We start from the raw sequence: 118,544 nt of genomic DNA on the forward strand, positions 1-118,544 counted from the left end.
TCTAAATATTAATTTTTTGTTTAAAGAAAAACAAATTGAAAGAGAAATGGGTGAGGAGATTGAGTTTGCATGTTATGATCATTAAAACAAATTAAGCTAATTTTATAAGTTGGGACCATTGGTTCTCTTGGCACATATAAAGTAGTTAGTCTAAAAAGGACTCATCCATTGACAGCTAGATTACAGGTGAAATTAATAAGCTTTTTCCTTTTATTTTCAAGCCCTTCAACTCCCCCAAATATAAAAATGAGAGCCATCTCAGCCTTAAATCATGGAATATTCAAATCAATATATATAGTCAAATATTATTAGGTTGAATTTGGTATTTGAGAATTGGAAATTTCTGATTTGTTTTAAACCTCCTTGAAGGATAGTGATAAAGGAGAGATATAATTTCGAAACCTTTTGTTAGTAAGCAAAGTTAGTTTAATTTAATGGTAATCGATCCTTTTCGATATCTAAAGTTTAATCTCCATTTTATTAATTATTGTACTAAAAAATTGTATTAACGAAAGAATTAAAATTTTTAATTACAATTTTTTAAAATCATGACTAAATTAGTTGACGTTACATCCTCTAACCTAATGTAAGGGTCAATAATATTATATTCATTCACATGAATATTTATTGACAAACTATTATCTTCTTACAAAGTTATTAAAAAAAAAAATTATTATACTTGATTTTTCAACACTGTGTCAAATGTTCTATTTTTAACCGTTTTTATTGCTTTGTTATATCTATCTGTATTTATATTATATATATTTAGTATTTTTTAAAAAAAATTTTGAAAGCACATATAATTTGGGATACATTAATTGCTTGCCATTTTGGATGAAACAATGATCCTTTTGCAATCCTATCGTGTTAATTGATATTAGAAAACATAATTATTACTTGACATTATTATGTGTAATAAATAATAATAATAATGACATTAGTTCCTTATTTATATTTAAAAAAAATTGGATGAATGATGATGTTAGCCATCAAACAAATATCAATGTTTTTTCTTTTAGCAATCAAATATGAAAATGATCTCAATTATTATCCCATTTTCATCCTTCATTATTTAGTTTTATCACTTCAAAATTAAATAATGAAAGTTGGAACCGACTAAGTATTAATATGGTATGAATTCAATATTACTTATCAAACCGTTTCTTAAAACAAAGTGGTGAATTTTTTGTTTCGTTTTTTAATTCAACCAAATTTAAATTTGTAATCTTTCGTGTGATCATTATTTTATACTTTAAATTAATTAAGTTGTTTTTTCTTTTTTGGACAATAGGATCTTTTAAAACTAAGAGTACAAATAGTATAGAAGTTTTTCATATTAAGTTCATTATTTACTTATCGTAACGTTATCATTTGAAAATTATGTAAAGCTCAAGAAGTAAATGAATATATCACTGTATTAAAATATAAAAAGTTGTTTCCAAATAGAGCAAAATATTAGTTTATCTACAGTGAATTGTGATAGACCATGATAGATTGCTAACTATATATATCTGTATCATGATAGAATGATAGTCTATCTTGTAGGAGTGAGCATCAATTGGTCGGAGTTTTCGATATAACCGACTATGATCGATTCAGTAAATGTTCAAACTGACTTCAATCATGAAACAATACAAATCAACTGTTGATCAATCGTTTGGTTTAAACCTTTGAAAATTTTAAAATGTTATTAGTTTGTATTTTTCTCAATCGAGAATAGTCAAACCTCTCGTTATCACTAACATACCATTTTCAGTTTAGGTTTTCGATTCATCATACTCATTTCTACTATCTTGATATGTGATTGATAGATTGTGATATTTAAAATAATTTTTCAATCATAAATGAGATAATAGTATAATTTATTTCTTGGAATAAAAATGAAAATAATAATACATACCATAAGAGGATAAAAAGCCGTTGGAGAAGATTTAAGAAAGAGCAAATCAGCTAACTTTTTCCTTTTTCTTTTTAAATATTTAAAAAAGATCATGAATTCAGAGAATAATACCAAACATGAGCTGGCTGTCGTGAAGAAAAATCCCAACTTTTGTATCCAATTTGTTTAAATTTTATAAATTTTTTCTTTTTTTTTTTGAAAAGAGGCTGAGGTATAATAATAATTTGTACTAACCCAGAAGTTTAAGTTTGAATTAAAAAATTAATGGAAGTTGTAGATCCATAAAGCAACCTCTTTTCTCTTTTTTCAATCCTTTATAAGCCTCTCACTTCGCCCCTTCTAGAGAACATTGGAAATACAGAGCAAATGGAAGTCCTAAGAACAAGGGTCGGTGGCAGTGGGCTTCTGGTGGCGGTTGCGGCGGCAGTGGTGGTACTGCTGGCGTCGGTGCCGGAAGTTTCGGCGACACGGTGGACTGTCGGTGGCAACATGGGTTGGACTACTAATGTGAACTATAGTACCTGGGCTCAGGGAAAGCACTTCTACTATGATGATTGGCTCTGTAAGCACTTCTATCTTTAGATCTGCGAATGGTGTTTAGAGTTACTGCTGATTTTCAGATCTTATGTGGATTTTTAGCTTCTTTAGTTTGTTTTCGGACAGGTTTTGATTTTGGGGTTTTGTTGGATTTGCTGGGGTTTTAAACCTTTAGCTTGAAGTTTTTTTGTTCTGTTTGGTTGCTGAGAAAATTGGGGGAAAATTAGTTTCTATTTTAGTAGTTTTTGAATGGGTTCTTTCCCTATTCAAGATAACTTCAAAGAGATTGACTGTTTGTGCTGAGAAATGAGCGATTTCTCTGTTTACTTTGGATGAATGTGGATGAGTTAGGAACTTGGGATTGTTCGTGTTCTTGTTATTCTGTTTGATTCGTATATCTCTTGCTCATGCATTGACATCTAAATACAATGTAGTGATATTTTCTTATAAATCAAGACGGGTACTTTCATCATGTTTTGTTAGAAATTTCTATGAGATCTTTTAATTTAGTCCAAATATGCCTAAGTATAAAGTTACTAGCAAATGAGTTTACTAACAAAAGCAGGAATATGGCTCTGGCTTGTCTGTAACCTGAAAAACACAGTGTTCTCCAAATTAACAAAAAGTTCTTTCTGTTTTTCGTCGATGGGGAATGTTTATTTGCTTCCATAGTTACTAGAAAATGAGTTCACTTAACAAAAGTGGGAAGATGTCTCTAGATTGTCTGTCACCACACACAATGTTCTCGGAACCAACGAGAAATTCTTTTGATTTTTCGTTGATGGAGAATGTTTATCCGTTTTTCGAAACCTTACATAGAGATTAGTCGAACTAGTTCAAACAATTCGAGGGTGATTTTGGGTCACTTCCTTACCCTTGTTGTGTACTAGTTTTTGTGTATGACAGGAACCAAATGAATGTGTTGGAGGTGAACAAGACAGATTATGAGAATTGCATTTCTGATCATCCACTCCACAATTTCACCACAGGAGCTGGAAGAGATGTGGTTCATTTGAATGTCACCCGGCCTTATTACTTCATAAGTGGCAAAGGCTTTTGCTATGGAGGCATGAAGCTCGCTATCCATGTCGAACACCTACCTCCCCCGCCCTCGGCCTTGCCCATGAACGAAAAGAGCAGTGCTCTTAGATCTACCTACACTGGCCACACCCCATTCGTTTTAACCGCTGTTTTTGCCATTGCTGCTGTATTTGAAGCTTTCTCCCGGGTTTGGTAGAGATCAGTTCTTATTTGATTCATATTCAATAGAGTACATTTTTCTTCACCAAATTGTGGAAGGAAAGGAAGATCAAGTTGTTAATTCTCTTCTTTCATATTTTTTTTTTTGAGGGTGTAGTGTCTTTTTGTGTTATCTTTTGCTTTCACTTTGATTTAGACTTCAATATTCAAAATAGTTTTTTTTCTTTTTTTCCATTTTTCAAATTTTAAAAGTTTGTCATTTTTGTTGTTTGGGTGGTGGATATAAAAATCGTAGGGATTGAATTTTTGATAAGACTCTAATTTATTTGTCGTGTCGTCTTAAATGGGTTTTGCAAGCAACCAACCATGTGAATGTAGATTCTTGTGTCTCTTTTATTCATTAAATAAATTTGGAAAGCCATTGGGACACCAAAGATCTCACCTGTAATGTTGTTTGGACCCTTTTATCCAGCACACTAACTAAACCAGCCTTTTTCGGATTCAAATTTTAGTTCAACTACAACCTATATATGTTTTAGGGACTAAGAGGTCTATCAAATTATGTACATGTTTTAATCGATTGAGGAAAAAACGAGAAAGATTAAGTGAATATTGTAAATTGGTTTCATTAGGTATAAAACCAATCGAATTTAATTCTGCTATACTTGAGTATATTTGATAATTATTTTGCTTTTCTTATCAATTTTAAGTACAAAAGTCGACATTTTTTAAAAACTATATTTGTAGTTTTCAAAATTTTGTTTGGTTTTAAAAACATTACTACAATACAACAAACTAAACTTGAAACTCAGTTTAAGGTTGAATATTAGAAAATCAAATACTTACTAAATGGGTCTTATTATTTATTTGTTCTTTGTTTTCTCAATGCTTTAAATATTTTGTTGAAGAGATCATTTATTTATTTGATGAATAAAAGTTTAGGTTATTTATTTGAAGTTGAAAAGTTTATAAATCAAAGTAAGATTAGATTAAACAAAAAAAAAAAGAAAGATGATTTTGACAAATACACCTTTAACAGCCAACTTGGAAAGAGTGAAATCTAAGTCTAGGTTTGATTTCTATATTAATTAGTTCTTTTCTTTTTGGCATTTGAAAAATATATGTTTATTTTCTAAATTCAGTCTATGATATTTTCAAATTTGAATTTATTTTCTACCATTAGTTTTCGATTCCTTTTTAATACCAATCTATTTACTCATTATTTATTATTTTATCGTCCTTAAAATGAAACTTAGTCACCGACGTATTAAAATTACATAAACTTATCAACATTTATTTAAATGATTATTTATTTAGATAAACTTCACGAGTGTTCAATATATAGAAAGTCAATTCAAACCCACTAAAAATCTATGGGAATAGTTTTAAAATAATCTCAAAATTAAGGGTTATAATTGAAATCTTTTTCTAAGGGTGAACATCGATCGGTTGAAGTCGATTTTTCAACCAAACCGCCACTAAACCAACTATTGTGAATGTCTAGATCGACTTTAGCTATCAAGAGGTGAAAGACAATCGGTTAATTTGATTCTTTAAATATTTTTTTGAATTTGTCTCAAACCTACACTAGACCGTGCAACTCCACTCCTTTGGCTGATTGATGATTGGTTCTCGATTTTCAATCTATCATGGTGATCTTTTTTGTAAATTTTTTTTGATATATTTGAAAGAAAAAGAAAAAGAAGAAAGATGAAAGAGAATTATAATTAAAGTTGAATTGTGGAAGAAGAGAAGGTGGGAATTAGAAGCTAAAGAAAAAGAAAGGAAAACGCCTCTGATGAACACTACAGTTTGAACTGATGAAACACTTTGAACCTCTTCACATGCTAAATAAACACAAACACACTTTTCTTTTCCTTCTCTTTTTTCCCTTTTGCCTTTTTCCAAATAATATATATATATATATATATATATATATATATATATACATACAAAGACAAAGCGGTATTAGACTTTCGTCTCCCCGTTTTTATTAACATTAATATGCATCAAATACCCTAAAGATGAAAACACAAAGCAAGATTTAAAATATTGATATATATCGACAAAAATACCAAAATCTTAATTTTATGTATTTTCTTTTGATGAAAATATAAATTTCGGTAGAATTATAAAATGAATTAGAATTTTTATAGTATAACGAAAAAGAAGAAATAAAATGATTATAAAATGGAATTATATAAAGATTTGGATAAGGGTTTTTTAAACCTTTCTAGTAGTAATAATGATGGAAGGGGGAGGGGGGGGATGTGGTGTCCACACAATTTGTTGTCGCAACCAACAGCTTTATAGAAAAGCCAAATTCAAAGGTTTGTGTTGACCGCACTTTCCCTCACAACAATTCTTTCCTACCAAGTCTTCAAAATACTCACCAGGAAGTGACTTTATAATGAAAATTAATTCTATTTTCTAGTTTAATGCTTTGTATAATATTTGAGCAGACTAAATTTTAAACTAATTTTTAGGGTTTAGTTAATTATAATAGCCTTAAATATGGGCTGTTACAGTTAGTTAATTAGGTGGTGTCTCCAAGCAATAAAGTGACTTATTTATGGTATATTTGCTGCTTCTTTCTTTGGACTTTGAGTTTTAAATACCACACCTTCGTTTATATAGAAAACCAAAAACACACACACAAAAAAGAATCAAAATATCTATAGGGAGAGATTATTGTTTGTTTGGGAAAGGAAAGAGAGGGAAGGAGAATGGGAAGAGGAAGATCAGGAGGAAGTGGGAGAATAAGATTTATAAGGAAGATGGTAATGGTTTGTGGATGGTTACTGTTATTAGTGGTAAGGATTGGAATTAAAGGAGAGGTGCTTCATAAGGTGGGAAACTCAGAAGGATGGAGCCCTAATCAAAACTACACTCATTGGTCCACTTCTCACCATTTCTATCTTGGTGATTGGCTTTGTAAGTTTTTATCATTTTCTTTCTTCTTCTTTTTTTCATTACATTCATGGGTAGTCCCTAAAATTTTTTTCATTTCAAAATAATTATTAACCCTAGCTAATTAATTTTGTTGTTTTAATTCAAAAGAGAGTGAGAATTTGAACTTAGAATGTGATCATATTCTAAGTTTTAGCCATTAATTAAGTACTACAAGGAATTAAACACTATATGTGTCTCATATGTTGGTTATAATTAAAAACTAAAAAGTAGTTTTTAAATCAATAATAATGATTGATACTATTGTTTTTAAGTTTTTTTTTTCTTTTTAAACTAAGAAACTTAGTTTAGTTTGATAACTTTTTAATTTATGAAAATTAAGCTTAACATTCAACAGTATTTAGTTTTCTAAACAACATTTATTTATTTATTTTGCTTAGATTTAGTTATGAATTTACTCAAATGGTTTTTTTTAACAAAAAGATAAAAAAATTTACGAAAATATTGTGAGAAAATCAAACAACATTTATGTGGGTTGGAATTAACATATATTGTCTCAAAATCTCAATCTATTTTCTAAGATCGATATATGTAAGGGGAGATCGATCAATAGATAAGGTAAGCAAATACTAAATTAAGCATAATTTATTATTCTTTTCGACGTCGGGGTAAATTTTACCAATATAAAAGAAGAAAAAATGGGATGGTTTACAAATTATAAGTTTTAGAGATAAAAAAACTAATATATACCACTAAAAATTGGAGTAATTATATCCATTAAAACACCAAATGTATTAGTTGATTTATAACTATTTTCACTTTGGTGGGTAGATAAAATTGAGCTTAATACCACTTATATTCTACTAAAACACAACCAAAAGTGTAAAGAAAACGTATTATTATTGTAATTCTCACTAAATAAACTAAAGAAAAAAATAGAGGAAGAGAAGATAATTAAGATGAAAATTTAAAAGAAACCTTTATTTCTCTTTAATTTTGTTTTTCCCTAAAATAACCAAACCTCTAACTTCTCTCTTTAATGTCTTTCTCTTTAATTTCTTTCTCCCAATATCTGTCTTTTGCTCTCTCACACTCATCTCCACAAAATTTCAATCCCAAAAACATTTCTCAATCCCTTTCCAAAATTTTCTTTTAAGTAATAATTGAATCCAACAAAAGAAATAAAAAAACATACATGGATGGAAATATTGACATTTTAATCTGGGCATTGCTGACCTTTTTTTATAAAAGAATTAAATGAATAAATAAACACTTTATTATTTTCAAATACGTGTAAATATGTATCTATTATTTATATTATATTTAGTTTAAAGGCAATTTGATACTTATTTTTCTTGTGTTTCGTAAATATTTATACAATGAAAATATTAATTCATGAAAATGTGGATTAAATATCTATGTGTCAGTTAATGAAAATTGTGTACTATAATTTTATAACTACATTAACCACACATGTTTATTAGATTTCGTGTTCGACAAACGGTACTACAACGTATTGGAAGTGAACAAAAGGAGTTATGAGGATTGCAACGACAAGGACTTCATAAAGAACATCACAAGAGGTGGACGAGATGTGTTTCAGCTATCAGAGTTGCACCCATATTTTTTCATCGGCGGTGGCGGGTACTGCTTCCAAGGAATGAAACTCGCCGTCTACGTATCCGCAGTTGATTCCGCGCCAGCTCCGTCGCCTGCAGCCTCTAACAAAAGCGGCGGTGGTGCCAGCTTCCTATCAAATAATCCCACCTTTTGTTGTTCAGTTTTGAATGCCCTTCTGCTTTTTGTAGCCATTTTTCTTCTGCGTGGTTAATTAAGATTGAATGGTGAATAATGAGGCTAGATTCTCTTTTTGAACCTTTGTTTGATTTAGAGGCTTTGGTTTTGAACTTAGGAAGTGAAACTCTTACTTGAATTTGTTTGGCTTGTTGTGTGGTTTTAAGCTTTGGCTTGATATATATATATGTGTATATATATATATATATATACATATATATATATCTATATGCATGCATATCGAACAAAAACTTGAGAAAAGTTATATGTATTTATATGTAATTGTATTAATTTGTGTTTCCAATTTTATGTTATTACCACGTGCATTTACAACTATATTTTTGTATCAATACAATTACACGTTTAGTCTTCTGATAAATATTAAAATTAGAGATGCTCGTAAATTTATGTAACACAATGATTGGTAAATGAGTATAATATATGATCCAATTTTTTAAGAAATTAGTAGAACTTTTATTTATTATTTTAATTTTGAATGACATTTTCTCTCTAAATCTCTACTAATTCACTATGTATTCGAAGAGTAAATCTACTTCAAGGTGGTGTTAACATTTTTTAGTGCAATAGATGTTGTAATTTAAAAAATTAAAATTTATTAAAACATTTATAAGGAACTAATGAAATTAATAGATTTTATATAGTGATTAAGAACTACTAAACTAAAAAGACATTAATTAAAATAATATTCAATATATTTTTATTTCAAAGTTTATTTTTAATTTTACATTTGCTAATAATAGAACTCTATCGCTAATAGATTTTGTTACATTTAGGATATTCTTTAAAAAATGTTGCTTCAGTACACTTAATTATTATCCTAAAAATTAAACACTATCCAAATCACAGTTAGTCTATTTTTTTTTTTTTTTATAGAATGAATAACAATTTGAGCTTCACCTGCTTTGATGTTGTATTATTATATAAATATGAGTACTACTTCAAAATCAATTAGTAAGGAGAGAAATTTTGAAACCATACTTTAAAAGCTTGTTTTATTCTACAAAGTGAACACAATCTATCACTTTAACTAAACAGTGTATTTGTTGTCTTGACATCCAAATTTGCCTCAAGGTTCATTGATATAGGTACAATAAAAATAATTTTGGGCAAGGATCAATGCCCTAGTTAGGTTTGATTATGTGACTAAATTAAAGATATGGATAATCATACATTTATTAAAATATATTGTCAAATTTTCTTTTTAGAAAATCAATACATGTATACACACGAACATCACGTGCGCAAATTTTGTTTAAAATATGAATAAAAACAAACTGAGTTATATTATCGACGGATTGAGGAAACCACACGAGAAAGGAAAGTATGAGAACGAGAACGAGAACGGAGAGAAAGGAAGTGGAAAAAGAAATACAAAAGAAAGAACATCCCATTATTTGTTTGGGGAATGAAATTGTAAAAAAGAAAAAAAAGAGAGGGGGAGAGAGAGAGATTTGATATCATATATATATTTCCCCATAAATTTACAAATTGATTCAACTTTAGGCAAATTTTGTTCATGATCAATGTCATTCAATCTTCCTCTTCAAGAGTAACTAAAGTTGGGAGCTGGCCTTGATCCACAAAATCAACTTTGTTCAATCTTAAACAGCACAACACTTGCTCTGGCAATTCCTCTGGTTTTTGTGCCTATTCATCAATTTGTTTTTGTTCATAACACAAACATAAATAACATAATTAAACATATATAATTCATTAATTATGTATAGCTTCTCTGTTACAAAATTTGATTGTTTTTACCTGGATCGTTAAACCAAGATCGATTATTCCGTTCCTTAGACGGTCTCGAAATGAATCAAGTCCCTTTCTTGATATGTAGCTAAATCGATGAATATCTAAATCGATCTCGAAGTAATTTGAACCCTTGCATCAAAGAAAACAATATGAATAAGCTAATTTATCCTTGTGAATAATGAATGGAAAACATATATATTATGGTTTTTGGAACTACAAACCCCTCTTTTGATATTTAGATCCCTTGAAATTGTAAGCTAACAAACAAGTCCTTTACTTTTTTAATATTTCATAAAACTTGCACAATTTGAACACCCAAAATCGAACTTTTACCTTTTTTTTTAAAACAGGTTGAATATGTGTGACGATTCCATCTAAAAATCAATAGATAACGAAAGAAATAACCTATACTACTAAACACGAAATAAAAGTTTATGAAACTATTAGATGTGTTCTAAACTTTATAATTCACAACTGTACTTGAATATCAAAGTTAGAAACTAAAATTTGTAATTTAACATTAATTTTAACAAAGAAAAGGCGTAAATATTTTACCGTAAAAAAATTATGCTGAGGACGCGAGAGGACGGGTTTTTCATTGTAGGCATTTACAAGCTTCTTTTCTGTTGAACTTAGTTGGAGATCCTCTGGATTAACAAGTCCTGCCATGATCTTAAGCCTTTCTCTAAACGGAAATACCGACTCTTTTGCAAATCCCTTGCATCTTTCCATCTCGTCATCGATAAATTTCTACCGACAAATACAAATTCTCGTAAACATTGATACCCTCATTTGGCTTTTGAAAATTAAACTTATATATAAATGTTACAACTTAACCATGAAGGTGGAAAATATGACCAACAAAGTCCCATATCTTAACTACGTAAGTGACATGCAATATTTCTATCGATATGTGGAATTCGGTGTAAAACTAAAAACAAAGTTACGAGGGCTTACGCTGTCGTCCTTTTCTCTAAAAAGAAAGGGGAGAAGGTACCTTGATGTTTTCCTTGTAATGGCTAGAGATTTCCTTATTGAAATTCTCAGAAACTCTGAAGTACAAAACAAGACTCATCCCTTCCCCATCACTATCACCAAGGAACATTGCAGCTGGATATGTTGGTAACTGCCAAGATTAATAAATAATAACAATAATTATCGTTACCTTACTCCACCATTTTCAACTAGTTTCATGAAACTAACATGGTAGAAATACGTTTACCTGGATGTTTACAATGAGCAACGGGGGAACGTCGGCGGCAGTGGCTTCAATGTTTGGAAGCTCGAGGTGCCGCGCAATGTGGTTTATCTTTCTGGGGCATATGAACAAATCGACACCAATCGGGACGTATGGACTAAAGTTTGAAGCTGGGGATTTTACTCTATCTCTGCGTTACAAATTTTCAAGAAAAACAAAGTTATTTTTAGTGAAATAATATTTGAAAAGTCAATTCAAATCGACCCGTACTTACTTGAAATAGTTAGGACCTCGAAGTTTAAACGTTGATGGGGGAATCTCACACCAACATCCAGGAGTTGGTTTCTCTCCTTTGAACCTTGGAATTATATGCCCAGCTCTTGGACGATATAAGTACTTCTTCGACTCACCTATTTAAGTTTTCAATCCACATTAACTACTTTGATTTCTTATGGTCAATAATTACATTCATTCATATATTGTTTTCAATGTTTTTGGTGTCAAGATTTTAAAAGTGTTATCAAAATCAAAAGCCAAATTTTGGAAGTTAAGAGAAGTAGTATGTAAGTTTCAAAAACTTGTTTTTGTTTGGGAAAATTATCTAAGAATAACTATAATAAAACCAAGAGTAAGAATTTTATTTTAAAAAACTAAATAGTTGTCACGAGCCTTAAATAACTATCTATAGTGCCTAAATTTATATGATCAGGGTGTGACAGTGTATGTTGTTATACGTACAGCGTTCGTTGGTTTCGTAAACATCACACGATCGACGTCTAAACGAAAGGCGAAAAACAGCAGATTGCATTTTCTGAGGAGGTTGAGAAGGCTGAGAAATCAAAATCTTCTCATTAAAGCTAGCAGCAGACACCAATTTCCTCAAGCTGGTGTTATTATCTTCATGGCTTTTCCTATCAACTTTGAGGCCTTTAAAGCTTCCATAAGAATGATCCAACAAAGTCTTCTTTTTGCCACAAGCTTCAGCCTTTGCCAAACGAGAAAGGCCATAACCAGGAGCACTAACAATGGCATAAGTACTGCTAGATTCTTCATAATTTTCTTTTCCTATTAACTTCTTTGCCTTTCCTCCATCTATTTTCAAGTAACTCTCACTACAGAACTCTTCATATTTGCAATTGTTGTCCACAAAACGTGCTGATCTTTCATATTGAACCACTTGACCAGTTGCTGGTATGTTCCCAATTGCATTCCCCACCACTGGAAACCCATCTGCAATCATATCTGAAAGATACTATTAGTTTCTCCCACGAGTGATTACATAAAACTTTATTTGGTATGAAAAGCAATATTCCAATCATACATATAGTAGTAGTTACCATAATTTGGAGAGTAAAAAAATGGGGGAAGGGAGGGTAAAAACTAAAAATAAATGAAGCAAACTTACCTCCATGTACACTACAGAACTCTTCATCAGAATCAGATTGATCCACTAAGCTCACAGAATCATACCACAATTCCTCCTGGCAAATCCCTATAAATTAACACATTATTATTAATATGTATATGAATCTAGCTACTTCTCTTGTTGTCAATTGAAATTGAATCGAACCATCCAAGAATATTGAAGAAGGGTGCATACCATTGGCGTCATATTGGCTATGTTGCCATTGCAATTGGGTGAGGTGGAAAGTAGAATTGGTAACCTCTGATCTACAACATGTGGTTGTAGCGCCATGTTCGAAATCCATATGAACAAATTCACTGACGGCATAATCAGTGACAACACCACCTCCTCCTGCATTGCTATGTCGTTTCTTGACGTGACCTTCTACAATGGAATTTGCTTTTCTCATACCCTTTGACTTTCTTGATTGTCTACGATGATGACGATGATGTTTCTTTTTTGCTGGTACTATTTTTGCATGAGTTGATACACAGGTCCCCATTTTTAAAAAATAATTTTTTTTTTCCTTTTTGATTTTACAACAACAAGCCCACTTTCAAACTTGCCCAAAGTTAAAACGCCAAACGTTTCGTTTTATAGGCCTGCAACCATCATAGTTTCAAAATATATATAATATCTAATTATCAGTAACTTCATCCGGACATTTTAAATAGGCATCTTTAGCACATCCTCATCATACCCCAAAATCAAATCAAAAGCGATGCATTCATTCAAAAAGGAAAGTTCGCTATAAGGTGAGAAAGAGAGAGCACAAAAGTTATAATATATCTGTAGCACACCACATAGCTGCTTGCATGATATATACAACTCATAAGTAATTCAGATTGATCAATTATAATATTCATTTATTTAAACCCAACCCAACCCAACTCTCAAACATGTCTTTAATCGAACCTGGATCAGATTTCTTGACTAATCGAGTGTTTTGAACAACCCGAAATCTAAATATCTCAATCAATCTGTCTGAATGTATATATACATACATATAAAAGGTGAATTAAGAAGATCCCGGTAATGACATATCCATTAATACAAAACCATGCAATCTACACAAGATCTTCTGTTTCAGCCACATGAAAAGCACATAACAACTTATTAAAACGCAATAATTAATGACAGAATAACAAATGAAAAAGAAGAAGAAGAAGAAGAAGAAGAAGAAGAAGAAGAAGAAGAAGAAGAAGAAAGATACCCAACAAGGAATAAGGAGAAAAGTGGCCTTGTTGTCCTATGTGCCACCAAAAACAAAAGGAGGTTACATACGAAAGGGGAAATTTAGAGCCCCACCAAGTTAATTGCAAACTTAAAAAAAGTGGGGTGATGGAGATCCAAATTGCAAGCAATTATTCCTAAAAGCTGCAACTTCCCTTTGTAAGAAAATAGAACCCATTAAATAAGGCTTCTCAGAGAAAATTAGAAAATTACTCCGACTATAATGCCGATCAACATTGAGATTGAGATTAAGGATCACTATTTCTTTTTCCCTTTTTTTTATGCGTACATATACAAGTACAACAAAAACCGAAAAACCAAACCAATCCAAACCATAAACCAATAATGATGCTTTGGTTTGGTTTGGTTTCCGTATAAAATTGGACATCTAGATTCGTTCCTAAAAGAAACCAAAAAAACATTGGTTCAAAATTGCGGGTTTTGTTGAAAAAAATCATTAAAAAACGAATGAGTCGTATCTTTTCGTTTTATCATGATGCATGTATATTTGTTGTTATGTATATACATATTAATTATTATGAGGTATATCTGTGTTTTTATATAAAAAAAGTGCCAAAAAGAAGAAAGAAAACCAAAGTATAAATTTAAAATAAAATATTTGAAATAAGAGAAGAAGTGCCACGAAACCGATAATAAATCGACAAAATCGAATTGACTATCAGTTAGATACTTTTATGAACACTAGTTTGGATTCTTTTCTTGTAAAACCAATTGGTTTGGATCGGTTTGGTTTTATTTTTGGTTGACTTCAAAATTAACAAAATAAAACAAACTATCACTTTTTGTATTTATTAATGTATAGGCTTTGCATGCATGAAAACGTTTATTAACCAATCATCTCTCACAAAATAGATTTATTAATGCACTGGCTTCCTCTGTCTCTTTCAAATTCACATTCAAAAGTTATTTTTAGAAATTTGGACGTTTTATATATGTGCTACTTCTATATACGGTTTTTCTTTCTTCTTTTGTTATTTTATGACACATATAATTAGTAGCTAATTTCCTCCTTTGTAGGAATTTGGATTGATATTTACCATCCCTTAAAACTGTTTAAATTCAACTAAACATGGGGAGTTATGAAATATTTTATTAGAGGTGTTAATATTTTATAAAATTGATTTTTTTAGATTTAACTCAATTATTAGAAAAATAAATCTAGTTCAATATAAAACATTTGAGTTTGATTGATTTGAATTATTTAGATCATTTAGTTAAATTTTGGTGCCAGAAAGAAATAAATTTAAATTTCACTAACAACTCAATTTCAAACCTATTTTTAATTAGGAGTTATTGGCTAATAATAGATTTTCTAAAAAAATACCTAATTCTTACATATTATAAACAAGGAAATTAATTAATAGTGCAGGCCTTCAATTGTAATCATATATATTGATGTATATATCTGTCCAAAAGTATCAACAACAAGGAATTAAAAAGAGAGAGAGAAAGAGAGAGAGAGAGAGAGAGAGAGAGAGACAAAACAAAAAGACACAAACACACATATTGTCACGATCATTTACTCTCAAACTATTTGTTTATTCTGTCTCTCATTTGGTTCCATTTACTCAAGAAAATAATGTTCTTAATAATCGAACTTTATGTATGAAAATTGAAAATATGATGACAGAAACGAAATGAACGATAACAGCAAGCGTAAACAGTAAAATAATGACATAAAAATTTACGTAATGCATTAACAATATATACCAATCTACGTTTCAAATCTTTCAAATAACAGACCCAGTACTTTTTGGTCATTCCATGCACTAGATAAGCACATATTTAAAGACATGTCAGCAGAAGAACACGAAATCAAACGAGAGCTTAGTTATTACATGACATTCAAATTTTAAGCACAGTTGGGCCATCTGCTTGGATACTGAAAGACAAAAACAAAAAGACACAAAACAAAAACCGTTCATATTATTATACAAAATATGGTTGTTGGTGAATACAACAATAGAGATAGGGGAAGAGGTAAATAAAAAAGAAAGAATTTGATGTGTTGAGGTCAGGAGAGGACACAAAATCAAAAATGGATTGTAAGTGTAAGCAATGGATAATATTATTGGTGGGAGTAATTTTGTGTTTAAGAATAGAGTGTTCAAAAGAGAGTGATAGAATCTTGAGGTTGCCAGGACAACCAAGTAGTAGTACTGTTAGCTTCCAACAATTTTCAGGTTATATTACAGTTGATGATTACCAAAGCAGAGCTCTTTTCTACTATTTTGTTGAAGCCTACACTGATCCTTCTTCTAAGCCTCTTCTTCTTTGGCTCGATGGAGGTAAGGGCTAGCTTCCTTTTTTCGGTTTATACATACAAACTATTACTGATGGTAAAATTAATGTATAGGTGTGTTTTGTTGAATTAAATTTAATTAAGGTCCAGGGTGTTCATCATTGGGTGTTGGAGCTTTTGTTGAGCATGGCCCTTTCAGACCAAAAGGAGATGTTTTGATTCAGAATCACTTCAGCTGGAACAATGGTCTCTTTATTAGCTTCTTCATATAATTAATTAAACTTTAATTTTTTCTTTATCTCTTGTTTTAATTTAATTAGTGTTAATTTTGAGGAAACACAGTGGCAAACATTCTATATGTTGAATCTCCAGCTGGAGTTGGCTTCTCATTTTCTCAAAACGCCACATTCTATACCACAGTTAATGATACTATTACAGGTACATATACATATACATACATACATACATATATATATATATACATACATACATACATATATATATATATATATATATATATATATATATATATATATATATATATATCACCTTCTTAATTCATTTTGTAGCTAATCATTCTTTTTTATTTATTATAATAAGCAGAATGTTCAAACAATAAACTTCTCCTGATCTTAACAGTAAAAAAAAACCTAATATTACACCATTGTTTATGTCTTTGGAATCTTTTCAGATATTAAATCCATGATGTTTTTGTTATAAATTTCAGCACAAGACAACTTGGTATTCCTCGAACGATGGTTCGAGAAGTTCCCCGAATACAAAAATCGAGATTTCTTCATTAGCGGTGAAAGCTATGCAGGTCATTATGTTCCACAGCTTGCAACACTCATTCTCCGATCAAAACTCAACATCTTTAACCTCAAGGCTATAGCTGTAAGTTCAACGAGTAATTTTTGAAATAGTTAAAATATAAATATATTTTTTTAATTTTAAAAATTATCCTAAGATATATTTGTACATACATGTTCGAGTGTGTGTCACGGTATAAAATTACTTTGAGATATTTGAAAATCACTCCTCCATGTTTGTTTTAATCATTCAAATTCAATATTAACATGTCAAACACTTTCGTCGATTATTTTTACCTTTTCGTGAGTTGTTCAAACATGATTATTATTAATTGTAGATAGGGAATCCACTGTTGGAGTTCTATACAGATTTCAATGCAAGAGGGGAATATTTATGGACTCATGGCTTGATTTCAGACTCAACATATAAACTTTTGAACAAAGTTTGTAATATTTCTGAAATCACAAGACAATCCATTCTCCACAATGTTTCAACATCTTGTTCTTTTGTTGATAATTTGGTATCTAAAGAATATTCTGAGTTCATCAACTTATATTCTGTCAACCTTGACGTTTGTACTTCCTCAACACTTTCACAAGCAGCTCCAAATAATTTTGGAATACTCCATTCTTCTTCTTCTTCTTCGCTTCCCTCGAAACGAACTCCTCGCACAACCCTTCCAAAATACTCGGTACTTCGTTTTTCTTTTGTTACAAATTTAAAAGTATGGAATCTAAATCGTTACAAAGTTAAATTAACTATTATGAAAGTATAGGAAGAAAGTGGGAAGATAGATGTGTGTATAGCAGACGAAGTTAATAGTTACCTAAACAGAGAGGACGTCCAAAAGGCTCTTCACGCTCACCTTCTTGGTGGACTTTCCAACTGGAGTTTCTGCAGCTTGTAAGTATTATTAAGTTTAATTTAGGTGATCTTTGATCATTAATAATATTTATTATTCATATAATATATTAATTATTAGATTGTATATTATCCTAATTTAATTTTGATCTCAACTAATTAAATCGACTATGCAAACTGTGAGTTTAATTATCATTTAATTAAGATTAAAAAGAATGATTTTTGTTGCAGTGTTTTGAAATATGATAAGAAGAACTTATTGATACCTACCATTGACACCTTGGGTTCCCTTGTTCACTCAGGAATTAGGGTTCTTGTGTACAGGTATTTCAAATTATTACTATTATTTTTTGGTGTGAAATTACTTAGAGATTATTTAATTTAGATTTCATTTTTTTTGTTTTAAGATGTATGTTGTGATGATTGAATTGGCAGTGGAGATGAAGATGCAGTTATTCCATTGATTGGGAGTAGAAGATTGGTGAATAAATTAGCAAAAAGTTTAGGGTTGAACACAACCCTACCTTACTCACCTTGGTTTTACAACCATCAGGTATATATAATCTTTTTTTGAATATCAGATTAACAAAGTGTGAACCATTAGATGGAATTGATACATATATTGATGATTTTTGGATGTAATTAAGTCCTAATTAACTAAAAGTGGAATTTGATATTATTGTGTTTAGGTTGGAGGATGGGTAGAAACATATGGGGAAAAGAAGATTCTATCATTTGCAACAGTGAGAGGAGGAGCTCATCAAGCTCCATATACAGCCCCTCAAAGATCTTTGACACTTATTACTGCTTTTCTTCAAGGAACCAACCCATGAGTACATAATTATATCTTCATTATTCCCAAAATAATTACTTTCAAATTAAACCAAATACTCAACTAATAGTAAAATCATGACTATATATATATATATGTCGGTTCGGAAAATCAATAGATTTGAATAAGACTTTCAAAAATGTCTCGATAAATTATGGTATGTTTGGATTTACTTGATTTGTAATATTCTCTATGGAGAATACATGTCTTTATTTATATACAATGAGAATGCATTATGTGTTTCCTATCACTTTTTAGTTAAACTTTCACTATTCTTTTTTATTTGGGATATTATTCTTTTCATACATCACTATATTTAATATTAAATTGTTGCTTAAATTTTCTAGTAGGACAAAATATGATTACCTATAAAATTATGATTTATATATAATCTCAAATGTTTAACCATATGTCTCAACCATATTCATTATTAATATCTTATGTAACAATAATAAAGCTTGATTTATTGTTTTTTAAGAAAAGGATCAAAACTTTGAATATTATATCTATATAATTACAATGATAATTTAGAATGCAAATTAAACTTTTGGTTCTTTTGACTTTGGTATTTTACATCTTTTGAAAGTCTTGAAAACAACATTTTCGCGGTTGAAAGTTTTTAATTAGTCCCCATTCAATTATTTTTATTTTTTTATTATTAATTTAATTAACATCTTAATTTGTTATTGGTTCAAATTTTTTTATTCAACAAATGCTTCTTTTTGAAATTTATGCACGGATGCATTTCGAAAAAAGATAAAAAGTTGAAGTAAAAAAATATGAACAATATTTTTTTCTCAATTCGACATATCAAATTGATTAAGCTTTGAATTTAGTAAGGTTTTATCCGCAATTTAATTTGATTTGAGGATAGAAATTTAAATTTGATTTTAGGATAAAACTTGGAACATAACCAAAATTTAATTTGAGATAATAATGAGTTTCTACCATACCTATCTGTTTGGAGGATGCAAAAAATTTGGAAAACCAATTTTAATTTTAAAATAAATAGGAAACCTTAATCTTGTTATAAAGTTGTATTTATAACTCCAATTTAAATTTGAGACATAAATGAAGGTCATATATGCATATTAGTTTCACTTGGATTTTGAATTTTGGGTGAAATTTGGATTAAAATTTAGCAACGGGTTTAGAGATTCTAATTATCTCAAATTTAAAATTTCCCCAAATAATTTTTTTTTAAAATAAGATAAAATAATTGGACTTTCTTTTCTATTTTACTATTAAAAAAGATTTTATATCATTCCAAATCCTATTAAGAATTGGAATTATTATAATCCAGATTAATTTAATTTCCTCTTTTCCCTTTTTTATCTTCTTTTCTAACTCTCTCTATTTTAAATTTTTCCGTCCATAAATCTCAAACTTTGTAATTATTTTTTCCCGTAGAGTGAATACATAGGGTAGATTTTTTCTTTTTTTTTTTAAGTTTCGTTGGTTATATTTTATACATAGGAATATCAATCCACTTTCTTATCGATATCAAATCTAAAAAAAAAAAAATGTAAAATTATGAATGAAAATATAACACATGTTTGAAAATTTAATATCAAGGAAGGTAACGTGATACATAGTATGATTTTTTCAAAAATAGAAAAAAATAAATTATTTACGCATAAAAAGAAAGTACTTTTTAACTTTATTTTAATAATAATATTATGAAATCAATTTAATTTTTAAAAAAGAGGGGAAAAAAGCACGTGCTAGGCACGCGAAGAAAACTAATGAAGAGAAAGTCAGTTTGGATTTGGCAGCGTCTTCGCGGTTCCGTACCACGCGGTCTAATCTTTAAAACTCATAAGACAAAGTCAAGTTTGTTTGTTTGTTTGTTTGTGTTTCTTTCTTTTACTTAATTAAAAACAAATCCAACTCCCCCTATATTTTCAACCTATATTTTATACATACAATACAATTCCCTTTTACTTTTTATTTATCAATTTACCCTTTATCTTTCAATTATTTCTCAATTTAATTTCATTCCACAATTAAAAATTATCCGTTTAATACATCTAATAGTGAGTTTAAGAAAGTTAATTAATGAATTAATTATATGGAAAGTGCTTTAGATTCTGCTAATTCCTTAGCCAATCCAAAATTCTTTCCTTTTTTTATTTTATTTTATGTTATTTTATTTTCCTATTTTATTTTTTATTTATTAATTTCCGTTTTTTCCTCTCTTTTTATTTTTAGTTTCCAGTTCCCAACGCCTTAATTTCTTTCTATGTCGGTGATTTCTCTGTTTAGGTTTCAAAATTCTCACAATTCCTTTGCCTTTTGAATTTCAATCGTATGGGAAATTGGAGAAGACGACACGGTTCTGAAATTCCTCATCATCACCAACTCAAATCCCCCAGAAACCCTTCTCCAGGTATATTATATGTAATGCGCTTCCTCCCTTCATTCCTGTTTCTTTGATTTTATTTTTTTCTAATTCCAATCCTTTTCATTCTTCGATTTCTTTCTTCTTTCTTCTTTCTTCTTTCTTCTGTTTGTTAATGGATTCTCTCTGATGTTTTCTTATTGTTGGTTCTTTCATTGTGAATTATCCCTCTCACGAATAATGGTTGCGTTTATTGTTCTGTTTTCCGCTTTTTTTGTTTAACCCTTTTCTCTAATAACTTCTTTGAATTTAGCTCTTGTTTTATAGTGGATTCTGATTCCTTGTTTAGGTTTGTTAGCTAATGCTTGTTTTTTAAGTTATGCTTTAGATTCATTTTTAGCATTCTTAAAGTTTCTGACTCTATTGTATAAGCCTATATCGATTTCATCTTTGAAAGTGACTTTACTTTTGTGTTTTTGCTTGTTTTGGGTATTAAATTTTCTTCTGGGCAATGAAGTTTTGTAGTGTAATGACTTTGTATGGGGGTTTTGTGTTATTTATTTATTTATTATTTTAATCCTCTTTTGTTACAGATAATTGGCACGCTGGTGTGCCGTCGTGGGAAAAGAAGTTTTGTTCATCTGTTGGGTTGATTTCATGGAGGAAGTTGTTGGATACTAAGAAGTGTATGTACCTTTATGACAATGTGGTTAAATGGAATGACTCGGCAGGTGAAGAAGCGTTTCATAATGCAAAAAGTCGGTTTTGGGCGGAAATTAATGGATTGCCTTGCGATATATCGTTGCCTGATCCTGACATTTATATCGATGAGATCGATTGGAATTGTAATGTTGACCCTGATCTACTGTTAGATTTGGAGAGAGAACAGATTGCTCCAGCTGTTAGGGAGGGAGATGTAGTGATTGCGAGTTTGTATGAGGCTCTTGGCTTGTATCAGTCATATACATGTGTCGGATGGGGCGAAGCTAAAGAAGATCTTCAGAAACCAAAAGCAGAGCCGGGTAATTGTGATCAGAAGGTGGATGATGGACAAAACTCTTGGGAGATGACTTCTGCTACCAAGAATAATGTAGGTTTGAGAGATGAGTATTTGAATAATTCAGTTGGTTGGAATGATTGGGGGAATAATCACACTCACAACCACAGTTACAATCACAATCACAATCACAATCACAAAGAATCAGACAATAGGTTTACGAATCGGATTTGGAGAACATGTGATGCGAACTGCAAAAACACAGGTGGGAATTGGTACCATTCATCGACATTCAAGGGATCAAGATTTCATTACGATGGCTATCAAAAGGAAAATGGTTGGAGAAACAGCAGAAGAGGAGGAAGGAAGAGAGTAAATTTTGCTCATGAACCTAATAATTCTCCTGAATGTTGGAAGAATTCTAATCCTAATAGACCAGTAAACCAACAATGGTCTTGCAATGGGATAAATGGAGTCAGGAGAAACCAGTTTTGTGAATATTGAGTCTATATATTATCATTCCTTATATTCTTTGTTACCTTTCAGGTAGAGATCATATAATATACAAAAACAGGCAAACTACGCATCTTTTGCTTTTCTTTGTGCACGGCTTGAGTTTCGCTGGTGAGTATAGAAATATATATGTGTGTGTGTTCATTCCCTCCCAATTCCTTTGTACAGTACAGTCTAAATGAGCAATATTGTGGCATATTTTTTATGTCGTTAGAAAAAGCCTTTCCCTGTAAATTGTACTTGCCATGTTGGTTTCTTTTTCAGAAGTTTCATGGCTTGTTCAGCTGGAAGTTTAGTAACTGAAAATGGTTTCATGTGTCATGTTATTGTTCAAATTTGGTCCATTGTTGGGTTCTGATGGTGACTGTCTGTTTTTGGATTCTTTAGAAAATAAATAAATAAGTGTTTGATGACTTTTGAAGCCAATCATTTAGGTACTTATAAGGTTTGTTGGTTGAATGTCTTGCCTTTACAAGTAAAGTCCTTCAATCAATCTGAATTAACTATTTTATGATGATGGTACAAAAAAAGTTGGTATAAAAATATGATTGTTGGTACAACCATAACTCATTACGGTTAAATTATTAGTTTAGTCCTTGAAAAGTTTTGTGTGTTTTGAACAATCATTTGTATATCTAATAAGTTCTCTAACGTAAATATATGTATTGTAATATCGAAGTTTTTAATTGTCTGTATGTTGAAAAGCGCATTTAATTTCATTTAAGAAAGAAAAGGGTTATTTGTTTTTAAATTGTATGTCATATTAATTCATAGATTTTTTTATAACTATATATGGAATAGATATCATCCATAGACTTACAAACACTTTTTAAAGTTTAATAATAATTAGAGATTTAGTGGGCATAGATATAAAAAGCTTTTTAGCTATTTGGTAATCATTTGATTTTTAGTTTTCAATTTTTGAAATATTAAGTTTATTTTCGTTCATATGTATCAATTTTAGTAGAAAAGTCTTCACTCGAATTTCAAAAACAAAAACGAATTTTTAAAATTTCTCTTCTAGTTATATGAATTTTTAAATTTTAACTTCGTTTTGAAAAGCATGGATAAAAGCTAAAAAACAAATATAAATGATATAAAAGTAGGATTTCCAACTCTAAATTTCTTGCTTTGTTATCGTTGTAGCTTTAGAAAAAAAAACTAAAATAAATAATCTTGAAAAAGTTAGTATTGATTTCTAGAATTTAACTAAAAATTTAATGTTACACGTTGTATGGCATTGAAAAGGAAATATGATAAATTTCCCAAAAAAAACTAAAAAGTAGAATAATTATTGTAGTCTTTAAAAAATTTAATTTCATTTCTATTACTTAACCAAACATTCAATTCTTTCATTTTAGAAAGTAAATCATCTGTAGATCTATACTATTTAAAAGGAGTCAAAGGAGATATATATATATATATATATATATATATATATATATATATATATATATATATATATATATATATATATATATATATATATATTTGCCCCTTTTAGTTACCCATTTAAAAATTGAAAATCATCCTTACATGATGCAATTTCACATAAAATCCAACCAAAATCTATATCACTCTTATTTCATTATAACCTTTCTATTGTTACTTGCAAAGATGGGAGTGCGTTAAGTATTGTTCAATTTTATAAATAATAGTGGTTTAGATTAAATATTTGTAAGGGTAGTTTTAGAAAAATCTAACCACATATATTCTTTTATCAACCACGTACAATTTGATTAAATATAGTTAACTAATTATTTAATTAATAATTGATTATCAATAATAAACATATATTATAAAATAAAACGTTAGAATGTAAAAGTAATAGAATTCAAAAGATTTTATAACTCATTCTACTACCTATAATGAGCATTTTATTCATCCTTTTTTCACCAATATTCGGAGTTCCTTAATTTTTTTTTTCTTCTTTATTTGTGTTCTCTATCTTCTCTTTGCACTCAAAAACCTATTCAATTTTCAAAACATTTCAAGATGTCGGTGGTACATTAAAATTTTCGAATTACACATATTTTCGTGGAATACTAAAGTTGCAATGGATGCACGTGTGAATCTATATCTCAAATTTAAAGTCTTATAACAGTTGATAACGATTTCAAAGTTAGAAAGAGTTATCGATGGAGAAAAAGAAAAAAACAGAGAGAGAAAGAGGGAGAAACAAAAAGGTCTATATATTGACTGCCAAAGTGAGCGCTAGTTCATAAAGTGGAAGGGTTTTCCTTTTCTTTTCCTTTCTTCTTTCTTTACTTTTCTTTTTTTTTTTTTTTTTTTTTTTTGGAGAAGCAAGGCTAAAGCTTGAGAACAAGGCCAATGGGACAGTGATCACTACCTCCCACATCAGGGAGTATGTAAGAGTCGTGTACCTTCTCTGCCATCCTATCTGATACAAGAAAATAGTCCAGCCGCCATCCTGTTTCACAAAAAACCTTTCACTTTACTCTCTTTTTCTTATATATATGTACATGCATAACAGATTCATTTCGTTGATAAAACGAGATTATGAAATTGAGAAATCTACCCCCAATGGATTAGAAAAACATCCCAAGACTAATTATGAAGAGAGCTCAAGTTATACCAACTTTGGTTTTACTATCACACTGATGACCGTATAAACAAAATGCCCCACAAAGAAATGAGCTCAAAGTTGATAATAGAAAAGGAAAACTACTGGTTGCAAAAATGTCAAGAAAAAATGGTTCAGTTAAGTGTGCTAGACTGGAAAGTTCTCTAAATTTACTCATAGTTGAGGAATCCTATAGGATGATCACACTTGTTTCAGATGGGCTGGCTGAGTTTTAACAGAGTAGCGCAAATGAGAAGAAAAAGACAGATGAGAATTAAAAACAGAAGCAGTTTTGGTTACCTTTGTTTGTTTTGCGTCCACCATGACGATAACCCCAATATGTATAGCCAACAACATCAGGATGCTTTTGTCTAAAAGTATCAACAAACCCCTTTTCCAGAAAGTTGGTCTCAAATGATTGCCTTTCTTCGATGGTGAAACCAGCACTTTTTCGGTTTCCCTGTTCAAGCCAAGCACACAAGTTCAACAAATAAAGAAAGGTAACAAAAGACAATGGTACAAGAAGCAACACATGCTTTAAATGAGCTTGCACGAAGCCATGTTGCCTATACAAATTTTGCATTTTAGTTACGTTTTATAGGATTCAGATATGATAGCGGAGAGAAAGTCAGAGAGCTAAACCTGATGACTTACCGCAGGATTATAGATGTCTATCTCTTGATGAGCACAATTTAGATCACCAGTCAAAATCACGGGCTTCAACTTTTCCAACTCCTATACAAGTTGTTAACAATAAATGTTAATACATACACTGAAAAAGCAAACAATTGATTGCTTTGCTTTTTGGCACTAAACAATGTTTTAGACCCCCAATCAAATCGCTATATTTGAGAACAATACAAAAGGCATGTTTGGCAAAAATCAAAATCACCTTAAAGTGCTCTGTAAAAATGCACATGTCACCAAGTGTTTGACTAGGGCCAGACATCAAACTGGTTTGTTATTCAATAATTATAATAAAGTGCCTATGATTAAAATGTGTTTGCTAAAAGTACTTATTTTGAAACCACCCATTGACCACTCCCACAATCACACAAAGAGTTTGGGAACATCCAGTGTTGTTTAAAAATCACTTTTTACAGGAAACACCAGTTAAGTGTCTCTCCCATAAGCATTTTTAGCATTTTTATAGTTTTCAAGATCACTCATAGTTATCTATCCAAACACTGAAATTTTTGAAGAGCTAAAAGTTCTTTTTCAAATTTCACCATTCAAAAATCGTGGTCAAACTCCCCCTAACTATGCAAAATTGGAAATGATAAAGAAGTAATCTGAAAAGATAAAAAGGCATACCTTCATATAGTTACTGAGAGATGGATCCCACTCGGTAATCCTGTATGACTTGTGAAAACAGAGATAGGAATGCAACAAGAAGCTTCAAATTAGATTCTATAACCATGATATCATGAACTCATGTTACTATGCAATAAACCAAACTATAATAAAGAACCACAGTTGGGAAGTCATACCAGTCTCTTCAATCCGTCTCCAGAATTAGGAACATAAACATTCAATAAAAAGAAAGAATCAAACTCCACCATCACAACCCGCCCTTCACCATCATGTTCTGATATGCCTAAACCATATCTAACTGAAATTGGTTTTATCTGTAACAGGAGTTTATTCGCCAGATTATAAGCAACCGTCAAGAAAACATTTTTGAAAAAAATGGCAGTAGCTAAAAGCGTCTGCAGGTGGTAGTATCTTTTGGCACTAAAACAGAAAACTTGTAAGATTTAAGATATAATGATGAAGCAAATAGCTGCATCAAAAGAAAAGGAACAAAAAATATATTATTTGTTCACATATCAGCTGAAACAACTTACTCAAACCTTAACTAATAACCCACAAAACTATCACCTAACTCTACAAGACTATTGTCTGGCTCTACAACCTATAGAATCAAGAAAATCATAAGTTTTTGAGTAGCTTAAAGAGATAGCTATCATGAACTGCTTCAAAAGCAAACATTACAATTCGCCTATCTCATCAGACCAACCACACTAGTCAAATCAAAATTTATAACAATTCATCCAGTAGGTGATCATTTTGTCTAATTTGACAATATATAGACTTCATCTCCAAGTTTCAGAAAGCATATCAAGGTAAAACATATGCAAAAGAATGACAAAAAAATAATGGGAAAAGATCAATTTTAATTCTGAACTTGGTAAGGTACTAAGGTGTATCAAATTTTACCCTACACTTAAAATTTCATCCAATTGAACCCCTTCTTCCTCTCTCAATAGTCAATACTGCCAAATCTTCCAAGAATATGGTCTTCACTTCTAAGGTTTTGTCTCACTAACTTTCAGAATCAAATTGTAAGTTGAATATCAATACTGTAAATTGGTCACCACAAATAGGATCCAGGACTTGATCGTGATTCATTATATATGCATTTTAGATGATCAAGATAACAAGTTTATTTGCTCTTTCTTGTCCAGAAATTGTTGTTTATATATGAGAAAAGGAAAATCATACCCGGGATATGATTGCAGTTCCAGAATAACCAAGTTTAGAAACGCTGCATGTCCAGTAGGTATAATGATATCCATCCATGAGAGATTTTGTAATAGTTAGTATGTCCTTTTCCTGTAGGCGAAATTGACATTATAACTCAAATCTACTTTATAAGGAATTTTTTTTTAATGATATGGCATGTGGATACTGATGAGTGATGATTATTGCTAGCATAAACAATTGAATACTTCAAATTTTCACCCTTGCTCTCCAAAAGCAAAGTCCTCCAAACCAGAAGTAACTTTTTTTTTTTTTTCTCTTTTCCTTTTTCTATGGTAAGAAACCTATCTGTCATTGAAAAAATGAAAGAAAATAAATGGGCCTACAAAAAACAAGCCCCTACTAACTATATACAAGAATGGACTCCAATCCAAAAGAATAACACTAAGCTGATAATTACAAAAAATTCAGCAAACTAAATTCCATAAAGAAGCATTAAATTTCATCCCTCCCAAATATCATCCAAAGACATCACCACCCCTCTCCCCTTGCACAAAACCCAGAGTTCATTACGATCTCCCCAAAAAAAAGATAAACAATGAACATTACCTGATTTCCCCCTTGTTGCAAAACCCTGAGTTCATTACAATTCAATGATAAAGGCAAATCCTTTTATGTGGACAAATGATTCAATCTAAAAACAAAAAATTTGAAACTTTGCCATTGTATATAATAGAATTTACTAAATGTTGAAGTGAAATAGGAATTAATCTACTTGCCTGCAATTTGGTCTCCTGTAAGCACAATATGTCAAAATCTTCCCTTTCAGCAAGTTCCACTGCTGAAGACCCCTTAAGTAAGGCTCTTAACCCATTGACATTCCAAGATAAAATTTTCACAGATTTTGTATCCTTGGAAAGAGGTTTAGGCCTCATGATTCTTGGGTTATACGGGATCCAACCTTTTTTAGGCTTCTTATGAGCAAGAACAGCCCATGGTTCATTTTGCATCCCCTCTACTCCATCCTCTTGCTTTACAATGCTGGAAACAACTTCTGAGGATCCATTTATCTTTCTGCTAGATGGGTTACTGCCTACAATGAAATCATTTACGCAAGAAGTTCTTTTTGTCAGTGTACCGTACCAGTAAACAAACAAAGTACTCAAGTGTATGTATTGTGGTTTATAAGGGGAAAAATAATGCTAAAGATAAGAAAGAGGAGTTCAAAGGATAGATAGCATTACCTATTGCACCACTTGAAACCCTGTCAGATTCAGCTGACTGCCTCTTCTTTGGTGTTAAGATTTTTGTTTCAGCTTTCACAGTGTCACCATAAGAAGCTGATACACTAGAATTTCTCTCTGTCTGTTGTGTGCTCTGATTTTCTACTGCATCAATAAAACCACCTACATCAGATATATGCTCAGTCTCCTCACTAATTCTACAGTTCAATGAAATCGAGGATTGTTAATCACTTGATCTATAGCTTGAGAAGTAAAACAAAGACTATAAACTGATATTACTTTCATATGAAATTCAACTTCAAAATTAACTATATTTATCATTGTCAGCACTTAAAGTGGGGATATTTCTCAAATCTTCAATGGTGTCGAACACTAGTCACATCAAGTAGTAGTGCACTTAAAATTTGGAAGTACGAAAATGCAACCTTCAAAGACAAATAATGCATACCAACTGTTCCATTCTCCACAAAGCTTTGCAGTGCAGCTACAAGGTCACGCTTAAGCCCTTTGGCTAGAAGACCCACGCTTCTGAAAAATGTGAACATAAATGATAAATAAGAAAGTTAGCTACAATTTTATTAGACGGTTACAAACTAAATCCAGAACTGGATGCGCTTGTGCTTTGAAATAGCAGCTGCAGCACACAAACTCCAAGCCAATATTCAAAATGAAGAAGTTTCAACGGGGCGCATCAAAACATGTCATTTCAAAGATAAAGCTCCCAGTACCTTAATGTCATTCTCAATTTTTGGACTGTCATAGCTTCAATTTTCGACGGGTCATCCCTAAAACTTTGAATGTCCACTTTACAATCATGTTCCTATATGTAAAATCCCTGAATCAGAATAACCAAGAGCCGCATAATAGGTAAGTGAAATATACTCAAACAAGAACCATCTCACAACCTCGACAACAGCCTCATTGGAATTCCTTCGCACACTTACACCTCTTCCCGCCCCTCTAGGCTCTGAATTCTGTGTGAATAAAGGTACAGAGGAACGATTCAACCTCGACGACATTGCATTCTTTTGCAAAGGTCGTATCAATGTTGCAACTCTCAGCCTACTCTCATTCACTGCAAGGCTAAGGAAAGCCTGAGTCAGTTCAGCTGAACAATGAATCCATTGAAATAAGAGATGAGACAAAACGTTCATCCAAAAGTGGTGGGGTTTCTTAAAAATCCATTCCAATCTAAATGGAAGAGGTTTGATTAACTATCCCTTAACTTATGAACAAAGATAGATGCAAAAAAACAAAAATAAATATATTAAAAAAAAAAAAACCTGAAGAAGGGATGAAGGAAAGGCCTAAACCACAATAGCAAAACTGACTTCATGGGCAAATTTGAGATGAAAAATAACATTCAGAGGGAGAAATGGGTTGAGGTTGAGAATTTGAGAAAAGAGAAGTAAGATATAGAGAAACAGAGCAATGAAACGGTGAAGAAGAAGAAGAGAAGACAGACTAAGACCGTTGCGCTCCGCATAAACCCCACACATTCCGGAGAAATGGGTTTAGCTTTAGGGGTGCTTGAGTCGGTCAGAGTAAAGACGTTTCTCTCGTAGTTTTTATTTGGTTAAAACTATTCAATTGCCGCACATGAATTCGTAACACTCATTTGTGTGGCCACACGCATCCGTATGTGTCCAAAACATTAATGTGGTGAAAATAATTCAATTTATCAGTTGATTAAGTAATTCTAATATACTGTGTGTGTGTGTGTGTATATATATATATATATTGCGATATATGGTAGAAAAGGGAAAGAAAAATCCACTATGTATATATATTGTTGATATATGAGTTACAAATAGGTAAATTAAATAAAAATATCCATAACGGTAGGTGGGGAAAGTTGAAGCATATTAGTTATATGCTTAGTTATTGAAAAATGAAAGCACACACACACAAAATTAAAGATTAGTAGTAATAATAACAGTAATGTGTGTATTGATTATTCAAGGGTTTTTAGCTTGTAGGAAAGCAGTAAAAAGTGCTAAAGAGGTTGCTGGTGAAGTATATGGAGCTTGATGAGCAGCTCCTCTAATGGTTGCAAATGACAGATTGTTCTTCTCTCCAAATGTTTCTACCCATCCTCCAACCTAACACCACACACCATAAGTACTATTAAGAAAAAAGATAGTTCTATTTTCTTAAAACACAAAATTGTTTAACATATTTATAAGTAATGTAGCAAAATATTGCGGTCCATCAGGTGAGAAACTAAATTTAATTACCTGATGATTATGAAACCAAGCTGAGTAAGGGAGTGTGGTGTTCAATCTCAAAGCTTTTGCTAATTTATTAACCAAAGTTCGAGTTCCAAGTAATGGAATTACTGAATCTTGATCTCCACTGCCAAATTTTGTCAACAATTCATCATTTTCAAATATACTAAAATGAACTAAATTGTTTACGATGAATTGTAATAGACAACTATTTGTATTTATATGTATTATGACAAACACAAGTAGTAACCTGTTTTTATCTATCTTGCAATATTTTATTATATTTCTAAATATTTTTAGAAGTTTTATGATTTAAAATAATTTTTCTTATTTCTATTGGCAACTCCAAATTTAATTTTTTTTCTCTTATAATTTCTCTTATTTTTCGTCTCGATTAGTTCAACCATGGAGTTAATTATGCTTAGATTGACTTGTATGAAATATTTATAAATATAATAAATCAAAATAAATAATAAATTTAAACCAAATAAAAAAAAAACATAATTAATCTAAATTAATTGAAACAATCACCTGTAGACCAAAACTCTTATTCCAGAATGCACAAGTGAACCCACGATATTAATGGTTGGTATAAATAAATTGGTCCTATCGTAATCCAAAATACTGCCATAAACAAAATCAATAATTTTAAGATATATCATGAAATGTAAAATTAAGAAGAAAAAAAAAAGGTAGTTTGATTAAAATGGAAAAAGAAAAAAGGTAAAGAAGGTAACTACTCGCTGCAAAGGGACCAAGAAGAAACTCCAACCAATTGAGCATGAAGAGCTTGTTGAACATCCACTCTATTTAGATATGCTTCTATCTCATTCACTATACAAACATCTACTTTTCCTGCATCTCCCTGTCATCACAACTCTATATTTAACTTCTCATCAATCTTTGGGATTGATTGATAGTATTCATACATATGTACATATGAGTGTATAATCCAAAGAAATGAGCATATTTTATACAAGATGGTTAAAAATTGCACAAAAAAGGACCAAACGACGATCAAAGGACAACACTATGTCCTCTCATTATCAACTACGCCAAGCTTAAAACATATACAAAAATGGTGAGAGACGTAGGTGTGTCGTGAAATGAAAAGTTTTGAAAGATTAGAGATGAACAAAGTAAAAGTAAAGAAATTACGAACCGAGAATTGTGGGAGAGGGGTGGAGGAAGTAGGTTTTGGATTGGATTGATCATCTCCTAATCGTTTGGTGAAAGTGAGAGAATGGAGAGATGAAAGAGCTGTTTGTGTTGGATCACCACTCGAACAAACATCAAGATTGATGGCATATCCATTTATAAAAGGAGACATCTCTTGAGAAACCAAATCATTGATACTAAAACATGCATCTGAAATCTCCCCATTGATAGATTCTCTTATCATTTGAGAAATGCTACAAACAGAATTCAGAAGCTCAAATGTGGACTCAGATATTACTCCATGCGACCACAAATATTTTCCTCTTGAATTGAAATCTGTGTTGAATTCCAATAATGGGTTCCCAATCTGAGGAGAAAAGAAACAAATAATTTTAAAATCATTATCGATATCTAAACTTTAATTTTGCGACAATTCTAAAAGAATGATAATAATTTGGTCACGTTCACTATATGACTTACAGCAATTGCTTTGAGTTTAATGTTAAGTTTGGATTGAACAATAAGTCTTGCAAGTTGTGGAACATAATGACCAGCATAGCTTTCTCCAGTTATGTAGAATTCTTTGTTTTTATATTCTGGAAATTTTTCCAACCATCGTTCCAAGAAAACAATATTGTCTTGTGCTGTATCAAATAAATATCGTACCCAAAACAACAATTTACAAATCCAAATCTTCTTTATATTAATAAACATTATGTTGGAACATTTATAATCAGAAAACTCACCGGTGATTTTGTCATTAACCGTGTCGTAGAATGTGGTATTCTTGGAAAATGAGAAACCAACTCCGGCCGGAGATTCAAGATACAGTACATTCGCCACTGTCAAACCAAATCCACAAATATTGATAAGTTATTGAAGTTAAGAATTTCAAACATTTCGGATTTAAAAGCTATTCTATTTTTACATACGACTTTGGTTCATTTTTTGTTTTTATATTTTTAATATGTTTATTATAATTTCTATAGTTCATTTCTATTCTTATACTTTTTAAAAATTGTTCATTTTGTTTTTTTCATTTTCCATTTTATAAAGACCAAAATTTTGATTTTTCTAAAGTTTAAGAACTGCAATGATTGGAAATTGAAAGTACAATAATCAAAATAAACATTTTAATCGAAGGATAAAAACCAAAACCAACCAAATCGGAAAGCACACGTAATCAAAGTACTATTATTTAAAAACATATACACATAATACAAACCATTGTTCCAACTAAATTCATTGAGAATCAAAACATTTCCTTTTGGTCTAAAAGGACCATTCTCAACAAAAGCTCCTGCTCCAAGTGATGAACAACCAGGACCTAATAAAACATTAAAACAAAACATATATATTAAACCCCAAACATTTCCATAACAATTGAAAAAAGAACAAAAATGAAAAGGAATTATAAGAAAAATTCACCTCCATTTAACCAAAGAACAAGAGGCTTTGAAGAGGGGTCAGATTGGGCCTCAACAAAGTAGTAAAAAAGAGACCTACTTTGTAGTTCATCAATGGTAATATAACCTCCATATTGTTTAAAATTAACAATTGGTTGTCCTGGCAAGCTCTTTATCAAATCACCTTCAAAACACTCTCCAAATCTAAACATAATCTTTTGCATCAATAATAACATAAGTAACCCAAAAATGCCCTCTTTTCTCCATTGCTTACAGTAACAGTTATGCATTATTATTGTGTTAGATAGATGTCAGAACTCTTTAATTTCTATGGCTTATCATAAACTAAAATAATGCTCATCTATTTATATGATATATATACTTTCTAACTTTGCTTCAATTGTTGTTGCCTTTAAGTTGGCTTTTTCCCTTAAACATTTTGTTGGATGGCATCATCAATAACATTGAATTTGGATTTAGGTATCGATGGTGGTATTTGACTTACCCAACAAATGTTACAATCTTAAACTTTTAAAGTTTATAAAATTCTATATGCGTTAACGTTAGTTGTCAATATAAACATAATTCAACTAGTTAAGACAATTTGAATACTCCAACCTATATGTTTGAGCTAAAAATTTACTTGAATACTCCAACCTATATGTTTGAACTAAAAATTTACTTTAATTACTGCAACAAATAAGAGTTCGAGTTTGTAATAATGAAAGTTCTTCTTGTCTTTAAAACAAATTCATTTTACAAATCATTAAACATAATTATATAAGACACGAATACCCTTTATGTTTAATACTTAAGGGTGTTCACCTCTTTTAAGTTGCGTTGATTCACCGATAATAATTAAAGAGGGTGATGAACCCACTCATTTCTCACATTGTTATCTGCATCAACTCTTTGTTTACTTCTCTTCTATAAGAACCATCCACTTAACTCAACTCTCCGCACCAAACAACGTTCGATAAGTTGTTTCAACCCCACGTGACCATTGTACCAACTAGCTAGTTGTATGCTTCTTTTTTCTATAAAAAAAAGGTTGATGTGTTTTATGTTTGTTGTTGGAATAGTTGATTATTATTGTATGTAAGTTTTGGATTAGAGCACAAGCAATATAACATGTATTTTGATGCTGTTTGGTTTGTCCTTTTCATAGAATGAAAAAAGATGGCCGGCGTTAATCTCCTTATGTGCAAAATAGTTCGTTTTTGTCGATGGTTCAACCTTTCTTGTTTCTTCTTGGCCTTTCTTCTATATGATCATTGCAGCCCTTGGCCGGCATTTTTGCTATTTTGTTTATCCCATCTATTAATTTCATTACAATGCTTAATTTTATTCTAAACGTTATTTGATTAAGATGATAATTGACATGTAGTTGTTTGTTTAAAATTGTCTAAATACATATTTGGAAGTAATTTTAAAAATAGCTAATATTCCTTTTGTCACATTTAAAATCACTATCCAAATTTAATATAATAAGTTCTTTTAACTTAATTTTAAAAACATTAGGATATGTGTCCAACATCTTTTGCATTAAATTTTCTTTTAAAAGGTTGAGGGAAACAAATAGTGTTTATATCACTTGATCTTCTAACTCAATCAAAATTGTTATCTTATTTCCATTGCATTTCAGGACTCAATGTCACTAAGAAGAAATTGACGTCTACAAATATGAAATTGTACGTTAACCATTTATTGCTCAAATTTAAACCTTCAATAACAATCTAATGGACTAAATTTAACAAAAGAAGTAATGTTAGTGAGAGATAACATTCTATGAAACCTTTGATGTGAAGATTAGACACATGGCTAAAATCATGGAGTTGATAGTAAACATATGGAGAAGGGACTGTGAGGATTAAGGTGTGTTAAATGTCATTACAATGATGCTGGTTACATACAACACTCCACGCCATTTTTATGAGTTTTCATCGTCCTCCTGTGTGTCATCCGATGTTAGAAGATGGCCAAGGGAGACTTTTGCCTTCTTCGGTTTTGACAGGGCTTCCTCACCAATAGTCCCATCACTCTTCCTCTTCAATTGCTCGTCCCCTTGGTCTTCTTCGTCACTTTGCTTCTTTGACTGCTCAACACCTGGATCTTCTTCATTTTCGGTCTCATTCGCCTTTGCAGAGGGTGCGTCATCTTCTCCTGATACTGTTGGCTGTGAATGAGTTTTCCCGACTTTCCCTTTATCTTTTAGCTCTTCTTTCTTAGATGATTTTTCGTATTCTTCCAAGAACAAGCGGATTTCTTCATTACTAGCCAAATCAAGAGGGGTTTGTCCCGCCTTTGTTCTAGCACTCAAATTTGCACCTTTCTTTGCTAAGTACTTAACAAGCTCCAAATACGAACCTTGCACAGCATAGTGCAGTGGGGTCATACCCTTTCTAGTAGAAGCTTTTACTGATCCGCCACATGAGATCAAAGTACGAACTACTTCTAAATGTCCTTTCTGAGATGCAAAATGTATAGCAGCCATATCATCCATGGCAGCAGCACCAACATCGGCCTTGTTCTTGCATAGATAATTTATAACCTCTGCTTGTCCAGACCATGCTGCCAAATGCAGTCTATAATTCAAAGTTCGCTAAAGTGAAGGAAACACAGTCGATGGGGGGGATGCTAGAAGTAAGAGCTAGCTCAGTCGAGCCAGCAGAAATCATGACATTGAAAAGATAAGAGAAACTTAACAACCTGTCAAACATCATGCATTATGATAAAGTTTAAAGCATAAGATAAATTGAGAATATACATTTTTACTCCTTACAATTTTAACATTACTTTCAATTTCATCCGGTCAAACCTTCAACTTGAGTAAGTGAAGTACTTTCTTAAAACAATATTTGAAAATTTCTCAGGAATCAACCATACCACACACCCATAAAATTGAAACCTCCAAATCACTCAATTTCAAAGTACAAAAATGCTCAAACTCAACCATGAAAATGCCAGAACCAAGCCACAAAATCAAGAAGGTAAAAAAGCTCCCAAAATCTACAATGGAATGCAAACCTGGCTGAAAAGCATCCAAATAGGATTGGTATACCTAGTGCCCACAAAAATAAAGTACATGTAGATTTTTGGGTAAAATATTAGAAGAGTATGTTGTCCCACATTGCAAAGGCTCAAGAATGTGATGAACTCCAAACGTTATAAAAAAGTCAGCCTATGACTTTGGTTTCTACCTTAAGCATGGCTGTGTGTGCTAACTGTAGTTCAACTCCCTTTCTGTACTCTATAGTTTGAAAGTGGAGAAAATGGTATGAATGATACAAGAGTTTTGAGTGAGTGTTCTTGTAATTGGGATGGGGGAGAGATGTGTTCTTGTAATTGGGATGGGGGAGAGATGTGTTCTTGTAATTGGGATGGGGGAGAGATTTAGTGTCTATGACAATTTTTCACATAGTGAAGTTTTTTTCCTAGCAGACTCTAGTTTTTCTTTGGGTTTGAAGTTTTCCACATAAGTTCTTGTGTTCTGTTGTTTTATTTTAATTTCTCCATTATTTTCTATTTTCCTGCGGCAGAATTGGGATTTTTTTCCCAATAGTAGTATAGTACAGAACACCTTTAGTAAGCTAAAACTTGTTAAAAACTCATTGAGGGCAATAGTTGACCTCTTTTAGTATAGAGTTTAATTTGATGAAACTAAAAGTTGAAATGTTAAAGTCAACTCCCTAAGCTATACAAGGTAAGAAATGAAATTTTCCCAAAGAACTAGTTCTAAGTTACAAAACAACGTCTTACTATCCAATGGCAGCAAGGTAAATTGAGGAAAATTTATCCTTCATTCATTTACTGTTAGCAATTAGTCAATAAAAGGTGTCCCGACTAGCTGTTCGTGTTTGAATCATTTAGGATTAGTTCCAAGATCTGTAACTAATTCCAAGCTTTTTAATCTTTAGAAATTATGTCCTAACATGCTTTTTCAGTATAAACTATGAAATAATAGGAGAACCAGTATATCCCCTCCCTATTGCGATATAATGAACTGACGAGCTAGGCTATCAACAGAAGAGGGAAAAATGAATGAAGAGATACAGTTTTGTAGAGCAACATAAAAATTCAAAGACAATCAGTTACCAAATTTCTTTCAGAATGTTCTGTATGCCCTGTTACCCATCTCTTGACAGTTCAGATATTATCTACTCTCCTATTAATTCACGAAGCATAGATTTGATAATAGCCGTGAGGCAAGAATCCGCCCGAATTCTCACAATGAAAGCTTGAAAATCACTCATCAAGAGAAAAACTAAAAGTTATAGGATTCTTCTCATTAAGCCAGTGACAGACTTTAAAAAAACCATTTTAAGGAAAATTTTTAATTGAGAGATTACATTACATATTGGTTTCTCCTCCTTCATGGATAAAATATAATGGTGCAACTCTACTTATATATATATATATATATATATATATATGTCTTTTGGATTCAGTGAATATACTCAAACTCACTCATCAAATGACTCTGGTTATGACACAATTCAATCACTAATCACCATACAGCATTACTGCATTAGATTGACTTAGATTTTTTTGATTAACTTACCCTAAAATTTATAATCCAAAAAAAAAACAAAAAACAAAAAACAGAACAAACCATATTAATTTCCAAAAATTATTGAAGGATACGAGACTTAAAAACGAGTACTTGGTGGATAATAAAATAAACCTCATATTAAGATAAATTTTAGAAATTAATTTACTTGGATTGTTCGGTTGATTCAACCTAGAAACAACCACTAAGAAACTACTTAAACCAATCTAACCTAAGCAACTTCAATTTAATTAAACTCAAACTGAGTCAAACAAACCTATAACTGAAAGCATCCGATGTATTTAAGCAAAGCAGAACGAAGGGACGATGATTCGAACAAAATTATAAAAAAAGAAATTCTCTGGGAATAACAATCAATGGGATGAAATAACAATTAAGGATACGGAGTTCGGGAGTGCTTATCTCTGGAATTGACAGCCGAAGGGTTAGATGCCAAAATAGAAATGACGGAACTCAAGTCGCCGTTTCTGGCTGCGGCGTGAAGTTGATCGTCACCGCCGGTGGCTCCGCCTCCGCTCTTTCTTTGAGGCCTTCCCATTTTACGGTTGCTCCTGAGAGTGAAAATGAAGGAGATGCGAGCTGAGAAAGAAGAAAACCCATTGGACCTTCCAGACCAAAACTTTATGGGCTTTTCGAGATAGGCCTCATTGTTAATGGGCATTATCCATGGGCTTTGATTATCTCTGTTTGAACTAGGAAGCCCATTTTCAGAATTTTATTATATAACTTTGATAATAAATGGTTGAAAATACCTTTAGAAAATAATGGAAAAATAAATTTTTAGTTTTTCAGAAAATAATGATAGGTTCATGTTAAAAATTTGATCAAATGATCTAGTTCAAAGAAACCAAGGAATAGATAGAAGCTGGTTGCGTGAAATTTGAAGCTTTGTTAGTCAATTGAAGTCCAAAGCCTTGTTAGTTAGAAACATGAGATAAGATTTTTCTATCTATTTAGGGTTTAATCTTTGGACAAGATTTTTTCTATTCAACGTGCTAAACAGGTAGTTAAAATGTCGAATTGACATTCCGTTTATTTTTATACGTTTTTTTTTTATGTTAAGCAACCTTTTAAACTTCACGGATTCGATAAAGTTATGTGAAATTGACTTCAACGTTTTGCTACAATTTAGTAGCATCATTCTTATTTGTTTTAAGTTGTTTCCAAAAGTTAGAACTATTCTCACATATAAACAAGGTCCTTCTAAGACATTTTGTCTCATTCACTTGTTATTTTTTTAGTACTAACAATTGTGGGGACGAGAACGAGGATCAAACTTCTCATCTTCAAGGTGAAAAAGCATGTTAGTTATTACTGAATTAAACTCACTTTGGCAGTGATAGACTATTTTTATGCTCAAAGGGCAACTATTTCTATATGTTTTCTTAGACTACATTTATGCTTAGCACACGAATAGAAACATTTTCGTGTTTATCGTCTATCATTGATGCATACTTATACATACATACATAAATTACAAACAACAAAAATAAACGATATATGAACAATTCATTACTATAAACCATTTATTGTTATTTCATATTCTTTTCCCTCTCCTTTCTCTCTATAAATAAATGATTAGTTTATAAACTTTGAAAGTTGTTTATTTACGAAAAATAAAACAAATGTTTCTAAAAGTTTAGGGATCAAGATAAAATAAAAAAATTCAAGGACCAAAATAGAATTTTAACCAAATTATTGTTAACCAATAGTTTTAAACATACATTCTACCATAATTGATTAAAATTACGTGGTTGCTTCAAATATGTAACTTTATTTAATTAATATATAGATTATTTATTTGGGGGTGCTGTGAATATCCCAAAATTAGAAGAAGAAGAAGAAGAAGAAGAAGAAGGAAAGGGTGAGATTTGTTGAAGTAATCAAACTGCATCTAAAAATGCCTTGAAAAGCGCCAAAGTTCTCTTGGGTTGAGTTTCTGGGGCTAAGTGAGAAGCTCCTCTTACGCTTGCAAAAGTTAGGAACTTCCCATACGCTTCACTCCACCCACCAGCCTATCAAATCACCCCATCAAACAAATCAACTCTTATTTTCAAATATAATTAACCAAATAAACTAAAATATTTATAATAACAACTTTATAAATAATAATTAAGTATATAATAACATTTTCTAAAAATTATAAATATAGCCAAATTTATTAACGATAGACTTTGTAATTATATTTACAATTTTTTAAAAATGTTACTACATATATATATCATCATAAAAGGTTATTATCTATATCACGATAGATCTAGATAATTATAGTCTATTTCAGTAGTTTATATAAATATTTTCAATCGTTTTATTATTGAATTTTTTTTCCACAAAATCAATATTAAAATAAAAGATTTAATGACTCATCCTTAGTCCTTTGTTGATTTTAAAGAAATTAATAGTTGTAAAAGTGATATAAAAATACAAATATTTTGGAAAAATAATACTAGAAAGAAAAAAGAAAAGAACAAAATTTAAATGGGTTGTTTCCAAACTTTTCACCCAACCCAAATTTAATTGAAAATATTTAGGAAGAATAAAAAAAATAAATAAGAATAGTTCATTACCAAAAAATTTATTTCTACAAATTGAAAATTAAGTAAATAAATTGTAAACTTTTACGTAAGTTAATTATTATCAAATGAGTCATAGATACTAACCTGATTGTCCACGATCCAAACTTTGTACGACATAGTTATATTTAGACCTAATGACTTTGCTAATGAATTCACCAATGTCCTAGTTCCAGTAAATGGGATGACTGTATCTTGATCACCACTGTAAACAATATATCAAAAAACTTCAAATTTACTTATCAATTTCGAATTTTGTATTTAGCAATAACTTAACATGATATGTCAAAGTAGTAGATGATGGTCATCGTGAGATGATGAAACTTTAATGATAAGGTAATTTTTTCTCTAACTGATACCTGTAAACCAAGACTCGAATTTGAGACTTGACGAGTGAGCCAACAACATCAATCGTAGGTATAAGCCAATTCTTAAGATCGTAGAGCCAATCTCTGCAGGTTAGTTAATTAAATAATTTAATTAGACCTTTTATTCTTTAATTTCTAATTAGCTTTAAAAGATTAATAAATATATACATATGTAATTAACTTACGTATTGTTGGTGTTGCATACACTCCATTGATGGACTCCAACAAGTTTGGCGTGGAGAGCTTTCTGAACATCCTTTCTATTTAAATACTTTGCTACATTTTCTTGTGAACAAATATCTCTATCAACACCAACATTTTCCTGATCATCACAAACACACACCTCAACATTTTAGTACCAGTCAATAATTTCTTAATATCAAGAACTCTATATTTGAAAATATGTGTATATATATTATATATTAACTAGTAAATTGTTAAGAGGTAGGTAATTAATCTCACCTGAGGGTGACTTAGAAGGTGTCGTTGTGAAGCAGATTTAGTGATGAAAGAGGAAAGTGGATGGAGGAGAATGGAAGGCTGTGATTTGGCAGCGAGGGAACAAACGTCACCGATGACATTGTAATCATCTATGAAGGGAGAGAGTTGTTGGGAAAGCAGGGAAATAACGACAGTACACTCTGAAGAAATGGAGCCTTGAAAGATCTCTTGATAAAACCGTGAAGTATTGCATACTGAACTCAAAAGCTTATAAATTGAGTCGGAAACGACGCCGTGTGACCACATATATTTATCTCTAGCGTTGAAGTCATTCACAATGTCCAGAAGTGGATTTCCTATCTGCACCCAATATAAATAGGAGAAATTTGAACTTTCCATTTCTACCAAGCTTGAGACTCCAATTTTTATAATTGAAAAGTCGAGAGCGTAATTGCATTTATCATTATATTTCAACTTATATATATATATATATATATATATATATATATATATATATATATTGTAATTTTTATACTCACTGCAATTCCTTTTAGTTTGATATTCGTTCTGGACTTGAGAATGAGCTGAGCCAATTGCGGAACATAGTGTCCTGTCCTCATAAAAGTCAAACATGGTGGAAAGGGTAGCATAAATAGGATATATTGATTGAATTGATCGATCAATAATTAACATGAACAACATCATACTCTTCTTAAGAGATTGTGAAAGCGCAATCAACAAAGAAAATGGTAAAAGCTAGTAATAATTGATATGACTTTTTCTTGTAATGTAGTTCAAGGTTCGATCTTAAACGTAACGGTAGTAATAGAGAAATTAGTTAAATGAAATACCTCCATAGCTCTCTCCAGTAATGTAAAAATCTGCGTTCTTGTACTCTGGAAATTTGTCGAACCAATTCTGAAGAAAGAGCATATTGTCTCTTGCTAATTACCAAAATCACACAAATCCCACGTTTCAGATTATTTTAATATCACATCATCTCAATTATTTTATTTATAGAAAAAGAGTATTAAAAAACAAAGTACCTGTAATTTTATCGTCAATTTTGAAGTAGAAAGATTTATTAGAAGAGTATGAGAATCCAACACCTGCTGGTGACTCCACGTATAACATGTTTGCTTCTATAACAAAACCAACAACATCAATGATTCAGTATGTCACTAAATCATGCTACTTTATTTGTTGTCACCTACTAAATATCCTCAAAACAAAAAGTAATTAAAATATGTCTTGCCTGTGTTCCAACTATACTCATTCTTCACTAGAACTTCTCCATTAATTTTAAAGGGCCCATGTTCTATGAAAGCTCCAACTCCAACAGAAGAACACCCAGGACCTACCATTTAGGAAAAAAAAAAAAGAATCAAACTTTTCAATCAAGCCCTCTATATTGACCATTGAATATATAGATTATTCAACAAATCATGCATTAAATTGGAGATAATTCTTTCCCATACATCCAATCGTAAAGAAAAAGATGCTGCTTTATGATAGATCAAATAGTTTTCAAGAAAAAATAATAATAGAAGAGAGATAATTGTACGATGTCTAATTTAAAAGATCAAAATAGTTTTTGTTCTATTTTTTTCAGAAAAATATTGCAGCTTAATCTATTGTCCTATTGCTCCTAGTTATAAGTTGTCATATGGCAATTTTGTTTCTTTAAAAGATGTGTTTTTTTTTGTGTGTAGAGGAAGTGGTAGATGGGACTTGGTACAAAATTATCTTTTGTTGTTTTTTCACTTCCTCTTCTTTTTCTCCATTTTCCTTCATTCACATCACTCATTATCCATTCGTCGTCAGTCATCAGAACGTTGCAAAGACAAGAAGAGATCGAGGTTTGGTGTGGTGGGTGAGAGAGAGGGAAGAACAAAATAGAGAAGGTCAGACTAAAAGTGAGTGAGAGAGATGAGACCAAAAGAGAGAATGAGAGGAATATTACCTCCATTGAGCCACAAGACAAGAGGCTTAGAAGTAGGCTGGGGGGTTTGTGCTTCAACAAAGTAATAAAACAGAGCCCTCCCTTGTTTCTCATCAACGGTAACATACCCACCAAACTGCTTGAAATTTGCCTTACTATCACTTGGTTGGCTTGGTAAGCTTCTAATTTCATCTTCTAAAGGAACACCCAATACACTTGAGAATAATAGTATTGCCACATGAATTACAACCAAACTCACTACACTTAGCTTCTCATCCATTTCTTTCTTCTTTTCCCCCCCAAAGTCGCCTATTGGTCATTCCAATCTCTTTCTCTATATAAACACATTTGGCTAGAAATAGATAGAATGTAGAGAAAAAATGGCCATTTTGGTGCACTTCGTCTCACATGGGCCAAACCAACACGTATTTGAAAGACTTTTCAAAGGATCAATAATGGTCATTTCTTGTGTCTTTTTTTCTCCTTAGAAAAGAAGGAGCTTTGCTGGGTGTTGTTCACGGTTGTATTAGTGGAATTGGCAATGATATTGAAAAAGACCACAGGAGAGCCAAATTTGTTGGGCTACTTTTTGAATAATATCGTCATGAAAAGGAAAATCAATAGTACCATCACTATGCATTATAGAGTTTATGTTTTGTCTTCTGCTAAATTTCTTTTCAGTATGCAGTGATTTTTAAGTTGAGACTATAATGGTCCTATGACATGGCTTTCTCAGTTATATTAGTCACTTGGTCTTACACGTTTACTATCACTTTGCAATTCCATACTTTCTTAATTACATCAATTGACCACTCTCTCACTTTCTATTCACTCACGTATACCTTTTTTCCTTTTCTCTTTTTTAACTTTATCTGGTGGGAAACAAGTTCGGTTTATTTTATTAAAGTAATAATTAAACCGGATCTAAATAACTAGACCGAGTCATTCGGTATATCTGTCGGTTCGAAGTCTTCGAAACGGCCGCTGAAGTGTTGATTGCTTCGGGGTTTCTCTGCGTCGTCGATTCTCTCTCCCTTCACTGCCGTCACTCTCTTCCGCACTTGCATCTCTCACAAGTCACACTGCCGTCGTTTCTCTCTCCCACTCCGGCATGCCGTTGGTTTTTTTCACACGCACCTGCTGCTCTCTCGTGCCTCATTTCTTGTATTCATGTTTCCTTTAGGGACAACGCTTTTTCTGGGTTTACAATTCTTTTTAGTTTGGGAAACTTGAAGCACATAACTTGTGGATTAGGGTTTGTTGTATTGTTTTCATGCCTAGTTGTCTTCTTTCTTGAAGCACATAATTTGTGAATTAGAGTTTGTGCATAAATTAATGATCAGGAAATGTATGGATATTATTGTTCCAAGAAATAAGAATTTTTGCATGGTTAGGAAATTTAGGTGCACGTAGAAAGATAACCTTCTGAAGTTGGCCTACTTTTCAAGTAAGAAGAATAAACATGAGATTGATAATTTAAAAAGAGTAGAGTTTTACGTATGCATCTTCTGATCACTATAATAATAGAGTCTAGATGTGGGTTTATTTGTTTGTTTATGTTGAAAAATATGGAATATTATCAAACTAACTCATGTGTTGCGTATAATCATATTTTAGAAGTGAAGGGAAACACACAAGACAATATCGCATGAATTGTATAGGTTGGTGGACTCTTTGTGTGCTATTGCTCAAAGGAAGATTTGGAATTTGCTTCTTTCATATATATATCTCCTAGTACGACGTTGGATCATGATTCATGTCTTTCAATGTATAACAATGGTATAGATTAAAATTTTTATTCATTAGACAAATTGCTTTTTCCTAGAATAAGTGATATTGGTGTGTAACAATAAGTTGATTATTTTGTAATTTGAAGGTATTGAGTTTTATATCGCCAATTTTACAATTATTTAAGGATAACCTATGTTTGAATTTTTGTTCGTTATATAGGTATATGAAAACAAAATATATAGTGAATTTTTGTTTTATGTTTTAGTTATTTTTTTAATTTCACAAATATATCACAAAACATCTTATAGAGTCGATCCAGTTATAAATAATTATGCTAGAAACTTTTTAAGACGACAAAGTTAGAAATTTTATAAGGTAAACATCTCACGCATTCCAAACTTTCACTATACTTTCCAAAATTAAATTTCTATCTCTAAGTCCTTTGAAGTGCTTTTACGCATGTATTATCCCACATACATCTCGCACATTCCAAACTTTTGCTATGCATTTCAAAATCGAATTTCTACCTCTCTTTAAGTAATTTGGAGTGCTTTTACGCATGTTTAGGATACCTTTTAAGTACATATGTATTATCTCGCACACATCTAGTACATTCCAAACTTTTATTATGCTTTCCAAAATCGAATTTCTACCTCTTTAAGTTCTTTGTAGTGCTTTTACACATGTCTAGGAAGTTTTTAAAGTACATATATGTATTATCTCGCACATTTCAAATTTTTACTATGCTTTCCAAAATCGAATTTTTATCCCTCTTAAGTTTTTAGTTGCAAATTTTTATCTCGCAAGGAACAAAAAATCAGTAAATAATACTTTAAACACATCAAACATCAAGAAACATTTTATTGTAAAAGATGTATAACAACTTTTATTTTCTTAGTCTACTCATACCAAATTTTGGCAACCATGATCAATTTACAAATTAAAAAAACCAAAAACTCAAAAGAAAAAAATAGAAATCAAAGAATAGGTTCTACACAAAAAAACAATTTCCAAAAAGATTAACAAAGAACAATTCAATGCAATTGTTGGAGTTTGAGAAAATTTTCTAATTTGTAAGAAAAAAGATGCCCACTGCCATCCAATCTCTATTTTTGCCACCATCCACCGTCCGATCATGTCACCATCATTTGATGGAAGCACTCTTCATCGTTGCGTTGCTGAGCGCATGAGAGATATGTTTGCCTAAAATCATCATAACTCACCTAAAACGAGTATAGAATTAATTTAACTCTTAAAAGAACTTTTTTTTTAAGAAAAAAAATCTAGATATAGACATTCATTCTGCCTGTGTTGCATAGTAGGGTGAAATCATCCCAATATTCATAGTACTGTTGTTCATTCAACTTGGCAATCACCCTATCACTGTCCATCTACAAACAAAAGTTACTATTTTCAGTGTGACACGGATATCACTTATTCTAGGAAAAGAAATCTGTCTAATGAATGAAGATTTTCCGCTATAACAATACATCAAAAGGGTCACTTGAATCATGATCCAGCGCCATACCAGGAGAGTTCATTAAAATGTTATGATCTTTTCATTATGCGAGTTAGAAACAACTAAAGAGTATAATTCTTCTCCAAATACCTTTCTGTCCCTTATCGTCTGGGCTATTAAAAGTTGGTCGTGGTTCATCTTTGAAATCGTTTCTTCAGCCTTGATCATGGCATCTATGTTTGATCAATTTTCAAGTGCCCATAACTTTGACAAAATAAAATTGTGGAACTCCAACGGGCATTTGATCATCAAACACTTGGTGCTCATCAACATATTCATCAACTATGTTTCATCACCAAAAACTTTTGATCCTTCCTCCACCCGTTTATTCTCTCCAAAGTTGCAATCTTCTTCTCCCATAGGTTGTTCTTTGCTTACCGCAAAAACAACGTTTGACAAATTAAAGCAAATATCATTCAGAAACATTGGAAGAAATTAAACCCAGTTCTAAAATTAGCATCAGATTCTTGTGTTCTTAACATGTGGTACTCAACTCTAAATCAATTCTATACTTGTGCGTTTAGTTGATTTAGACATATGCAAATTGTTTGAAAAATCGCAGTGTTTTAGCGTGTTTGTTTTTTCGTTCATCCACCAAAAAATAGTGGCAGTGCTTTTCTTTTTTAAACATGTTATTGAGCCAATAAGATTGGGTACAAACAATGAAAATACAAGTAAAAAAGATCATGGATTATTAAAAATGGAAGCTGAAACAAGTTTGCAATCTACTCCTCCTAAAAAAAAAAAAAGGAGAGAATGGAAAAATGTTTTTCAAAGTAAAATAGGAAAAAAGAGAAAAAAAAAACCCACAAATTGTTTCGAAAATCTTTAAACCTTGCCGTTGTTGTATGAAGCCTCGCCTGTAGTCGTCCGAAGCCTTACCGTCGATGAATAAAGCCTACAATCATTGTTCATCAAAGTCACCTGTGGCGTGAGAGAATATGGGAACGTGAAGATGGAGGAGTAGGAGGAACTCTTTGACCCCCAAATTTTATCATATTTTTGACGATTTCCCATTTTATTTGATTAATTGAAAATTTTCGTGTAATTAAAGTTTGAGCTTGCATTGGAACTATTAATTTATGGAGTTATTATTTTCTGAAATAAATTTGTTTCCATTGTTAAAAGATTTTGAATCAAAGGTTCATTTCAGGATTTTGATTCAGCTTGTTTTGAGTTAACGATTATGGTGGGAGGAGAAAAGATTTATGGGATGCTTTTTAAAAAGGATGAGTTTTGAGACAAATAAGAGATGTAAAGTCCAGATTGCCCCTTAAATTGGAAAACCCTAAAAATCTCAATTTGGTGTTTCTCCGTTTCTTCTCACGCATTCGGCAGAAATCCCCAAAAATCGGCAGCCAACGGAGAAGTGCACTGATAGTCACGCGCTCAAAACAGAGCTCCGGCGGCTTCATGCAACGGAGACAACATCAGAGCTCCGGCCGGTGAACCCTTCGAACGTTTGGATAGTCACGCGCGTGGGGGTCTGAATCGTGTTCGCCTTCAGTCCAAGTCGCCGGCGGTCACAGTCAGCCAATTCGTCGAAGTTGCCGTCCAAGTTTTTCGTTTGTCACATGCCAAGGAGAAAATGATGGAGAGGGGTAGAAGAAGAAAGCTCCTTAGGGCTTATTTTAGTGCACAAATTATTTGTGTCAAAACTCATACATTTAAAAAGGTATCCTAAAGCACTTAAAACCTCCTAAAATTGTCTTATTTTTGGCGATTTCCCGTTCTTCCTTAAATTTATATTTACTGCTTCCTTTTTGTTTTGCAGCATTTTCAAATGGAAGTATTGGTAGCGTGATAATGAACTTTGATATAGAAAGATAGTTATATGGCCAAATCTTTGTTTCATAATCTTCGCAGAGCTTCTCTGCTTTTCAGATCATCATCTCTGAACCAACTGTCTTTCAGGTACTATTCATTCAAGCTTCTTCCATCTTCTTTACTAGAATTTCGATGTTTTCTTAATTCTCAAGAGCAATTTCCAACCCCTTTTACTTCAATTTTACACATTACTGATAAATTTCTTTGTTGTTCTATTTCCTCTCGTTTTTTATGCTTTTATAATTTAACCTAGCCTAGCAGGTTCTAGATTGGAAGAAAATAGATTGTGTTTGATTTTGAAAGTAATAGTTTAGAATCTATAATATGGATTTATTAAATTTTGATGAGTTTTCTGGTTGAATTCTACTTTGTTTCCATCATATGTTTTTCTTGCAGACCCATTCTTGTGATCCCTGACACTGTTTTCTCCCAAATTAAAAACTTTCCTGAAGCCAACATCTCAAAACCTTTGTTGGGATTTAGAAATTTGAGCCATGGTTCCGTGAATCTTGTCGTAACCCAAGGGAAACCAAAGTTTGAAACACATGTAGTAGATCCTCCAAAAAAAGAGAAGTGGAAAACTAAAAAAAAGTTGAAGATGCAGCGAATGAGATCAAAGCAGAAAAGAAAAGCAGCAAATAAGAGAGACCCTCGTCAACTGCGTGTCAAGGGGAAGAAGAAACAGAAATTTCCAAATGCAGCAGAGAGAATCAAGAACAAGCTGGAAAGAGTGAGCAAAAAAGAACTGTTTTAGAATGTTATGTGGGTCTATTGTGTTAAGGTCTAGCTTATTCAATGTATTTGGGAAAGTTCGCTCACTTCAAAAGATTTTTTTATTTTATTTTTATTTTTTTTGGATTAGAGGTGATGGTTTTCAACTTCATTAATGTTGGTAATTTTTCACATGTTATTCAATTACAGTGGCACATATTTTGTTGCAGGCCAGGATTAAGGAAGCATTGCTGATTGAGAGATTAAAGCGGTATGAAGTTCCTGAAGTTCAGGGTCCTATAGTGAAACCACACAATCTGACTGCTGAGGAACGATTTTATATAAAGAAAATGGGTCAAAAGAGATCTAATTATGTACCTATTGGAAGAAGAGGAGTTTTTGGAGGTGTGATTCTAAACATGCACATGCATTGGAAGAAACACGAAACTGTTAAAGTTTATTGCAAGCCTTGTAAACCTGGGCAAGTGCATGAGTACGCACAGGAAATTGCAAGATTGAGTGGAGGAATCCCAATACAGATAATTGGTGATGATACTATTATCTTCTATCGAGGGAAGGAATATGTGCAACCAGAAGTTATGTCACCAATTGGTACATTATCTAAAAAACGGGTTAGTCTTTAAATTTTCAGTTTTCCTTATGTATTCATTGAATTTTTGTGAAGTATTTGCCTGGAAATCCGAGTGTTTGGACCAGTTCTTTATTTTAGACATTAAAGTGAAGGAGAATGTACAGTAGGGTTATTTAGCTTTTCGATTGTAAAATATGCACATGGGAGTGAGCCGTGTAATTAAGTAAAAGTCTTGAAGTTAGAGAAGTGTGCAGTTCACCTAAGCAAATATTTTGGGTTTTTGGATTGTTGGAGTGACAAACACTGGGGAGGGAGAATTATAGCCTCTTGGAGACTTGGAGAGTTTGTAATTCTTTTCTTTAGTAATGAACCAGATCCAGCAGTTTCATAGATAACAAGTTCCAAAATCACAACTGTGCTTTTGTTCTATGTTCTCTGTCCTATCAGAATTTTGTGGTGTAAATGGTTCTATAGCGGCTCTCCTCTCTCTCTCTCTCTCTCTCTCTCGGAAAAAAGAATCCAAGAAACAGAGAGGGAAGTTTATGATTTTGCATCTTGTGACATTTTATAGAGAGGATTACTGTACAATGATATTGCTAACAATAACAGGCAATTCCTATGACGCTGTCAGTTTGTAGATAGATACCTTGAAGAATAGTGCAGTTTTTCATTTTCATGTTAACTCATTTAGTTAGCTTGATTAGAAAACAACGTGCTGAAATTAGACCATTGTAGAGAAAAGCTTTCATTTAACAGCAAATACTCAAATGTTGCTAACTTGGTCTGGTCTCGTCGTATTGTTTGCCTTTTGTTATCCTATCTTTGCAGTGATGGACATGTTTAAAACGTCAATGTGAATGTTAAGTGGATTCTGTTTCTTTTTTTTTGGGAAATTGATTATGAATATATCATTTGAACGCCTTCCATCCTTGCAGGCACTGGAAAAGTCCAAATACGAGCAATCCCTTGAGTCTGTACGCCGCTTCATTGCCATTGCTGAGAAGGAACTGGAGCTATATTACAGGCATATTGCACTTTATGGTGACCCAAATGATAGGAATCCATTGTCCATCTTAAATGTTCCATCTGACAACTTGAAGAACTCAGACAAACATCAAATTACTAATATGGAAGATTCTCATTCTGCTGCTCTTTGCCTAGAATCTGATGTTATGAATCAAAGAAATCCCGATTTCTCGGATGACGAATCTTTAGATATTGGAGATGAATTTGGAGATGCCTGCTTTTCTACAAGTGAATCAGATTTTGAAAGTGACAAATTAGATGAGTCCGATGATGGGAGGATAGAAGTTAGTGTTTCCCAGACAGAAGAGATGTTCTCAACCACAATGAACACATGTTCAGCTTTCCAGAACAAATGTGAATTTCATAAGCAAGAACTACCGATACACTCATAAAAATCTCATTAGACGGAAGTTTGATTTTTTGTTCAGCTTCAATAGACGTATTAGATACTATGATACAATGTGAAAACATGAGTTGATTTGTGTATAACAGAAATTTTCAGAAATTATAATAGCCAACTGCTTCTATAGATTTGACCTTGTTTTGTTTTTGTTTTATCCCTTTCCGGGGTAAAAGAGATGAATTCGGTTTAAAAATAAAAACAAATTTTTACAAACTTTTTTTAAGCAAAGGAATCAAGTAGAAGTCGAATGGTTATCATCGGTTATGAGATAAGACGTACATTTCTTGCTATTTCTATGCGGTGGGGCCTGGTTTGTCAATTTGGTATCAGTTTGCTGTTATAAAATAGCAAACCTCCAAGTTTCGATGATACTTGGGCTATGAAAGTTGTATTGATTCAAGAAATGAAAAGAGGAAGTTCTTGTACTTAGTAAGATTTGCAGTTCTTGGAAAATAAAAAATGTTTACAATAAAACAAAAATTACTTATTAATAATTATTACTTAATTTGAATTTCAGCATAATATTTAGTTGGTCACTACAATGATATCTTTATAATTTGATACAAAAATGCATGTTTGAAAACACAAAATACTAACTCTAGTCTTTATTGATCCATTGTCTCACTCCACTCTAACTTATACACAGTCGGGCATTTTTTAAAAACCATTCTGCCATGAACAAATGAGCAATCTCACATGTTCAAGCTTCGAAGTATACCGCCACTCAACGTTCCCTAGCTGCTCAAACCTCCATTTTGCTAAGAACTTGATCGATGTGAAATCAATACTGCCACAAAAGAAACATTTTCATTGATTGGAAAAGGCTGAGAAAAGGTAACTTCAAACGTAGACTAAAAAAGAATCTTTACTTTGCTCACAATTACGTCAACTATCAAACTATTAGGCACTTCTAAGTTCCCGCAATATGAATAGACATATCGGAAATTTTGAATGCTAAATTTCCACCCACACGCATAGTGCTCGTACCGCAATATTGAGAGAGGATATACTTGAAAAGGTAAAACGAAGAGCAGACAATAGAGTAAATGAGGAAAGGTGAAAAACAAAAGGATGGCTACAATATTGAGAAAGGAATCAAGTGAAGTGAGGATATGAGAATAAAAGAAAAGGGGAAAGACATTAGGAAAGAATAATTATAAAATGAATAAAGATTGCCAAACAGATTTGAGTTCCACTCGGAAACTTCAGCTCATTTTCCAATTGATTAACTAATATTCAAGTTTAGTCAAATGAACTATTTAGGACTATTTTCCAAATCTACAAAATTGACGGGTTACTTTTGAAACTTCATAGACCATATAGACACAATCACCCAACCCAAAACCCATAAACCAAATAAACACCAACAATTTTAAGAACTAAAATCGTATTTTGTGCAATTTTTAACATAAGACTAAGAAAACAATACATTTAAACCACCAGGTTGAAAAGGAAAAGTGAAGCATTCAAGTTTAGGATAGAAAAATACCTGAAAATGAAAAACGAAGTTAGGAGTAGACGGGCGTCTAGACAGGATGCCGTTTCATTCAAGTGTTTATGTGCAGATTACAATTCTTTCATTTCTTTTTCTTGATTGGCAGGATCACAATTTACAAGACAATGGCCTGTGCATGACATTCAGTAACGTCCATCCTCAACGAACCCCACACTTGACTGCATCTCTCCCACTTTTGTTGCATACTTTCCAAAAATGCCTCTGCCCATGCCTCCTTCTCTCCTCTCATGCTAAGCTCATAAGGCACTGAGAAACTGTTCAAATTTATTTAGTAAGATACTCAATATCTATGTTTCCAATAATCGTACCCCAAAATTTGAACCTTACTTACAAACTTACCTTAGAAGCTCTTCTAGCTGAGATTCTTTGGTGGAGCCGCCTCTCCTGTACAGTAAGTTCAAAGACCTCTTGAGAAAAATTATTTTTAGAAGAACTTCTTCAATAAGAACTACTTTTAGAAGAACCATTTTTTCCTCAAATACTTTAATCGTGCTTCCTCTATAATTGCTTGGAAGTAAGATTTTTTTGTAGGTTCAGTTAAATAATTAAAAGAAAACTGTTTAGTTATTGTAAACTCATTCTAAGAGAATTACCTAGCGTTTAGTTTTTTTTTTTTTTTTTTTTCCCTTTATTTGGTAGGTATACAACAAGTTTGCACAACTCCACTTCATGTGATGTTAGAGGAGGAAAGGCTTACAAAATGAAGCACCGTCAAACAACACAAAAAAAAAGCATCCATCAGTCGAGTCATTAAGAAATTAAAGGACTGGAATTGGTTTTAGACTTATGACAGGTTTGTCAGCCAACTAGTTTATTGTTCTTTCAAATTGATTTTGAACCATAAATAGATTTGAATTATGGAAGGGCTATGCCAGTATCTTGAGTATGGTAATCATGCAGAAATGAAGAAATTCAATTTAGTAGGGTTATAAAATATAAATTATTTTTCCCCTACTTTTACTTATAGATTTTTTCTTATCATGTTTAGGATTGAAACAATTTGACTTGAATAAACTTTCTAAAATGATAGTTTTGCTGGCAGGAAACAAATTAGAAATAGCGTACCTGTTAACTGATAATCTGAAGATGTGAAGAGGCTTAGCAGAAAGATTGTAAGTAGCCTCAGATATGTGGTCCTTGTCAAAAAGGTATACAATTGGATATCCAAGAAGCCATCTGGAGCAAATAAACTCAATTCATCAAAAGAAAGAAATTAAACAATGCTACATAAATCACATTGAATGCTCATTTGAATTCCTTTTTGTTCTCTTTTAATAAGAAACATTGGTAAAGAGATATTAAAAAACCACCAAGGGTCTGGGGAGAGCTAAACAAGAGGAAGTCTACAAAAGAAGAGCCTTCTAGCCAAAAGTTATAATTGATTTCTTTAGACTTATTTATATTTTAAAATGGCAATTCGTTCTCGTTGATAAATCAGAGTTTAAAACAGGACATAATGAAACTTCTGAACCCTTAGAGCTAACAAAAAACTGCTCCAACTAGAATTACTTACTCAAGGGCTAAAGCTACAAAAATGCTTCTCCAACTAATTGTATGAGAAAAGAGACTTTCCAAAAAGGTCTACTGAAGGATCCAAATTCAATCTCCTAATGTCTCTCTAGTCAGAAGGTGGTTACTTTACATATGGGTAAATTACCCTCTATATCCGCTTCATTCCACACTTTTCCAATAAAGTTCTCCAATAACATCAGACTGCAAAGCTCAAAAATGCCTCTGGTAGTCTATGAGTCCTGTGGAAGAATGAATGATAAAGGGGTACACAAAAGTAAAGAATTACCCATTTAGAGTTGGCAGAGTGATTTCAGTATGTTGCAAAAAGTTACTAAGATCAATGACAGAAGACTGAGAACTAATCCCATGAATAGAGGATCTGATATCTGTTACGCAGGTTTCCCCAACAGATGGTAATGGGTCACCTTCTGTTTCATCTTGAGAAAACAAAGATGAGAACAACTTTTGAATTGATTTAAGTTGCAAACCCAGTGAACTTTTCTCAGCATCTACTAACATCTGAAGCAAATAAGACAAAAGGTAATCACCAAAAGAGGGTAAAATGTAGAACCTCAAAAATTAAAAGATGATAATCAAAGATCGCTATGAACCTTGGGAGGGTCCTGTTCAATGTCCACAAGGAGAAGTGTTAATTTGGAATTTAAAGTTGAATGAACATGTTCAGCGAGTCCTTGCACATGTATCAGATATATCATATCCTCTATGACCATTACCTTAAGATTCTCAAATATATGTAATTCCTGCACCGGTTTAAAACATCAATATTAGAAAAGTTGCAACACAGGACACTAAAATAGATAAAATGGCCATATATCTTCAATGACCACTGACCACCCTCTAAACGAGTTATTGATTCAATGAACTGCCCAAACGATTGATATAAAGACAGTAAGCAACGTAATTTATAATCCAACACAATATGCAAACAATAAGCAAGTAATAAACCGTTTGAATTAGTTTCAGAAGTGCACAAAGCCGCTGTTGCAGTTCAGGCATCTTCCCACCATAGTCTATCATCACAACTGGTCTCATTCCAGTACACAAAGCTAAGACATCTGCACCATCAAATATGCCATGATCAAGGGATGAATGTACGGATAAAAACTTGTAGCTTATGAAACTTGATGTTCTACAGCAAATGCTTTCCAAAATCGGAAATCTCAAGTATGCAAGAATCAACATTCAAAACCCATTAGCATGATGAGTTGCAAAATTCGAGTAAACCATAAAATGAAACGGAGGTTGCCAAAACGATGATATTAGGAAACCACCAAGGAATTGAAAAAGTGAAAAGTTGAGGGGAAAGAAGAAAGGTAAGAGAAATTGACCTAATTGGAGGCGACGTTTGGCTGGAAATTTGAGACGCCATTTGATTTGAGAAAGAGATGAGTCCAACACCTTCAGTGCTTCCTCCATCTCTCTTGCCTCCATCTTTCTCTCTCATTCATTCATATTACTGTTTGATCTTTTTAAGTTCAGACTATTTTCATCATTGTCTATATATATATAGTTTTTATTATAAATGCTATTAAATAGATAGAACATGTTTGGTGTCAAAATGTGATGTGTCTTTCTTTTACGTTTCACAATTTTTTTTTTTATAAATAGTGACACTTAATCAGTTTTGTAATATATATACTTAGTAAAAATTTCAAAGAAATCGGAGATTGTGAAAATTTTAGAAGAATTTTTTTTATTTTTTATTTATTTTATTTTATTTATATATTATATTTTCTCAATACATGTCTTCTTTCGTGGTTTTCATTTTTAAAAAAATTCAAAAGTTTATATGGTTTTAAAAAATATTGTCGATGTACAATTTTGATAAAAAATGTAACATTGAAAAGATGAATTACAATAATAGAATCACACACCCACGTGTTGTTTAGTCACGTCAAAACTTAAGTTTATAATAGTTTAATTTGCATCCGGATATGGTTGGTGCTATGTGAATGAAAGAGTGTTGAGTGAATGTCATTTGTAGACGAAGTGTTAAAAGAGTTTTTTTTTCCATGTTTCATAGTTTTTACCTAGCAGCCAACAGGTTTCTTATCAATGTTGTCCTACCATGAAGTTGGTTTTGTTCAATGAGTAGTGAGCTAATTTGAGGTTGGTATTATTGGGTCTCCACCTCATCGTGCTATAGGTGATAAGGTTGAGTGTCAAGTCTAAATTTATTCCACAACATCGACCTCAGTTCCATACAGAATCCATCTTTTGAGGAGGAAGTTCATTTAGATATTCACCAAACGAAAGTTACACTTTTGGTTGCTAGTCATTGATGGACAAATAAACTTCTAGCATCACTTTTGAGAGATCCCAAAAATATAACCTTTTGCATACTTAGATCTCATTCATCAAATGTAAGCAATACCAACTAGACTCATTCTTACATACAGAACATTGGACGAAGTCTTAATTACACATTCATATCACGTCGAGTTGTTAAGATTTTTGTATTGGTCTTAGTTGCAAGCTTTTGTTTCTGTAATTTTCTATTTCTTCAAATATCTAGAACTATTAGAAGGGGAGTGCATTAACAAGTTGTTAAGCATAGGTCGGCCTTTATTTCAACTTTCCAACATGTTTGAGAGTCAATTGTCATTTTGTTTGCACTCAACTACCAAACACACCCTTAGTAAGGCTAGATTACCACCAACTCAGATCCCTCCAAATGGATCACCGGTATGAATGTTGATATACCATCGATATTCTTGATATGAATGTTTACTTACCAATGATACACTAGATACATTAATGATCTACTTGAAGTACATTTATGATATGTTGTTAATATACCTAGTTTGATATTATGATATAACATTTAATTTATAGGAAATTTTTGAAATAATTAAAAATGTTAAAGTTGAATCGTATTTAGAGTAGTCATAATTCTAAAACACAAAATGTGTTCCTAAATATGATAGATATTTAAGCAACTCATTACCACAAAAGAAAAAAAGAATTAGACAGAATTTGAATGAAGGTAGGATTTAAGTGAGAGTGTTCTCTCTTATTTGCTACCCCCCTATTTGCACTTCATGGATTTTATTTCAAGCTTAATCTTAGAAACAAGAAAGTCATACTTAAGGGTATGAGTGATCATTATGTGTACTTTAGAGTTCATATAACCAAAGATGTCTAGAGACAATTGTTCAAACAGAGTTCGTATCAATTGGTATCTAAGTATTGAGGTCTAAGGTTTGACATATCTATATTCTTATTGTATGTTTATGTTTATGTGATTTCTTCCTGAACATAAATAAAACAAAATCAAAAGAAGAATTTGAATATTTTTAAAATTACAATGAAATTGTAGCTTGAAAGTTGTTACTGTTTTTTGTTTTAAAGAAGGGATTGATATCCTGAGTGAGGGAATGAACATTCTGAAAATCCTTCTTTTTTTATATGTATAATAAGGAAACAAACAACTGAAGAAATCACAAACTGCAGCAACAGAAATGTTTTGGGAATGTAGTCAAATAGGGCTACTAGAAAAAACCAACCAATCATTAACAATAAATCCAAAATCCAAGCTCTCTCTACAATTCTAACTCTATAGACTGTAAGATCTAAACCTGAAATGTACATCAGCCGCTTGGACAGTGATCGGGAAGAACCCCATGAATCAAACACTCGAATTTTTCATGGCAAGGCTAGAGATCGATCAGTCACCTCTTGGTAAAAGTTCCCTCCTTTGCCAGACTAATGAATTCCAAATCCTACAACCGAGGACTGTGTGAAATCGAAACAATTTACGATGATGGATGATGATAATTATGTGTCCACAGGAACGGGAACGTCTTCGTCGAGGCTGGGGGGAGATAATGGTGGGATAGCTGAAAGATCAGAAAGACTGTCCACAATTTCCAGGACCTTTCTGGCAGTTGCTTGAGAATCTCCCCTATTAATACCAACCTTTCTAGAAGATAAACCTCCAGATTCAATTCGTCTAGAAGAGTTACTACTCTCGACAGATGATAAGAATTGATCTTTGGCAAGTGTATTTTGAACAGCAGATGAGATTACAGAACTAAAGATGCCGGAATTCCTCAATCCTTGAATAATGACCTGTAGATAGAACGAAAGACATTTGAGTTTATCTTGGACCATGCATCTTTTAAGCAAGATGATTGGTCATTTGAAGGTGCTTAAACAAGAAAGAATTGATACAATTCAACTCACCATAGGTGCATAAATGCGAGTCAGAATACCCTTTCTTAAAAGTTTTAAATTTAGTGCTTTATCAGTCCACACAATCCGTTCACGATACCTAAAACAGAATAAGAACTTGTTAAAAGCCATGATTTATGTGAATCTGATGGCTTGAGTCTCAAGGTAACAAATAGGTCAGCAACGATGATAAGCAAGAAAATAATCCACAGTTGAAGAAGACATAATGGGACAGTAGTGAAGAATGCTTGGTATGATATCTAACAATTATTATCTCAGGGATGGTTTTGTCACGGTGGCAAACATTCAGAAAGGCATTTGAAAACAACTTGGAGGTAGACTAGACATTAGAAACGATACACTTATAAACATCTGGAAACTAGACTATATGCCATCGACTCCTCGCTATCACAGTGATTTAAAAAAGTTAGACTTAGAAATATCCAACCTATTGACCATTGAGCCAAGGCTCAAGTCTATAGTAGGCATGGGATGACTCAATCAGTTGAGATTTTATCCTGGCCTCTGGTGCAATCTCTGACAGCCTTGAGATTTAGATTCTATTCAAACTAAGATTCTACATTCGCAACCATGTGATTTCATATCTCTAATCAACCAAATGGAGATGGAAATTAGACTATTGTGCATAATAATTACCAGCGTAGCATTTCTTCCTCTGTTGCAGTTGAAGCAATTATGAAAGCCTGTAGAGAATATAGTTTGAAGATGTCAAAGGAAAGCTTAGTCTAAAGTCCAATAGAAAGAACAATTTAAATAATTATGTTAACAAAAATTCATATGTGAGTTGAAATCAAGAATTCATGCTATATATCCTACCAATAGCTACTCCCATAAAGGGAAGATACGGACCCTTTGAATTTGTTAGTCTCCGTGTAGAACTTAAAACCAAAATGCACAAAGAAACTTGGACATGGACAATGGACAAGATGCATTGGCTTAGTAACAATATTAGCTTTTCTAATCATTCTTGGTTCTCTGAAAAATATTATTCAACCTTTAGACGGAAGAGAAAAGAAAGAGTCTGAATCAGAGGGAAAAAAATTGAATCCTCTCAAATTTAACCATGTTAACTTTCCATTGGCTTAGTGAATTTCTTCAGAATTCATCACCTAAATCAGCTGGATGAACTTCCTTATTCTTTAATATATTTTTCTTCCACTAGATTTCTCGCGCATCAATGTAACCTTGAAGTTTTTGCCAAACATCATATATTTGCGGCATATCCCTGAAGGATTTTCTTTCTTCTCCCAAAAAATTCTTTCCTTGTAGTTTTTCTACGCTTTAGAGGATGAGTAGAAACAAGTGCCCTTGGAAATGTATTTTTGGCCTTCAGAACCTGATGAATAGGACTGTTCTTATAGCGGGAAAAGAAGAAAAAGTTTATTTCTGGCATGAAAGTTTGCACTTCACACTGCTCAGCAGTTCAAGAAGACTTTTTGAGGTTGCTAACTGCATGCCAGCTCCAATATCCAGGTGCTGGAATGAAAAGTCAGAGTTCTTGAGTTATTAATTTTCCCGTAATCCTTACAAATCAAGAGGTGAATGGTGGTGCAGTCCAATGACTTCTCATGATTATGTCACCTCTGACATATATAGGATAGGTGCTTGTGCAAATACTTTTTTGGTGGCTTCTCAGTAAATCTTCCCTTATTAACTTGTACTAGGACAGATTCCCATAAAACTTTAGTTAAAGGGAAAGGTAGGCATCCAATTCTCTTAAGGATTAAAAGAGGAGGGTTAACAATACTTATTTGATCCAAGCTATCTTTTCTCTTCAACGTATTTCGTACAATAGTCTTTTCATTTTTCTTTGTCGGTATCCCCATCAACCAAGAGGATTACAAAAAGGATTCTCAATTGAAAATTTTTATATCAAATCAAAATTTTAAAAAATACTAAAAAATAAATAAAAACTTCTGAGATTAGACACCAAGAAGAAGCAGAACAATTGATATATTCCTTTGAGACTGGTATAGAGCAGTATTTGTGTCCAGGAAGTAATCATGTACTCCTCAATGGTCATAAATTCAGCAACACCAAAGATCTCCTAAACCTACGTATGCCTTGTATGGTCATATCCCCCGGCTGGTATAGTTTAGGTAAAGCTGATGATCAAAGTCGTACTTTTACCCACTATCCTTTCACATGGTAGTTTTGGAGTACAGCCTTTTAAGCCTTTGGGTGGTTCACGGTTCTGCCTAAAGAATATAAAGGATCTCCTCAACACTATCCTTGTAGGTCATTCTTTTCGCAGGTTCAAAGCCTTGTTGTGGAAACAAATACCAGGGCTTTCTTCTGAATCCTTTGGAAAGAGAGATTCGTAGAAACCAAAAAGTCTTCAAGTACAAAGCCCTTCCTTTTGAAGTGTTCTTTGACCTCGTTACTTATTATGTTATCTCTTGGTGTAAATTGTCAATTCACTCTGCTTATTAAACTTGTGCTTCCCTTTCTAACCAAATGGGAAACATTTTGTAGTCCTCACGGATTTCAGAACCCTACTGTAAATTTCATGTCATTGAATTGTTTCAGCAAATCTGATGGGACTATTAATCTTACGGATGACTTGTCAAGGCTAATTCTCTCACCTTTGGGGACTTTTTTGCTTCAAGAATATCATCACAATTTAGAAAACATTCCGAAAAATATATACAAATCTTCCTTTTATAATAGCATGTAATTACAAATCTAGACTCTAATGTGTCTCCACATACAGTTTTGAGACTTAAAAAGAAACAACAAAATGACTTAGCGGAGCACAAGTAACAACTGAAATGGCTTAACTTAAATTAAAAGCAGTAAAATGGGGGAAAGCCCGAGGGTAGTGAAACTCACAGCTCTATCAAATTCTAACATAAAGCATCTTTTAACATCGTCCTTTGTTGGTTTGCAGCCACATCGATCACGTCTTGAAGTCAAATCGGTAAATTTAGGGTATGTGTAATGTAGAACAGCTGCTTCATCCAACTTGATCTCGCTACCATTGTTAAATACATGCACCAAGTACAAAGAAATGATCAACAGAGGTCAAGAGTCGTTAAGGATGATATTCTAACTCTGAACTACCAAGGCATGACAGAAAAAATAAGCTCAATTTGAGAAAGAAAAAAAAAAGAAACTGAAAAGATTACCAAGGATTCAAGTAACGGTTAGCTAAACTGCTTAATTAGAAATATGATTAAATAAAAAATAGAAGCATTTTACGACACAAAAATGTGAACACGTCAAATAAATAAAATAATAGTCTATACTTGGGAGTTTTCATGTAATTGTGCCATCGATGTGCCCCATTTGGACGAAGATGGTCTTGAATCCGAGCAGCTGATTTTCCATTTCCGTAAGTCAAGAAATAGTTTGGATTGCCACGGGTTGCATCTTTGTAATTACCGAAGTACACATCCTTTGGTAGATGGTCATAATTCTTTTTAAACATCGAAACCTGAACAAGAATAAAGGATTAGATAATAAACTTGGCCAGATTCAACAGAAAATGGTTTAGCAATCCCAGCCCATGACTTTATGGTTCTACACAGACTCCTTTCTGTTTTATATAGATCATCATAAAAGCTAATATATTCAATTACAGGCGAAACAAAAAAATGAATATCGTTTGAAGGTAAAGAACAAGAAAAAGAAACAGGTTACAAATAATGTAATGAAACTAGGTCCGAGTCCATATGAATTCCATTAATCACAGAGAGCTGCCTCTGCTTAGAAATTCCAGAGAAAGTGAGAGAATACTATCGGAAGAAATCATGAAGGCATGTTTGTGTTTTTTTCTTTTTTGTGTGTTCTGAAAATAACTTTCAAGTTTAGTTTATCGGAATGATCTATAATTTACTTAAGTGTCTAGGCAAGCTTACACGCAAATCAACTATTCTCAATAGATAAAAGATCAACCGAATATTACTGTAAGGAGCACCTCGACTGTTATTACATGCACCTAGGTGGATGGCATTTAAACAAATTCCTCTATAAAACTATTTGAAATCGTATTTCTTATAACATGACTAATAAATCAACTTTACAAAAACATTTTTTAATTTTTTAATATAAAATCTAAGTACTTTTTTAGAGAAAAAAAGCCAAAAAAAAAAAAAAAAGTCTATGAACAGTCACTTCAGAACTGCAAAGAAACATTTGAAAATAGTAAAAGTGTAAAACATAGTTTTGTTTTCAGTAATTAGTAAACCGTCCAGGGAAACTTTATAACTTGAGTAGTTCCCTGAATCGAAAGACTGTTTTTCAAATGAAATAAATAACTAATAATGAAACTGTATTCAAACAGGCCCTTACAAGTTACAAGTTACAATTTACAAGCCTAGTACCAAGTAACTACATAAGCTTAGATTTTTTTCAATAATTACTGTTAAGCAAATTAACTACTCCTAACAAACTTGCAATAATATTTTATTAGTTAAACACTCAATGGTTAGCTTTGAACAGAATATATGAAAGATTCTGTACCTCACTGAAAGGTTCCTTGACATCATCTCGCTCAACACTGCTCTCCTGATACAAAACACACCCAATATCCACCAATCAGTGACCACTTAAAGTAAAGCAATTAGGTTCATGTAGGTTTCTTAGCACCGAAATGAAGGCATTGAATGAAACAATCATATGGTGCAAACTGAAGGAAAACTTTATGAAATTAATTGACTCACATAATTTGGGAAAATAACCATATCAACATTTGAAGGCACATCCGCAAGCAATTGTCTCAATGAATACTCCCGCGTGCCCGCAGGGTGCATCAGTTCATCAGTATCCAGGTGGATTATCCAATCCATACCAGCACTCTGTTGAATAAGAAATGAATTATTTAGATTGAGATAGGTTCCCATATTAAGAAGCTGGATGGATGTCCAGTGCATATAGAGAAAAAGAAAAATAGAATACCCTGGCCATGACAATAGCCATTTCCATGTTCAGAGACTGCTTCACGAACAATTCATAATTGCATGGTTTGTAGAAGAAGCTTGACAACCATGTCTCATTCCAAATCCGACTGAAGTTCAAACAAATGAGTCTCAGTTAAAAGAATAAGAAAAAAAGAAAAGAAGTGTTTTACAAAAGAGCATTCAGAAGCCAGGGAAAAAAATTCTCCAAAAAGCAACACAACGAAGGCAATGCAGGGTTCTCTATTCTTTTCATTTATTTTTGTTCAAGTAGATGCAACACATGATTTGTTGGTGGGTGGTAATGTAGATATTATAATTTAGCGTCCTAAATCGAATAGTGAAAAGATCAAACTAGCTATCCAGAGTTGAAAATAAAAGATAAAAATTACAAATCAACTATTAAAAGAAATAAGAAGGGAAGGAAAGATAATTTTATTCATATCTGGAAAAATAAATAATCACTAACCTTTTTGTTTGCTGCTCTTCTAGCTCTTTTGTTCTGTATATAACTTTCACTCCCTGAACACAAATAAGTTTTACTTGAAGAAGACAAATCCAGAAGACAAGAGATAAAGATTAATTAACATGAAGTTAACACTAAGGCACAGCAGAAGACATGGCTCACCGGAATGGTCTCTAAAACTTTGGAAACATTTGGAGAGGCAGCCTTTCCTTCTACGAAAAGGAAAAAGTTTGAAACTCCAATCACCTTGTGGTAAAAAATCCAGGGTAAAGTCTGCTCTAAACCAGCAGAAGTGCTTGTTGTAATGCATATCTGATAAGAACAAGATTTCAGAGAGATAAGTCATACATAGCTGTCTAGGTACATCAGCAACAAAAACAACTAAATCTGTTTTCCCAACGCTGTTGAACTAGCAAGGCAAGAATATTACGTAATCCGACTAAAAAACGATAAAATTCACGTACAAGATCGAAATACCAAACAAATTCAAAATTCTCAGCAAATCACTAGCGTCTCACGCAAAAATTCATAAATATATACCAGACATTCGTCAAAATCAAACATATACCTATTCAAATAAAATTAAAAAAATGAAGGGAATTGAATGGGATCCAACAAACAGTGGCAGTCCAATCAGCCACCTTCACAAGATTTGATCAAATTTGGGGCCACACCGAAATCCCGCGAAATCGATTAAGCAGCGAAACCCCACAAATCCAAGGGCATGAAAAGTAACTAAACAAAGTAAAAAAAAGAAAAAACAGAAATACTGACCTTGGGCTTCAGATCCGTACCGTAGTCGAACTTCCAGTCTCGGTAATAAGAAAATGCAGGGGAATGACTCCGACCTAGAAGATCGACACAATCCGAATGGGAAGAATGAGAAGCGATAGAAGGGGCAGTAGTGGACATACCGGGGAATTCATGCTGGTCAGGTGACCAACGGGTAACGGGATCATTGAGGCCGCCACGCCATTGGAGGAGGAAAGCAAAGCAGGCGAGAGTCAAGGGGAGAAGAGTTAAGAGGAAAAGCAAGCGAGAAGCAAGAGTAAGGGATGAAGAAGAGGAAGAGGAAGAAGAAGAAGAAGAAATGGGTCTTAGAGAGAATTGACCCGCCATGTGAAGTTGGAGAATGAGAGTGTTTGGTGCATCGAAAGAGCGAGAGAGAGAGAGAGAAATGGGGATTTAGAGAGAGAAAGGTAATGGACCTAAGGAAGGAAGAAGGAACCGTTTTGTCGTTAGGTGTTTGTTAACAATGGGCCGATTTTCCAATTCTTTTCTCATTAAAATAAATTTTATTTTTAATTTTAAAATGATCCTAACCAATCATACTTCGCCACCTCCTCTTCATTTTTCTATTATTATTCTTATTATCGTTAAAAACTTTTATTTTCATTATACGGTTTTGTTGGATTTTAGTTATTTTACTATAAATAAATCTAACTTAATTTTTATTAAAACGTTCTAAATACTTGTTATAATATTTTATAGAAAAATTATTTTAAATTACAAAACGTTAAAAATATTTGAAGGAGTTTGTAAAAATAAAAAAAAAATATGATAATAAAGTTTATTTCATTACATTTTCTAAATTGTAAAATTAGCAAATTTAAAAGCAGATAACTTTCTAATAGCCGTGTGATATATCTAATTAATTGTCATATTTGCGATATGCAAAAACAAAAATCTATGAACTGCTTTTTTCTAACTTTTTTTATGATCTTATGTAATTTTTCTATTTTAAAATATAGCAAAACTCAATAATTTTTATCGATGTCCATCAGCATCTTGTAGTCATATTTTGTATTTGTAACCAACCATATTTTCTACGTGAGTATATTTTCAAAATTTATAGAAAAACGATAATTAATAATAAAATGTTTTTAGAAAAACTAACCAATCATAAAATAAGTAGAGTAAGTTTTAAGATTCGATAAAAATAAATGCACTAGAATTGAACATTTGAAAGTACAAGCATTTACTTTGAACAAATTTCAAACGATTTTTTTTTTTACTTTTTTTTTACGAGTTATTTATTTGTTTATTTTTGTTGTTTTGTGCTTTTCTTATCTTGTCATGCAGTAAAAGGTGGAAGGAAAGGAAAAACTTATTTTAGGAATGTAGCATTAATGTCATCCTTATTATATTTGGTAAATGGAAAGATATTGAAGTTGTAGACTCTACAATATATCTTCACACCATAAATTTGGAGATAATTACAAGTTTTTTTACACCATTAGTTTGAGGATAATATCTATTTTCAACCTCTAAATTAAATTTTGACTATATTTAGATTACTTTTTACTCCTTATTTTAAGTCTAGTTTTACATTTTTAATTTGAGATTAAAAAAAAAATTATCTACTCTCTCAAGTTTAAGTCTAAGATTTATATTTTTACTTTTGATTTTTTAATAAATATTCACCTTTATTATTATTTATTAATTAATTTAAGAGAACTAAGTAAATTATATTATATTAGTTTGACGATTTTATAATAATAATAAAAAAAATACAAACTATTTACACTTTATAGTAAAAAAAAATTACTAAAATATAAAACTCGTCCAATTTGATCATTTTTTTTACCATTTTCCTATTAGTAATTTCTCGCCATTATAATTAATTACACATTTTCACCTTTCAATTACTTTAAATTAATTAACTAAAAGTTAAGTTAAGGTAATAAAAAGAAGAAGAAAAAAAAGAAGTAAGCATTAATGAAATTATGGGACAAAATTGTAAAATAGTAAAACTTAGCGATAAAATGAAAAGTAATTAAAGGTGTGTAACTCTTTGTAAATAGTAGGGTAAAATTATGATATGTGAAATTTATAAACTAAATGGAAGTAAACCCTAATTTAAAAATTAAAATAATTAATTAATGATTAATCTACATGTATGAACATTATAAATTTAACCTAAAAACTTATTTTTAATGTGAGTACCATTTTTATTTTCATTAGTTATATGGACTTATGCCTCTTGTTATCATACATCTTATGAAAGGAACATTTAAAGTTGCATTTAACAGAGGATGTTCTTTTGTCTGTTATTTTATAATGGAAATTTCACATTATAAGCTTTTCAATTCATTATTCAAAGTAATATACACCACAAATTACTTAATTTGTCATCCTCCATTCATTCTAAAATCTCACTCATTTGGATTGATCACAATCAGCTACATTGGGTTTGGGTCAATGTTTTGATTATTTGATCGAGACACTTCTTTTTTTTTACTCCATTTACCATTGTGTTTTTCTTTTTATCTTTATTAAACAAAACTTCAAAAATGTATTTGATGTTAAAATTAAGAAATAGTTTCAAATATACTAATTAAATTTAAAATAATTAAGTAAATAACAACATTTTTAAAAATTGCAATATGACAAAATTTGTTATAGTCTATCACTGATAGACCTTGTTGTAAATATTGGTTTATTACCGATAAAACATAAGAGTTTATCAATAATAAAGTCCACAACATATAGATTTTGTTATAGTTGCCATTTTTTAAAAAACATTGCAATATACTTTATTATTATTCATAAAATTGTTATTCATTATAATTTTCCTAAAATTAAATAGTTGCTGTCAAATATTTATAAATATAGTAAAATTTTACTGTTTATTAATAATAAACCGTAATAATATTAGATGATACATATATATATATAGTTATCTGTCACGATCTATCACTTTTAGACATTAGTTATAATTGAAATATTTTCGATCATTTTGTCATTTAATACAACTTTTCAAAATTAAAAAGGCATGCAAAGATTTGAAGTAATAAAAATTTAAAAGAATCAACAATTTTGAACTTGAGAGTTCCAAAAAGAACGTCTTCCTTTCCTTATTCCTTTCTTTTGCCTCTTTGTTTTTGCTCTTGTTTTCTTTTTCTTTTTTTTTTTTCCTCTCGAATGATACTCATTGGTAGGCAAAGGAATTACGTTCAAGATGCCTTTATATCACCACACTTCTTCAACATCTCAATGTTTAGACTACATAACAACCTTTACCATTTTTGTTTCTTTAAGAGAGTTTTGACTTACAATGCTTCATTTAAATAAAATAATGTTTAAGAATATATGCTAACAAACTTCAATGAGGTTGAGTGTAAGAAATTCAATATTTATGAAGAGTTATTTATTTTGGTGAGTATAAAGTAAACTCTTCATCCAAGATGTCATTAATAAAACAAATCCAAGATGCCATTGATAAAATAAATTTGTAGTCAAAGATTTTAATCTCCATCTCAAATTTGTGAATTTGTTTTAAATAAAAAAAATAGTTGAAAATGTTTATAAATATAACAGAACTTCAATATCCATCGGTAAAAAATAGTGGTTAACACTCATAGATGTTAATATTTATTAGCATCTATCAATGATAGATGAATAAAAATTTATTGGTATCTATCATTATTTAGTTATATTTATAAATATTTTAGTTCATTTTATTATATTTGAAAAGAACATTTCAACCCAAAAAATAAATCAAATCAAATATGTCAATTTCATTCTTTGGGCAAAATGTGAGATAATTGGCATGCATTTGCTTCCTCGAATTCAGAATTCAAATCTCAATAAAAATAAATAAATAGACAATAAATTCTGGTATTAGAAGCAAAGGCCAAGCCACAAAGTTGAACATTAGAAAGATTCAAGAAGAAGAGATACAGATACTATCGCAAATACCAGAAGTAATTGAACAAATAAAGAATATATTACCAAAATCGCAATGATTTGTGCCTTGAAAAAGAAGAAAGTTCTCTTTTTCCATGTAATATTTACCACCAGAAAATGAGTACCAAATAACTTTAAAATTAATTTATTGAGGCATGAATTGAATGAACGAAAGAAATTGGGAAGAAACCCAACCGACGGCAGATCCTTGGAAGTTTGAAATACCACATCCTTAACAATGGGGAGACCAGATGAGTTCATCTAAAACATCACCTTTTTAATAGTTTTAACACGTCTCCAACCAGATGAAGTGATCCAGTGACAAGAACCTGAATCGAAAACAAAATTTAAATAAACAACTATTTCCGTTATTTTCTTTTTCTTTTTTAATTTAGTCTTAGAAAAGAACACATAATGAATTGCATAACTCATGAAATACACAGAGTGAGATTTAGATATCTATCACCCTATGACGACTATCCCCAACTTTCATCTACCAATGAAAAGAACAAACTATTCCCACCACCATCTAGTTCCACTTGAAAACTATTTAAGAGTCAAAAGGCCAAAATATGGTGTCAAGAAAGAGAAGTTTCACCGCCATTCACAGACTGAGATTTGACTATGCTAATCCAGTGAAATATCTAACCTGTAGTCTAATGGATGGGGATTCTCGAACGCAATCTCTCAACCATTTTATCGCCAATGGCAACGAAGGCACCGCTGCGCTGCTACTCAAGTTGTTCTCCGAAAGACTTGAGAGTGAATCTTCATACAGAGCAGGCAAACCCCGCTCACTGTCTAGCTTAAGATCCTTTTCTAATATAGCATCTGACAATCACAAGCAAATGAGATGACAACCATGTTTGATCAAGATTTAAATAAAACAATTAAACCATAAATAATTAGTTAACTCCTTATACTAAATCACCTATTACGAATAGAGATCCATCATGAATTTAGTATTAAACTATCAATAGCCTTACAATGCTGTTCATTCATATAGAGTGTCAAGTGAATTGCTAATGTCAAATGGAATCATTTTGCTGCATCATCAAATATAAATATTGTTCTACAGAACTACGTATAAGTGACTTGCCTGTGAGTTGCACCATTTTTATAGCAATACAAAACCTTCAAAGAAGGCTATCACACACAGTAAGCCATTACTTTGCTGCATCATCCACACTCAGTCTGTGATTATTTGTTGAATTTGTACGTGTCTGTTTGGCTTGAAATAGTTTGAAGTTCTAGTTATTATAAATATAATGAGGCGGAGGCTCTTTGCATCGGCCACTACGAGAGAAGGGTTGGATTTTGTGGCAAACTGGCTCTTTTGGCCCTTTTGTAGGGCCTTTGACTTCAGATAAATATCAGGCTTGTTAGAGCAATTGAGAAATCCTAGGAAGAGGTGTAGTCTCTTGCCAGCTTTAATGCTTATCCTTGACTAAGAGCGTTAGTCTTCTACAACTTTTGTAATTATCCATTGTCGCAGCATATACTTTTGGTAGGAGCCCATTACTTTACGCAGTTTAATCTGGTTTGGCTTCTTTAGTAGGGATGTTTCTGTTCCTTTATTTTTCCTTAATAAAAGCTTGAGATTCCATCTAAAAAGAAAAAGAAAAAGAAAAAGAAAATCCCAAGTCTCAAGTCAGATATTTTTTCAATTGGGAGGGAGTTTTGTGCAGGTATATTTGGGGTGGGGCCCAATTTTGTAGTAACATATAAGATAACATTCTGTTACGTCAGGCAAGGGAATATTTAGGGAGCTGCGGTGGGGTTCTATGGGTATCCTAACAAAAAGCGTTTTCACTATAAGGTTCTAAGTGGAAAGTCCAACCTCCCGAAGAGAACTCTCCCTTTTCCATTTTTTTATCAATGCAATCAGTGCAGTGAAACTTATTACTTATATATTTTCCATCGGTAAATTCAAGAATTACCACTGGTTGATACAGACTAAAACTTACAGCTTCATCAAAGGTTTATTTATTTCATTTGAAGAACTAAGATGGTTTTTGGGATGCTGAATTGGTAACTATAATCGGTGGTTAATATAGTCCGTAGATTATAATAGTTGATGGTTGAGTCTAGTCTATAATTTTAGTCCGAGATATAATAATTTCAATTTAGACTGCTAACCATTTTAATCTAGATCGAAAATAATACACAGTGAAACAAAGACGGATTTGAAATAGGAACCCTACAATTAAATGTAAGTTATAATAGTTGAAAACATTAATTTATAATTGAAGCTCAAAAAAATGGAATGGGCTATAATAGCCCACTCCACTCACTTGAAATTGGGGGCTCAAACACCTCCTCCCTAAAGTTTAAAGTTTAGTGTTCCCTCCATAAGTGGTATCGTGGTTATTCAAATTGCTGAATGCTGATCATTTAACAATTTCATATATATATTATATTCCACAGAAAGAATTTGAAGAATTTCTATTAATTGTCTCTATTTTCAAACAAACTAAAGCTAGATTGGAACTAAACAAACATTTCACCACTTCCATAGAGAATGCATGACAGGCATAACTGCATTATAGAGAATGCATGACAGGCATAACCGCATTATATAGAAAACAGACGATTGTTGTGCACACTTGAGAACAATAAGAGAATGAATAAATACCCTTTCCATGCATAACCTTCTCCCAAAGTCTCTGTAGGTTGAGTTGCCATGACAAGTCCTTGCTTATATTATCTGATGGAGTCACTGAATTACCGGAAGAGACTTTGCTATATGTTGACATGGTAGGGACAAAAAGGGCTTTCGAAAAATGAACACCTACATTAAAAGACGGAAGTCAGAAAAATGGGCTCCAAATCTTAAAATCCTCTGATTTGAAAAGAAGATTAATGAGAGCATGCCTATTAACCCTTTTTCCAATTATAATGAACAAAGAACACCTTTTTATCAAAATTTGCTGCAGAAAAGGAAAATTATTTCAGAACCACCGAAGTTAAGCATTTACTGTTTGCCAATGAATCAGCCTGCTAAAATTCTATTAGAAGCTTCCCTGAAATCACCATGGCCCTCTCTACTCAGCAAGATACCACGCCATAAGGCAGTTAGACCCTCAACACAAAATTTGATTGACCTGAGGGATTAAATTGGCTGTTGCAAGTTGCATGGACTCTTCTCCATTCCAAATTGAATATCTTAGATAAAATCCGAAAGAAGAATCCTCAACTTTCTGTTATCTCCTTCGTGCATTATGTTTAATATTGACCATGAGATGGAAGATATATCATGTTACATCGTTCTTAATTGCAATTTTTTCATATATCTTTCTTGTTATTTTATTCACCTTTCTCCATCGGAATTTAGTATTTTTAAGCTTCAGTCTCTTTACATTATATCAAGTATATATAATTATATATATACATTATATATATATATATATATATATATAGTCAAAACAACATGTCTTTTATGAAGATTCCAATCAGAGCCTATGAGCCCAAAAGTGGAGGATAATATGGCTTAAGGTACAATGAGCCTGTATGTAAGGGGAAGGGAAATTGAATTGTGATTATTGCAGCTTTTTGTGGGTTATTTAAGTTGAAAAAAGCCAATAACATTTGAAGACTCGGTTTCTTGTGCCCAAAATGCGCATGCAAAACTTTTTGGTACCAAAATGAGTCAAGTAGAATACACTGTACAAAAAGGCTAAAATCCAAGCCAATTGGAGACATTTATAACTTCCTTAGCTAGGTTGGAAGGTGGTCTCTTCTTCCTCTCCTTTTGTACTCTCTTTTTGCAGTATAGTATTGCATTGTACTAGTTATATATTTTTTTAAAAAAATAAAATAAAATAAAAGACAAGGATACAAGCATATACCTGAGGAAGCACATGTATTCACTAGTCGTGGAAGTAATATATGTGGGTCTCTCACTTCCATGCAATTGAATAGGAGAATCTAAAAACAGGAAAAATAAAATACTGTCTTTTACAACATCCCAAATTTAATAGGTTACCCTAATAAATCGAAGTAGACTGGGCTAGGAGAGATTCATCAGTAACGATGAAAAGAAACCCTAAAATCCCACAATATAATGTTAATTTTGGAAAATACCTGCTTTGATAACTTTGTGGACTCGGCTTCCTGCGGAACTTCTACAGGGTCATCATTTCCTGAATCTCTGTCCATAGTTTTAGCCCTAAAACAATTTAACGACTTATGATTGCCCTTCACAACACTAGAGAACCAGCTAGCACAAGCCTCCATGCTTTCTGGACTATGAGCACCATCCAAATAGAATACTAAATCTCCATTTGAGTTGTCAGACTGTGTCGTTGAATGAAAAGACGGTGTATAACAATCATAAACTATCTGAGCTCTCCCTGAAAGATTGGCAGTTGAAAGACCTCTAAGAAATGCAGCTGGTATTTTGGCTCCTTTGAAACCCTGAGTTTTGCGCAAGACAGAGATAGTCACAAGGTTTAAAATATCTATGTTTTTAAAAAAATAATAACAAGAAAAAGATCAACTCATCCAGTTTGATTAAGGCGCAAAATCCTTTAGCTGCCTAGATAAAGTAGATATCAGATAAAATAGTTATCTAATATCATCCAACATTTTGATAGATGTGGGATGCGTGTAAATGCATGTACGTATGGCAAGAGAAGCAAATGCATTACACAACATGCATGTCGACAGGGAGTGGGGAAGAATAGACCAACCAACCTAACACTTCCAGACAACATATTCTCACATTTCCTAAATGCCACGACTAACAATTCAAGAAAAAACCCATCAACAAAAACACCATGAAAAGCATGAAGTAAAATATGAAGATTGAACCAACATTTAGGAACATCCTTTCCCAGTTTCCAGTCCTCTGAAGCCAACATTTACAAAGGGAGACAGCAAGACCAGAATTAACAAATTGGTGATCACCAGACATGCCAAGCTTCAATCCATCCAGCTTTTTGACGTCAAGTGGTTCAGCTACCTCTAAGGGGACCTGCAATAGGCGCATAGGTCAATGTCTAGTGAGGTTCTATTTTATGACTCTTCACATCCCCCATTAAAATGTGTACATTTTCTATTCTAGACCTTTCAATTAATACCTGTACCACCCCATATAGAATTTTAGCCTATCTCTATGAAATTCTCTTCAGCCACGATTGGGCATTATTTGTTCTCTGATAAGTGATGTTTTCATTGAATAAAACTATAAAAGATTAACAGAAGTATAAGGGGATGAAGGAGTTACATAAAAGATCTCCAAACATAATTACAAAATAACTTGGAGCTCATACATGGTACCAACAACAGGAACCAGAAAGCATAGTAGAATCCAGTGACGTGCTTAAAGAGAATGCCGCATCTCCGCAAGCATTAACCTAGAGGACTTTCTTCCGGTAAAACTAAAGAAGTCTTAATAAGATGTGGAGCAATCTGCCATTGCTCTACTAATATCAACACACATTGATGTGAGGCTTTTATCACTGTTATATATATGTACATGTAATATGTATGTATGTGTGTACGTCTGTGTGTGAGTGTGTGTATGATTATTGACATAGAAACCCGGTTTTTATCCCTGTTATAACATGAACCAAAACTCTTAACTACAAGATCCTTAAATTTTTTAAAACAAAGATCAACAAGTATTTCACTGCTTAATTGCTTGCTCCAAAATGTCGTTGAAAAAGAAATCCATTTCATGATTCCATTCATTTCACAGATAAATGCAAACCCAAGAAACATGAAGCTGCTTATAAGCCAAGGTTTAGCTGGAGTTGCAACTACTCTTCTTTTGGGAAGAAGAAAATTACCATAAGCTCACGTGCCTTCTTCTGGATAACATCCATTGCTTCCGGAAGCTGTGGTACTGTGAATGCAGGAACTTGAGGCTTTACATGGACACAAGACGTGAAGCTGACTCAGAATATGAGTGAAAATCAGGCATCGTGTGAAATATATTTATATTTGTTTCTTTAAAACTCTAATTTTGTATACTCAAAATAGAAATACTGTAGTGATTGGCATATTTACACTTATCCGCTAGAAAACAAATAAACAAAATCATGCATAAAAATTTGTGCAATATTGCTGCATTTTATTCTTCAAAAATGCGATTTCTAAAATCAGAGTAGAATACTACCTTGCTAGTCATATTTAGAACAAAATAAACAAATCATGTTATTGCAATTGCTTACATTGACACTGTACCTTGAGAATTCCAGCCTTGTGTGAAGCAATCATCCCAAGCGAGTCTCCTGGAACACGTGTCACTGTCAAAATCTAACTAAACAACCTACCCCAAATTCACAGGTAATTAATTTTTTGTATCACATATGAATGCCCAAACCAGACTTATAGCATTTGACCATTAATTTGTTTCTAGAATTCATACTGCAAGTCATCTCCATCTTGGAGCTTGAATCGTTTTCCCCATAAAATGCACATGAAAGAAGTTAAACCTAGAAAACTGAAGAAAGAAAAACTTAATGACAAGTAAGAAAGATATGCCTAATATCTCCATGTGGTCCATCCCAAGCGAAGTGATGCCACAGACAATAGGTTCTTCGATCTGCACAACAACCACTAATTGATCAATAAGTTTTTAGTAATTCTAAGATTTAATCATTTCAGCATAAAAAACATTTGGAATAAACCTATTCTAATAGGCAGAGCATACCACATTTGTTGAATCATACGTTCCCCCAAGACCAACTTCAATAATTGCAACATCAACCTATTCAGATAAAATGGATCAATAATTTCATAATGAGAAATAAGAATGGGAAACGGAAAAAGGAAAACAAGAAGGAAGATAATCATGCAACCCTCCGGTCCAAGTTACTAAGTACGAACATGTTTAGAAAATCAAATCCTAAAACTAATCAAGTTTAGAACGTCGTTAACTAGTATAGGGAAAAAGCTTCTTTTCTACAGCTAATCTATTTAGGAAAATGATTGTCATAACTTTTCTAACTTGGCTCCAACAAAGAAGAGGTTCTAAGCAGACGAAAAGATTTATATATTTAAATTCCACCTGAAACAGACTATACCAATGAGTCGACCACCTTAAGAAAATAAGGCTTTATTCCGAGACAGAAAGTTTTGGCCAGACATAGCTTGGCCATATTATTTTCTGGGAGAACAAAGGCTTAAAAGGTTCAAAGAACCTTATTTAAACTCACAGAGGACTACTTCCCTGCCGTCTCTATTATTTCAACCCTCGTAATAATATATTGGAAAGGAATAGAGAGGCTAGAAACAGAAAATTGTGAATTTTACGCTAGGTTATCATGCTATGACATTCAAAGTACATGCCATTGAGGATGTTCAATTCTTGCCGACGACAAAGAACAAGGCAATATCAGCAATCATCGCAAGCATCCCTCGCTGTTTAAAATAAGAGCTATATTAACTGAAACTAAAGTGATTTACCTCTTCGTCTATGAATATTTTAAAAGCCAACAGTGTTAGAAACTGAAATAGTGCAGGCATTGGCAGATGCTCTGTAACATTTTCCTGCAAATTAACATCCAAAGTCAAAAAATTGAATGTTCTAATTTGCAAGCTGTTGGAAGAGAAAAGCGGTGCACGTAGACATTGTAGAATTGAAATTTGTGCCCTTGAATTCTTTTTCTTTCTTTTCATCTATGAATGATATATTTGTTTCTTGTCAAAAAATTAGGAAACCCACGAGAGATAGCTATGCCATGTGAAAACAGAAAAAAAAAAACATTTGGAGCTCAACCTAGAACAACAGGCATCATTGGAGTTTTCACACATGATTCAACTGAATTATTGAACTGTTCAAATATTGGAGTTTTCACAAACTCTATTACCAACTATTACTCCAGCGCACTCCTAAATCCAAGAAGATTGGTATGTGTAAATCTTCACTTCCAAGTGACTGACTCGTCAATTCCAAATAAACTCAGCAATTTAGCTGAATTGGATCTTTATATTTTTGTATTAGAAACATCAGCCAAAAAAAAAAAAAATCATCAATAATCGAGGATACAAGAGATTATGGACCAACTGTTTGTAGGTATTTACCAAGGCAGGTCAGTTGTGTTAATGCATATGAAAGTAATGTTATCGTTTGATATTTTCTCATGCAGATCTATGGTTGGCTAAACCATTTGAACATGCAAATGACGTATATACTCATTGTAGTTCTTTAAATCATAACTGCGTGGGTATAAAGATGGGAAATACTTATTGGGGGGGGGGGGGGGGGGGGGGGTAGCAACTGAGCTAGAGCCCAACAATACCTTCAATTGCGTCCAGCAGGCCCAGAAGTACTGCAGAAATTTATCCTCTGATATATCCAATCTGATCATTCCATTCAATGTGAGATTGTAAAAATAAAGCAAGAAACACAACTTCAACAAAGTTAATGAAGCATGAAAATAGCAAGTAAACGCAAAGCTTCTTAATAATTTCTCTGTGTTCGCATGTAATGGTATCTCTGTATGATGCTGGTGTTTTATAGTAGAAAGAGAGGGATGGGTAAGATAAGCCGCATTTTTGCTAAATACCAACATATTACACTAACCCATTTATTCGAAATCTTTCTCGCACATCAATGAGATGAGGGGAAGTGAAGAGTCCAGTTCGAAGACCACATTCTCGTAAAATTGCTTCACAAAAGGTGCAAGTGGAACCCTGAATATACAGAAGAGATGAAGATGAAAAGAAGATCAAATAACATTGCAATACTGACTTGCTTATTCTTTAACCAGGTTTTGAGGTTAAATTTTCTCCCATGTGCAATATATGAATGATGGACCAAAATTTTCATTTTACTTTGTATAGCCAGTAGACAATCACAAGTGAGTTAACTTTTGGTCTACAAATTTGCTCTGCATTCATAAGTTCGCTCCATTGTTTACCAAACTTGTGTCAAAAATCGTTCAAAGAAAACTAGCCAGCTCATTCATTTTATTTGTTTAGAAAAAAGTATGAATATGAAATAAATGATGGATAATATGTAACTTTTCTAGAAAAGAAGATACTTCTCATTGATATAGTCAAAACTTACCAACAAAATTTAATATCTCAGGAGGAATACAAAAAAAAACTGCAAGCTTTGAGGAGAAATTTCTGGGAAAGATATATTTTGTATGAAATATTACCAAAATCCAACCCCCTAGCTTTAGAGGACTACAAAAAATTGTTTCCAAGGCTAGAAGATCACTAAGAGACTAAAAGGTAAAAAGTTCAAGGTCGTTCACTCCTAAAACATGTACTCCTATGTAAGTCTAATTCATCATGAGCATGATTTTGATTACATCAATAAAAACCAAAACAAATTCACCTCCTTAATATACTACTTTTCCTTTCAGGAAGGTGATAGTGAAGCTATCACAATAGGCACCTTGTTCCAATCAAAGCTAAAAATTACCCTCTTGATTTCCTTCAAACTAAAAGGAGTCTCCAACCCCCTTGTGGATTTTGAATTATTACGATTCAAAAATCCATTCACTTCATCATTCTTTGCATCAAACATTAGTCCTTTCCTAGTGCTGTTCTTTCTCTCCTTTGCAACTTGCTTAATATGACTCCACTCAACTCCCCCATAACCAAAATGATCACATATCCAATTGCTCACTCTTTCCCCTTCCCTCCATACCATTCGAAGACTCCATGCATTCGAAATCTTATTGCTAAATCAACAACTGTGCCACCCGTTTAGCAAGCATCATATTGGTCCTTTATGAGGTAGTGACCTTTTGTGCATTCCAACCATCCTTCCCGATCAAGAGTAACCTCAGTTTTTTGTCCCTAGGTTTCAAATGTAGTTTCTATTTGGTTCCTATTTTTCAAACATTTTTACCCTTTTAAGCCTTCAACATATTTTTCATTTCCTCCCTAGATTTCAAATGCTACATTTTTTCCCTTGAGTTTTGGGTTTCTTTTTTATTAGGCTCCTTCCAGATTTATACTTTTACCTTTGAATTTTCATTGAATACTCAGTTTCGGTCCTTAGTGTTGATGTCAATTCATTAACTTAAAAGAACTTATTGTTTGAAATTAATTAACTAAACATTAATGTCAAAGACTAAGAGTGAGCATTAATGAAAATTTGAGGGTAAAAGTGTAAAGTGTTGAAACCTAGGGAACAAATGAACATTAAACTTAAAATTAAAGGAAAAATGTAACATTTTGAAATTTAGGAGCCAAATGAAAATTAAACTCAAGACTGAGGAGTAAAAGTGTAGCACTTCGAAAGCTATGGACAGCCTAGGAACCAAAAGATCCCCCCCCCCCCCCCCCCCTAAATTAACAAGAAATTAATACAAAATGCTCAAAGAAGTAGACAAGGTAGAAGTCCGTAACTATTTCCAGAAATTATTCATTCCTTGGCCTCATGCTATTTTTTTATACTCTTACTCTTTTACCCCTTTTGAGACCTATAGTGCAATTATGCTATTGAGAGATTTATACTAAAAATTGAAATTAAAAATTATAATATAATAATAATAATAATAATTAAAACACCGCACAAGCACACGCACACGCCATGACGTTCATCTCAACTTACACTACCACACTCCTTCCTTATCTTGTTCGGATAGCTCACTCCACTTTGAGCATAAGAAAAACAAACAATAGGCATATTATTTCCAATCATCTTTTTTCATTCTTTTTTCAGTTGGCTCCTTTTGTTAGGTTTTCGTTCATCTTTGATGATTTCTTTTTCTTTTGATATTCTTAAGTGTCTAGGTGAGGTCAGCTTGTACGTACCTCGACTACTCTCACGAGACAATTCACCAAAAGTTGGTGTATAAAATCTTAAAGGTGGTCATCGTGGATTAAACTCATTCCCATTGGATCCTTTATTATACCCATGTCCCAATAGCGCCAACCCATGATGCTTATCTTTTATTAAAATTTGTTTTTCATTCATTTATAAATTGATGAAAATACCTTTGATTTAAATAAATAAATTATATAAATCTTATTTGATTGAGATACAAAGAGGTTATGAAATATACGATACTCCAATGATCTTATAAACCAAGTGTTTTTCCTCAGCTTCAATGCACATAAGCAATGTTGAAGATATTAAATAAAATATTTACCTTCCCCTTAGTTCCTGCCACGTGAATAATTTTGAGTTTCTTTACACATTCTCCTACGCCTAGAATCTGCAGAAGAAATAAAAGCATTGTGATCTAACGTATAGAAAGAAGTTCAAGCACTATGATCGGCAATCACAACTTATCATTCCCACCCTTTTCTATTGTATCAAAAGTAAATATTTAGAAAGAGCAACCAGACTAAATAATTGAACCACAAGAACTTTTATCACATATTCACAATAGCAGATCAGTAACATTGACACATTTTCTTTCATGATTTCTTTATTAGAGACAGATAGCTGAAGGGTTACCTCTATGTACTTTCTCATCTTCACCAATTTCTCCTCTTTAGAGATTGCCGAAACCATTTCTCCACGCCTTTTCTGTCTTATCAAGGAGGAAAGTGCTTCCATAGCAGATTCATAGGAAGGCAATTGAGGCAAACTGTTTCTCATTTTTTTTTACAAGGAAAAGCCTCTATGCCTTTCTGAAACCTATCACATCACTAGAAACAAACAAGATTTTGAGAATCTCATACTCAATAATCAAAAATCATATTGAGGCAATGCCAGAGAAGATTCCAAATCTTTCTATATACACAAATCTCACAAACCAAGAGAGACAAGGAGATAGAAAACCAAGGAGTTTTGGGAAAGAAAGAGATGGTCCATTACTGAATATCCTCGAACATAAAACCTAAGAGCAAGGTGGGAAAAAAAAAGTGCAGGCATCAGGGAAGCAAGACACGCAGTACATTAAAAAAATTGGTATTTTATAAAACGAGAAGAACAACCGAAGATGTGTAGTATTTTGAAGTAGGAGAGAAAAGGAAGAACCAAAGAAATAAAAGCATTACAAGAGAGACTATCAGGCTTTGTGTACAAAAAGATAAGCAGGGTGCAAAAACTTCAAGCGTGTGGTAAAGCTCTCCTCTAATGACTAGATGGCTGTCTAAATCCAATATCTTTAGAAAGAAATGGTGTGAACTCTAAGGACCAACTTCGAAGCACTTTCCAATTACTAATTCATTCTAAAGAAGTGATTTCAAGTGGGGTCTATCATTTTCAAATTCTAAATGCCCCCATTAGCAATCAATCAATATTGTTACAAGAAGAAGAACACTGTGTTTTAAAGCTAGATTAGAAAGTAATAAAATCTAAGTTAATTGCACAAAATTCAAACTGAAACGTCGACATATACTCCAATCTCACAACAAAAGACAAAGCATTGACAGATAAGGATAATAACCCAGCAGTTCTATTTCACTAAATTTGTTCCCAATCAGTAGAAAACAAGATTTACGAAGCTAACATTGCATAAAGAAAATGACAGGAACAAAGTGGCAAAGAGAGAAAAGAAAAAGTAAAAATTAAACGTACAGAAACACAGAAATGAGGGGTGCAGTGAGATTGATAAGACTAGAAGAGAGAAGCCGCCATAGGAGAGTATCCGAATCTGGATGAGCAATGAGAATAGAAAAGAAATGATAGGAATATATGTCCGCGCTTTTTGGCCGTTGAAACTGCTGTCAAAAGATCAACTTCGATATCTCTCGACTCACCCATGTTTTTTCTTTTTCTTTTTCTTTTTCACTTTTTCATTCATCGTTATTTTATACAACTAAATTTCACTAAATAGCATATAATATAATATAATATAATATATATATATATATATGTATATATTATATGTATATGTAAGTAAGTTGTAAACTTTGGATTACAATTATATAAGTTGTAATTTATTCACTAGGAGGGAGTGTCCTTGAATCGAGTATCTATGCTCTCTAGGTTAAGGGAAGTAAGTATATATAGGTCGTCACTATTACATGCAATCTAACATATACATAATCGATTATTTGGAGTTTGATATTATCAAACATAGGATTAGAGATTCAATTCTCTTGCAACATGTATTGTTAAAAAAGATGGTAATTATTACTTAAAATTTGTTTTTGCGATATGTGAGATTGGGGTCGGACCTCTAATAATTAATAGTACATACGTGGTTTCTAAATTTTTTAAACATATATAATTATTTAAAGTCTTGTCTAATAATTTTTGTAGTTTTCGATTTTTTGGAATATATTGTAGACATTTGTTAAAATTACGAACTTATTGAGCATAAAATATGGAAGTTCGAAATTTAAGAATAGGAACAATTGGTTCTTTGTTAATTTTAAAACCGTTGAATATGTGATGTAACTAAATTTTGAACCAAATAGTTTAAGATATTATAAATATATGATTAAATCATCTTAAAAAGTAATTTGCAATGTGAAGAATAAGTCGTGTAGCTTATAAATATTATAACTAATATTTATAATGTAAGATTCTCAACATACATCTTAAGATAGATATATAGTGCATTTTTAGATTTGTCGTTTTATTTTGCAAATCGTCATGCCTCTATTAAAAAAGAAGAAAGAAAAAATTAAAAATTAACTTTTCTTTTACACATTAAAATTTTTAAAGACCTAGTATAAAATTTCATGACTAAACTAGACTTCAATCTAACTCTAAAAAGGACCCTTTGAATTTTACTTTTGTATCTCATAGGATAGACTAATGAAATAACATTTAATGCCCGTTTGAATTGACTTTCTAAATATTTAAAAAGATGTTTATAAGCGAAAAATATTCTAAATACTTAGAAAGTTAATTCAAACTTACTCTTGATCGAGTTTGATTTTCGATCGAATTTGAAAAAACTCGACATTTTAATCCGAGAGCTTTGATTTCTTTAGGACTTTTATCACTATTTTTATTAATTATTAATAGAAAGTTATCATGACACTCAGAATTTTATTTTCTTTATACTTAACCAACCATGTCAATTGTATATTTAATTTAATTTATCGATTTGTCGTTAATTCTAAATATTGTAATATATAGTTTATTGGTAGTATTATATATATAAACACAATTAATATACTCTAAGTCAAGATATTGTACTTCTTAAAAAATCTTAATAAATTATTATTGGTTTATTTTCTGTTTGAATTGTGTTTATCAAATATTAAAGATAGCATCACTCAGCCGATATATTCTGACTAACATTAATTATACATACCTCAAATACAACGGTGCTAACAAAATTCCCTAATACATTATTAACACTACTAATTATTGATTTATTTTCTAATAAACCATATGCACTACTACTTCAATAATAGTAAAAAGGAAAGAAAGAAGAAAAAAGATTAGTCCACAGGTTGAGCAATAGTCTAAGTTGACATATGAAGTAAAAATAGATATAGTTTCAAAATATATTAATTGATTTTCTGAACATATTATTGATATGGCATATGGAAGATGAATTCGCAATCAGTGGTCATAAGATTTTTTGGCTAGATATTCAAATATAGCAAAATGTTTCTGTCTATTAATAATAGACATCGATAGAAATAGACGTTTATCACTAATAGATGGTGATGTTTTGCCATATTTGAAAACATTTCTAAACAAGTTTGTCGTTTAAAGCAGTTACGCTGTAAATAGATAGATGGACCAATATGATCAATAAGTTTTGTGGGTCTCAGCTTCTACCAAAAAAAGAAAAGAAATGATCGTAACCTTTTTGGCTGGATATTCGAATACAGCACACACCCCGGCCCGGTGATGTAAAATCAAGATCAAAATAAAATATTGCCATTTTTCCTTGATAATTTATAGGCTTTTACAACAAATAGAGAATGATCAATACAGTGAAAAATACAGTTCTTTTGGTGCATCTACAAGCACTTAACTACCCTTCATATTCACAATCCAACGCTTCAAACTTTTGAAAATCATAAGAAATTTCACACTATAAGGGCCATGGAAGTAACCCTTTTCTCCAACAAACCAAAAGACAAAAATGAATATACAATAAAAGAACTAAAAGCAAAAAAATATTGAGAAGATCTTTGGTCTTACAAGATGCAGCTTAAAAAATGTGCAAATGAATGCAATGCAGAATTGATGCTAAGGTTATTCACTTACTAATTGTTGGATTCACTGTCTCGAAAGCTTGTACGAGTAACTCGACTTTTCGCTTACGAGCAGGAGTGAGTTTGGCCACGGCCTGCTGAAGTGCGTAATCAAGCATCCATTCCTCTGCATTCTTTCTATCTTCTGTGTCTTGATGCCTCAGTTGAACTTTTTCTGATTCTGCATCTTGCATCAAAGGCAAAAAATTTGGTTTTCTTGGGTTGAATTTCTTTACTTTCTCCATTGCTTTGACAAATCTCTTCAAAAGAATTACTTTTTTCAAATTGCTCCAATTCTTTAGAACTTGCCGATTGTCTTTGCTTCCAAACTTTGGCTCTTTTCCATCATCCTGGCTGTTTAAATCAACAGAATTCGTTGATCCTTCATCAACATTAGAATCAGTAGTATCGTATGCTTCCCCTTTTCTGTCTTTTATCTCAGAGGCATCTTGTTTCTCTTCTAGGAATAATCCTTGGTCTCTAATCAAGTTGCTGGACAACGATCCATCATGGGGCGAGGTATTGTTTTCTGGAAGAGGAATCTCATCAATTGCTTCGTTTACGAGCTTTATGGCTTCAATGCATTGGAGTTCCACATCTGGGTCATTCACAAAGTTGTTTTCCAATTCCATATTTTGTTTTCTTGAGGAAAATTCCTTTTCATCCTTGTCAGTCTCCTCACTAACAAGAGTCTTTGAACCATCTTCAGCATCAATGCTTGAAGCCATGTGCTTGTATATCAAGAACCACATGCTATTTTTCTTTTCCTCAAACCGTTTTTCACTTGCTTCACCAATGCTGGAAGCAGCATTGATTTCCTCGGGAGTAACAGATTTTGCTTGTGTGGAAGCGAGTTTTGATTGAGCTATCCGACTTCTATCGAATATAGCCGCCCTTGTTTTTTCCAGTAGTTCATTGGCTGAGATGGAAAGTTCTAAATTATTGACTTCAGTTGATTTCTCATGTTCTTCACGAGTAAGGCTTCTAGCTGCTGCTGATGTCTCATATTCTTCTGAAGAGAGGCTTTTGGATATATCAGATACTCCACTAGTTACACCGATCAAACCATCACTTTTGGATATTTTTTGATCAGGTTCCAGATTTTCATTATGAAGTAGTTCAGTGTTTAAACGTGCAATTACATTTTTGGAAATCTTTAGAAGTTTTCCATTTACTGAAACTTCTTCATAGCTAGTGTCTTTTGGCTTCTTGGCGGCCTCACTGTCTAATATGGCATCATTGGCCTCTGGCAAACATATGTCGACTGACTCAGGATAGGATCCTTTCACATTGACCTCTTTTTCTACCGCAATGTCCCCTACTCTCCACCCTATACCAGTAGTTTCATGAATAGCTTGATCTTGTTCTGGTTTCCCAAGATGTTCCGAGTTTGCTTCATTTTTAATAGAGGATGTCATGGAATTCCTATTTCCGACCTTGGCTATATTGTTTGCTTGGCCTGCAGACGCTTTGACAATATTCTTCGTGTTCAAAAGATTCCCAAAAAGGGTATTATGAGCACTATTTTGACGTTCACTATCTTTATCAGTTCCATCAGAAGCTACTTTGGTCTTGATGTGAGCCTCAACTCCAGGCACTGGAAGAACTGTTTCGAAAGCTTCTACAAGCAGAGAAACTCTCTTCTTCTGAGCTGGTTGTAATTTTGAGATAACCTGTTGTAATGCATAATCAAGCATCCATTCCTCATTGTTTTTCCGTTCTTCTGTCGTTTGACGTTGAAGATGAACCTTCTCTCCTTCTGGGTCAGGCTTGAGTGATAGAAAACGTGGCTGCTTCTGTGGGTTAATCTTTTTTACTTTCTCCAAAGCCTTGACAAATCTCTTGAGAAGAATTAACTTTTTAAGGTTACTCCATCTCTTAGGTCCTGACGGATTCCTGTTCTCAATTGGCATTGTTTTCTTTTCTTCGATAGATGGCGAATTTTCAACTTTCGTTCGCATTTCTTCTGCATCTTGTGCAAGATCCTCCCCTGCAGAATGAGTACTGGAAGAAGACATTAAGAAGTTTGATCCTCTAACTTCAGCCGGAATCCTTTCCGGCAGCTTCTCTTCTGAATTCCAGTCACGAGGTAGAGATTGTTGTTCTTGAATCTCTGGGAGAAGTATTCTATCAAAAGCTTCTTGCACTAGCTTAATAGCTTCGTTCTTGAAGAGTTCTAGTTTTCTATAGGCTGCTGCTGCATTAGGAGACACATCTGCTCCTTCCTGATCGACATTGGAGACAAGCTTAAAGGAGTTGGAATTGGTATCTACAAGCAATTTGTTGTCAACTTCCTTTGAAGTTTCCTTCACCTGAAGAATAGGCAGTTCATTACCAACATTGCCAGAGTCACTGTCCACTACATTCTTATATACCAACTGCCACATTCTGACGTACTTTGGATTTATCTCCTGCACTTCTGCTGTAAAATTTAAGCTGATACTAGAGCTGGAACTCGTACGCGATAAACTATCGATCTCCACTGCCAAATCTTCCTTTAGATTTTCATCAGCTTCCCTCTGATGTTCCATTTCCTCATAACCAAAAGCAGAAGATCCCGAACTGTCCTTCAAGTTGCATTCACCCGCATCCAATTTACTTTCCTTCATATTGGATAATTCTCCCGTATCGATATCCCTAAAAACACTAGGATCAGATTCTTCCTCTGCAGCAAATACTAACATGTCTGCGTTCATCATCTCATTAGCTACTGATCTTTCTCTGTCGACCATTTTGCTTGCTCGAATACCTTTCTTCCTATTTCCAGATTGTTTGGCTCGAACAGGCGGTTCACTCTCACTCTTGTTATTTTTAGCTCTCAAAGCACGTTTCCTTATAGACTTGAAACGCTTCAATGGAGGGGCATTTCCATGAGAATGACCATGGAGGGAACAATAGCTATAAGGACAAATCTTCTTCACCGCAAGTTTTTCAGATTCTTTCTCTTCTCCTGGTTGGAGTTCAATGTTATCAGGAAACTTAGAACCCTTGAAGGCCGAAGAACATGTGGCCTTTTCAACACAAGATTCTGGATGTAACTCAGATATTTCCATATTTGAACATTTCTTGGACTTAGAAGCAGCCAATTTCGCTAACTTCCTTACAGGTTTAAGTGATGGCTTTCTAGTTAACATTATCCCTGAGATCGTCGAATTCGATTTTTGTTGCCCAATATTCTGATTCTCCAATTTAGATTTGCGAGAACTTACTGGAAATTCCAATTCTCGCTCATCGGTAGACTTCCTGATCAGTGTTCTTTTGAATCTAGAACTCGACATTCTTGTCAAAGTTCTGGAAGGCTTTGAACCAGAGCGATTTGATTTCTGTTCCAACCAGTAGATTTAAAAATCTTACTACAATATCCACTACGACCAAACGCAATTACTTGAGAAACAAGAAATTGAAATCTGAGACAGACCTGGTAATACTTCCTTCTCGCTTCCGAGCTGGTAGTGGTCTTCATGAAATTTGGGGCCGAATCTAAAATTGAACTTGGAGTAGTCTCATCAGAGCTTGATGACGATGATGATGAAGAAGAAGAAGAAGAAGAAGAAGAAGAAGAAATGATACCCAAACTAAACTCAGATTTCTGTTCTCTAGCCGCGGATTTATCCAAGCTTGAGATTCCATCATCTTCATTTCTACAATCTTCTTCTGATTGCGAGTGGTGATGAGAATCGAGGTCGATCATTCTCCCTGAATCTGGAAGAACAGAATCAGAAAATGGATTGGGTGAAAAATCAAGGAAGGGGTGAAGAATTTTGATATTCAAAGGGGAGAATGAGTGGGAAATTGAGAGTTTTGTGGATGAGAAAATACGGAAGCAACAGAATTGCAGTCAGATTTGAATGTGAAATTAAGAAAAAGATAATGGTTTTCTTGACTTGTACAAATGTATAAGCCTATGTCTTCCTTTTCATTCTTGCGTAATTGGGTTGACCCAATTCTCACACCCAAAGTTATTGGACAAATTCATCCTTTTTACTGTTCTTTTTTTCTTTCTAATTATTATTTTTTTTAGTTTACACATAAAATAAATACATATTATTATAATCCAATCTAAATTAATCTACGTCCTAAGTAAACTATAGAAACTTAGTACTACGATAACTCACTTTTTACTTCAAATAGATTTAGTTTTTGTTTGTTTATTTCTTGTGTTTCAAAATTTAACATTTTAATTTCTAAAATTAAAACAATATTTAATATCATGAACTTCTCATCTTTACTCCAAGTGCAACCTCTTTTTTACGCCCAATCCTTTTCATCAATTTCCACCTCAAAATTGAAGCCAAAAATCCTATAAAAATCAAAGAATGAAATTCATTTGAAGTCCGATATGAACTAAAGTACTCCAAAGTCATGAGGTTTCAAGTAGCGCATAATAAACTTCGGAAGCTAAGTCTAAATTTTGTAATATTTGTAGATTATCTGCATTATGTTATATATGTAGATATTTTGAGTTTGATTACAACATTCGTAATTGTTCCTATATTATTTTAGACAGAACAACTAAAGCAAACAATAAACAATAGTTGATTTAGAAATTTTGTTGACAGAGGGTCTATAGTTTAGTAAACATAATCTAAAAAAATTGCAAGCAATAGAGTTTAAACCTAGGTTTAGAGAGACTAAACGACAATTTTATTTGTGGACTAAATATTGGTATTGGTAGGACACTCGATTCTCCCTAAGCATATAATAATTCCATCGATGACAACAAATACAACCTATCACTTTTTAGGTAAACGAGCAAAAACGAGAATAAGACATTATCCGAAAAAAAAATCTCTATCTAAATCAAAAAAATAACTAGGAGAAAATGTACAAATTGTAAATTTCTAATAAATAGCAGTTTTATTGTTTTAGATTTAACAAAAATACAAAATAGCTTGAATCTTATATACTTTATTTAAGAATAATAATTAAATATACAATAACATTTTAAAAAATTACAGATAGAAAAATTTATTATTCATCAACTTCCATGATTAATAAATTCCATAATAAACTTCATATATTTCGATAAGTTTTATTATATCTATAATTTTTAAATATTATTAAATAGTTAATTACTATATTTGCAATTATATTATATATATTTAATTCATGTGGTTGCAAGATTTTGCGGTCACAAATTAGGGAGGGGGGAGGGGCCATGACAAAAAAACAGAGCAAAGATAGCCATATTGAAAGAAGCAATATTCATACTTTCTTCTTGTTTCTTTGGTACTTATTTTCAAGTCAACGGGTCAAAAAACAAATAGAAAAATTACTCTCCATTTGATCTCCATAGTTAGCCTCCTTCTTCAAGCTCAGAAAAAAAGAACAAGAAGAAGAAGAAGAAGAAGAAAGATATTATCTAGTCTAGATCCATCCAATAATATGTCAAAGGAGACGAAACCCAGAGTGGTGTGTTGTATTGGGGGACATCCACGGATACTTCACCAAGCTTCAGAACCTATGGCGAAACCTCGAATCCGCCATCGGAGCCTCCGACTTCGCCTCCGCAACTGTCATCTTCTTGGGAGATTACTGCGATAGGGGGCCCAATTCACGAGAAGTCATTCAGTTCTTAGTCTCACTGCCTTCCAGGTATACTCGAAACTCAAAAGATTATACCCCTTTTTCTTTCTTTTTGGTTAAATTACAAAACATGCCTCCAAAGTTTCAAAATGACACCCTCACTGTCGGTAAAACAAATGATCGATCATGTGAACAGTTAAAAATTAGTTGCCATCCAGATGCAGGTAAGCTACTTGTAGGTAGGTGTGCTTCCGTATTCTAATTAAATTAACATCACCTTTCTTTCTAGTGATATGAGATTTGATTACTCATTCTCGGAATTGTTGTGTTCAGTCAATTTTCCTCTATTTTGCCAATGTTGAAGATAGTTTTGAGTCGAAGGGGTATTTTTTTTACATATAATTCATAGGAGTGAATGTATTAAAAAATATAAACGTTGAGATCTTCGTTTAATAAGAAATATGAAAAAGAATAGTAAAAAATAACAAAATATTTACGAAATATAGTAAAATTATAAATTCTATTAATGACTATCATTGATAAACACTGAATGTGTTTTTATCATCGTATTGATAAACAATAAACACTTAGATATGTTTCTATCATTATATTGATAAATAGTAATAGGAGTCTATTATTGATAGAATAAAAATTTTTGCTATATATTTTAAATATTTTAATTTATTTTAGTATATTTAAAAACGTCTCAAATAAACTTTTGAAAAATAAAGTTATAATTTGTAAAAAGGAAATAGAGTTAAGATACATTACAACGTTGTTTATAAATAATGTTAAAATCTTGACACGATGAAAATATAAATAATATTGTTTTCGAATCTGTACAATTTGAATCATAGAAATTAAAAAAAAAAATCAAAAACACCATTTGAGATGTCATTCCCGAACATGCATTTACTAAATTCAGCAAACGTACAAACATAAAACAGAATCTAGATTCTCAATCAAACATAACCTAAAAATTTGTGTGTTGGTTTGAAAGGTATCCGGATCAAAAACATGTGTTTCTAGCCGGAAATCACGAGTTCGGACTGGCAGGATTCTTGGGGCTCGTGGAAGCTCCATCGGACGGATCAGGGTTCGAGACAACATGGAAGGGGTTCGAGGAGAGAGAGGAAGAAGAAGGATGGTACAAGGGGGAGGGGTACGAGAAGATGCACTTCCAAGCAAGGATGTGGGGTGGGACTACAAGGGAGAGATTTGATGCATATGGAATTGAGTTTATGGGCTCAGTCTATGATGCTGCACCAACATTCAAGTCCTATGGTGTTCCTCATGGATCTTATGGTAACAACTCATACCCTTTTTCTTTTTTTTTTCTCTCAACTTAAATTTGATTCTATATCACACCCTTTTCTTTCTCAACATACGAACATCGATTGAGCTATAAAGTAATTCACTATACTTTTGTTTGTCAGATTTGATGAAGGCAGTACCTGAAGAACACAAGAAATTCCTTTCCAATCTGGTTTGGGTTCATGAAGAAGTAAATACTAATTAGTTTCTAATCTAGTACTTTTTCCATTTAAAACAATTTCCCTTGTATGTATGAACATTAGTGAAAGAAGTAGTTAAGAAACTGAAGTTTTTGATTGGCAGGATGATGTGTGTTTGGAGACAAAAGATGGCATAAAAAAGTGCAGATTGATAGCAGTTCATGCAGGTTTGGAGGAAGGGAAAGATATCGAAGAGCAACTCAAGTTTTTGAAGGCCAAGGAAACCAAATTCCCCAAAATAATGGGCCTCAGTGGGAGGAAGAATGTTTGGAATATCCCAAAGGTCATCATTCTAGGCCCCATTTGGTATTTAAATGAAAAACACAACCAAGTTTTAAAAACTTTTTCTTTTTCACTTTCAAAATTACTCTTCAAATTTATTAATAAATTGATACAAATACAAAAAATTGAATCCATACCAAACGTATTTTGTTCTTTGAAAACTAAAACACAAAACGAAAAAGTTATCCAACCAATTCTAGCCTGTTAATTTTAGACCATCTTTTTACATTTGAAAAAATTACCGTGCGAGACTTTTAATTATTTCAAATTCATAAATTTTTATTAAAGATTACAAACACAATTTATCAATTCTTAATTGTGTTTAACTTCTTTAGTTGAATTAACAAAATAAACTATTAAAATTCTAATTAATTTGAAACAATTATATGGTTGAAAGTAATAATTATGATCATGATGTTACAGGAACTAAGTGAGAATAATAATGATGAAAAGGGAACAATAGTTGTAAGTGGACACCATGGAAGACTTCATATGGATGGGTTAAGGTTCATCATTGACGAAGGTGGCAGTGCCCCTGAAGTCAATCCTTTAGCTGCAATAATTTTACTTCCTTCCATCAAAATTGTTCGTGACACAGACATCTTTTAAATTCTCCTATCTTATCTTAATTTCAAACATTAAAATCTTTAAACTTTTATGAAAGTAACAATTTAATCAATTTTATTACAATAAAAGTATATATATATATATATATATAGTAAGTGAGTTTCTATGTGCACCATGATTTCCGTGTACTATGCGAAGTCGGTCCCGTTGGCGGAGTCATTCACGCCCCCTATTGTGCAACTTTCGAGCCCTCTCAATATATATATATATATATATATATATATTCTCACACACACTTATCTCTTTCTTTCTTTCTTTCTTTCTTTCCTTTTTCACACTTATCTTCTTCTTCTTCTTCTTCTTCTTCTTCGTTTTATTTTTAAAATACAATAATTAATAATTCCTTTCCTTTTCGAGGATAAGTTTTGACAACGACATCTCATTTTTCCTATATGCTTAGATCTCAATTTGATTATTCAATTTTCTGATCTTTTCAAAACTATACTAAATTTCAATTCGTTTATTTGATAACATTTGAGATATAATAATAATAATAATAATAATAATAATAATAATAATAATAATAATAATAATAATAATAATAATAATAATAATAATAATAATAATAATAATAATAATAATAATATAATAAAAGATTGAGTACTTTTCACTCAGTTATATATTACAAAAATATCAACGTTTTCAATCACTTCTATATGACAATAGAATTAATTAATCAAATGGGGAAAATAAAGTGGTAGATATTCAATTCAACATTTAATACGTGTGCCATTGGGTATGATTTAATATTAAATATTGACCTCCTTTCCAACTTTTTTCTTTTTTTAAGTAGTCTTATTCAAATTAAATATAAATTGTGTTGTTATTCGTTGGCTAAAAGATAAATACATAAAAATAGGTGTAAGTATTTGAAGAGAGATAATAAAATAGAAATGATGAAAATACAAGGGAATAAAAGATGCGATTGTTTATATAACTTGATCTTTCACATTTTGTAGTTTATATCACACTTAAAAAAAAACATTATTTGGTCTTCAGTAGTCGTAACGAGAGAAAATATGTGATTTTTCAAAAACATATATTCTCAACGGTTAAATCATGCTCGTATATGAAAGAATTAATATACCACTTTGTCTAGTAACTATTTCATCTCGAGTAGCTAGTTATAACAACAAGCCAAATGTTTAGTACTTCTCACTGTTATCATCAATTCAAATATATTTGTTACGAAATCAATTAATTAAGTAAATAGGAAGAATGTAAAAGATTGACATACATACACACGTAGTTCACTAACGTGTTAGCTATGTTTAGAAACAAAAAAAAAAAAGAACAAATATTATTAAAAAAAATGTTTAAGAATACAATACGATGTCGTAGCGTTGAAAAATTCCTAAGTTTGAGTAGTATGAAATATTAATTTAATATATATATATATATATATATATATATATATGGAATTAAAATATATAAACATGTAAATTGAATGTAGGGAAGGGAAGAGAGTTTTTGTGTAGGAAAGATTTATGATTTAGTAATTTAAAAATTGAGACAATGATTTGGGTATATGATTGGATGATGAAGATGTTTCTCATTTCCCATTACGCGTAAGCCTCGTGTGCCATCCACACCCAATCATTCATTTTCATCTATTTTCTATTTTTATTCATATTATATACCTTTTATATATATATATATATATATATATATATAAAATCAAAACTATTCTTTTAAATTATATATAGTAAAATTAAACAATGAAAAGTTAATTTAATTTAATTTTGTGTTTTGTTGAATTTAATCTCTAACCTCACACATATCATTATTATTATTATTTGTTGTTGCACTTCGGTCTTCAACTCGTTTTAGATCCAACAATCTGGTATTTAAAAAACATAACAACAACTGCAAGGTAGATCGTTATGGAAATGAAAATTGCAGAACATAAGCAAGATTAGTATACAGCTGAGTCGTGGAACACGCTCTTTTTAAAACGTTTCGTGACTCTCTTCTGAATCGTGTAAATAGAATAATGTCTCGTCGTCCCCATGATAAAACAACACCTTTTAAAACCATTGAGGTTAAATGGAAAATAATTATAAAAAAAATGTTCAAATGGTCAGGAATTATTTTCATAAACGTTTAATTCAATTCTTAACGGTAAAATAACGTATATATTATTTTACCTCTCCTCGCCACGCCCGACGGACGGTGGCGCGCGTGGAGATGTAGATATATCATCATTTGCCTATCTCCTCCCTCCTTCCAAAACTTGGGTGTCCTTAAGGGTCCAAATCTATTGGCCAACCAATAGGTATATGAAGGAACCTCTACGTTATAAATTTTATGAATGTAAAAATACTTTTGGAGAATAAAATAATATATATATATATATATTTTTTTTTTTTGCTTTTTACAAATTCTTCATCCAATGTTATTATTATTATCATTGTACTAACATATTAAAAATGGTTAGATTATAGAATTACTAAATTTATATATAATGCACATGTTAGTTGGTTGGTTGGTTGGGTTTTAGAGTGGAATAATCCCAAATTTAAATCAAATTAAATAGGTTTAATTTCAAGGGGACAAAGAATGAAGAATCTATTGATTTACATATCTTTAAGAATCATAGTAGAGCCCAATCATGGGTTGCCACTTGTACACCTATCCTTGCAAAGAATAATTTTCAAATTAATTATTTGAATAATTGAGATCTCTCTTTCTCTCTCTCTCTCTATTTCTAATTTCAATTTATAATTTAGTAAAAGAACATTATTAAAGATGATCAGCTGATCAACTTTAATTTTGTCAGTACAAAGGCCACTTTCTTTGTAATGATTTTTGGTTTTTTATGAACATGGAATGGCAACCCTACTACCCACACCTTTATGCTTTGTGATTATTATCAAAAGTAAAACTTAATTTCATTCATTTTTTATGAAATATATCTTTTATGTTTTGTCAATGGGAAAATCAGTGACCACTTAGAAGCAAAAGTTATCGAGGCTTAACTTGAACTATATCGATCTTACTAAAACGTGTGAGGCTTTTGCAACTATTTGAATTGTTGTGGTGTATCTATATATGATCCGTATATGGGTGTGATATAACAAATTTGTTTGCATGATGTTTGATCAATTAGTGTAGATGAACTTGACTTTTATTGATTTGTATGTGGCTGCTACGATACAATCTCTAAATTGTGTCATTTGATTCTCTCTCTCATTCATGTGTAATATTTTGACTCGAGAAGTGGAAGTGCTTGTTCTCGAACAAACTTGGTTTTATTGATTTTGAATATTGAAAATGGACTTATGTTAGACCGTTGAATGTTGGTTATTCACCTATAATTTGCTAATCTCTTGAGTACGTTCACCTCAAAGTGAGTAAATGTGCAAAATGTTTGATTGAATTACCAATAAGCGCAATTACCTCACCACAACAAAGAGGTATAGTCTTTTCGATATGGACGTGATTTAGACTTCTAAAGACAGTATCTATTTAACGTTGGGAATATGTTTGAATGCACAATTATACTCTTTGTCCTTTAAAATTCTTTATTTTCTCTCTCTTCCAATAATAAAAAAAATTATTTCATTGGTTATATTCTTTTTTTTTTAAAAAAATGTAATATAATGAAACTTTTCATTAAATTAATTAATATTAATGTTATTTAAATAAATCCAAATTTTAAACCAAAAAACAAGTGGAAAAAAGAAATCCAAATTAGTTATTAAATTATTTTAAATTACAATTTTACTACTTTAAACTTTGTGCATTTTTCAAAAGTGTCTAATAATTTCTTTGAAATTTTCAACCTTGGTCTAATAAATATTTGAACCTTTAATTAAGTTTGTATTAAATAAAGGTTCGAACTTTTTAATTTTATGTATAGTATAGTAATTTGTGAATCGAAAAAATTCGAAAGTCTTGCTTTCGAATATTTTTATATTTCTTAACTAAAATAAAATCTCAAAAAACTTCTTTTTATAGTTTCAAAGTTTTGCTTTCTTCTTTTAAAACACACACCTCAAAAGCATATAACTAAAAAAACCTTGAAGTCGAGTACATAAAATTAATTTTGAAAACGAAAAATCAAATGATTATCAAATTCAGCATTAACAATACGAGAGAGCATTTGACTCTCCAACTTGCCTGCAGCTAAGAGTGTAATGTTATAACATACTCAATATTTGGTTTTCAGATCATGATTGTTGAAATTTCTAATTATTGTAACTCATAATTAGGTATAAGAAAACTATTTTAAAATCCTTGTTTCTTTTTCACTATTTTCTTCTTTTTTAATAATAATTTTAAACTAAAATAATATACACTCTACACATAAATTAATATAATTTCTATATTTTGTAATTCAACCTCAAATGAATATTTTAAAAACCCAAATCATAACAAAAAGCAAAAAAAAAAAAAACAAAAAAAACCAAATATGATTGTTTTTTTTTTTCTTTTTAAATTTAACTAGAAATTGATTACGCAGTTGAATTATATAAAATTGCAATTAAAAACTACACCAATCTCCCTCCATAATAATACCTCAACATGGGTGAACAAAAAGACAAAAAAGTTAGATTGGACTTTATGTAAAAGTAACTCAATAACATATAAAATAATATAAATTAGGGTTAAAAAAGGACGAATGTTTACTTTTTTTTTCATTAGGTGAAAAGAGTAAAAAAGGTGAGAATAAATTATTGGATGAGACTATTCATTTTTTTTAAGTGTATCAAAAAAAAAAAACTTAGTTCAATTGATATTATCATACGTTGAAGACCAAGAAATCTATGGTTTGAATTTACTATCCCTAATTTGTACTAAAAATCTGTCTTTCTAAATCAACGAGAGATGAAAACTATAAAAGACAAAAATGTTTCAAATCATTATTGACGTTATGTTTAGTACGAATATTTTGAATTATGAGGCATATAATTCATCCCATGATTTTCATGAGAATGTAAGAGTTGTTTTTAGCTAATAATACAAACACATAATGTAATTCAAAATTAATGTTTGGATTGACCGTTTTGGACCAAATTTGTGATAATAAACTTATTTCATTTCTACATTTTCCAACCAAACTCGCTTTTTCTTTGTTTTTGGCATTTCATAATCTCATTTTCGTTTCATCCTCGATTCGATGTACATTCCAACATTCCTTTGTATCTCAATAATTCTAATTACATTTCAACCTCTTAAACGATTCCCTAATAATTATAAGTTCATTATTCCAATCGTCTCTCAAACAACTATTAAACATTATATTAATTTCATTTATAAATTATATAAAAGGAGATAAATCGTAAAAGTGAATATAGTTTGACTTGCAGTGATGTTCAAATTCGAAGTAGAGAAATTTAAACCAGAAAGCTCTTTAGGTACATAGTAGCAGTTGAACTAAGATTTTATCGGCAAAAACGCACCGAAAAGTTGGAGTCATATTTAAAATAAAAACATCTCATGACCCATTCTTCCAAATTTCACTTCTTATATTTTTATTTTATTATATTACCGTTTCTTCTCAGGAAAAGTAATGAAAATGAAAAAACAAAAAACAAAAGTCTCGGAAGGAAGTTTCCGGGAAGTTGCACAAGAGAAGGGGCAGTACACAATTTTCCGAATTCTCCACCATTTAACCCCCCCTTCATCTTCTTCACACAACTTGTCCTCAAAACAAATTTCCAATTCCAAAACCCCAAATCACATTCAAATTTTCATTTCCCCCAATATGAAGCTTCTCAAATCCTTCAACCCCAACCGTCTCTTCTCTTCCAAGTCCCACCGCTCCAAACTCTCCCGATCTCAACCTCCTTCTTTCGGCTCCGCCTCCTCCTCCACCTCCTCCGCCGGAACCCCCACCAGCGTCTTGCCGTCCCTCGACTGGGCCGATTTCTCCGACCCCACTCTCTCTCGTAAAGAACTGAAGGCTCTACTCGGCCTAATCGGAGCCGAACCGCCGAGTGAGGAAGAGATTAAGATCATGATGGGCGAAATGGACCGGGTTGGACCGGCTTGCCACTCCGAGTTACGTGATACGTTTGAGATATTCGACGCCGACCACGACGGGAGAATTACGGCGGAGGAGCTCTTTAGTGTGTTCACGGCGATGGGAGACGAGGGGTGCACGTTAGAGGATTGCCGGCGTATGATAGCAGGTGTAGACAAAAATGGAGATGGGTTCGTCTGCTTCGACGACTTTGCGCGTATGATGGACTGCCAGAGATAAATCCAATCAACACCTTTCATTTTTTTTTTCTTTTAAACTCTTTTACTTATTAATTATAATAATAATAATTTTGAAAAAGAAAAGGGAAAAAAAAAAAAAAAAAAGAAGAAGGGATCTTTGTGTTTATGTTTGTTGATGCAAAGTATATAATTAATTAAAAACGGCAGTAAGTCGTGGGATCGGTCATTCGTCAAATTCATCCCTTTCTCCAATTCTTTTTCTTTTTCTTCTTCCTTTATTTTTTGCATGTTTTATTTAATTACTTCTAATGAAAAAAAAATTGTTCTTTCTTTTTTTGTTAAATTTAATTTCAATTATGTAATTTTATATGTTGAAATGCGTTCAAGTTTAGTTTATATATATTCGACATATTTTTCTATAAATCTAAAATCAGTCTTCGTGTTTGGAGACTTGGAGTTGATTTAATTCCACTATATGGTATGAGATTTAGATATTTAAATATGAAATCAAATTTGTTAAAGGAAGATTAATAGAATGATCTTTTAGTGAAAAAAAAAATTTAAACTATTGACTAATTTTAAGTTTTATTTTAAATGGTTTAGTGAAAGTATATAAATTAGATTTTTGTTGTTTTAAAATGTAAAAACTATTGACTAACGGTGGAAATTAAATTTAAAGTTTGTTGAGAGTATAAATACTAAAATTAAAAAATTATATAGACTTAAAAATAAATTTTAAGTTGATTATTTTTTTGGTGAGGTTTTCAAAAATAATAAAAAAATATATAAATTACTTATAATATAGGGAAAAAAAACATTAAAAAGAAAAAAATAGTTTATTCATTTTACCATTTTTACAATTTTCCTATTTTATTATTAGGTCACACGGACCATCGGTACCCCAATTTCAACAAATAATAAAATATTTTATTTTCAAAAACAAAACAAGAGATATTTTACTATTACTATGATATGTATATTTATCTAGGCTTAACAAAAAAGAAAGTTATAAATATAACAAAATTCAGATTTACCTTTTGTAATCTATAAGTCTATTATGAGTAGAATTATTATTCTCCAAAAATGTTGTTAATTAACTTTGAAATTATTATCTATTGCAATTATATATATTTTTTCTTTTGATGCCATAAAATAAAATAACAAAACATTACATTTTTGGTTCCGACCTTTGCAATTTGATAGCATTTTTGTCCTTTAATTATCATATTTTGCTATGTTTTTTTTTTTATTGAAAAGTTGAAAAATGGAAGAGTGAGATAGGAAGAGGAAAGAAAAATAGTAAAAATGAAAAATAAAAAGGCAACAACAACAATAACGGTAACGGTGATGATAAAAGTAATCATGAGCGGAGGAAAAAAAATCAAAAGAAATATTACTTTAATTATATCTATAATAAAAAAAGTGCCACATAGATTTGGTTACCTAAAAAAAAAGAATTAGCAACATCAACTACTTCATGGACTAGAAGTACAAGCTTTTCAAAATAATATATCACCTAACATTGATATTAGGACCCTTTGGTTTAATAAACGAAGATAATTAATTAGTATAGATTTAGTATGCTGAAGTTAGTAAAATTTGTGTTTGGAGTATAGGTTGTAAGATATAATACGTGAAAAGTAGAGAAGAAATTAAATGATGTTGTTGTTGCTTGTAAGTAAATTTTACCTTTCGTCTCCGTTGTAATTATAATATATTTTTTTAGTTTCTAATTATTCTTATTTTTTTTTTTAAAAAAAGAGACGATTTGTTGTTTATTACTAAAAATCATCTAAACTAGCCAAAGGGAGTTTAGTGGTATAATTAAGCAAACCTTTTTGTTTCTAAAAATTGGAGATTCAATCTCCTGCATGCAATTGTTGTACTAAAAAATATAAATCTTAATGGAAGTATGTAAGAGAATGAAGAGATTAATGCGAGGGAAGAAAATTTTTGGAGTAGGTGGGAGAATAGAGAGTAACGAGAGATTTTCCCACTCTCAGATGAACTCTTCTCTTGTTAAATTGTCTCTATTATATATATTACAAACACAACTTAATTAATTTAAAATATATACTTTCGAGAAAAAAACGTAGATATTTGAACTCATCTACTATATAAAGGTTTATACATTAGAAAAATAATTCGAATTACAGATCTCTTTATAACTAAAACATATGTTTGTAAATTGAAATATACTCGTTTTGACACTCATATATATTGTTAAACAACTTAAAAAAATCTCCTCCCTCTTAGCTTCCACCTTATTGTTGAAGAGAACAATTTCATAAATATATAAAGGAGAAATCATATATTTTTCACGAACTTATAAAAAAACTACTAACTATTTCCTAAATCAAAATAAGTTTAAAAAATTACATATGCATTTTAAAATAATATATATTCAACCTAACCTTAAACATATAATTCTCTGTTATTATTTTATCAACTTGAATATAACTCAAATGACGTTAATTAAAACAACATCATAAAAGTTTTTTTTAATTCATCGATAATCAAACCATAAACTTTTTATATAATAATCATATGACATTTGTTACGCTTGATTAACCTTGAAAAAAAATTATCTAGAAATCAATTAGTACATATAATTAGGTCCAACTACTATTGAAACATTAATCTACATATGAAATGAGCTCAAAATTGTACGAGTGGATGAATTTATATGGAAGTTTCGAGGAAATTAAAGGATATGGCGTGGAGTTAAAGGGGGAAAATAGAGAAAAGGAAAACATGCTTCGCAACCAAACTTGAATTTTAAGATTATGTTTTCTTAATGAAACCAAAAGACAACACACAACATATGAAATTGTGTCTCTTTGTTTGATTTCGAATAATAATGTTTTTAATTGAATAATACAATGTAATTTTCCTTCTCTTTTCATTTCTTTCTTCTTAATCAAAGTCTAAATTAAACTCATTAATTTATTGCTTTAGAAGCTATCCTACGCCGTAGACTCAACTTAATTTTGTTTTAGCCCATATCAAAATATTATATATATTATGTATATTTAAAAGTTAAATATATATATTTTATTTCGAATTATTGCCCACTAAAATGTAGAGTAAACAAGAGATCGACAAAATTACGATGGTGCAACTCACAAACCATTTTTATAGCTTACTTTTTAACTAGAAGTGTTTGATAAGACGAGGTTCCATTTCAAAATCAATAGACAATGAGAGAAGTAGCTCATCTATCTTATAAGAAGTGTGGGTCTCCTTGGTTTTCTTTTTCTAATATGAGACTCTTAACATCTCAATAAAAAGATTCGTAAAGAGTATTTAACTAGAGTTACTACACTTAAATTATATATATATATATATATATATATATATATATATATATATATATATTAAAAAAATAGAAAAAATTGACAAAACTATTTATACTTCATAGCACAAATGTACGAAAAGACAAAATTTATTACACTTGTAGAAAGAATAAACATTTTGTCAAATATTCTATTTTTGATAATTTTTCATATATATATTTGTGAAAAAGTAACTTTGAGCTTGAGAGAAACTAAGAAACTATGCGAGGGTTCAGAATAGGATGAATGAGAGAAACTAAGAAACTATTCGAGGGTTCATAATAGGATGAATGTATAATGTAATATAGTCCAAATTCATGATTGGATTGAGTTTTTTTCTTCTTCTTTTTTTTTTTTTTTTTTTTTATCTAATATATAACACCAAACTAATTTTATTTCCACATTTTTCAACCTAAATATTTTTCTTCACACTTTCCTATTCAATTACCGATTCATTTTGGATTTCCCACTTATTCTAACCCCCTTTAGAAATGATTTAAAATTACCAATTTTTTTTAAAAGTAAATCCAAAATTTAAAGTTGGAATTATTTACTTATATAAAAACAAAAGAGGGAAAAGATGATATGATATGATATGCCCAAACTCCAAAGTTATCATGTTTTGCATTTTTTTTTTCTTTTTTGTGTGTGGTGGAAAATTAAATTGTTGTAAAATTTGTGAGTTGGCATTTTCTTAAGTTTCTTGGAAACTTCCTTTGTCGTCATAAGGTCGGCATGGACAAAACACATTATTGGTTGTAATATTTGTGTTTATGACTATGACTACACCAAACACTCCTCTCTTTCATTATTTTTTTTCTTTCCCAAGCCGGTGGATTTTTCTGTTTTTCATTCTTTCCTTTATTTATTATTTTTATTTCATTTCTAGTACTTCATTAAACAAAATTGTATGTACACATGACTCTCTTGTATCAATCACGATATCTGTCATCATCTTATCTAAAAAATATGGAACTTCCGTCGCATCTAATTCGATAGTGCACCCTTATTTACAGTATAATATTTTAAATAATTAAAAAAATTATTGTAACTAACAAAACTGTTGAAAATATTTACAGAATATAACAAAATTAGGGAAAAGATGATGTCTCGTATCAATCACGATATCTATCATCGTCTTATCTAGAAAATACGAAACTACGGTCGAATCTAATTCAACAGTGTTTTATCTATTAGTTGGGTTATTATGCACTCTTATATAGAAAATTATTATAAACGACAAAACTGTTGAAATATTTATAAAATATAGCAAAACTTCAAATTTTATCGATAACATACATCGATAGACTTCTATAAGTAATTATTGTTAATAAAATATAAATACAAAATTTTCTTATATTTTATAAATAAATTAATTTATTTTGCTCCATTTTGATAATTTCTTACAAATTAGTTGATCATTATCTACAACGTAGCTTTTTTAATTTTTTTTAATTGTATAAATTAAAATTAAACTGCTAATAAAAAAGTTTTGTCTAGTCAAAAGACTAATATTTTCACTAATTCATTTTAAAAACTATATTGTATTTTATATAATGGGGTATGATATTTATATTTGAATTATTCAATGTCTATCCAATTACACACACACACATATATATCTTGTATGTTGTATGTGTGTATGTGTCCTCCAATGGGCAGTAACTACGTTCTAGGTGAGGTTGAATTGGATTATTTGACATTTCTTCATGGATCATTCAATTTCTTTTGTGATCTCTTGAAGAGGCAAGAGGGAGAAAATTCATATTTACTCTCCATTGAATTTGTTGAGATTGGTGTTCAATCTCTCCCATAATATTGGATGGTATATATTATTGTAGCTAAAGAAGTAAGGATTTATGTTTTTAGGTGGAAATTAATTGGATATATATGATTGTTTGGAAGTTATTTGAAGGGTTGGATTCTTGCTTATTGATGACAATTGAGTTATATATACACAAGCAAAATCCATTAGCCATTGTAATTCTATTGCTTATGGTCTATGCGTCAATGTTTTGTTGGCAAACTGTGATTTGCTAACTCCTTTGGTGTTTTTGTTATGATTTTGGTATTGCTAAAAAAGTTTTGTTTGCTCATTTTCTTAATCCAACGATCGAGAATTAAAGGTCGTACTTAATAGTTAAATGGGTTTCAAATTTACTTTTAATTATGAATTTAGATTGATTCATTTCGACCATTTTAAGTGTTTGGATTTACACATAATTATGTGTATCATAAATATTTTTCAAATGAAATGTGAAAGAGTATGCAAATTAATTAATATATCATTAAACAATTAATAGTTTAGTTCAACTGACACCTACAATATGTATTGAGAACTAGGAAGCTCGCGGTTCAAATCTTAACTACGAAAGTCAAAGATATAAAGTTTTAAGTGACATTTACAAAATAGACAAAACAAATTATAATAATTAAGTTCATAGCACACACTTTTATTGTTTGTAAAAAAAATGGACAAAAGACAAATTCACATACACTACAAGAAAATGGAGCATTCCCGACGCCAAAAATCACGTCGGCATAAAGAACGTCGGGAATAAGGGCTTTCCCGACGCCCTCAACAACGCGTCGGGAGCTGCGTCGGGAAAACCATCTTTCCCGACGCATCACGAAGGCGTCGGCAAGAATACGTCGGGAAAAACCCCTTTTCCCGACGCCGTGAACAGTGCGTCGGGAGAGGCGTCGGGAATAGGGGTTTTTCCCGACGCCGCGTGAAACGTCGGGAAAAGGGGTTTAATGAGCGTCGGGAATTCCCCTTTTCCCGACGCATTTTGAGGGATTTCCCGACGCCATGTCACTGCGTCGAGAAATCCCCTTTAAATTCGTTTCAGTTCTGTATTCACAGAACCGAAACCGAGAGGAGGAGAAAAAGAAAGGAGAAGAAGAAGTCGCCGCCGTGCATAATCCTTTTGTTCCCCCGCCGTCCGTCGCCGTCCGTCGCCGACCGCCCTCGCCGTTGTTCCTCGTCGCCATCTGCCACTTTAGGTAAGTGAAATATGTAAATTTATTTAGTTTAAGTTTATGCTTTAGGGTTTTTTTTGATAAAAATTAGTTTAGGGTTTTTTTTATGAAAATTAGTTTAGGTGTGTGCTAGATCATGCTGACCAAAAAATACTATGATCGGATTAACTCTGTTTTACATTGTTCAAATAAAAAATGTGAGTAGGGTCTGCAGTTTCTCTTCTTTATTCTGTTGCAATTGCTATAAAATTGGCTTGATTTTCTATTTCGTTGTTGATGATTTTATTGTTTGCATGGATGTTGTTTCTGGTTGAGATTTATGTGGTTAATGTTGCAGAAATAGGAAAGGAAGATGAAGTATCGGGAAATATTGGTTCTGGTTCTATGTTTGCTTGGGTTTGTTCTTGGAGCGGTGAGCAATTTCTTCTTTCTTTCTTTTCTTTTCATTGTCGATTATAGTTTCTGCAAGTTTTACTTCTTTTGGATTAAGTTTGTTGCAAAATTTAAGGTTCCTGTTATTTCCTTGCATTATTTTAAATATTTGCCTTGATTTTTGGAGAATTCAGTTTGGTGAAAGAAAATGTTTGAATGGTGTTGTAGGTGTTTGATACAGTAGTCGGGGAAATTGCAATTATTACGAACTGAACCAAGTTCCACAACAGGGCTGATCATAGTTGCGCCAGTTGAAGATTCAAAATCCACGTGTTGGGTGTTCTTGATATTGCTTGTAGAATAATTGAAGTCATATCAAACTGAAAGCTAAGCGATTGTGTAGAAAGTCAGACGATCGTTGAAGGTTTGAGAAGGCGTTTAAGATTTCTTATTTAAGTTTTGTATTAGGATCTTGTTTCATGTACCGTTGTAGAATATATAAACATAATATAAGATTCCATTTTGTGTATACAAATGTAAAAGACAAATATTATAGTTTCTAAAATAATATTAATTTTATTGATTTATTGGGGTAAAAAAATATTTATCTACATGGACTCAATGTCGGTTTATAAAAAATGGACAATAATGAAACATTTTAATAAAAATAAAATTAAAAAAATGAGCCCAGAGAAACATTTTAATAAAAATAATTGAACATTTTAATAAAAATATTCCCGACGCCGTCGATGCCGACGCATTTCCCGGCGTCGGGAAAGCCTTTCCCGACGCCGATTTGGTACGGCGTCGGGAAAGCCTCTCGCGACGCATTTCTCCCGACGTTCTTCCCGACGCCGTTTTGTACGTCGGGATATCCTTTCCCGACGTACTTTGCATTTTCGCCGACGTATTTGTGCGTCGGGAGTACCCACGTCTCTTGTAGTGATATACGAGATGTAAAATGTCACAAATATCCTTGTTATTGATTCCTGCTCCCTTGATAGACCTGATACTTCGATACACTTGATATACATTTCATATTTCTTGATAACCTTTGGATCTAGATGCATGATACACATGATACTCCTTGTTATGCTTGATTCTGCTTGATGCACTTGATACACTTAAATGCTTCATTGATAAGTTTGATATACTCGATAAATTACTAATAAATTTGTTATGTTTCTTTGGTACACTCAACAAATTTGATATACTTAATACATGTGATGTACTGTATAATACATTTAGTATTATTCACCGTTACACTCGATTGATGAAATACACTTGATATGCTATATGCTTTAATAATATATTGTTTATATCCTTGATAATGGAACAATGAGTTATATTGTTCATGTATTTAATAATACTACAATGAACTGTATAAAATTTGAAAAAATTAAAAAAATTCACGTTTTAAGTATATCAACCAACTAACAAGTATAGTTATAATTACATCAAAACATTCTATTTTTACGGTTTATGATTTGTATATCAAATTCTTTTTATCTCATTTATTCTAAATATTAAAATATTTGTTTAAGAAATAAACATAGGGTCCATGATAACAAATTCATATTTAATGTTCTAATTTTAAAGTTTATGATTGTTTTCTCTTGGCTTAAGGAATTCTAAAAATGATATTAGTGGTTTTTTTTTTGAAAATATAAATTAAATAGTGTTTTTTAAAAGATAGAAAAAATCGACAAACTACATACACTTCATAAGAATAAAATAAAAGAAATTCAATACATTCAATTTTCTATAAAGAGTAAATATTTTGTCAAATATTCTATTTTTTATAATTTTTTAATTAAATATTTGAGATAAAATTGTTGAAAAAGGTTTTCACTCCCATATTTAATTATTATAACATTGATCTTGCAAGTTTCTATTGGGCATATTGTTAAAAAAAAATATTTAGTTCATAGTATATATTTTCATATTTCTTTCAAATTTATTTATGTGTTCAACGAACAACTTAAAATGCATCAATAAAAAAATGCATACTAAAATGATTTATAATACAATTATAAACATATATTAAACACAATATTATTATTAATTATTTGAACTACAAAAAACCAACACAATTTCTTAATTCATCATATATTTTTTCTCTCATTAGTCAAATAAATTTAATTGTAATTTTTCATTATAAGTTAAAAACAATTAAAAATATTTATTAGTTCTCCCAAGGAGTCTTTTAAAAAATATAAGAAAGCAGCAAATATTTCACTTTAAATAAGTCTTCTATCTTTGAATTCTCATGAAAAATTATTTTAAAAATAAGAAGGAAAACTTTATGAACTAAAATAAAGAAAAGGAAAATAAAAATAAAAAAATGAAAATGAAAAGAAGCCTAAATATGAAACAAAATAATGTTTAATAATATATTTGTAAATAAATCAAATTACGGAAGATTAAAATAAGCAACGTTATTTAAAATGGTCAAAGGGTCAAACTAAAGAAGCCGTTACTCGCCAGCTGTATCCCGAAAATTTCCACCGGACATGTATTTCTCATTGCTCTCTCACTTTTCTCCCATGCTCTCTCACTTTCTCCCTTGCTTTCTCACTGTCTCCCTTGCTCTCTCACTGTCTCCCTCGTCTTCAACAGGTAACCTCTCTCATCTTCCTCTTCTCTATACTATTCTTCTTTCAATAACAACAAGGATAACCGAGAAAGCAGTTTGTGTTTCCTTTTACAGGGAGCCAAATTGGGGAGTCCAGGAAATCTTGCTGAAGGGAATTTGGGGTCTGGGAATTTACAATTTGGTAGTGAAACTTGGGTGGTTAAAAGGGCAATGGCGAGCTCCGATTCAGAGGAGGTCAAAAGGGCTGCGAATGAATTGTATAGAAGAGGGAGTTTTGTAGAAGCCTTGTCGTTGTATGATCGTGCAATTTCTTTGTTCCCGGAAAATGCTGCTTATCGGAGCAATAGGGCGGCGGCGTTGACTGCACTTGGTCGGCTGGGTGAGGCAGTGAGAGAGTGTGAGGAGGCTGTGAGGCTCGATCTTGGCTATGGCAGGGCTCACCAGCGGCTTGCTGCTCTTTATCTTCGGTAAGTGTTTGAATTTTTTGTTCAAACTAAAGCTGTTTATGATGCTTGGATGTAGATAGGGAATTCTAAGGAGAGGAGGTTTTCTTTTTTCTTGGACGACGAATTTGATGATTTGTCTATGTAGTTAAGATCTGCATGGTTTCTGTTATTGGTATTAGTGCTGATTGCTTCAATTTTTAGGAACATAGGTAGATTCATAGTTAATTTGTCCTACTTTTTACATCATTTTTTTGACACTTGTTTTATTAACATCTTTCCTTAGATCAGTAAAAGCCACTTGAATTCTAGTTCTAAATGTTGAGGTCGAAAGGAATTGGGTAAATTCTCTATTACATGAATGTAGTGTGCTTTTAATTTTCCATTATACTAATGTACCTGCTTCTCTATTACATGGATGTAGTGTGCTTTTAAATTTCCAGTATACTAATGTGCCTGCTTCTCTATTATGACGTTGGTTCTTTAATACTACAGCACAGTGGTCTACCACTTAAAATTAAGAGGCTTGTTCAAGAGCCTAGAAGATTCATTTGGGCTGTGAGTATAGGACAATTGCGATGCAGAATCACGCAAACAAGGCTTGGAGCTCTAGTAGAAAATGCAAATATGCTAATTCCTTATGCTGGTAAACTTCTGCTTGTGATAGGCCTTGGTATCTTTTCACAAACTTTTTTTTTTATTGTTAGTTGTTTTGTGAGTTAATAATCGTTTTAGTTAGCTTTTAGTTTGAAAGTAACGCGCTTTGGTAGTTTTAACTTGTTTTGAGAGTTAAATTGTCACTTAGACTCCTTTTAGATACATTTTAGGTTGGGTTTGAGTGTAAAGATGTGACCAAGCACACTTACGCACATTTTGAAGTTATATTGAAAATTGAAGTGCTATTTTGATCACACTTCTTAGACAGTTTGTAGGAATTTTGATAAGGCAAAAGATGCATATATATAGTTTTTGTACTATATTAACATGACTAAGTAAATTCATGTGTTATTTAATACATTTAATCTAACTTGATCTTTCATATAGTTGGAAATACAACAATTTATTGAAGAGTCGACACAAGATGGTGTTCAAAATCTTCCGTGTAAAGGTGATGATATTAAAAAACGGTTGAGGCTAGGACAAGAAGGAGATGCACCTTCAAACACTTAGGTATTTCTTTAAACTAAAGTTAAAAATTGAAGTCTTCAAGCATGCATTGATATTGTGTGTGGCTATCCTGCAGTTACGGTAGCCAATCATGCATATATTTCACACTTATTGTATGTTTGAGTTAGTAATATGTTGTGGGTTTGAGTGTGAAGCTACCACTTAAACACTTTGTAGGTTGTTTTGATAGTGGAAGTTGAGCTTAACATTTCTAGCATGTTTGGGTATAGAGATTTACTAAAGCTCTCTTTGCAAATTTTTTAGATTGGTTTTTAGACACGGGCACACTTTATGGTTGTTTTGTGAATTGAAGTTTGCCTTTCACATTTCTTAGACACTTTGGTAGAAACTTTTTAGGTTGGGTTTGAGGGTGAGAGTGCCACTTAGACGCTTTGTAGATAGCTTTGAGGTTTGTTTTTAGAGTAAAAGTTGAACTTGCATTTCTAGATTTTTTGGATATAGAGTTTTACTGAAACACATTTCGTAATATTTTAGTCAATTTTAAAAAAACTTCAATAACATTACCCAACTTTTCCAAACCAGTTAAACAACCCCAACCCAAATATTAATAGAATATTATTTTGAAATTATATTACAAATCCTTTGTTAATTGAATTAAGGCTAAATGTTTTTTTTAAAGAAAATACATAAATGAGATTTGAAGTCTATAATCTATTGCGTATACTTAGTATTCATAAGCTAAGCTTATGATTAGATTATTATCCTCGGAGATAATATACTGCCATTTTTTCTTCATATTGTAAGTTGCAACTCATCCAAGAGGGTTAGCAAGGAGTACATCATCACTTAGTGCCAAAACTTCCATGTTATACTTTATGTCAATTTTGGTTTCTTTTGTGTTTAGATTTGAATGGAAGTGATATTAGGAGAGTCTAAAATAGGAGAACCTATTAGAGAAAAACAGATTAAATAATGATAGGGAGGAATGTTAGTGTAGACAAGTACTGTTTCTGGAATTTGATTTTTGGAATTTGGTCCTCGTTTTACAATGAAATTGATCAGTTTGCTCTTCCTAACATTCCACATTCCTATAGGTCAAACCATGAACTATATATGAGAGATATACAAGACAGAACTAGTTCTATTTACTTTTTAAACTTCAACAAGAAATTGTTGATGCTGTGGTTTTAAAGTATCCATATTTCCATTAGTCTGACAATATTTTTTGCATTTCCTTTGCTAATGAAAAATATTTGATTAGTAACTATGTTTTCAAAATTTTAGATGGAAGTGAAGAGAATAAAGTTGGGGCCATCGACAAGAAAGCCTACACCCAGTTGCTACATTCTAACACTCATCACCAAAGAAACTTTCTGTTGACATCATGAACATTTTCTCGTAACGAGGTTAGGTTATCAAGTCTTATGTTTACTACATATTTGTTTTTTTTTTTCCTTTTGTTAATATTTTTATAATCTAAAGGTTTTTAGAGTAAGTAATTGAATTGCAATAGCTAATTGCAATGAATGTGAACTTGAGAGAAGTTCACATAGGAATAAAAATATTCCTAAAATATTTTAGGCCATTAGGTCTGATCTTTTTTGTTTTTTTGTTTTGTTTTTTTCTTATAATGATAATCCTATCTTTCATTTGAGATAAAATGAAAGAATATAAATAAACATAAGAAAAAAACAAAAAAAGTGGCTCCAATTAAGCAATAGAGGACCTAAAGGTAATTAATAAAACTTTTCATTGATATAATGAAAAGAGACTAAAGCTCAAAATTGCTATGAAATGAAAATAATAAGAAAAAGAAAGACAACAATAGATCAGTAACCACATCTCAATACAAAACAAAGACCAACCATGAAAGATAAAATCTCCTAATATGCAAAATAGACTAGCCAATTGGATTAAGTCTAACATAATGCATGTAGAGATTTTCTTTGGACAATACAAGAATTTTGTATCAATGCGTGGCGTTTGGACTTCAACTTTTCCATTGAAGAAATCTTGTCATTCTTTAGATAAAGGATTAGGAAAGTGAATTAAGTACTCAAATATTACATTAAGGGAGACATGGACTAAGGAGGATAACATTGGATTAAAGCGTGAATTTTTGCACTACCAATTTCTTTATTAAAGAAATCTTGTCATTCTTTAGGTAAATGGTTAGCCAATTGGACAAACTGTTGAGATAGTCTACGAAGTGATTTGTCATGGACATGGATGGGAGGCTAACAATAGACCACACAACTGAACTAGGAAAAAGACACCACATGGAGGACTATAAATGACACAAAAAGAAAACCTAGGATATGCAAATGTTGGATTGAAGTGCGATATTGGATTACAAGTTTTGGACTAAGGAGAAGGCTCCTTGCCGTAATTTAGAGAAAAGATTATCAAATTGGATTGAGTGCCAAGATAGTGCACTAAGAGTTAGATTAGCCAATTGGAAGAAGTTTTTATTTAATGGATGAGGTAATTTGCGATGGACATGGATATAGGAAAAAAAGTTCGTCTATACAAATGAAGTTAAAAGTCACATCACATGGGAAAACTAAGAATATGTGAGTTTTGTACTAAAATGTGACATTAGACTAGAAGTTAAAAGATTAACAACTCTTATCATTGTTTAAAAGAATGGATTATTAAATTTGATTAAATGTTAATATAATGCACTAATAGTGAGATTAGCCTACTGATTAAATGTTAAAATAATGCATTAATAGTGAGATTAGCCTACTGAATTAAGTTTTCATTTGAGGTATGAGATGATTTGCTTTGGAAATGGATATGAATTTTTTTTTGCTATACAAATGCAATTGGAAAAAGCCATGAGTGACTATGGACGGACAAAATGAAAAGTTAGGATATGAGTGTTTTTTATTGATGTGTGGCATAAGATTAAAAGTTTAGGATTAAAGAAATCTTTCCATTGTTTGGAAAAAAGATTATCAAATTGCATTATTGTTGAAATGGTTCCCTAAGACTGTGATTAGCCGATTGGATTAGGATTTTATTCAAGGGAAGAGGTGATTTATCGTGAAGATGGATATAGGAAAAAAAAAGTTTGGCTATACAAATGCTGGAAAAAAGACACATGGAAGACTATAACGACACTAAAAGAAAATTAAGAATCTGCAAGTTAAAAAATGCACCCTATGGATTCCAAGCATCGAACAACAACAAAAGCCAGGAACTTAGAGTTAAAAGAAAATTAAGGATTTGAGAGTTAAAAAATGAACCCTATGGATTCCAAGCATCGAACAACAACAAAAGCCATGAATTTAGACGGTGCAGTCCTAAAAGGTCTTTTATATCCCATTAGATCCTAGATTTAGTCCTAGAGCCGGACTAGGACTACTCCTAGGATCTGATGGTATATACTGACTTTTTGATACTGCACCCTCTGGATTTCCTGGCTTTTGTTGTTGAGCAATGCTTAGAATTCAGATGGTGCAATTTTTTGAATTGAAGTGTGGTATGGAATTCTAGTTTTTTATTTGAGAAGAATACTTGTCATTGTTTGGAGAAAGAGTTATCAAATTGGATTAAGTGTTGACAGTGGACTTAGAGTGAGACTAACCAATTGGATTAAGTTTTAATTTTAAGGGTCTACGTGATTTTTCATGGTCATGGATATTGAAAAGAAAAAGTTTGGCTAGACAAGATGGTTCGAAAAGAAAAGTTTTGGATAGGAGAGTGACACAAAATTTTAAGTGAGGAGTAAATAATTTTTGCCATTGTTTGGAGAAAGATTTATAAGTTGGATTATTGTTAAGATAATGCACTAATAGTGAGATTATCCAATTCGATTAAGTTTTTATTTAAGATATAAGGTGATTTGTCATATACATGGATATAAGAAAAAAGGTTCCGCTATACAATTTCAATTGGGAAAAAACACATGAAGGCGACCCAAAAAGATAACTTGGAATATGATAGTTTTGGATTGAAGTGTGACTTTGGACTAGATGATTCGAATCAAATAACTCTTGTCATTGTTTAGGCAATGAATTATTAAATTTGATTAAATGTTGAGACGCACTGGTCGTGAGATAAACATATTGGATTAAGTTTTTATTTGAGGTATGATGTGATTTGCCTTAGATATAGACATAGAATGAAACGTTTGGCTGTAGAAATGAAATTGAGAAATGTCACATGGGTTGACTATGACATATAACGAAAAGTTCAAATCAGAGTTTCTAGGACGAAAAATTTGTCATTGAATAACTCTTGCCATTGTTTTGAGAAAGGATTACCAAATTAATTTAGTGTTGAGATAATGCTCCAAGAGGGTGATTAGCCAATTGGATTAAGATTTTATTCAAGGCAAGGTGATTTGTCGTGAAGATGGATATAGAAAAAAAGTTTAGTTATACAAGTGTGATTGGAAAAAAAAAACACAACTTAGACTATAAACGACACTAGAAAACAAAGAACATGCGAATGTTGGATTGAAGTGCGGTATTGGACTCCAAGTTTTAGATTAAAAAGGAGCTCTTGCCTTAATTTGGAGAAAAGATTATGAAATTGGATTGATTGTTAGGATAGTGCACTAAGAGTTAGATTTTAGCCAATTGGAAGAAGTTTTTACTTAATGGGCGAGGTAAATTGTCATGGACATGGATATAGGTAAAGAAGTTTAGCTATGCAAATCAAATTGAAAAAAACACATGGAGGACTATGGATGACCCAAAACGAAAAGTTAGGATATGAGAATTTTTTTTATTAAAGTGTGGCATTGGATTTTAAGTGTAGAAGTGAATGACTTTTGTCATTATTTGAAGAAAGGTCTATCAAGTTAGATTAGTGTTGAGATAGTGCACTAAAAGTGAGATTAGTCAATTGGATTAAGTTTTTATTTAAGAAATAAGGTGATTTGCCATGGACATGGATTTGGAAAAAAATGTTTGACTATACAAATGAAATTGGAAAAAGGGACATGGAGGACTATAGGTGGCACTAAAAGATCGCTCAGGATATGAGAGTTTTGGATTGAAGCGTGACTTTAGACTAAGTTTAGCTATGCAAATCAAATTGAAAAAACATATTGAGGACTATGGATGGCCAAAAAAGAAAAGTTAGGATATGAATTTTCTTTTATTGAAGTGTGACATTGAACTTCAAGTTTTGGAGTGAATAACTTTTGTTATTGTTTGGAGAAATGATTATCAAGTTAGATTAGTGATGAGATATCGCACTAAAAATGAGATTAGTCCATTGGATTAAGTTTTTATTTAAGATATAAGGTGATTTGCGCATGGACATAGATTTGGAAAAAAAGGTTTGGCTATACAAATGAAATTGTGAAGAGGGACATGATGTGTGACATAAGATTAAAAGCTTAGGATTAAAAAACTCTTTCATTGTTTGGGAAAAGGATTATCAAATTGCATTATTGTTGAGATGGTGTCTTAAGATTGTGATTAGCCGATTGGATTAAGATTTTTTTCAAGTAAAGAGGTGATTTATCGTGAAGATGGATATAAGAAAAAAAAGTTTGGCTATACAATTGTTGGAAAAAAGACAAGTGGTAGACTATAACCACACTAAAAGAAAATTAAGGATCTACGAGTTAAAAAATGCACCCTATGGATTCCAAGCATCGAACAATAACAAAAGCCATGAATTTAGACGGTGCAGTCCCATAAGGTCTTTTATATCCCATCAGATCCTAGGTTTAGTCCTAGAGCCGGACTAGGACTACTCCTAGGATCTGATGGTATATACTGACTTTTTGATACTGCACCCTCTGGATTCCTGGCTTTTGTTGTTGAGCAATACTTAGAATTCAGATGGTGCAATTTTTTGAATTGAAGTGTGATATGGAATTCTAGTTTTTTATTTGAGAAGAATACTTGCCATTGTTTGGAGAAAGGGTTATCAAATTGGATTAAGTGTTGATAGTAGACTTAGAGTGAAACTAACCAATTGGATTGAATTTTGATTTTAAGGGTCTAGGTGATTTGCCGTGGTCATGGATATTGAAAAGAAAAAGTTTGGCTAGATAAGATGGTTCGAAAAGAAATGTTTGGCTAGATAAGATGGTTCCAAAAGAAAAGTTTTGGATATGAGTGGCACATGATTTTAAGTTTAGGAGTAAATAACTTTCGCCATTGTTTGGAGAAAGATTTATAAGTTGGATTAGTGTTAAGATAATGCACTAATAGTGAGATTAGCCAATTCGATTAAGTTTTTATTTAAGATATAAGGTGATTTGTCATGTACATGGATATAGGAAAAATGGTTCCGCTATACAATTTCAATTGGAAAAGACACATGAAGGACTATATGTAGGCGACCCAAAAAGATAACTTAGAATATGATAGTTCTGGATTGAAGTGTGACTTTGGACTAGATGTTTCGAATCAAATAACTATTGTCATTGTTTAGACAATGAATTATTAAATTTGATTAAATATTGAGATATCGCATTGGTAGTGAGATAAACATACTGGATTAAATTTTTATTTGAGGTATGATGTGATTTGCCTTAGATATGGACATAGAACGAAACGTTTGGCTATAGAAATGAAATTGAAAATGCCACATGGGTTGACTACGACACATAACAAAAAATTCAGATAAGAGTTTTTCATTTCCTTGTGGCATAGGATGAAAAATTTGCCATTCAATAACTCTTGCCATTGTTTTGAGAAAGAATTGTCAAATTAATTTGGTGTTGAGATAGTGCTTTAAGAGAGTAATTAGCCTATTGGATTAAGATTTTATTCAAGGTGATGTGATTTGTCGTGAAGATGGATATAGAAAAAAGTTTAGATATACAAGTGTAATTAGAAAAAAAAATACATGGTAGACTATAAACGACACAAGAAAACAAAGGGCATGCAAATGTTGGATTAAAGTGCGGTATTGGACTCCAAGTTTTAGATTAAGAAGGAGCTCTTGCGTTAATTTGGAGAAAAGATTATGAAATTTGATTGAGTGTTAGGATAATGCACTAAGAGTTAGATCTTAGCCAATTGGAAGAAGATTTTAGTTAATGAGCGAGGTAAATTGTCATAGACATGGATATAGGTAAAGAAGTTTAGCTATGCAAATCAAATTGAAAAAAACACATGGAGGACTATGGATGACCGAAAACAAAAAGTTAGGATATGAGAATTTTTTTTATTGAAGTGTGTCATTGCACTTCAAGTTTAGAAGTGAATAACTTTTGTCATTGTTTGGAGAAAGGTTTATGAAGTTAGATTAGTGTTGAAATAGTGCACTAAAAGTGAGATTAGTCAATTGAATCAAGTTTTTATTTACGAAATAAGGTATTTTGTCATGGACGTGGATTTGGAAAAAAGGTTTGACTATACAAATGAAATTGGGATAAGAGACATGGAGGATTATAGGTGGCACTAAAAGATCGCTCATGGAAAAAAGACAAATGGTAGATTATAACGACACTAAAAGAAAATTAAGGATCTGAGAGTTAAAAAATGAACCCTATGGATTCCGAGCATCGAACAACAACAAAAGCCATGAATTTAGACGGTGCAGTCCTAAAAGGTCTTTTATATCCCATTAGATCCTAGATTTAGTCCTAGAGCCGGACTAGGACTACTCCTAGGATCTGATAGTATATACTGACTTTTTGATACTGCACCCTCTGGATTTCCTGGCTTTTATTGTTGAGCAATGCTTAGAATTCAGATGGTGCAATTTTTTGAATTGAAGTGTGGTATGGAATTCTAGTTTTTTATTTGAGAAGAATACTTGTCATTGTTTAGAGAAAGAGTTATCAAATTGGATTAAGTGTTGATAGTGGACTTAGAGTGAAACTAACCAATTGAATTAAATTTTAATTTTAAGGGTCTAGGTGATTTGTCGTGGTCATGGATATTGAAAAGAAAAAGTTTGACTAGACAAAATGGTTCAAAAAGAAAAGTTTTGGATATGAGTGGCACAGGATTTTAAGTTTAAGAGTAAATAACTTTTGCCATTGTTTGGAGAAAGATTTATAAGTTGGATTAGTGTTAAGATAATGCACCAATAGTGAGATTAGCCAATTCGATTAAGTTTTTATTTAAGATATAAGACAATTTATCATATACATGGATATATGAAAAAAGGTTTCGCTATACAATTTCAATTGTTTGGAGAAAAGATTACCAAATTAGATTAGTGTTGAGATAAAGTACTGAGAACCACTAGCCAATTGGATTAAATTTTTATTTAAGCAGTCACGTGATTTTCTGTGGTCATGGATAAAGGGAAAAAAGTTACAAGTGAAATTAGAAAAAGACACGTAGAGAACTATAGACGACACAAAATAAAAAGTTAAGATTTGAGAGTTTAGGGTTGAGGTGTGGGTTTACATTTCAAATTTAGGTTTAAATATCTCTTTCCATTGCTTGGAGAAGGGATTATCAAATGGGATTAGTGTTGAGACAGCATACTAAGTGTCATATTAGTTAATTAGATTAAGTTTTTATTTTAGGGATTATGTGATTTCTCAGACATGGTTATAGGGTAAAAAGTTTAGTTATACCAACGTAATTGAAAAACAAGACACATGAAGAAATATAAACGACATTGATAGAAAAGTAAGAATATGCGAGTTTTGGATTACCAGTTTTGAATTAAAGAACTTTTGCCATTGTTTGGAGAAATGGTTAAGAAATTAGATTATTGTTGAGATAATGCTCTAAGAATGTGATTATGGCATTGGATTAAGATTTTATTGAAGGAATGAGGTGATTTGTCATGGATATGGATATAGGAAAAATGGTTTGGTCATACAATTGAAATTGGAAAAGCACACATGGAGGACTATAGATGACAGAAAAAGAAAAGATTGGATATAAGAGTTCTAAACTTACGTGTGACATTGGCTTCAAGTTTTTGATTAAAGATCTCTTGCGATTGTTTGGAGAAAGGATTATTAAATTGCTTTTAAGTTTTGAGAAAGTGCACGAAGAATGTTAGATTAAGATTTTATTTACTGAAGAGGCAAGGTGATTTGTCGTGAACATTGGATGTAGGAAAAAAAGATTGGCTACACAAATGACATAGGGGAAAGAGACATGGAAAACTATAGACGACACAAAAAGAAAAGTTAACATATGAGAGTTCTGCATTGAAGTGTGGCATTGGATTGGATGTTTAGGATTGAATAACTGTTGCCATTGTTTGAAGAAGGAATTATCAAATTGGATTAGTGTTGAGACAGCGTTCTAAGAGTCATATTAGTTAAAATTGCATTAGTGTTGAGACAGCGTGCTAAGAGTCATATTAGTTAATTAGATTAAGTTTATATTTTAGAGATTAGTTGATTTCCCATAGACATGGTTATAGTTTAAAAAGTTTGCTATACTAATGTAATTGAAAAAGAAGACACATGAAGAACTATAAACAACACAAATAGAAAAGTAAGAATACGCGAGTATTGCAAGTTTTGGATTAAAGAATTTTGCTATTGTTTAAAGAAATGGTTATGATAACAGATTATTGTTGAGATAGTGATATAAGAATGTGATAGCCAATTGGATTAAGATTGTATTGAAGAAATGAGGTGATTTGTCTTGGACATGGATTTAGGAAAAAAGGTTTGGCCATATAATTGAAATTGAAAAGTAGACATTGAGGACTATAAATGGCAGAAAAAGAAAAGATTGAATATAAGAGTTTTGGACTTGGGTGTGACATTGGCTTCAAGTTTTTTTATTAAAGATCTCTTGCGATTGTTTGGAGAAAGAATTATCAAATTGCATTTATGTTTTGAGAAAGTGCAAGAAGAGTGATATTTGCCGATTGGATTAAGATTTTACAAAAGTGACAAGGTGATTTGGCATGGACATGTATATATCGAAAAAAGTTTGGCTATACAAATGAAATCGAAAAAAGA

At 31.8% G+C, this 118,544-nt stretch overlaps 14 protein-coding genes, 1 long non-coding RNA gene and 1 pseudogene across 29 annotated transcripts; 7 read left to right on the forward strand and 9 right to left on the reverse strand.

Annotated features, from left to right (window-relative positions):
• The first annotated feature begins 1,956 nt into the window (after positions 1-1,956).
• Positions 1,957-3,950, forward strand: LOC103486966 (lamin-like protein). Its single transcript, XM_008445137.3, has 2 exons — positions 1,957-2,462; positions 3,328-3,950. Exons 1-2 carry the CDS (start codon positions 2,267-2,269, stop codon positions 3,672-3,674), a joined length of 543 nt encoding a protein of 180 aa, XP_008443359.1. The 5' UTR covers positions 1,957-2,266; the 3' UTR covers positions 3,675-3,950.
• A 3,045-nt stretch (positions 3,951-6,995) lies between these two features.
• Positions 6,996-18,805, forward strand: LOC103487169 (serine carboxypeptidase-like 45). Its single transcript, XM_051083422.1, has 11 exons — positions 6,996-7,012; positions 14,204-14,247; positions 16,074-16,259; positions 16,358-16,459; positions 16,556-16,651; positions 16,941-17,107; positions 17,361-17,643; positions 17,809-17,926; positions 18,116-18,208; positions 18,320-18,437; positions 18,574-18,805. The coding sequence occupies exons 1-11, from the start codon at positions 6,996-6,998 to the stop codon at positions 18,715-18,717; spliced, it is 1,368 nt and encodes a 455-aa protein (XP_050939379.1). The 3' UTR covers positions 18,718-18,805.
• LOC103486964 (uncharacterized) lies at positions 9,736-14,089 on the reverse strand. 2 transcript variants are annotated; one of them, XM_051083932.1, is made up of 10 exons: positions 13,931-14,089; positions 12,913-13,319; positions 12,718-12,804; positions 12,051-12,542; positions 11,587-11,722; positions 11,337-11,502; positions 11,112-11,240; positions 10,670-10,864; positions 10,121-10,243; positions 9,736-10,009 (listed from the first exon to the last, which is right to left on the reverse strand). In XM_051083932.1, the coding sequence occupies exons 2-10, from the start codon at positions 13,217-13,219 to the stop codon at positions 9,893-9,895; spliced, it is 1,752 nt and encodes a 583-aa protein (XP_050939889.1). In that variant the 5' UTR covers positions 13,220-13,319; positions 13,931-14,089; the 3' UTR covers positions 9,736-9,892. The 2 variants fall into 2 exon arrangements, with proteins under 2 accessions (XP_050939889.1, XP_050939888.1); XM_051083931.1 differs by having other exon boundaries at positions 12,051-12,554.
• A 1,759-nt stretch (positions 18,806-20,564) lies between the features above and the next one.
• On the forward strand, positions 20,565-22,888 carry LOC103486962 (uncharacterized). Of its 2 annotated transcripts, none has more exons than XM_008445132.2 (2): positions 20,565-21,105; positions 21,651-22,888. In XM_008445132.2, the coding sequence occupies exons 1-2, from the start codon at positions 21,027-21,029 to the stop codon at positions 22,556-22,558; spliced, it is 987 nt and encodes a 328-aa protein (XP_008443354.1). In that variant the 5' UTR covers positions 20,565-21,026; the 3' UTR covers positions 22,559-22,888. The 2 variants fall into 2 exon arrangements, with proteins under 2 accessions (XP_008443354.1, XP_008443355.1); XM_008445133.2 differs by having other exon boundaries at positions 20,969-21,116.
• Positions 22,889-24,742: 1,854 nt separating this feature from the next.
• Positions 24,743-30,436, reverse strand: LOC103486961 (DNA-(apurinic or apyrimidinic site) endonuclease, chloroplastic). Of its 4 annotated transcripts, none has more exons than XM_051083934.1 (12): positions 30,163-30,436; positions 29,785-29,954; positions 29,608-29,699; positions 29,328-29,407; positions 28,880-29,041; positions 28,415-28,728; positions 27,657-27,767; positions 26,642-26,779; positions 26,466-26,513; positions 25,806-25,886; positions 25,452-25,611; positions 24,743-24,998 (listed from the first exon to the last, which is right to left on the reverse strand). In XM_051083934.1, the coding sequence occupies exons 2-12, from the start codon at positions 29,896-29,898 to the stop codon at positions 24,877-24,879; spliced, it is 1,422 nt and encodes a 473-aa protein (XP_050939891.1). In that variant the 5' UTR covers positions 29,899-29,954; positions 30,163-30,436; the 3' UTR covers positions 24,743-24,876. The 4 variants fall into 4 exon arrangements, with proteins under 4 accessions (XP_050939891.1, XP_008443353.2, XP_050939890.1 ...); XM_008445131.3 differs by having other exon boundaries at positions 28,880-29,020; positions 29,785-29,962; XM_051083933.1 differs by having other exon boundaries at positions 29,785-29,962.
• A 204-nt stretch (positions 30,437-30,640) lies between these two features.
• On the reverse strand, positions 30,641-33,883 carry LOC103486960 (serine carboxypeptidase-like 45). Its single transcript, XM_051083423.1, has 10 exons — positions 33,694-33,883; positions 33,491-33,592; positions 33,012-33,107; positions 32,746-32,909; positions 32,386-32,632; positions 32,115-32,137; positions 31,848-31,972; positions 31,639-31,731; positions 31,117-31,234; positions 30,641-30,981 (listed from the first exon to the last, which is right to left on the reverse strand). Exons 1-10 carry the CDS (start codon positions 33,881-33,883, stop codon positions 30,838-30,840), a joined length of 1,302 nt encoding a protein of 433 aa, XP_050939380.1. The 3' UTR covers positions 30,641-30,837.
• Positions 33,884-35,353: 1,470 nt separating this feature from the next.
• LOC103486958 (uncharacterized) lies at positions 35,354-38,839 on the reverse strand. The gene is made up of 2 exons (XM_008445127.3): positions 38,625-38,839; positions 35,354-36,256 (listed from the first exon to the last, which is right to left on the reverse strand). Exons 1-2 carry the CDS (start codon positions 38,777-38,779, stop codon positions 35,602-35,604), a joined length of 810 nt encoding a protein of 269 aa, XP_008443349.1. The 5' UTR covers positions 38,780-38,839; the 3' UTR covers positions 35,354-35,601.
• A 1,067-nt stretch (positions 38,840-39,906) lies between these two features.
• LOC103486959 (serine carboxypeptidase-like 45) lies at positions 39,907-44,070 on the reverse strand. Its single transcript, XM_008445128.3, has 10 exons — positions 43,587-44,070; positions 42,879-42,980; positions 42,670-42,765; positions 42,475-42,567; positions 42,163-42,233; positions 41,645-41,983; positions 41,368-41,504; positions 41,174-41,266; positions 40,902-41,019; positions 39,907-40,256 (listed from the first exon to the last, which is right to left on the reverse strand). Exons 1-10 carry the CDS (start codon positions 43,843-43,845, stop codon positions 40,125-40,127), a joined length of 1,440 nt encoding a protein of 479 aa, XP_008443350.1. The 5' UTR covers positions 43,846-44,070; the 3' UTR covers positions 39,907-40,124.
• A 2,747-nt stretch (positions 44,071-46,817) lies between these two features.
• On the forward strand, positions 46,818-51,500 carry LOC103486957 (CRM-domain containing factor CFM9, mitochondrial). Its single transcript, XM_008445126.3, has 5 exons — positions 46,818-48,490; positions 48,590-48,729; positions 49,039-49,372; positions 49,584-49,985; positions 50,881-51,500. Exons 2-5 carry the CDS (start codon positions 48,650-48,652, stop codon positions 51,361-51,363), a joined length of 1,299 nt encoding a protein of 432 aa, XP_008443348.1. The 5' UTR covers positions 46,818-48,490; positions 48,590-48,649; the 3' UTR covers positions 51,364-51,500.
• Positions 51,501-51,836: 336 nt separating this feature from the next.
• Positions 51,837-55,905, reverse strand: LOC103486956 (uncharacterized). Of its 6 annotated transcripts, none has more exons than XM_051083935.1 (9): positions 55,752-55,905; positions 55,369-55,478; positions 55,014-55,163; positions 54,689-54,921; positions 53,956-54,066; positions 53,230-53,274; positions 52,864-53,144; positions 52,244-52,383; positions 51,837-52,161 (listed from the first exon to the last, which is right to left on the reverse strand). In XM_051083935.1, the coding sequence occupies exons 1-7, from the start codon at positions 55,852-55,854 to the stop codon at positions 52,985-52,987; spliced, it is 912 nt and encodes a 303-aa protein (XP_050939892.1). In that variant the 5' UTR covers positions 55,855-55,905; the 3' UTR covers positions 51,837-52,161; positions 52,244-52,383; positions 52,864-52,984. The 6 variants fall into 6 exon arrangements, with proteins under 6 accessions (XP_050939892.1, XP_008443345.1, XP_050939893.1 ...); XM_017044230.2 differs by lacking the exons at positions 51,837-52,161; positions 52,244-52,383 and adding exons at positions 53,484-53,582; positions 54,548-54,603 and having other exon boundaries at positions 53,040-53,144; XM_051083937.1 differs by lacking the exons at positions 51,837-52,161; positions 52,244-52,383 and adding exons at positions 53,484-53,590; positions 54,548-54,603 and having other exon boundaries at positions 53,040-53,144.
• Positions 55,906-57,807: 1,902 nt separating this feature from the next.
• LOC103486955 (glycosyltransferase-like At2g41451) lies at positions 57,808-65,216 on the reverse strand. The gene is made up of 11 exons (XM_008445122.2): positions 64,756-65,216; positions 64,144-64,293; positions 63,985-64,037; positions 63,517-63,625; positions 63,282-63,416; positions 63,082-63,126; positions 61,866-62,053; positions 61,450-61,591; positions 59,254-59,300; positions 58,609-58,696; positions 57,808-58,494 (listed from the first exon to the last, which is right to left on the reverse strand). Exons 1-11 carry the CDS (start codon positions 65,098-65,100, stop codon positions 58,201-58,203), a joined length of 1,596 nt encoding a protein of 531 aa, XP_008443344.1. The 5' UTR covers positions 65,101-65,216; the 3' UTR covers positions 57,808-58,200.
• Positions 65,217-68,691: 3,475 nt separating this feature from the next.
• Positions 68,692-81,268, reverse strand: LOC103486953 (folylpolyglutamate synthase). 4 transcript variants are annotated; one of them, XM_008445120.3, is made up of 16 exons: positions 81,113-81,268; positions 80,045-80,238; positions 79,734-79,799; positions 77,204-77,313; positions 76,920-76,980; positions 76,084-76,167; positions 75,329-75,385; positions 75,160-75,220; positions 74,860-74,906; positions 74,463-74,540; positions 73,487-73,645; positions 72,754-73,086; positions 72,519-72,597; positions 71,306-71,461; positions 69,320-69,501; positions 68,692-68,999 (listed from the first exon to the last, which is right to left on the reverse strand). In XM_008445120.3, exons 2-16 carry the CDS (start codon positions 80,186-80,188, stop codon positions 68,940-68,942), a joined length of 1,677 nt encoding a protein of 558 aa, XP_008443342.2. In that variant the 5' UTR covers positions 80,189-80,238; positions 81,113-81,268; the 3' UTR covers positions 68,692-68,939. The 4 variants fall into 4 exon arrangements, with proteins under 4 accessions (XP_008443342.2, XP_016899691.2, XP_050939896.1 ...); XM_017044202.2 differs by having other exon boundaries at positions 80,045-80,429; positions 81,113-81,224; XM_051083939.1 differs by lacking the exon at positions 81,113-81,268 and having other exon boundaries at positions 80,045-81,106.
• A 2,101-nt stretch (positions 81,269-83,369) lies between these two features.
• Positions 83,370-87,573, reverse strand: LOC103486952 (calmodulin binding protein PICBP). 2 transcript variants are annotated; one of them, XM_017044201.2, is made up of 3 exons: positions 87,274-87,567; positions 87,122-87,183; positions 83,370-87,026 (listed from the first exon to the last, which is right to left on the reverse strand). In XM_017044201.2, exons 1-3 carry the CDS (start codon positions 87,392-87,394, stop codon positions 83,709-83,711), a joined length of 3,501 nt encoding a protein of 1,166 aa, XP_016899690.2. In that variant the 5' UTR covers positions 87,395-87,567; the 3' UTR covers positions 83,370-83,708. The 2 variants fall into 2 exon arrangements, with proteins under 2 accessions (XP_016899690.2, XP_008443341.3); XM_008445119.3 differs by having other exon boundaries at positions 87,122-87,573.
• Positions 87,574-88,846: 1,273 nt separating this feature from the next.
• LOC103486951 (tyrosine-protein phosphatase RLPH2-like) lies at positions 88,847-91,832 on the forward strand (annotated as a pseudogene).
• A 5,294-nt stretch (positions 91,833-97,126) lies between these two features.
• On the forward strand, positions 97,127-98,055 carry LOC103486950 (probable calcium-binding protein CML35). The gene has a single exon (XM_008445117.3). It carries the CDS (start codon positions 97,168-97,170, stop codon positions 97,858-97,860), a length of 693 nt encoding a protein of 230 aa, XP_008443339.3. The 5' UTR covers positions 97,127-97,167; the 3' UTR covers positions 97,861-98,055.
• Positions 98,056-104,241: 6,186 nt separating this feature from the next.
• LOC127149082 (uncharacterized) lies at positions 104,242-105,092 on the forward strand. The gene is made up of 2 exons (XR_007820369.1): positions 104,242-104,549; positions 104,738-105,092. It is a non-coding gene; the product is annotated as an uncharacterized LOC127149082 (long non-coding RNA).
• Positions 105,093-118,544: the final 13,452 nt, after the last annotated feature.

Source organism: Cucumis melo, chromosome 4, assembly GCF_025177605.1.
Source record: "Cucumis melo cultivar AY chromosome 4, USDA_Cmelo_AY_1.0, whole genome shotgun sequence".
Taxonomy (NCBI): domain Eukaryota; kingdom Viridiplantae; phylum Streptophyta; class Magnoliopsida; order Cucurbitales; family Cucurbitaceae; genus Cucumis; species Cucumis melo.

Bases quoted from the DNA above. Each gene is read 5' to 3' on its own strand.
- LOC103486955 (XM_008445122.2), bottom strand. From the start codon at position 65,100: ATGGCGGGTCAATTCTCTCTAAGACCCATTTCTTCTTCTTCTTCTTCC. The intron at 64,294-64,755 runs GTCAGTATTTCT...TGTTCTTATCAG, and splicing joins GTACGGATCTGAAGCCCAAG to ATATGCATTACAACAAGCAC. The intron at 64,038-64,143 runs GTGAGCCATGTC...ATTTGTGTTCAG, and splicing joins AAGTTTTAGAGACCATTCCG to GGAGTGAAAGTTATATACAG.
- LOC103486950 (XM_008445117.3), top strand. From the start codon at position 97,168: ATGAAAATGAAAAAACAAAAAACAAAAGTCTCGGAAGGAAGTTTCCGG.
- LOC103486962 (XM_008445132.2), top strand. From the start codon at position 21,027: ATGGGAAATTGGAGAAGACGACACGGTTCTGAAATTCCTCATCATCAC. The intron at 21,106-21,650 runs GTATATTATATG...CTTTTGTTACAG, and splicing joins CCCCAGAAACCCTTCTCCAG to ATAATTGGCACGCTGGTGTG.
- LOC103486966 (XM_008445137.3), top strand. From the start codon at position 2,267: ATGGAAGTCCTAAGAACAAGGGTCGGTGGCAGTGGGCTTCTGGTGGCG. The intron at 2,463-3,327 runs GTAAGCACTTCT...GTTGTGTACTAG, and splicing joins CTACTATGATGATTGGCTCT to TTTTTGTGTATGACAGGAAC.
- LOC103487169 (XM_051083422.1), top strand. The intron at 16,460-16,555 runs GTCTCTTTATTA...GAGGAAACACAG, and splicing joins TCACTTCAGCTGGAACAATG to TGGCAAACATTCTATATGTT. The intron at 17,927-18,115 runs GTAAGTATTATT...TTTTTGTTGCAG, and splicing joins AACTGGAGTTTCTGCAGCTT to TGTTTTGAAATATGATAAGA.
- LOC103486959 (XM_008445128.3), bottom strand. From the start codon at position 43,845: ATGGATGAGAAGCTAAGTGTAGTGAGTTTGGTTGTAATTCATGTGGCA. The intron at 42,981-43,586 runs GTAATATTCCTC...CCTAAATGGTAG, and splicing joins TGTCTTGTGGCTCAATGGAG to GTCCTGGGTGTTCTTCTGTT. The intron at 42,766-42,878 runs GCAAGACATATT...GTTTTGTTATAG, and splicing joins TGAGTATAGTTGGAACACAG to AAGCAAACATGTTATACGTG.
- LOC103486961 (XM_051083933.1), bottom strand. From the start codon at position 30,242: ATGTTATTTTTCATCTCAAATTTGCCCATGAAGTCAGTTTTGCTATTG. The intron at 28,729-28,879 runs GTAATGCTATCT...ATTTCATTGTAG, and splicing joins GGTTTCAAGTGGTGCAATAG to GCAGTAACCCATCTAGCAGA. The intron at 27,768-28,414 runs GCAAGTAGATTA...TTTCGCCTACAG, and splicing joins TACAGGAGACCAAATTGCAG to GAAAAGGACATACTAACTAT.
- LOC103486957 (XM_008445126.3), top strand. From the start codon at position 48,650: ATGGCCAAATCTTTGTTTCATAATCTTCGCAGAGCTTCTCTGCTTTTC. The intron at 48,730-49,038 runs GTACTATTCATT...TTTTTCTTGCAG, and splicing joins CTGAACCAACTGTCTTTCAG to ACCCATTCTTGTGATCCCTG. The intron at 49,986-50,880 runs GTTAGTCTTTAA...CCATCCTTGCAG, and splicing joins GTACATTATCTAAAAAACGG to GCACTGGAAAAGTCCAAATA.
- LOC103486952 (XM_008445119.3), bottom strand. From the start codon at position 87,394: ATGATCGACCTCGATTCTCATCACCACTCGCAATCAGAAGAAGATTGT. The intron at 87,027-87,121 runs GTCTGTCTCAGA...TGGTTGGAACAG, and splicing joins CGAGAAGGAAGTATTACCAG to AAATCAAATCGCTCTGGTTC.
- LOC103486958 (XM_008445127.3), bottom strand. From the start codon at position 38,779: ATGGGAAGGCCTCAAAGAAAGAGCGGAGGCGGAGCCACCGGCGGTGAC. The intron at 36,257-38,624 runs GTATCCTTAATT...TTTGAATTATAG, and splicing joins GATAAGCACTCCCGAACTCC to ACTGCATTTGGCAGCATGGT.
- LOC103486960 (XM_051083423.1), bottom strand. From the start codon at position 33,883: ATGTTTAGATTTGGAGAGTGTTTTGAAGGTGATTTGATAAAGAGCTTG. The intron at 33,108-33,490 runs GTTTGTATTATG...TTGGTTTGACAG, and splicing joins TGAATTTAGTTGGAACAATG to TGGCGAATGTACTGTATCTT. The intron at 31,235-31,638 runs GTGATTGTTTCA...AAAATTTGGCAG, and splicing joins ATAAGAGTTTTGGTCTACAG to TGGAGATCAAGATTCAGTAA.
- LOC103486956 (XM_008445123.3), bottom strand. From the start codon at position 55,854: ATGGAGGCAAGAGAGATGGAGGAAGCACTGAAGGTGTTGGACTCATCT. The intron at 54,067-54,688 runs GTAATTCTTTAC...TATTTGCTCCAG, and splicing joins ACTCTGCCAACTCTAAATGG to ATGGCTTCTTGGATATCCAA. The intron at 53,275-53,955 runs GTACGCTATTTC...CTTACTGTACAG, and splicing joins TTCAGATTATCAGTTAACAG to GAGAGGCGGCTCCACCAAAG.
- LOC103486953 (XM_008445120.3), bottom strand. From the start codon at position 80,188: ATGAGAAACAGTTTGCCTCAATTGCCTTCCTATGAATCTGCTATGGAA. The intron at 79,800-80,044 runs GTAACCCTTCAG...TTTCTTCTGCAG, and splicing joins AGATGAGAAAGTACATAGAG to ATTCTAGGCGTAGGAGAATG. The intron at 74,907-75,159 runs GCATATCTTTCT...CACGTGTTCCAG, and splicing joins GGACCACATGGAGATATTAG to GAGACTCGCTTGGGATGATT.
- LOC103486964 (XM_051083931.1), bottom strand. From the start codon at position 13,219: ATGGGGACCTGTGTATCAACTCATGCAAAAATAGTACCAGCAAAAAAG. The intron at 11,723-12,050 runs GTACGTATAACA...AAACTTAAATAG, and splicing joins TTACGAAACCAACGAACGCT to GTGAGTCGAAGAAGTACTTA. The intron at 10,010-10,120 runs GTAAAAACAATC...ATTGATGAATAG, and splicing joins ATCTTGGTTTAACGATCCAG to GCACAAAAACCAGAGGAATT.